This window comes from Talpa europaea, assembly GCF_964194135.1.
Source record: "Talpa europaea genome assembly, chromosome: 4".
Taxonomy (NCBI): Eukaryota; Metazoa; Chordata; class Mammalia; order Eulipotyphla; family Talpidae; genus Talpa; species Talpa europaea.
Window position 1 is genome coordinate 14,217,055 of NC_140070.1, and position 133,652 is coordinate 14,350,706.

Sequence of the window (133,652 nt, forward strand, 5' to 3'; positions counted from 1 at the left end):
CACTTATTTGTAACTCGAATAGCACTAGGTCTGATGATTCATTTCCCACTGAGATACAAATTTTAATACAATTTTATAATGAATGAATTTTTCAATTGTTACCACACTTTAATTACTTTATCTACCAGAGACAGAGTGGGGAACAGAACAGGCACACTGACTGAAATACACTGCTGAGGGGAGCAGCGGGTGAGACAAGAGAGGTCTGCCTTGCCATGTGGGTTTCTCCCTGGCCAGCCAGGGATCGAACTCATGCTGCAGAAGCTGTGGATTGCTTCATAGTGCAGTGCTTAACCCCTTGCACCACCAAGGAGGCCTTATTTTTAAAATTTCTTGAAGAATGCAATCAGGGGCCTCCCTGGCAGCACGAAGGGTTAAGCACTGCACTGTGAAGCAATCTGCAGCCTCTGCAGCATGAGTTCAATCCCCCACTAGCCAAAGAGCAACCCACATGGCGCAGCAGACCTCTCCTGTCTCACACACTGCTCCCCTCAGTAATGTATTTTGGTCAGTCTGCCTGTTCTATTCCCCACTCTATCTCTGGTGAATCCTCTCACCACCTGCACCTCTGGCGTGCACCCCAGCTCTTGTATGCATAAATAAATCTTTAAAAAAAAAACAATGCAAATCAGAAGTTGCCTTATAGATAGCTATAGTGAACTTGATCTCCATATCCAAACTGTTTCCATGAATGCAGATGTTAATCTAACCTTGAGTTAACTTTATGGGAAAGCCATCACCTCACAGCAGGGCCACTCAAAGCATGGTCTTCAAATACCGTCATCAAAATCACCCAGGATGTTCATACACATGCTGACTCCTGGCCGCTGCCCCAAATATATGAAATCAGTGTTTCTGAGCATAGAGCCTGAGATGCTACATGTTCAGAAAGCACCTCCAGGTGATGTGTGTACATGGTAATGTTGAGACCCACAGGTAAACAGGTTGGAATCCATTCATGTTCCTTCTCACTTCACCCTAACTAAAATAATTATTTCAGTTATCCTTAAAGTTATAGTTGTCTTGGTTTTTCATTTATTTGCTCAACAAATATTCATTGCATAATGAACAAGGCACTGGGCTGAGTTCTGGAGAAACATAAAACAAAATGTTCCCTTATAACCATGGGGATCATTCTATCAGGAAGATGGGCAACAAAGAGTTGCATAAGTAACTGCTCAATTACAACCATGACAGGTGCTACAAAGGTGAAGTAAGAGACATTAATACCATGGGGAGCTGTTTGGGCGCTCAAAGAGATCTGAAGGCCTGGTAGGCAGAGTGAACTAAAAAGAGCCTTCCAGGTGGAGAAACCTAAGCCAAGGCTCTGCAGAAAGGAGCACTGAGGGGAAGAGCTAGAGCAGTAGGGGTGCAGTTGCTAGGTAGTTACGGCAGGAGCAGTCCAGCCTTCTGAAGCCTGTTGATTTTATCCTGAGATTTGGGGGATTTTATCCTGGTTGGATATTATCCTGAGAACAGTAAGAATCTATTAGAGACTTGTAAATACACCTGGTTTGTCAGTCATTTCTGCAGCTGTGCAAATGGAGGAACAAGAACAGGAGCAGTCAGATCCAGTAAAGGTTCAGGTAGGTTTTTGCTCAGTGACAAATGGAGCAGAAACAGGAACAACACAGTAGAAATAAAGCTTACAAGCAAAGGTGTTCAAATTATGTTTGATGAAGCTGTGTCCTTAAACAGCTTAAGGACCTTAAAAACTCAATGTTCTAATTTTATTAATTTTAAAACAGCCCTAACAACATATAATTTCCTTGACAATCGTTGATGGTTATTCATGAGAATAAAACTAAAAACCCCATCAGATATCCAAATTACTCATTCTAGTCCATGCCACTGGACTTTATGTGGTTTATGGCTGCAGGGCTTTGCCTCCTGAAGAGCAGGTAGATTTGGTTGGGGCCTTTCTCTGGCTGGGAGCACCAGCCCTATTAACATGCAAACTCTAATCAGTTTGCGGAGCACAGCACTCCAGCTCTGGAACTGATTATTCTGCAAAGTTAAATATAGGTTTAAGTTAAAAAGGTAATGTGTTATTTTAAAAGAGACATAAACCAACCACTATTTTAGTCAAAAACACACAGTGAGTTAAAGTAACTCAAAGAAGCTTCAAAGGAAATAAAGTGAAATCATTTTGCAGTTTCTAATCTATGCTAAGGTCAGTCCCTCTTTTTATCCTGGCCTATAATAAACAATAAAGTCCTTTTCTTTCCTTCCCATCCTCAGCACATTGATAATGTGGTTTGAAACTTTGATTTGGATGACATGCTGCAGTAGTTATACTTTGAAAACATGGTTAGCTATTATTGAGTTTCCCTATTGATAGAAAAGTATAGCAACCAGACTTTAAAAAAACATGTATTTGAGCCCATTAACTCTCAAAATCTGTGAGATCCAATCTGATCTGAGGTTTATTTTTAGTTTGATTATAATAAAAAGGTTGATAAAGCACATTTCTGTGGTTGGAAAGGTTGGAGGAGAATATATAAAAAGAAAATCTTAAAATATAAACTAGTTCAAGAGCAGTAACTATACAAACAATATATTATTTACAAGTGTCATCTATCTAATAAAACACGACTAGTGTGATCTCTAATAAAGTTCCCGAATATTTGGGAAAATACAGCAAGTTTTTTCTTATAGCCATAGCTAGAAAATCAACCGGTCTGGTTAATTAAACATGTATCAATTAAATATGTAATTTATTATACAGCAATTAAATTCAATACTTGCATCTCTACTACAAAGAAGTGACCCATTTTCAAAAAATTGAAGAAATATTTACAGAAAACTATCTAAGCATAATGGCAGCTTCATAATGTTGTTTATGCTTTAAATTAATATACAATAAAATGGCTGATGTTCAATGCTAGGAGCTGTAACAGAGGCATAGTTTCTTGTAACCATCATCACACAGAGGGTACAGACAGACTGCAACAGCCCAAAGAATTCCGTCATGTGGCTCTTTTGTAAGCAGACCCTCTCCTCCCCACCCCTGGTGACCACTGATCTGTGCCTTCACACGCTTCCCTTTTACTAGTGTTATACATTGGGTAAATATATATGACATTTGGATCTGGCTCCTTTGCACAATTCCTTCCAGATTTCATCCACCTTGGTGTGTTTATTTTCTACACTTGATCTTAGCCAAAAGGCCGAGAAGCTATAGGTGTGTTTATTTTCTTCTGCTGATTCCTTAAGTAGCCTTTGACTGCCCTCAGGCCACTGAAGCAACCGTGCTACTACAGAGTGTTAAACATGTAGCAAATGTGGAGATAGGAGCAGTTAGGTCTGTCACACTAGTCTTTATGTAAATATCAGCTAACTCAGTTGCCATTTACTTCTAATAAAAGCACCACAAAGGAAAACAAGGTAGTTGTTTGACTGCCTCCCACTTCTCTGCTCGCAATTTTCAGGGCTGCCCTACTGCCTATCAATTTCAGTCAAAACTCCTCCTTAAACAAAGTTCTCCCAGGGCATTTTTCAGTTTTATCTCCACCAACTCCCTCCAATGACCTACTTCCCAGTCAGCTGGGCTGTTCATTTGTCCCTGACGGGCTTAACTCTGTGATACTGCACCTACTCAATCTTCAAGGACAGTTCAAATACAGTAGTCTCTCCCAATTCCTCCCTTTCTCTCCTCAAAGGGGCCTCCACAGTGGATTCACTCTCCAGTGCACAATGTATCTGGGCACTTCTCCCATGGCCTTTAGGCAAAGGACATTGTGTACCTGGCTAATGCCCCCCTCCTCCTTTTATCTGAGGATGACTGGTGTTTTGTCTTCTATTAATTAGGCGCTCCATGTGCTGAACACTCCTAGGAGCCACAGGTGCCACCGTGAGACAAAAGTGTTCCTCGCTGTAGTGGCTCAGGAAAGTTGGTTCATCTGAGGATCAGAAAAACAGGCTCCATTTTTGCTTCTAAAGCATCACTTTAGAACTGTTGCCTTAGCACCGTGAGTCATCACCCTCTCCTAGTGCCACGTGTTTCCCCCCCGCCCTTCCCAAACTGGTCTATTAAACACTGCTGGGCACAAACCACATCTTAGGCTTCTTTTTTATGTTGTATAGTGTCCATTAAAACCTTCCCTGTACCAACCTCCTCTACCATGCCCATCACCCACACTGACACACTTCATAGAAGGGAAAAACTAATTAGATAAAGTAAAACCCACCCAGCTCTTAAAACATTTGTGCATTTGAAGTCCAAAACCAATCATTTCTCCACTTCCAAAAGTCACACTCAGTCCTGCAAGGGCCTGTACCCTTCCCTCAACCCATCCTCTCTCACAGGTTTAAATTCTCAGTGATTATCACCTTCACATTTGTGGAGGATGATGAGAGTCTTCACACAGAGTCATCAACAGCCAGAGAGACAAGATAACAGGACTCATTCCGTTCCCACCACTAAAGGGATGGATGTCCCTGTGGAAGTCTCCACACCATCCTGGGCTTTGGTTCTTTTGCTATAAATTGATAAGTATCAGTTGAGTTAGAACTATGCCTCATTCTAGTTTCAGTGACTCCTGGTTCTAAACTTGGAGCACTCTTACATGTCTCAGGAGCAAACTTTCATATTTGGTCTTGTTCTTCATCCCCATTGAGTCTCCTCCCCAGACAAAGTTAAGCCTGAGTTAAGGGTGAGGGTCTGAGCTTTTTTCTCCCTTCTCTAATCTTTACTTGGAATAGGAAAATGGCAGCTTTCAATTCTAACCGTGCCACAGAGCAATATTTAGCGTATATTAGCATGGGAAGAAAACATATTTAGAGTATATTAGCATGGGAAGAAAAGTTTTACTTGTTTTTGCCTGTTTGTAATGATTTCCAAGTTAGAAAACTGATAATGGAATGAAAGCCTCATCAATATTGCAGGCATATAGCTCTCCATAGTTGCAGATTTCAGTGCTCACAGACCTTCAACATCTCTGCTGTTAATAGGGAATAAAAATTATTAGACCTTGAATATACATTGAACAGTCCCTCTGACATATCTTGGGCTCTACATGAATAACTATTCTCCTTGTACTCCAGGCTCGTCCTAGAGGTGGATGTGTCTTTTGGGAAGAGTCATTAGTTCCTGAAGTTTCCTCTGGGGAGCTGTTCAGCACGTTGCCATGCTCATGCTCCAGCGAGGGAGCTCCACATCACTTTCCTACTATCCCCTGTGGGTGAGAGCACCCCACATTCGAGAGATTGGTGGTGGCACAAGTGTGTGCGCCAGTTAAAGGCCAATGAGGTCAAGAGACCCTTTCCCTCCACACCACACAATCTGTCTACCCACTCAAGGAGAAGGTCCCACTTTGTGATATACCACTTAGAGCCTTGAACTTGGTCAAAGCACTTACTCTCCATGGACAAAGAATCTTTGGATAAGTTTATCTCAACCAAAAGTGCACATAATCACTGTGCTGAGAAGAAAGCTATCTCTTTCTCTCTCTGAGTACCTTTCAAAGATCCACCCGCAGTAGTTATAAGACAAGGGGTGATGTATTCAGTTCTCAGCAATCCTTTAAAATAGATGAAAGAAAGAGGTCAAATAACATAGAACCCTTCAAAAAATAAAGTTTAACTACTCTGGTAAAGGCAAGTGTACTGCCTGCCAAGTGCAGTCAATATACTCTCTTATTTCATTCTCATAATAACCTCCACAATATTGCGAGGAGTTAATATTATCATCAATTTTAGAAATGAGGAAGTAATAATGATAATAATGGTAACAATAATAATAATAATGGCTGATATTTGTTGAGTTCTCAATTACTGTTTTAATGCATTAATTTATTTAATCTTGACAACAGAACTCAAAGATGGGGGCTTCTCTTATCACCCCCATGAAGTCCCACTCGTCAGAGATGGAGAGAGAAGCTGGGCTATCAACTTAGCAAACAGGCAGTAAATATCAAGTTTCAGATAACAGTGAATAATTTTCAATAAAATGTCTCCCATGTAATATTAAGGAGTTTCTTAAGCACAAATTATTATTCTTTCTCTATTCAAAGTACAAAATTTAACTGAACAGCCTGGATCTAAGTTGGCAGCCCCACGCTGGAAGAATGCCTGAGATCGGAACCTAAGTCTGTTTATTTCCAGAGAAACTTCTTGGATCTGTTGCCATATTTGAACACATGTTTCTAAGGTCAAAATCATGTCCCAGTCCCCGTCCTGAGGCTGGACTTTGGACAACCACTCAAATGAAAAGGGCACGCAAGCTTGACTCTGCATGAATTAACAGAAAACACATGAATCCTAAGGCAGTCTGATTTTCAACTCTGAAAAACTCATTCAAGTTCTGTATCTGGTGCATAAGAAAGACTTGAGTAAAGAGCTGATGAGACATTAAAAGAAATTAAAGAATGAGAATGGATCATTTGTTTTTATATTCAGGAATGCCATTGTCTCAAAAATACTCTCAGAGAAAGCAGTCATGTTTCCCGATTATGTAAAGAGAAAAGTCAGGAACAGGGTTGATCATGGGGCAAGGAGCAAACACATCGTTAGCAAGATTGTCTCTCCTATTTCCCCGTATGCGCCACTGCCCCACCGGAGCCAGGAACGTGATGCTTAGATTTCTGATCCTAGGGCATGTGTGAATACTCAAAACATGCTCAGACTCTGGATGACTACAGTAAAATGCCGGATCTTTTAAAAGTCATCTGCTCAGAACATTTTTGGTGACTTGACCTTTAATATTAAATGGTGTGTGTTCTTCATGATTCAGGTAAGTTTGTGTTCGTACAGGGCTTGAAATCACATGGATGAGTCATCAGAAGACCAGAACCTTACCACATTGCACTATTTTCTGACCATCATCCCAGATACAGCTGTTCTTCATTCAACTCTAAAACTTTCCTCTTTCCTCTTGGAACAAAACATTTCAGGAGAAGAAAAACTTGGCTGAATCCTGGTGTTCAAAATCAAGGTAACCATGTACAGTCTGGCCTATTGTTGGGAAAGAAGCAATTTACCCCAAGGCCCGATGAGCCACAGATTTAGGCAGGATGATTCAAATTCAGGCTTCCGCACTTAATAGCATTATGATCTTATACAATATGCTAAACACTTATCACTAAACCTCAATTTCCATATCTCCAAAATGAAACCAGTAGCAATGGTAACCTCACAGGGTTGTGAGATATTTATGATCAATTCCCTGTGCCAGGCCCACATAAACACCCAAGGAATGTTAGTAGTGTTACTAGGGGTCAACTAGGTCATTTGACTGGAGTGTACCCCATGTGCTCCCTCACACTTCTATTACATCAGCTCCCTCCAACAGTTCAAATGCATTCTCAGTTCAACGAGGAGGTTGTTAGTATATCCGTGGACCTGAATTCATGGTATGTAAGTATGTCTGTAAATAGACATCAGTATTCTTAGTGAGTTCTCAAGCCACAATTTGCACATTTCTTTTAGAAAACTGATAATTTGCATGCATATTTGAATATTTTAAATCTTATAGACTAATAATTGAAAGAAAAAAGTAATTTTTAAAAGAAAAATTTCTTTCCTTCCTGGGGAAGGAGATTAATTTTGAGAGGAATTTTCATCTCTTTGTCACATAATGGAATACTTATACTTTTTTCCCACTAGTTAAATGAGACTTAAAATTAGATTTTAAGGCAAAAACAATTCTCTGCCTTTAATAACATTATTTAAAATGCAAATTACATTGCAGATGAAAAAAAGAATTGCAATTTTTCTAGCTTAAAAATAAATGGAATTCCAGAGTCAATATCATATAAATAGGTGTCCATCTGGCCAACCTTATGATTGCCAAATTTCTTCCTTTAATTGTTTCGTTATGTTTAACAGCAACTTAAACAGCTCCCTCTTGTGGCCAAAAAAGCCATTGGCAATGCACAATTTGGTCAACTCACCTGTCCTTTCATGTACTGCACATTTACTTAATAAAATATATGGTCTCTTAGTTACAGTGGCAGGGAAGACAACAGAAACATGGAACTGGAATGAATGTCATTTGGCCTCTGGGTTTCATAGGGATGCATTCAGATTTACAGTTTCAAACTAGAATTCTGGCATAGATCTTATGCGGCTTCTAATTCTGGGCCTGTACTTCTCTAAAGTAAAAGATTAAGCCTTGGCCAGAACAGCTCATTAACTGAATGGTTGCTGCAAGGTGCTCAGAATCATAATACCCAATTTACCTGTTGTAGGCTAAAAAGCTTCAAATCAAAAACGTAAATGAAGAGTCCCCTTAATACATTTTAGGGTAAACTTTCTCATAGTACCTGAAACTCCACTGGAGCCAGTTACTCATTCCAGGAGTACCTGGGCGCTGCCATGATGTCCAGGCACTGTGCTAGACACAGCAGTTACAACAGCAAACAAGAGAGACATGGTCCCAGAGTGGCCACAGCACAGAGAGAAGCCATTTTAGCAATCACACACACTATAACATGTTGGGTGTTGCTCACTGCAAATGAAACAGAGATTTCATGTGGATGGCTGAATCAAGGAAGCCAGCCTTTCTGGAAATGACTGAGTGGGAATTTGCCAGCTTAGGAGAGGGTGGGGAAAATAATGAAATAGGAAAAATAACATCTACTAAAGTTAAAAACAGGGTAGTTTTTCTCTTTTGAGGATCTGGAAGCACACAATGGAGCTGGAGAGGGTTGCAGGTGATGGTTGGGACAGTGTTTGTGCAGGGCCCTACAGCCCTCGGGTGAGCTTTGGGTATGATCCTAAATGCACTGGGCAGCGGTGAAATGTTTCAAGTATGTGAATAACATGCTTTTTTTAAAGGCCATGCTGGCTGCACATGTAGAAAGGATTGCAGGGAAGCAGGAAAGTAAGTAAAGACATACACGATGACTCATTGCATTATTCAAAACAGAAGTACTACTGACTGGAACCAGAGGGGTGTCTAAGGAGATGGCCGGAAGGAGCAAGATTTTAGATATATTTAAAGACATAGGATTTGATGATGAAATAGAAGGACCAAGGAAAAAGAAGGCCTAAAGATGAGCCCAACACAACAGAAAATGAATAATCCACACCTATAAACATATTGATGAACTTCATAAATGATGCTTAACTGAAAATTCAGACCAAAAATAAAATAAAATAAAACACAGGCAATTAGGGCCACAACCTCCCCTTCCTGAAGTGACTGGGAGCCAGGCCACAGCCTGTTTTATAACATCTTACAACTCCGGTCATCTCCTTCCAAAGTCACTTCAAAGCAAACCAACATGGAAAAATCAAAGCCCAACATTTGACTGGTAAGAGTAAGTCAACCAAAGAAGACTTTTATGCTTAACTCTTGGGTGTTCAGAGAAATGTTCACTCTCTGAGAGGACACAAATGAGACATACCTGTTTAAGCATCCTATTCAATGTGACATCATCCAAACATTCTGGTCAACAGATTCGGGGAGGTGAAAAACAGATAATTCATGTCTTTTTCTGTAAAGATGGAAATGCTCAGTGTGAATAAATGATAAAAGACATTCTATGCCACATAAATCCATGAGAAATACAAATTCTTTGCATTTCCTGTGTAGCTTATGCCCCTTGTATCGCAAATTTTTCAGCTGCTGGTATGAAATCAAAATAGATTTTCTGGCCCCAAAACAGAAAGCTTCTAGTCAGGAAAACAAAAGACAGCCTTTTAAATTGTCTGAGAGCTAGAATTAGTTTGAATAAGGAGCCAGAGTCTTTCAGCTAAGGAAAACGAATTTGCATGTGGGAGATCATCTGAGGACATTATTTGAGAACTTCCCATAAATGTATCTGACAAAAATGAGGCAGAAGAAAGCAAAATTTCCATTTGAAACAGGAAACAAAATACGATGACGGGAACAAGGAGTCAAGGTTATACAGCGGTGACTTAATTTGGTAATCCATTTCAAGGATAGATGGAAGGAAAGTGTTTAAGCAAAATTGCTTTATTTGTTCTGACAGTTCCCACATTGAATCAGACATCTTTATCACTTCAATCCCATAGAGGGAGAAAATGATCTTTATTTGGTCAGGGGAAAAAAATGTTCTTCCGTCTGCTTTACAAAGGGTATTAAGTAGACCATGTTCAGATTTGGGCACAGTTGCCTCATACTTCATTCTGGACTTAAGGAAAAATAAGAAAAGAAAGACAATAAATCCTCAAAGAGAAGACAGAAAGATTTGACAAGTCAGAGTAAGAGATTGACCTATTACTCTATTGACTGTTTTACTTAGATCATTTAACATCACAAGCCAAATCTGTTGTGCACTGGTTGGGTGGTTGTTGTTTTTTTTTGAAGATTTATTTATTTATGCTTACAAGACCTGGGTTATAGGCCAGAGGACTCACCAGAGACAGAGTGGGGTAGAGAACAGGAGGATTAACTGAAATACACTGCTGAGGGGAGTAGCAGGTGAGTCAGGAGAGGTCTGCTTGCCATGTGGGTTGCTCCCTGGCCAGCGGGGATCGAACTCATGCTGCAGAGGTTGTGGATAACTTCACAGTGTGGTGCTTAACCCCTTATGCCACCAGGGAGGCCCGCACTGGCAAGTTTTTTTTTTTTTTTAAGATTTATTTATTCATGCATACAAGAACCAGGGAACAGGCCAGATGCACAGGAGGGTGAGAGAATTCACAGAGACAGAGTGGGGAACAGAACAGGCAGACTGACTGAAGTACACTGCTGAGGGTAGCGGCTCACAAGTCAGGGGAGGTCTGCTGTGCCATGTAGGATTCTTGCCCGCCGGCCGGGATTGAACCTGCGCTGCAGAGGCTGCAGAAAGCTTCTCAGCATTGGGCTCAACCGCCTGCGCCACCAAGGGAGGACCCTGGCTGGTTTTAAAAGCAGAACCCCCAAAGGCAGATTTGAGGCAGCAGACACGAATGAGCCACCCTTCACCCCTCACCCCACTCCCCCAACTGCTAGGAATTCTGGCAATTCACAGCTCTTAGTTGAGTCCCTCTCTGGGAGTCATTCTCAGCAAAAAAGAACCAACTTGTTGAAGGTCATGTCCAGCTCATGCTCCTTCTGGGGGGCAGCTACATCCAGTGACTGGTCAATGGGGATGTGAAAGTCCAGTCCCTCACCCTGATATCTGGAAAATTTCAAAAAGGGATCACTATCAACCATCCCCATGAGGTCATCTCAGGCCTTTGTTAAAACTTCATTTCAGGGGCCTCCCCGGTGGCGCAGCAGTTGAGCGCTGGGTTGCGAAGCTGCCCGCGGCCTCTGAGGCGCTGGTTCGATCCCCGGCTGCTCCCCGGCCACAGGAGGAGGGTCCCGCATGGCGCACAGACCTCTCCTGCCGCCCGCTGCTCCCCTCAGCAGTGTGCTTCGGTCCTTCTGCCTGTTCTGTTCTCCGCTCTGGCTCTGGTGAATTCTCTCACCCTCCGCCCGCAGCCAAACAAAACCACTTCCTTTGCACAATCCTCCTTCCTGTCCTGTCTGCAGGTATGAAGCCTGCGAGTACTCCCTGGTCAGCTTCCTGTCTGCTGGCCTCCACCCTGCAGCCCACTTCCCGGGGACCACGGTGTGTGAACTGGAATTATCAAGCTGGTGTTTTATATGCTTCTTTGTTTCCCTAAATACAGGAATGCAGAATGGGATGGTCTTAGGACGGACTCTGAATTATCTTTCATCTTTTTCTTTGGGACATCTGAAGGGGAAGGATTCGGAGAGGTTCTCACTTAGGAAAATATTCAGAATCAGCTTCATGCGATTCCAAGTCAAGGAAGGCCGTAACCCACTAGAACTGGTATCCTTAGGAGAAGGGATCAGAAGGACACAAAAAAACAGGCAGAAGGAAGACGCTGAGGCACAGTGAGAAGGTCACCACCTGCCAGTCAAGGACGGAAGCCTCGGAAGAAACCCCTAACTTCTAGAGGTCCGAGATCAAGCTGTAGGTAGGTTGTGAGGAAATAAATGTCTTAAGTCACTCACTCGGTGGTATCTGTTAAGGCAGCCCTAGATCCCTTGCCCAGGACCGGTAAGAGAAAGAAGGAAAAAGCAGGAAGAGGACTGAGTGGAAGGAGAAGAGCAGGATAGCTTCTGTGTGTGGGAACAGCACTGCCTGCTCATTCAATTTGGCCTTGTGCTCAGCATTTGGAAAGAGAAAGGCACAATCCTCATAGAGAACTTTGTTAACAATAATATCTGTGTCAGAGCAATAAAAGAGAGTATTTGTGAGCAAAAATCCAATTCTAATTGCATTCTCAAAATGTAGTGTATGTAAAAATAGACGAGAGAAGTTATGCAAGTAAATGTCTAATATTTGCGTGATTAGCAAAACTTTTTTCCCAAAAAATGGGGACAAAATGAGCTACACTTATTATATAAGTTATACGGATCCATCCGTAAAAACTTTCCACGTCAGCATTCTGTTCTACCACATGTTCATTTTGATGCATTAGTCTGATGTTACTCAGAACTATCAGATTGCCACTGAATTCTGTGGATTTCTACCACCACTGCTGATTTCACAGTGGATCTGAGACTAGTATGTAATGGCAGGAGGACACGAAGCAGGATCTCCATGACCCGAGTAGATGGGGTAAAGGAGGAATCCTGGAGTCCTTGGTGGCTTTTGCAGGCTTTTATTTGGATTTACCAGGTACACGGCAGGCAGGGGTACAAGTCTTCACTCTTTCTGGGCTTTCCAGTGTTTTCTGTGGCCTCTGCTTCTCTCTTTGCTCTGTTCTTCCATTCTCTCTGGTTTCTGCTCTTCCTCTGGCATCCCCGTGATGCCGCCCTTAGAAGCCCAAGTCTCTCAGCCCAGGTGTATCTACTTACATAGGCCCAGACCCTACTCCAGGTGCCCACCATCAGGCATGCATTCAGGACCACAGGGATTCGTCATCTATCCTAGTGGCGGGAGGGCAGAAACTCCTGATGCTTTTTTACCTTACCCTACAAATAACCTAAAAGATTTCTTTCTTACAATCAACCATGTAAAAATCCTCACCCCTTGTTTTGGTATTACTGCCATGGAGGCAATGTCTTTCCAACTGATTAAAAAGCCCATACCAGGCACATTCCAATGCAATATGTGGAGAAGTGAGGGCTGTAAATGGAACAAATCCCTTTGTAAAAACAGCATTTCAGCAAGAAGAACGTGAATGCTACATGAACTGAAAGGAGAGATTTGTTCTGTTGCTCTATTGTTTTTGTTTTTTTAAAGAAGCAATGAAATATTTATCAAAACTGTATTATGGTCTGGTCTCTGCAGCATACCACAGAAATACCAAAGAAGTGTCAAAGGACCCTTGATCCCAAGGAAAGATTGTGTGTCTATCTGGAAAGACAACACTGGCATACATGAAGCATTGTTTATTTTTTTTTATAAATAATAAATTTTATTTTTATATTCCCCATACAATTGCAGCCCCCCCCCATTCTGACCCCAATCCCTCCCCTCCCGCCCCCGCCCCCCTAAAAGTGTCTCTGGTTCATAGTTTTTTGTTGATTTTGATTTTCACTTTCTTATAGTTAATCATTTTCCTGGTCCCTTATTTAAGTTTTCTAGATTCCTGCTATAAGTGAGACCATCCGGTATTTTTCTTTTTCTTTTTGGATTATTTCGCTGAGCATGATCCCTTCCAGCACCATCCATGTTGCTGCAAATTGCATGTGTTTATCTTTTTTGAATGCTGAGTAATATTCCATGGTATATATGTACCACATCTTCTTGATCCAGTCATCTATTTTTGGGCATTTGGGTTGTTTCCAAAGCTTAGCTATTGTAAACTGTGCTGCTATAAACATAGGGGTGCAGGTGTTCTTTGGAATGGATGTTTCTGTGTCCTTTGGGTAAATACCTAGGAATGGAATTGCTGGATCATATGGAAGCTCTATGTTTAGTAGGTCCAGAAATCTCCACACAGCTCTCCACAGTGGTTGGACCAGTTTGCACTCCCACCAACAGTGCAGAAGAGTTCCTTTTTCTCCACACCCTCGCCAACATTTGTTGTTGCTAGTTTTTTTAATATGTGCCATTCTCACTGGTGTAAGATGGTATCTCATGGTAGTTTTGATTTGCATTTCCCTGATGACAAGTGATGTTGAACATTTTTTCATATGCCTGTTGGCCATTTGCATTTCCTCTTCAGAGAAGTTTCTTTTTAGCTCTTCTGCCCATTTTTTGACTGGATTATTTTCTTTGTTGTTGTTGAGTCTCATCAGCTCTTTGCAGATTTTTGTGATCAGTCCTTTATCATTAGTGTTGGGTGCAAAAATGTTCTCCCAGTTGGTGGGGTTTCTCTTTGTTTTTGTTATTGTCTCTTTTGCTGTGCAGAAGCTCTTTAATTTGATGTAGTCCCAGCTGTTTATCTTTGCCTTCACTATCACTGCTTTGGATGATGTGTCTGTAAAGATGTCTTTGATGTGCAAATCACGTAGTGTTTCGCCTATATTTCCTTCTATATATTTTATGGTTTCAGGTCTTATGTCAAGTTCTTTAATACATTTTGAGTTGATTTTTGTGTATGGTGTGAGGTAGTGGTCAAGCTTCATTCTTTTGCATGTAACGACCCAGTTTTCCCAGCACCATTTATTGAACAAACTTTCTTTGCTCCAATGCATAGTCTTTGCTCCTTTGTCAAAGATTAGTTGACCATAAATCTGTGGGTTTATTTCTGGATTTTCTATTCGATTCCATTGGTCTGTATGTCTGTTCTTGTTCCAATACCATGCAGTTTTGAGGATTATGGCTTTGTAGTATAGTTTGAAGTCTGGGAGTGTGATGCCTCCATTTCCTTCTTTTTTTTCAGGAGAGCTTTGACTATTCGGGGTTTTTGGTGATTCCATATGAATTTCATCAATAATTGTTCTATTTCTTTGAAGAATGACATTGAAATTTTGATTGGAATAGCATTGAATCGGTATATTGCTTTTGGTAGGATGGCCATTTTAATAATGTTTATTCTTCCAATCCATGAGCAGGGGATGTCTTTCCATTTCTTTGTGTCTTCTTCTATTTCTTTTAACAGTGTTTTATAATTTTCTTTGTATAGGTCCTTTACCTCTTTTGTTAGATTTATTCCCAAATATTTGATTTTTTTTGTTTCGATAATAAAAGGGATTTTTTTTTTATTTCTTCTTCAGATTTATTGTTTGTGTATAGGAAGGCTACTGACTTTTGCGTGTTGATTTTGTATCCTGCCACTTTACTGAATTGATTGATAAGTTGAATTAGTTTTTCTGTGGAGTTTTTGGGGTTCTCTATGTATATTATCATATCATCTGCAAATAGTGATAGTTTGACTTCTTCTTTTCCTATTTGGATTCCTTGGATGTCTTTCTCTTGTCTTATTGCCCTGGCTAGGACTTCCAGTATTATATTGAAAAGCAGTGGTGAGAGTGGACATCCTTGTCTTGTTCCAGATCTTAATGGAATTGCTTTCAGCTTTTCACCATTGAGGATGATACTGGCTGTTGGCTTGTCATAGATGGCCTTTATGATGTTGAGGTATGTTCCTTGTATCCCAAGAATTTCAAGGGCTTTTATCATGAATGGGTATTGCACTTTGTCGAAAGCTTTCTCAGCATCTATTGATATTATCATATGGTTTTTATATTTCTTTTTGTTGATGTGTTGGATAACGTTGATTGATTTTCTGATGTTAAACCATCCTTGTGTCCCTGGAATGAATCCTACTTGGTCGTGGTGAATTATCTTATGGATACATTGTTGGATTCTGATGGCTAAAATTTTATTGAGGATTTTTGCATCAGTGTTCATTAGGGAGATTGGCCTGTAGTTTTCCTTTTTTGTGTTGTCCTTATTCGGTTTTGGTATTAGTGTAATGTTGGCTTCATAGAACGTGTTTGGTATTGTCCCTTCCTTCTCAATTTTTTGGAAGAGTTTGTGAAGGATAGGCACTAATTCGTCTCTGAATCTTTGGTAGAATTCATTTGTAAATCCATCAGGTCCTGGGCTTTTGTTTTTGGGAAGGTTTTTGATTACCATTTCAATTTCGCTGCTTGTAATTGGTCTGTTTAGGTGTTCTATTTCTTCTTTATCTAGCTTTGGGTGATTGTAGAGTTGTAGGAATTTGTCCATCTCCTCTAGATTGTTGAACTTGTTTCCATATAACTGTTCATAGTAGTTACTGATTATTCTTTTGATTTCTGCTGTGTCCATTGTGATTTCTCCTCTTTCATTTATGATCCTGTTTATTTGTGCTTTCTCCCTTTTTTCCTTTGTGAGCCTGGCTAGGGGTTTGTCTATTTTATTGATTTTTTCAAAGAACCAGCTCTTGGTTTCATTGATCTTTTGGATTGTTTTTTTAGTTTCAATTTCATTTATTTCTGCTTTGGTTTTTATTATTTCTTTTCTTCTACTGGTTTTGGGGTTTTTTTGTTGTTCTTTTTCTAGATCTCTGAGCTTCGAGATTAGGTTGTTTCTTTGAGTTCTTTCTTCTTTTTTGATGTGAGCTTCTATTGCTATATATTTTCCTCTTATTACTGCTTTTGCTGCATCCCATACATTTAGGATATTAGTGTCCTCCTTGTCATTCAATTCAAAGAATTTTTTAATTTCTTCTTTGATCTCCTCATTAGTCCAGTGGTCTTCCAGTAGTTTGGTTTTTAATCTCCATGAGGTAGAATAGTTCCTTGCCTTCTTTTTATGGTTTATTTCTAGTTTGATGCCTTCATGGTCAGAAAAAATGGTTGGTATGATTTCAATCTTGGTGTATCTGTTGATGTTTGTCTTGTGCCCCAGTATGTGATCGATCCTGGAGAATGATCCATGTGCGCTTGAGAAAAATGTGTACTCCGTTTTTTTTTGGGTTTAGTGTTCTATAGATGTCTGTTAAGCCCAAATGCTCTAGGTCCTTATTGAGAGCTTTAGTTTCTTTACTTATTTTTTGTCTTGTTGATCTATCCATTGTTGATAGTGGTGTGTTGAAGTCTCCCACTACATATGTGTTTTCTCTGATGTCTGTTTTCAGAGAGGACAACAGTTGTCTGATATATTTTGGTGCTCCTTCGTTTGGTGAGTATATGTTAATGAGTGTTATTTCTTCTTGAAGTATTGTCCCCTTGATCATAATGTAGTGACCACTGGGGTCTCTTTTTATTTTTTTGAGTTTGAAGTCTGTTTTATCTGATCTAAGTATAGCTGTTCCTGCTTTCTTTTTTGGTCCATTTGCTTGTAGAATTGTTTTCCATCCTTTAACTTTAAGCCTATTTTTATCTTTTGTAGCTAAATGTGTTTCCTGGAGACAGCAAAAGGTTGGGTTTTGTTTCTTAATCCAGGCTGCAACTCTGTGTCTTTTTATTGAAGAGTTTAGTCCATTTACATTTAGAGTTAATATTGATATGTTAGCATCTGTATTTGCCATTGTGATTTTCTTTCCTTTGATTTTATTCATTTATTCTTTTAATAACTTTTTTTTTTGGCCTTCTTTCATTGTTATTCGTCCCTCTGAGGTTCTGGCTTTAGGACTCCTTGTAGTATTTTTTGGAGTGGGGGTTTAGTTGTAATGAAATTCCGGAGTTTCTGTTTGTCTGGGAAGGTCCATATTCTTTCTTCAAAGAGGAAGGAGAGCTTTGCGGGATAGAGTATTCTTGGTTGGCATCTGTTTTCTTGGAGTCTGTTGACTATGTCCCTCCACTCTCTCCTTGCCCGTAGTGTTTCTTCGGAGAAGTCTGATGTCAGCCTGATTGGCTTTCCTTTGAATGTTATCTGTTTCTTCCCTCTTGCCAGCTTCATTATTTTTTCCTTGTCCTGGATTCTTGGGAGCTTTACTATTATGTGTCTTGCTGTATTTTTCCTTTCGTCGTGGAAGTTTGGTGTTCTTCTTGCTTCTTGTATATCAATTTTCAGCTCCTTCTTCACATTTGGGAAGTTCTCTTCAATTATCTCTTTGAATATTTTCTCTGTTTCTATATCTCTCTCCTCTCCTTCTGGTATTCCTATAATTCTTATATTTCCTTTCCTCATGGAGTCAGATAGTTCCCGAAATCTTTCTTCGTTCTTTTTCCTTCATACTTCTCTTTCCTTTTCTGTTTTGGTTCTTTTTATTTCTGTGTCTTCAAGAGTACTTATTCGTTGTTCCATTTCATCTATTCTGCTTTCATTGCTTTTCCCAGAATTCTTTAGTTCTTCCATTAATTCTTTGATCTCCTGCATTTCTTTTACTTCCCTCTTTAGGGACTCAATTTCATTCTTCTGACCATTGTTTTCCCTCTCTAGGGACTCGATTGCATTCTTCTGATCGTTGATTATTTTTCCCTTATCATTGTTTTCCTTTATGACTTCTGTCAGTTTTTTAATCACGGCAATTTTAAATTCTCTTTCTGGAAGGCTCAGAAGTTCTTCCAAGTTACTGTCGTTGCAATCTGGGGGCTGGTTTTCTTTTTGTGGTGTGCTTTTTCCCTGGGGAGTTGCTAGGTTGCGTGTGGTTCTTCTACTCCCTACTGTCTGTTTTCTAATTTGCCGTATGCGTTGGGACAGTGTGTTGTTGGGACTGGCCGGCATCTTGGGCGAGCTTCTCTGCTCCCCTCTGGTTCCTCCTGGAGCCATATGTCAGTTTCAAGCAGTCTTTACTGGAGAAAGGTCCCTGTTCTAAAATGCCGATGTGAGGACACACTCCCCTGTGCGCCTGGTCTGCCCCGGCGGTGGGTTCCTGCTCCCCCTCTGGGCTTGGACTGCAGGCCAGAGGGGGTCTGGCGTGGGCGGACTTCCCCCGCTCACCTCTGGCTCCTGAGGAAGCCTTCTTTACTGAAGAAATGTAGTCTTTACTGAAGAAATGTCCCTGTTCTAAAATGGTGATGTGGGACACACTCCCTGCACATCCGGTCTCAGGCACACTCTTCTGCGCGCCTGGTCTGCCCCGGCTGTGGGTGCTCGCACCCCCTGTGGGCTCAGACTACTGGTCGGAAGGGGCCCGGCGTGGGCTAACTCCCCAGCCACTGGCTCCTCCAGGAGCCTCTGCTGGCTTCAAGTCGCTAGGTGGCGCCAGTTATCTCTCCTAGAGCCCTTGGGGAGCTGATTTTCCACCCCGTGGGACTGGGAACAGAGCGGGAATGGTAGGGTACACCTCAACGGCTTTGGGGTGCTGTGTCTGCCTTGTGCCCCACCATCGTGGGGAACCCACGCCCCTAATTTCGTGCCCCGGGTCTCAGTTCCAAAGCTCTCAGTTCCAGGACGCGGGCTGTAGCCCAGTTCAGTGGCGCGGGAATGGCGCCTTTTGAATCCCGCTCCCGTGCCTGGGCGCCTGGTTCCTGCTCACTCAGTGAGGGCCTCCGCACATCTCCCCACAAGCCTAGGTCGCAGGCGCGGGGACCTGCGCTTGCTTTTCAACCGCACTGCTTTTCCGCGCGATCCCGATTCCGGTCTGCGCCGCTTTTCCGCGCAATCCCGATCCCGATCCCGATCCGTGTCTGCTTTTCCAGCGCGCCGCTTTTCTGAGCAAGCTTACCAGGCGGCCCGGGGCTGTGTGCTGGTGCTGGTCACCTCCCCAGGGGCGGGGCTCTCTTTAATGGTGCCTGGAGCGCACCTCTGCGGCGGATCCTGCAGGATTCTCCACAGCTCCCGTTCACGGGGTGTGGTGGCTGAAATAGTTCCTTTCCACTCACAGTCCCGCTTGCTGCGTAGTTTGTTCTTGTTGGTCCTTTTAGTTTGTTGTTTTCCTCCTCTCTGCCAGTCGGAGAGTGCCGCCTCTGTGGGCGGGGGAGGGGAGCAGGGTTTTGCGCTTTCCTCCCTTCTGGTCCTCTTTTATGGCCACTTTCTTCTTCGGGCACTTTGCTGGAGTCACCCGTTTATCTTCCGTGTCCCAGTTCTCACTGGGACCTGCCGCTTTTCCTCCCTATTAACTTTTTTTAATGGGAGATCTTACTCGCAGCGTCTCCTCGCAGCCATGTTGCTCCGCCCATGAAGCATTGTTTAAAGAGCAATTAAGTGCTAAACTCTAAGATGTCACTCCCTGGGTCTAACCAGACCAAGGGATGCAAGGCAAGATCCATCCGCAAACACCAGAGCCAGCTCATTCATTCAACAAGGAGCACAAATGACAGCATACCAGGTCTCTTCAAGGTTACCCCGCAAGAAGAGGCCACAAGCATGGTCCACCTTCGCTACAGAGATCTGTGTCAGCATTTCCAATGACCTTATTTCATTAATGAATTAAACTGACAACTGAGGACAAAAGCAATACAGTTGGGACAGCACCCATATGGGCACACAGAACCGCACACCCAGTAACTGCAATAAGTAAACAGTTCCCATAGAAGAGACCAATACTATGTTAAAAAATCATATATTCAAGGAACAACCACATTGGCCTAAGAAGGAGGTAAAGGTAACAAGGAAAGAAGCAGAAGTAAGAGTCTCCAAAAGACTCTTGTTCCCAGTCAATTGATTTCATGAGAGCTCCTTTATGGGTGTAAATGGGTTCTCCCAAGACCTTGCCAATATTTGCATACTGACAGGGCATATCAAGTTACAGCTCAAATCCCTCCCCTCACAGTACAGGGCTTTGGTCCCCTGAAAAATCCTGTCTGGTATTTCTGAAAGCACAGGGGATAGTTTCCATGTACCAAACAGGTCTCTCAAATTCTTCCATTTCACTGCTCTCACCAGCACTGGTGGCCTGTCCAACAGCCTCTGTGCTGGTCCCTCCATGAAATATTCTCAAAAGTTGTTTCCAAAAGAAAAACTCTAGAAGCTTCTAAGGCACTGTGTCATCACTGCACTGAAGTCATGCCATGATCTTCGTAAGAGACAGAATTATTCTTCTCTGTCTGGGTCACACCTATCCCACTGGGAATAAATGCAGGGCTGCCCATGTACCTGGTCTCACAGAGTCCCAACCTGCAGTCCATCTTCTTGCCCCACTTGGAAAAGAGTCCACCCATGAAGGCTGGAGAAACACATAGTAATACCAAGAACCGGCACTTTACAAAGTACAGCATATGTACATGCCCAGCTCGAAGGAGTTTGCACAAATTAAGTCAAAACAGCCCTGACATGTGTGTTACTACTAATATCCCCATTTTACAAATTCAGTATGATAGCATCCTGTCCAGTCACTGAGTACTAGAGACCCAGGACATGACCCCAGATTCTCCGGCTGTAGAATCTGTTCTTTGAAATGCTACTGTTTGACAAACCTCATGTTTGGCATGGACAAATGTCAAGTCCTTGCATTCTTATCTTTCTCCAGCACTGCAAAAACCATGCTAGTCTAGCCAAATACCTAATGAGAAGAAAGTTCTTGGGGTACAGGCTCAAGCTAGGACCCCTGCTACACTAGCACTTTTCAAAGTTTACTTTTGCCACTACAACTTAAAACAACCCCAAATGCCATGCACTTGGCCATGAACACTCACTAATAATTTTTATGTCATATTTCTTAGCTGTTTGCTTAGTATTTGGTAAATTATCACAAAGGAACAGAAAAGTCTGGAATAAGGGCCACAACCCAGAAGTTACAAACTCTGACAGGGCTCAAAAGTGAGGAATCATGAGAGTGGTGGGGACTGGGGAAGTCACAATGAGGCAGAGATGACAAGGAAGTTAGAGATGAAAAAACCAGCATCCTTAGCTTGGTATCTTCCTCTGGCAACTGAACCAGTGCTTGTTAACAACGAGCCAAAGCTGGTTGTTATTATCCAAATCTCTAGGTATTAAAAGAAAATGAGTATACCTAGTTCCTATCTTTGCCAACCCTCAAAATGAATCTTTTCCTCCACAATCCAATCCCAATAAACACTTCAGTGAGTGTTCACAATTTCACATGTGAGAATATGTGAACCCTGGTCTGAAATGGATCTCGGGGGCAGCTACTATAAATGGCAAAATCTCAAGGGTTTACCAAACTTGTAAACAAGCTGGTTATAACAGTGATTCTTCTGTGACCAACACTGCATGAGAGCTCCTCTTGAAAGCATCCCACAGAATAAAAGTGCTTCTGTTTGCACAGAATACCATGGCAACTGACAATCATATCCCAATAGAAACATTAAAAAGAAAAAAGCAATCTAATCGAGACTTGGAAGACTCAGAACTTTCCAAGAGGCCAGTGAAGTGAAGTGCTTACTTCTGGCTTCTGCTGTGGGGCCAAAGGAGCGAAAGTGGGGCAGCAAGTCAGGGTAGTAGCTCACAGGAGGTGAGAGGGGGCTATCACTGGCTAGGGAGAAGACAGCAGTATGAGAAGAGGGGCAATGCAAGCAGTCAGGGTAGCTGGATGGGGTCCGAGTGATGGCAATGCAGCAGCATTTCTTCCTCTTTTGGAGTGAAGAGGGCATCCTTCCATAACCTCCCCTTCCGCCTAATGGCCTGCAGTCCTCCCTGACAACACTTCTAGTTGCTGTTCAATAACTCAATATTGACACTGCGTCAGACTCGCAAAATCCTTGCCTTTAGCAGTGGGACTCCTGGGGTAAAGTCAGAAAACCACCTTAGTTTTCACTTGATCATTGATATCCATTCAACAAGAGATTCCTCTTGCATTTAGATCAAAACTCTTAGTCACTCTCAGATAACAAAAAAAGTCTTCCACGATGTCAAGACATGAAAATGTAGTCTTGATTCATTGATGAATATGTCCGGTCTGGTGTCAGATGTTAAAAATTTCAAACTTCATGAAAATTCAGAGTGGTCTCTTTCAGCTAAGGATTGACAAAGGAAAGGTTTTTGCTTTTCTCTTCTGGTCTTCTACTGTCACACCCAGGCACCCTCTCACTGAGGTGCCTCTGGATCCCCAAGAATTGAATTCTCCAAAATTTCTCTTCACTCTACCAGACATTTTCATGCCTTCCATATGAATAATGGATTAAGAGTTGTAAAACTGGCTTTTGAACACTTAAGTCATTGATTCACTAAGTCAATTCATTAAAATATCCATTTGATCTTTTGATTTAATAAGTTTATGGGATATCTGCTGTATATAGGACACTATGCTAGAAAAAGCAAAAGACACACTCCCTACCATCCAGAAATTTTCCCTCTGATTCAGATGCGAGTACATGAAGACAAATGACTAGAATACTGTACATACTATGGCCGTAGGGCTCTGAAAACAGTAATTGTATAAGAAACTAGCAAAAGAAACTATGCTTTTTCACACGGATTATTGGAGAAGACCTTACTAAGAAGTGGGGTTCGAATTTGAAATATGAAACCGTGTAATAAAACTAATATAGTTTGACAGGATGCTTCTTTTGCATATCATTACTTGATTCCTACAATAATCTTGCAAAATAGGGGCCTCCCTGGTGGCGCAATGGGCTAAGACACAACCTATGAAGCTGTTCACAGCCTCTGCAGCATGAGTTTGATCCCCAGCCGGCCAGGGAGCAACCCACATGGCGCAGCAGACCTCTCCTGACTTGCCCGCTGCTCCCCTCAGCAGTGTATTTCAGTCAGTCTGCCTGTTCTACTCCCCACTCTGTCTCTGGTGAATCCTCTCACCCCCTGCATCTCTGGCCTGTGGCACAGCTTTTGTATGCATAAACAAATTTATTTTAAAAATTATAAAAAAAAAATACCTTGAAAGGAGGAGCATCTCTGGTAGCTACTTCTCCCATTTGTGTTCACCTCCCTCCCTCATGCTAACCACACGTTTTTCTTGAGTTCAAGCCTGTGCTTATTTTACCTCTTTAATATAACAGCAGAATTTGATTCGACAATTCCTACAAAAAGAGACTATTTCAACCATCCTGTATTCAGGTACCTGAGAAACTCACCCTTGCTGCTCTGCTTCCATAACCCAGATAAATAAAAATGCCAGTCAAAAGTCCCCAGTAGGGCGGGCAGCTTGGTGTGTATAGTGGTGGGAGCATGTCGGAGGAGACATGTGACAAAAGGAAGAATAGTCAATAGAATCACTCGAAGGAACAAAATAGAGACACTGCCTAGAGGTTAGATGTATCAAAAGTGAGAAAATCCAATTTATCACCTCAGAGAAAGACAACCATTTATGATTATGTATGGCTTCTCAGCAAGTGTGATAACAAACTGCCATTTAGACACAAAGATGCCTTCTTATTTTAAAAAAAATGCGTATTACCTATTGCTGTTTGGTGATTTATAGAGTGATGTCCTTATAAAATGACAAGGGTTAGTGATTTATCTTCAAAACTCAAAGTGCTGGTCCTTCATCTCTCCTCCAGGACCATTTCTCCCTTAACACTGACCTCACATACATCACTGAGAATGTGTTTATTAGATTCCTTAGCTACTAGTGTTTCTTTCCAAATTAACAAGAAAAACAAAATACTAAGTATAACCACTGAGAGCTGCAGGAGAATGAGATAAAACTTCAAAACACTAGTGTCCAGATTGTCGCTAGATCTGACCCTGTCGTAATTCCTATAGGGACTGGTATGACTCTTCCTAGGAGTAAGGTACAGGAGGAAATTCAAATAGCATCAGGGAGAGTATATTTTCTATTTTCCATATAGTTTTCATTATTTCTCAGTGTGGTCTCACATTTGGGATTCTTTTTTTAGGCATCTCTCTTTCTAATCCTCCCTCCTTCCCTCTTTGATATAGTAACTTTTAAAACCTTGCTTTAGTGCCAAAAAATAGAGCAGCAAATGTGCCTGAAATGCCTCTCAAGGAGATTCATATGAGGTGCTGCTAAGTCCTGTGGAAAAGACTGCATTTCTTTTTGTTTCACCTAGAAGTTCTCCTACTTTTCTTCTTGTGTTCTTTATCATCCTGCAGATGCATGTTCAGAAGAACAGATATAGATGGTGGGGTGGAGACATGCAGCATCTGGCTTTTCACACTGGATAATAAAAGTCTTTGGTGTTGACAGAAAAATAATGGATAATGCATAACTAGAACTGCCTATATTGTGCATTAGATACCTACATATTGTATATCCCAAATACATATTGTTGCTGTGAATTTTAAAATGCTTAAGATAAACATAAAATCAATAAATCAGAGCTTATCGTTTCAAGTCTCATTTTTATGCCGTTTCCCACAGAGATATACTTTAGGTTTCCACAAAATTATCTGGAATTTTTAAGTAAACATTCTAAATGTACCTGAGTTATGTGCCCTGCCTTCTAATTTCACCTTCTAAATAGGTGTAACCCACTGAACTGTGTACCCGGAAAAGTACAATGGCAGATTTTTTTCCCCAGAAACTGCAATGGAGCCCTCCTGTGGCTAATTTAATCCAACAAATATTCCCTGATCTAAACACAAAAGCATATAAAGAAGCAGTTTTGCTGTAGCTGTAGTCATGACAATATGCCTTGAGTTTAAGAGCCCTAGGAATAAACCCAAGGAAAATACATATTTCCTTAGAAAGAGAAAATAAAGCCTAAAGAAAGAAGGAATAGGGTTTACCTCTTTAATTTGCAAACAACTTCAAAGCCGTTTTCATCAACTTTGTGGTGGTAGTTTACCAAAGGGAAAGGCCTAGAATTTAGGAGTCATGTCAGCAGTGAGAAAACAACTATTCCTTAAAAAAAGAAAAGAAAACCAGCCATTTCCATGGCTCAAATTTCCCAAATGCTCTATGAAAAAAAAATTTTTTTCCATTTATCTAGAAATAATTTGCTATAGATTGAATGATTATGCACAGTTCTGAATTCCTATGTTTTCATAATGCCCAATATGATGGTATGAGAAAAGGGGGTCTTTGAGAGGTGATAAAGTCTTGAGGGCAGAGCCTTCATGAATGGAGTTAGTGCCCTTAAAATGAAACCCCAATGGGATTCTGAAACACAGAGCAGACAGTGAACTAGGAAGGGGCTTCTCACTAGACCAAATCTACCTTGGTCTTGGATATTCCAGACTGCAGAACTGTGAGAAATAAAATTCTATTGTTCACCTGCTACCTGTTCTGTGGTACTCTGTTATAGCCATCCTAATAGGTTAAGTCAGAAACTGGAATCGAGAGTGGGTGCTGCTGTATCAAATACATAAAAAACGTGAAAACAGCTTTGCAACCGGCTAAAGGATAGAGATCGCAAGAATTTTGAGATGCATGCTAGAAAAAGTCCACACTGCCATAAACAGAACACTGAGGGCGATTCTGGTGAGAGCCCAGGCAAAAAGCAAAGCTGCAGAGAAAGCCTGGTCTTGTGAGAGAATATGTAAGCAATCCTGCACAAGGTTTTGATAGACATATGAATAAAGGCCATTCTGATGCGGTGACAGATAGAAATAAGAAACGTGTATTACTGGCCAATGGAAGAAAGGCCATCCTTGTTCTACAGTGGCAAAGAACTTGACTAAATTATGTTCATGTTCTATCTAGTGCTTTGTGCAACGTAGAATTTTCAAGTGATGGAACTAGGTATTTGGCGAAGGAACCATCTAATCAAAATGTTGAAAGATCCGGCCTGATTCCTGTGAAGACATAGAGTGAAACAGGAGAAACAGTGCTTTTAACGGGAACAGCACATCGAGAGGGAGCGAAATGTAAACACGTGGAAATTCTCAGACTATTCATACTGAATAAAAACAAGAAAATGTCTTTTTGGAAGAGAAAGATGTGGTTAAATTTGATAGGAGGTTAATGTGGATCCACCAACTCCACAGCTGCTAGAATCTTGTCATCAAGAAAGGGGAGATGAGGGGCTCCCCTGGTGGCACAAGGGATTACGATGCAGCACGAGTTCGATCCCCCAACCGGCCAGGGAGCTACCCACATGGCGCAGCAGACCTCTCCTGACTTGCCAGCTGCTCCTCTCAACAGTGTATTTCAGTCAGTCTGCCTGTTCTGTTCCCCACTCTGTCTCTGGTGAATCCTCTCACCCCACACACCTCTTGCCTGTACCCCAGTTCTTTTATGCATAAATAAAACGAAAGAAGAAAAGGAAAGAAAGAAAAGAAAGAGAAAGGGGGAGATGAATCCATGGTCTAGCTAGATGGGAAAACGCCCAGCCTTCCCTCCTGTTCGTCTGTCTGTCTGTCTGTCTGTCTCTCTCTCTCTCTCCAGCAGATTATGAAGGTTTCCCCCCAACTGCAATTCTCCAGGTGTGCTGCAAAGCAGCTCAGTCCTGACACGCGCCACCTGGACACAGCACGGTTTTCCACAGGTGACGGGCTCCGTCTCAAACGGCTGCCAATCGCAAGGCCAGGCTGTCCGGGGCGGGGCGTCTGACTGGCTATAACGCTGAGGTGCTCCAGAGCCGTCCCCGGGTTAGGGTTCTTTGCCACAACCGCTCACAGAACTCCGGGAAACACTCGCCTCCACCAGCTTGTCAAAGTCCACATGAAGAGACACGTCGAGCCACGTCTGGGAGGCCCCACGGGCTGGAGCTTCTCCCCCGCAGTGGGGCTCAGCACCCTCTGGCAGTGTGGAAGTGTTCCCCGACCCGGAAAGTCTTGGAACCCCTTACCTTGGGGGTTGCATGGGGAGCGCCTCCCACATTCACCGCGACGGACGCGAACGCAAAATGGCGGCGGAGGCCGCGAAACCAAGAGCCTCGCACATGCGCTCCCGGGAGCGAGGGCCTTGGCCCTGAGACCCATTTTCCGAAATCGGCTGGTTTTCCGAAGATGGAGACTTAGCTCGCGCCCAGCGAACATTCTCCAAGAATCTCTCCCCCACCTCAAGCCCCTGAACTTGCTGCTTGGATTCAGGTTGGACAGCCCTCTCTTCATTACAGCCACCCCCACACCTCAATGGACTCACCTGTATTTTGGATTCTGTTAGAAAGGATGGATGCAAATGTGGTAGATACTGAACATCAATTTTTTCCCTATTTTTTTTAAAGATTTATTTATTTATGCATACAAGAACAGGCCGAGGTGTGGGGGTGAGAGGATTCACCAGAGACAGAGTGGGGAATAGAACAGGCAGACTGACTGAAATACACTGCTGAGGGGAGCAGCAGGAGAGACAGAGGAGGTCTGCCGGTGCCGTGTGGGTTGCCCGCTGGCCAGCTGGGGATCGAACTTGTGCTGCAGAGGCTGCAGATAGCTTCATAGTTTGCATCTTAACCCCTTGTACCACGAGGGAGGCCCTTTTCCTTAATTTTTAAATGACGCATTATTAATGTTCTTTGTGACATATCTATGGCTTCTTCAGATGAAAAAAAAAAAAAAGGAGCACTTATGCCATCTACATCTGGATAGCTTGTATGTGGATATCTACTATATAGGAGAGGACAATGCTAGCCACTGGAACAAATCTATGGCATTTCGATGGGTTAAAATAATACAAGTTTATGCCTTGCCCATAAACCTGTCAAATCAATTCAAGCTGTTACTGTCAGGTGGCTTTCCTCCGTGTGGTGTATAGTGGGCTGTTATTCCCCTGGGGTTGTGGAGCCCTCTTTATCCAGCCAGCAGGGGAAGAGAAAGTAGACAATCTCACATGAATCTGTGCCTCCTGCTTCGGAAGTGGGCACAACTCCCGGTGAAGAGCCATCTCTTTTGTTCAATTTCAGAAGACATGCAAAACAATTGGCAAAGATTATTTGTAATAAAAATTCTCTAAGCAGTTAAAAATATACTGCTTCTGGGCCTCCCTGGTGATGTGCAGGTTAAAGTCTCAGCTCTATCAAGCTATCACCAGCCACTATGGCCTGAGTTCCATCGCTGGCCAGGTCCCCTGGTGCAGCAGACCTCTCCTGTCTAGCCTGCTGCTCCCCTCAACAGTGTATTTCAGCAGATCCACCTGTTCTGCTCCCCACTCTGTCTCTGGTGAATCCTCTCAACCCCCACCCCCACCCCTGCGCCTCTGGCCTACACCCCAGTTCTTGTATGCATAAATAAAAATAAATCTTGGAAAAAAATAAATAAAAATATACTATCTCTAATTGGTGAAACATTTTTTTGTTCCAATTTCTAACTGCCTTATTTAGAAAACAATATGGCAATACAGGCTACCAAACTAAGTTTTTCCTGTCTTTGGATCCAGAGATTCTTCTCAGGATCCATACAAAAATGACATTCCAAACTAATTTAAAATATTTTTTTAAGTATAAAGATGTTGACCAGGCAACTCTCCTGTCCGCCTGTGACTATGCTGATGCCTCTTTCTCCTTTTTGTAATAAACCTATCCTTCTTAAAATATTTTTTTAAAGATGTTGACCATAGAGTTATTTACAACAATGAAAAATTAGGAAAATTTTCTAGGAGAAATAATTAGGAGAATAGTTTATTACATTATTCAATGTGTCCAATGGCATTTTTATTATGGTAAGCCACTGAAAAGTTTATGAAGCAATTTAACTATGTTTGTTAAAAAGCTTTTTATGAAGCAAGTTATAAAACTTTATGTGCAGCATTATCTCTATTGTGTAAAAACATGTAAGGAATGTAGAAAAATACTAACATGCTAAATATTAGTTGAAGTTGCTTCTAGGTGGTGTGATATGGTAATTCATCTTCCATTTCTTGTTTGTTTTGTTTTGGTACATAATGTGACTCTTTTCCATACTATTCAATTTTTCTAAAATTATTGTGTAGTATAACTTTTTATTCATAAATCAAAAAATTAACTTGAAGCGTGAGGAGAATAACTTTAGACAAGATACTACTCAGCAAAATTCAGTAGAAGCCCTCTGGTAGTGTTACAGGGCAGGGAGAGGGGCAGCCCAGACCCTGCAAACCTGCCTGCTCTAAATAGATTCTGCCATCCGCCGCATCAACACAAAACATATGAGACTTTAATGGGAAGGAACTTTAATACAATTAGTAAACAATACAGGAAAGGCAAAGAATATAATTTCTAAATCAAGCACCCAAAGTTACCCCTCCCCTCGTGGGTAAAAGTCCACCCAAGTAGGATTGGCCCGGAGCAAGGCCCCAAAGCCTGCCACAAGTCTCAAGCATCTTCCAGTGGGGACCCACAGAAAAGGATCAGAAACAACCAGACAATTCTGGGAGGAAAAGAGCAAAATCAAAATCAAGACAAAAACTGCCATTGTCACCTCCCCATGAGTCTCACCCACATCTGTGTCAACCAGTCCATGACCAAAAGGCAAGGGCAGTCTCTTCATGTGTCTCTCTGCTCCGTGTGCCTCCGCCAGGTCTCCATCCTGCTTCCTTCCTTCCTCTGTCTCCTCTGTAGCTTCTTCTCTCTCTGCTCAGCTCCATCCTCCTTTGGGTGGGGCAGGAAACCTGGAACAGCCCCCTTTCCTGGGGACCACCCTGTTATAGTAACTGCTCCTCGTGATCCTATCTCACATATTATTGGCTGCTTTCCCCATTCTTGATCTTGGTTGTTGCTTTTTTTAAAAAAAAGATTTATTTATACAAGAACCGGGGTACAGGCCAGAATGTGCATGAGGGTGAGAGGATTCACCAGAGACAGAGTGGGGAGCAGAACAGGCAGATCTACTGAAATACACTGCTGAGGGTAGAAGCAGGCAAGACAGGGGAGGTAGGCGGCGCCATGTGGGAATCTCCCTGGCCAGCCAGGAATTGAGCCCGTGCTGCAGAGGCTGCAGACAGCTTCACAGCACTGCACGCAACCGCCTGCACCACCAAGGAGGCCCTTGGCTGTTGCTTTTGATGGTCCCTATAACAATAACCTCATAAACTCCTTTTATCAGCTGAGCTTGCTCCACTCAACCTTTTGTCTTATGTTATTTCCTGGTAATAACAGTACTTGCTCACAATTTTAAGTCTCTTCAACTGTGTGATAGTAAAAGAATAATGTAAGTGATTCTTTTACAAAGGCGACTGCTGTAGAGCAATGTGTCTGAAAGATTAGAATGTGATACTTGCAGAATCCTCCCACCTCCAGTAGGTAAACAATGAGAATGCTGACTGCACTGGACTTACAAGACTCCTCAGCAGGCTCTGAGCTCCTGCATCATAGCAACTGCATCATCTTGGCCTCTCCAGTGCCTAACATAATTCTGATACATTACTGGCACTTAATAAATGTTTCACTTGAATAAGTGATTGAATGGATGGAGGATGAGTAACTATTTAATGACAGTAACTGCTATTCACTAATGGTGATTAGTCAATCCATTAATATTTCTCAAGCACCCATTATGTGGCAGTCTGTGCTTGAAGCTAGATTCCAAGAAATTGTGATAGGAAAAAAAAGTAAATTGGTGAATATGCTGGACTTTTCATATAATGTAAATGTGAAGATTTGGGAAAGGTTGAAGTCTTTTTAAGATGCATTTTGAGCATTCAGCTAGTGCTAACTAAAGGCTACATGTATAGGTCCCAAGGCTACTGGTCTAGACTAAGCATAATTGGGTAGACAGAGCATAGCTGGTCACTATGTAGCTGGGTAGTTTGTCAGGGTCAAATGGTCACAGATAGGATCAGTTGTAGTGTCAAAGATTAAATTCACAGTTCATCTGCTGCCCAACTATATAGCCACCACCTAGGCTCAGCTGTCTGAAACATCTTCTAACTTTTTAATAGGAAATTTAAATAAAAATTGACCCTTCCCACCACTCCACTGCCTCTAGGTTTAACACAACCACTTGGATTTCCCTAATTAGGTCTCTCAAAATCAATAGTCCCTTAAAGGAGTCCTTTTTATAGGGTTGGCTAGGGAATCCGAATGCCCTAGGGGCTCTGGGCCTTCTCAAAACTGATTTGTCCTTCCAGGTGGGCAATGGCCTTAGTCACAGGAGGTCTTCACTGCCTGATTGCAGGGATGAAAGGCTTACACCATTCTGTCTTTTATGATGGCTGCCTAAGGCTATAATTCCTTACACATGTGACCCTTTATGTGCTTCTCATGCCCTAAATACTATTTCAGTGCTAAGAGTCTGGTTACACCCCAAGGCCTGAACCCTAAGTGGCATCTTAATTTTTAATTTGCAGCAACTATAATAACCATGCAAAAAGAAATGTTTATCAGGAAGCTGGAAATGATATCTGTGGTCTTAAAAACCTGCAAAAATTGTAAAAAAAAATTACTCCTTTTAAAAATTTCTGCTTGTGATTTCACTCATATGTGGAATAAATAGATACAAAGCAGAGGAATAGACAAAATAAACCACAACAAACCCTAGAGATCTGACTGCAGAACTGAGGGGAAGGGGGAAACCCTCCAGTATGGTGGCAGGTTATTTGTGCTTTGGTGGTGGGTGTGATGATGGTAACATACACTTGGAGAGTTGTGAACCCATAATCTTAAAACATACAGATCATAAATAGCCTTTATCTCAATTAAAAATTAGGTAATTTAAAAAATTTCTTTTGACCAGGAGTTTAAAGCTAAATGAATACTAGAAACATTTGCTTTTTAAAAGAATACATAGAAATTCTAATGTCCATACAATGGATTATTATTCAGACATAAAAGGAATAAATCACTGATATATGCTACAACCTGGTAAGCCTTGAAAACATAGTAAGAGAAAAAAGCTAGCCACACAAATACACATATTTATGGTTCCACATACATGAAATGCTCCAAGTAAGCAAATCTATAGAAATGGAATGTAAAGGCTGGGGCAGCAGAGAGTGGAAAGTAATTACTAACAAGTACAGGTACTTTGGGAGAATGATAAAGCATTAAATGTCAATGTTGACTTAAATTGAAATTTCATTCATATTATATAAAAAATAGCTACAAAATTATATGGACTATTCTTCAGAGCAAAATTTTAGTTGTGAACTTTAAAGTATTCATAGTAAGTGGATTTAACAAATTTCAATTACCAATCTGGTACAATTCAACTGAAAAATAGCAGTAATAATTTGTCCAGTTAACGCAGCATATTGAAAATACCCACTTTCTTTCATTCTTTATGACGCCTCACTGAAAACAAAAGAAAGAAGAGAAAGAGAGAGAAGGGAAAATAGACCAACAAAAAATAAAGAGAATGGAGATGAAACAACCCATAGAAATTTAGAAGCTGACAGATGTGTGTTAAGTTTTATCCCCCATAAGACACATTGAATGTGACCTTCTCTAGAAACAGGATGTGTCCAAATGTGGTCCAAATGAAATAAGGTCATACTGGATTAGGGTGGGCCTTACTGTAATGACAGTTATCCTTACGAGGGAAATCAGGACACAGGCACACAGGAGGTATATATATCAAGTGTATGCAAACAGAGATTTGGAGAAATACATGGAAAAGCCAAGTGGTCAATTCTTACAGCAGCCCTAGGAAACTCATATGTTGGTAAACAGGTTGACTAGCATAGCTAGAACACCCCAGAGAAAATTGCAACCTCTGTATTTTCAGAAGTGAGGTCTGAAAACAACCCGATTGTTCCACTGGGAAGAAAGAGAAGATCTAAAAGTTCATGAAATGAAACAAAATTGAAATAAAAGCAGATTGTGTGTTAACGACTCTCCTATAAAGGCACAGGGCTTATCATGACATAGGAATTTTCAACAACCATAGTAGGAGCTAAAATACTGTAAATACTGTACAGCAAGCCCTCTAAAATAGTGAGTGAAAAGTATTTTCCAACTAGGATTCTATGATCAGCCAAAATAAAAAGTTTCAAGACTAAAATGTTCCTTAAAAAACCATTGGACAAGTCCTCAAAAGGAGAGTGTAAAATCAAGAAAAAGGAGGCAATTGAAGAAATAGAGACTCCATCTTGGGAATGAAGCATAGCCTATTCCCAAATGGGCAGTGAGGGAGAACCAGGACATCAGTTGAATGCAGTGCCTCTCAACTTTGAGCTGCAGAAGGGATGCAGATTCTGATTCAGTAAGTCTGGGTAGGGTCTGAGAGTCGGCATTTTTAGCAAGTTCTTACGGTGTTAATGTGCTACTACATTTTACAGATTATCAACAGAATCCAATAAAACATCAAATGTTAATGTGAGAATAATTTTGACCAATGTTAACAATTAAGAGGATACTCCTCTCCATGACCACAACCAAGGGGTGCAAGCCAACGAGCCAAGGTCCAGGGGGACTGGCCCAGTGAACAACATCTAAAAAGCTGTGTCATGGCAAATCAGTAACTTCAAAGAAAAACAGACTCTAAGTCTCATGACATTGCTAAACCTTCCAATTCCTAGAAGACAAGGCTCTAAATAGGGTATATTTAAACAACACTCCTTATTGTCCCCAATGCCTAGATAACATCAAATGGGTGTGTTAACCAGACACTTCCCGAGCTTTTTCTGTAAAAATCCTTTAAAATGTAAAATGTTCTCCTTAAAAACTGTACAAAATCCTTATTATGATATTCCAAATTTAAACAATTTGCCCCGCACTATCTGGAGACTGTTCCTGGGCTCGAGACCTCAGTCTTAATTCTTTAATAAATTCACTTCTTACTTACCTCCATCTACTTAAGCCCACAAGACCAAACAGTCAAATTATATAACAAGACTAGACAAAGAAGGAGCGAGAAAAAAATTGATTTACTTCTGGGAGATAATTAAGGATGGACTGGAGTCAAGCAATAAGAAAAGACAGAAAGAAAAAGAGTAATCATTCAAATAAATATAAATGAAGGAAAAACAAGGCAGGGGCTGGGCTGAGAGAGGCACCATACATCCAGTTTTGCCAGGACAACACCTGAGGAGGAAGGCCCGACCTTCCTCACGTGCCTGGAGCTGCACAGGTTGCAGACAACGTGGGAGCGAGGACTAGGCACCTGCCCCGCCCCGCCCCAGGGGCGGAGCCTCTATGCCCCGCCCCAACTGGCGTCAGGGGGCGGGGCGTGGGCGTGGTCTTCCCCTTAAACGCGCGCTGCCCGACCTCCCGGGCTTTCCGATTGGTGGCTCCTCGACCCGGAAGCAGTCGGCGGCGCCCGGAAGCGGCGGCGGGACGCGGGAGTCCTCGCGGGCTGCGGCTGCAGGATGGTCGGCGGCGGCGGGAAGCGCAGGCCCGGCGGGGAGGGGCAGCAGGTACAGCAGCAGAGGCTGTGCGGGCTCCACGGAGTGTTTAGGTGATAGCCCGGGCTCGAAAATCCAGCCTTCTGCGCTCGTTCTGTTGCCTCGGCGCGCCTGCGGTGTGCCCGGGTCGGCGGGCTGCTCGGGGGACCCCGGCCAGGGCCGCTGCTTCCCGCCCGGAGGGGGTTTGTTCCCGGGGAGCGGCCCTTTGCATCATGCCCTGCCCGCCTCCGGGCGTGGCTCACCAGCCAGAATGATTGGAGGGCGGGCACGGAACGCGGCCGCCCCTGCCCAGCCTAGAGCCCCAGCCTGGGGAGGCGGAGTCTACAGGAATAAACATTTTTTTAAAAAGGTTTATTTATTTATGCATGCAAGAGCTGGGGTACAGGCCAGAGGTGGGGGTGAGAGGATTCACCAGACAGAGTGGGGAACAGAACAGGCAGACTGACTGAAATACCCTGCTGAGGGGAGCAGTGGGGGAGTCAGGAGAGGTCGGCTGCGCCATGTGGGTTGCTCCCTGGCCTGCCGGGGGATCGAACTCGTGTTGCAGAGGTTGCGGACTGCTTCATTTTTTTAAAAAGGTTTATTTATTTATGCATGCAAGAGCTGGGGTACAGGCCAGAGGTGGGGGTGAGAGGATTCACCAGACAGAGTGGGGAACAGAACAGGCAGACTGACTGAAATACCCTGCTGAGGGGAGCAGTGGGGGAGTCAGGAGAGGTCGGCTGCGCCATGTGGGTTGCTCCCTGGCCTGCCGGGGGATCGAACTCGTGTTGCAGAGGTTGCGGACTGCTTCATAGTTCAGTGTTTAACCCCTTGCGCCACCAGGGAGGCCCCGGAATAAACATTTTAATGTAATTTCTGGTTGGCATTATGTGGCTGATGTGTAGTAAGTGCCGTGGAAACACTGGTAGAGGGCTTAATAAGACTCAGGCAGATGTTAAGGAAGTATTTTAGGGGAACGCAACAGTTTGCAATGGTTCTTGAAGGCTGAAACGTGAGTAAGGGATCCAGAGCCATAGGAAGCACATATTGCAGGGGAGAGTTCGACCTGCCTGGAGCTTGGGAAATGGGAAAGTAAGAGGAGCTTGATCATAAAGACACCAGAATGGAGTGCAAAAAGTAAATGCATTTTTAATGCTTTTATATGGTTTTCAGAAGATCTGAAACTCGTAACCTAGCATTGTGATTAATGAAGTTGTAGACAAATTACTCTGGCTGCATTTTAAAGGATGGAGTGACACGGTGTTGGAGGTTTTAGTTAACTTACAAGGTCCTGGTTCTGAGCATTTTTTCTACTGGGAATGCTTTCAAGGAACACAGGGAGAGAGGATATGTACAGCCTCTAAGGGAGACAGCTGCTCTAAATTCTAGTTTTTGGGGGTGCTGAACAGGTGTGAAGTAAGGCAGGATTAAAAAACTTACCCTTAGGTAGAGCAGTGAACTACAATAACAAAAAGGAAGATAAGCCTGTAGTGACTAAAGCTAACAATTAGGGCGTCTGTGTGTATGATGTGCTAGGACTTTCTGTTTATTTTTAGAAATAACTTAATCTTCATAACATCCTTATAGGTACTACATACCAGTTTTTGCAAATAAGAAAACAGGTTCAGAGGGTTAAGTAATTTGCCCCAGGTGTCAGTGCTGGAATCGGTCAGTAGCCAAGCCAGGCAGCCTAATAATTATGCAAAACTGCCTTTCAGCAAGAAGACTTTTCTTGCAAACATCTTGAGTTTGAGCTGCTTTCAACAACTAACCCAAGATGGTTATAAAAACAGAAGAGAGGACTGATAGGTTAGGATCCGATAGGTTTCTACTGGTACATATTTGTAGTTGGAGAAGCAGCATGAAGTGGTTGAATCTGTGCTCAGGACCCAGTCCCCTTGAGTTTAAATCCCTTTCCTTCTGCTTTCTAGTTAAGGACCTACAAGAAGTTAACTTAAGTTTTCTCACCTGTAAAATGTGGATAATAGTATCTAGTTCATAAGGTCGTTGTGAGAATTAAATTATTTTAATGATAGGAAGTGCTTAATACAGTGACTTTGCAGATAGTAAGTGCTCAGTATTACTATATTGCCTACCATTACTCTTTACTGTTTTTAACATACATTTTTGGACCCATATTTCAATAGACTTGTTGAATTTATTTTTAGGACCTCAGATACATTATAATCCTTGGCATATAGTCTTTGGCATAATAAACTGTTACCATTAGTCAGTGCATGATCCTCTTTGACCTTATTTGTTTAATACTATATAACAAGAACTATTACCCAGCCCCAGCACTGAGGCACTGGTAACACAGTTTTACATCAACCTATGTGTTCCTCCCTGGCCTTTCTAACTTCCTCTTGTCACCCACATTCACTGTAGGTACCATACTGAATTTTGTTTCCCTGGCTTTTTTGTGGCCCTTATCACCTGTGAGTGTATGGGTAAACTGTATTTACTTGTTTTTGAACTTCATAAAAAGGCTATCTTGCTACATATAATCTTCAAGAACTTTTTTTCTCTTCATTATTTTCTTAAGACAAATGCATATTGTGTATAAGTATCTTTCCTTTTTCAGAAGTATAATCATTGTTTGAAAGTCCAGTAATTACCCATTCTCCTGTCAGTAGGCATTTCATTTGTTCTAGCTTGTGCTTATAGACTAGACACTGCTATCAAGAACACTCTGTATCATCTGATTTCTAAATACATTTTGTAGACTTTGATGCATAGTCACATCAATAACTTAAACCTATTGGAAAATAAGAATATGAGTATGAGAAATATCTGGCTCAGTCTTGTGCTTTTGACATTTTGGGTCAAGTAAGTCTTTATTGAGGAGTTGTCCTGTGCATGGTGGGATATTTAACAGAATCCCTGGCTTCCACCTCACTAAAGTCCAGTAGTACACACCCCCAACCCTGTTTGTGACAACCAAAAGGGTATTCTAACATGACTAAATGTTAAATAATTGGATTGTTGAGTCAGAGTTTAGTGCTATTTTGCTAGCTTTGTTAGGGACTGTTGATGCTTAACTTTGTAAACTCTTTTTATCCGGAATATCAAAAGGTAGGTATTTTTAAGTTGAAGTCTGAGTAATTGTGAGTAGCCCAAGCACAGTTCTGGTTGGGCTTTGCTGGAGAAACTAACCAGCAAACTGGTAATCCCACTATATCCAGTTATTTCTGACAGCTTGCTTCTGGTGTGATCACTGAACTGACTTAAACAAAAGGCATGATGACATCTTGTTCACCAGAAGAGGGCAAAGCTTGCCTTTTCATTATCCCTCTTTTTCAACTCTTTACCTTCTATTTTGAATTTTTTTTTTTTGTCTCCTGTGTTTCTGTTATCTTAGAGAAATATATTTGAAGACTTGCATTGTGGGTCCCTCTTGGCCACTATATATTGAAAGCTGTTCTTTCTTTGTCCAAAAGAATCCCCAGGTTTTATTTAGAAATACCACTGACAGAGTGTTAAAGAAAACATTGTTTAGTGGTGAGTGAACGGAAATGACCGATATTATGCAGGGAAACTTAATTGGAATTACTTTTGGAGAACCAAAGTTTTATTTATCAATTTTCAGGTTGAAAAGGCAGTTGATGTGAAGAAGAGTAAATCCTGTGAAGCTGATATCTCCAGGGACCTTCGAAAAGAGGTAGAAAATCATTATAAGCTTACCCTGCCTGAAGATTTTTACCACTTCTGGAAGTTCTGTGAAGAACTTGACCCTGAAAAGCCAGCTGGTAAGTTGCTACAGAATCATTGTGCAGAAAGACAGTAGGAAACTGAACTCAGAATCCAAATAGTTAATGGAAAAGGAAATTTTCCAAAGATGTTTCATATACAAGAAACATAAATCAATGCTGTGATGTATTGGGAAAGATAAACAATATCACATGTTTTAATGGAGGTTTGAAGGAAAGTAAGTACTTTCATATGTTACAGGAGTTTCAGTATGTCTCAGCAGTTCTACTTCTCAGAACTGGCCTTATGGATTATAGATGAACCAAGAGTTAATGTTTAGCTATATTTTTAGGAACAAAAAATGGGGAATGATACACATGTCCATCATAATACATTTATTCAGTGGATATTCATGATTTTAAAAGAATGAGGCAAATTTTTAGTCACTGATAAAGAATCATACCAGAAAGATTTTAAGTGGAAAGAAAAGAGTATGCTACCATTAATATTTTTTTAAAAAAGTTAAGGAAACACATCTTTGTGTACTTTCTGTGTGCTTAGACTAGCTCAGAAAAAAGACACAAGAAACAGAATGGTAACTTCCCACCCTTTTGTAATGTTTAGATGTTGGAACTCATAAGTGAGGGGTAAGGAGCGGGACTCACCTTCACTTGATGGAAAGGTATTTGGGGAGGTATCTTGTGATTTTTGGCAAGATATCAAAACACCCATATAGCAACATCTTTCCAACTACTCATGACTGAACAAACATGGATTAACCATGACGTTCATTGAAGCATCGTTTAGGATAGTGAAAAAAAAAATTGGAAACAGTAAATGTCCTCAGTAGTAGACTAGATACACGTATATAATGGAGTGTCATGCTATTAAAATGTTAAAAAAAAAATACTAGCATGGAAAATTATCCAGGAAACTTGAGTACAGGATGGAGGACCAAGAAAGATTGCAATACCGTATGATCTCCCTTTAAAATAGCTATATATTTATATATAATGTCTATAGAGGGGGAAAATGTATTTTTAATATATACCAGACTAGTGACCTTGTTATTTCTGGCTAATGTCTCCATACTTTTAGCTCACTTTGTTACTACTTTCAAGAATTTTCTTTCTCTCCATCCCTAACTCCTTTCACATCCAGGGCCAGCCTGGGGTATTTACATTCCTGTTAGAGAAGGTACAGGACTCATCTGATGTTTTATAAGTGTACGTTTGACTCTGGTTTTATTTAATACTCCCTCTGTGATGCGCATATAGAAAAGGAAGATTGAATCATCAACAATTCAGGTTGGTAATATAGATTGCCAAGGAAGCAAGGGAATGGAGAATAATAATTAGGTACCTGAGGAAAAGAGAAGGGATGGAAGTGTTTTCATTAAATACATTTTTAATTAAATGTTACCTTCCTTAATGCACACTCATTTGCTGTCTTGTCTCTCTCTTAATCAGGGTATGTTACAAGTACTTGACGCTCATGATATCCTAGTGATAAGACAGTGCCTGAAGGAATACAACACTCTTGCTTTCACCCAAATAACCAGGAATGTTTAGCCTATTTCAGGGGTAAAATTAAGAGGAATTCGTAAACGTGTCAGTGCCATATTATCACTGCTCTGATTTCCTTTCATGAATGTTCACAGCTAACATCTTCACATGTAACTGATGATTCTTTTATGTTAGAAACTCTTTGAGACAATTACTGAGAAATGTTTACTAGCGAACGGCATTATTTTCTCTTTGCTGCGAGAAAGTTATTTTCTAAAACTTACTTTACTTATAGATTCACTTTCTGAAAGCCTTGGACTTCAATTAGTGGGTCCTTATGATATCCTGGCTGGAAAACATAAAATGAAGAAAAAACCAGCAAGCCTGAATTTTAACCTTCACTGGCGATTTTACTATGATCCTCCTGAATTCCAGACCATTATTATTGGGAACAAAAAGCCCCAGTTCCACATGGGGTATTTCAGGTAAGGGATCTTTTCTCTACAACAGCTACCGCTCTTGTAACAGTGTAAATAGACATTCAGTGGCTTCCCAAGCTGAAGGGCTTATTTTCCTCGTAGTGGCAGGTGTACGGTGGGCCTTCTGTTGCCAATCTAACCTACTCCAGGACAGGTGAACTTTTTAAGGGTAACATCACTGCTTTTTCCTTGGTGGTTAAGCTTTTTTTCCCTTTTGGATTCACAAGAGCTTTTTTAGCCCAAGAAAAATAATTTAAAAGCTGCTGCTGCTGTGACTTGAATGAGCCACATGCTTCCAAGGACTAGAGAGATTGTTAAGCACTCCAGAGTCACAGACAAGTCCTGCCACTTATTATCTGGATGACCTGTAGCAGTCACTAGTGATTGACTTCCTGTGTCTGTATTTTCTCTTATAAAAATGAGGGTCATAATTATGCAGAGCAGGCCTGATAGGAATATTATAAAGATTAAATGAACACAAGCTGGATGCTTAGAATGCTAAGAAATAACAGTAGGTTAAAGGAAACAGTATGTTGTCCACTTGCAGCAGTGGAGATGCTGTTGTGTAAAGTAAACTCTCAGGTAAAGGAGGAAGGAGGGAAGAATTGTTAGCAGCAGCTTGCACACGCAGGGCTGAGAAGCAGACTACATGACTGCTTCTGGCTTTGCTGTTAATTGCTAGGACCTTGTCTGAGTCATCTCTATTTTTTTCCTATTGTAAAATAAAAGAATGTTATATATGTGAATTGGATTCTTTCAGCTCTGCTTTATAATTCTGTCTGGGGTTTTTTGTGTGTTTCTCCCACCTTTTGTTTTTTTAAGTAGACTATAAAACTAGGGTAGAGATTATCCTGTGTAATTTTCCCTACTTCTTTGAAGAGGCTTTATCCACCCACCCACCCCCAGCTTTGTGTTTAGGTATAAAAGTAACTACGCCTTAAAGAATCTTAATTTTAGGTTCTGTTATATAAATCCAGATTTGTCATAGATAGTCCCAAGGATCTTAGGGCCTAAATTCATCCTAATTTTTTTTTTTTTTTTTATAGAGGCATGCTTTATTTATTTGTTTGTTTGTTTGTTTGTTTGGTTATACATGCACCGGGTACAGTCAGAAGCGCGGGAGGGTGAGAGAATTCACCAGAGCCAGAGCAGGGAGCAGAACAGGCAGAAGGACCGAAGTACACTGCTGAGGGGAGCAGCGGGTGGCAGGAGAGGTCTGCGCGCCATGTGGGACCCTCCTCCGGTGGCCGGGAACAGCCGGGGATTGAACCGGCGCTGCAGAGACTGCAGGCAGCTTCGCAACCCAGTGCTCAACTGCTGCGCCACCGGGGAGGCCCTCATCCTAATTTTTTAAAAATGCAGATATAAATTGTTTTCTATAGACTCAAAAATTATGGGCAGCTAAATATTTAATACCTTTTGCTTAAACAGGGATTCTCCTGATGAGCTTCCTGTATTTGTTGGTACAAATGAAGCAAGTAAAAATTGTGTAATTCTTCAAAATGGAGATAATGTGTTTGCTGCAGTCAAGTAAGAAAATTTTTATTTTACTCCCTCTCCTATTTATAATTGTTTACAATTTTCATGCACTAAAGGGAATTGCAGTAACTCCAAATGGTAGAATTCTAGAGATCATGTCTATGACTTTTGCAGGTAGTATTATCCACACTTTTATTTTTCACAATAGATGTATCTCCTATGTAACTTACTGTTTTGTCTCATGAAATTGTTATTTATCTTAATCTCAGTTGTCCTATGGCAAAATCAAAAGATGTTTTAGACATCTTATTTTAAATACCATCATTAAGAGTTCATTTTAAGAACCCATTGTATGTAGTTCAAACAGAAAGACTTAATACTCTAAAGCAGAGTCCTTGGAAGGGCTAATGGAGAGCTGAGCCTCCAAGAATTACCGGGGTGTGACAGAAGTAGCTCACCAATGGATTTTCAGTCTCTGCCACCATCAGGAAGCTGGAAATCAAGAACTGTGACAACGAGTAGCCCCTGGCTCACATTGTCTCTGATAGAACCTGTGCCAGTGAACTGGATGCCCTGCCCTCTGCCTCTCAACCCCCCGGAAGTCAAGGACCAGCCACTGGGATTCTGCTGCAGCTGCTGTGCTACATCAGGTGTTTCTGTCTGTGCTCACTGGGGGAAACGGCAGAAGCACAACCTCCACCTGGTAGCTCTTCTGCCTTTCCCTTTTCAAAGAATTGCATCTGCTTGGGAGACACTTGGTCCTGTGTGGAGTCCGAGCTGAAGGTAGTGTGGGAGATGCAGGTGCTCTCAGATGGAAGGGGCTTGGTGTGGGACTGAGTGAGCCAGTCCACGCTCTATTAGCACAGGCATGATGAGAAGCCCTAAGTCAGCAGCTGTGCAGTTTATATTGTAATAAAGTGAAGAAAATAGTTTAATATTAAAGTATATAGATGTTTTTATGTGAGCTATTTTAATTCCTTTTAAAAAGACTGTTATTCCCTGTGTCTTAAAGTACAGGATTGCAGTCAACAGAATTTAAGTCTGCCTAGTGTACCCACTGGACTGATGCGTACACACCAGTAATTCTAAAGAGTGACGACATTGTGGATGTCGAAAAAGGGCTCTTTCTCTTCTGATGCCTCTGAGTTTTATATAAAATGTTGCTGGGTATTTATGATTGACATAGTTCTTCTAAGCCCTTTAGATGCATCATTCAACTTAAATTGTGGCATTTTTATCTGAAACCGTAGTTTACTTGCTTAGTGCCTCTCACACCAGATGTCAGTCCCAGGCAGTGGCTTTCTTGTGAATAGTACCTGCCCATAGTGCTCCATAAATTTATTCATTCTACAGATATTTGGGCATGCAAAACCATCCGTTTGTTTTATTCATCTAATTAAAAATCTTCTTTTAAAAGAAAGAGGTGGTCATTTGAAAATAGGGGAAAACAGCCACTAAGTACCTTACATAAGTGGTGGGAATCCTCAGAGGGGATATTTTATCCAGGCCTAGAACTTACTGGAAAGAATGGGCAGGAAGGGTTTATAGGTGAGGGAACAGTGTGTGCGGTATGAAAACGACTAGCACCAACTACTTGAAGGCCCACACACTCAAGATGTTAAGGAAGATGAATATTAACATACATGGGCCTGACATCAACGCTTGGCCCTTTAAATGTGAACATATTGTCTTGATACAATTGGCTGTGATTGAAGGTAACATATGTACACGAGTGCTGTAATCGGAGGACCATGATTTTAGTGGTTTCAGCTTCTGTGGCACCTCAGTCTGCTCTTACTAGCTTTATAAACTTGGGCAAGTTGATTATCATCCTGTAGGCCTCAGTACCCTGATGTGTAGAAGGGCGGAAAGGATAGCACCACTACAACTACTCTAAGCCCCTTACAGTCCCCAGCCTATGACAAACTCTCAAGTGATAGCAGTGAATAGAAGTGAATTTCCTCCTGGGAATCTGGTAATGGCTCTGGAGGAAGAGGATCATCTTGTGTTTTGGACTGAGTGCTGGTTTGGCTCTTTATTTTACTCTTGACCTTCTGCTCTGCTAGTAAAAATCTTAACGTTCTCATAATAAAACATAATACTGCTTCTGCAACTGGCATTACTGTATTATACCATTCACATGACCTTTAAAAAGCACTTTGGATTGTACTTTTGTATAAGCTTATAAAGTAATTTTGCTTTTGTTTTGTATTTTCTAAATTTACCAAACTTAAATCTGCTGATCTTAAGTCTTGTAACAATTCCCTGGTTCTTTACAAATAAAAGCATGTTTGTGTCAACATGCAGGTTTTTTGTATTGTGCCAGAGCAGTGTGCCTTATCTTGATATCAAGTGATGCAACCTGGCTGAATCTCAGCTTTTTAAATATCCCTTATGTATTTATTTTAGACGTTAGCGGTAATGCAAACTCAAATCATGTTTGCTGTTTCTGTGACTGACAGCTTTTTATTAATACTGCTTTTCCCTTGCCTGAGGAAGTCTCCTAGGGATTCTGAGAGAACTGTTGGTAATTTCTCTGCAGTCTCAGTCTTGCATGGAATTTGATGTTTTTAATTTAGCTCCCTTAACTTTCAAAGTTCCATGTACTCACAGTGGCCAGCAACATAATGAGGGCTTTTACTTCTTTTTCAGGTTATTTTTGATGAAAAAACTTAAAGAAGTAACAGATAAAAAGAAAACTAATCTCTTGAAAAATATAGATGAAAAACTTACTGAAGCAGCGAGAGAACTGGGGTACTCACTGGAACAGAGAACCATGAAGATGAAGCAGAGAGATAAGAAAGTATGATTTCATCTGCTAGTCTCTTCCTATTTTTAATAGGGTTTTTCTTCTGTTGCTTCCTTCCCACCTGCACCTTATCCTTCTCTTTTCTAGCTGTCTCCTATTGAGAACTGGATGCCCCCCAATTCAGACTCCCTGGGGGCTGCCATATATCTACCAGCAGGAGTGGGGCAGCACCCAGGTGCAGTTCAGCGGCCTCTAGTGGAGTGTGAGCTAAGTCACTTGATGCCACACTCCTACTGTGGTTGCATAACTAATGAAAGTGTTCCCCATTCCTTTCATCTGATTTTATCAGTAACTGATTTCATAGAATTGAGTGGAAGCTACTTTGCAGGCTGTGTTTCTTTCCCTTTGTTAATAGCTAAGGTCTGTTGATTTAGTGCAAGGTGTTTTGGAGAGGCAGTTTTTCTAAAGTATGCCTTAGAGAGCTTTAGCCATAAGCTGCTTTTGAGAGACAGTTTGTATTATTTCTCCAGAAACTGTGTATATAAGCAGCCCTCTTCCCTTAATCCATCAACATTTTCTTTGTGTCTCTCCTAATGTGTGCAGCAAGCATGGAGTATTTGGTAAAGTGGGACATACTTCTGTATTGGATCCTTGTGGTTTTCACGTACACATTAACAAGAAAGCTAAAGACTGAAACAAGGGTTATGGATGAAATAGCTGTTGCAAACTCTTTAGTCAAAGCCTTGTTTTATTTTTCTACTATCAACTATAATTTCAGAGTAGATTGGCTTAATTCTTCCCCATAACTAGAAATGATGTGGGGTTTTTAATTTTGTAGGAATGTTTGTCCTGGTCCCGTGCCCAAACTAGACAAACTAAGAAAAATTACATTACCAATTCTCTAGATGTTGACATGTAAAAATACTGGATCCCTCAACAGTCACTAATCTATTAATTTTATGCCTATACTACAGATATTTTTCATCAGTTGTTTTGTTTTAATTTTGCACTTGGGTTTTTGTGTCAAATCTACATGGTTTTATTATTAGATTAAATCCTGAAATTCAACTACAGTTATTTTGGTAGAAAGAGTAAAGCATAGGGGCATCCCTGGTGGTGCAAGGGGTTAAGACACAACCTATGAAGCTGTCCACAGCCACTGCACCATGAGTTCAATCCCCGGCCAGGGAGCAACCCACATGGCGTAGCAGACCTCTCCTGACTCACCCGCTGCTCCCCTCAGCAGTGTATTTCACAGTCTGCCCCCACAACACACACCTCTGGCCTGTACCCCAGTTCTTGTATGCATAAATAAATCTTAAAAAAGAAGAAAGCATAACTATGACTTCCCAAATGGTGAGCAGTTGAGAAATTGTCCTGAATATTCTGTCCTTTCTGGTAGCTTAGTAAAGATAATGAAACAAGACAGTGGGGACTCTAGAGTGAAATGTTTCAGAGGCCGATGAGATATTTGGGGACTGTGTCCTTTTCTTTCAGGAATTTCCATTGCAGCACGAAAAGAAATGGGTGTTAAGACTTAAGAATAATTCCACTAGTGTAAATTTAAAAAAGAACAGACTGGACGTGTCTGATGGTCGTTGTGGTTGAGCCTGTCTTTGAAGAGTGGGGCTTTGAAGTTCAGCACTTGAAAGCTCATGGGTTAAGTCACTTGCCTCCATAAAGGCCACCACAAAACTAGAAACTGCCCTATTTTGGGGGAAGTTACACACACAATTCTGAATTTTCCAAGTGAAAATACGGAGCTTGAATTTTAGCAAGACGGTTGAGATGAATTCCATCCTACCACATCTTCCTGCTATCTTCCTTCCAGGCTCAGCTCCTGTCTTCTACCTAGAAGATACTTGGAAGCTGATCCTCCTATTAATAGGAGTTCTTTCCTAAATCAGGCTGCAGATTTCTAAATGATTGATAGGATTAGTAAAAGTCAATGATTTCATTGTCTTCCTTATTTTGACTACTACTTTTAGCTAATTTAAAGGAAAGAAATGTTAAACTTTTGACTTGGAGTCCAAATTACTGAAATGTTATTACATTTTCACAAAATCGTTTGTGTATATACTTTGACGGGGAGATTTTTGTTTTTATCTTTTTACCGTGATTAAATTTTATCTTTTTTCTTTTATTTAGGTCGTGGCAAAGACCTTTCATGGTGCAGGTTTGGTTGTCCCAGTAGATAAAAATGATGTTGGGTACAGAGAGCTCCCTGAAACAGATGGTAAGGTGTAGCTTAATGTAAACATGTGCATATGTGAATGTATGTTAATATATGTGAAGCAAGGCTTCCCTTCTATTGAGAAGTAGGTTTATACATCAGCCTTGAAATGATAAGCACTGATTTTTTTTTTTTTTCTGAAGACACAGTAAGGTCACAAAGCTTATATAAAAGGTTTAAACCTGATAAACCAGTCACTACTTTTATTTTCAGGGCCATAAGTGATAAACATCATCATTTGTCTAATGTGATATACCTAAGGTGGGCAAGAGAATACGTCTGGTGACCTCACATAAAGCATGCATTCTGTGTGGCAGTCACAGATGAATCTCTTGGGTGATATCACAGAGCAGGTTACAAGCCCTCGTATATCTTCACCACCCTTGCTAATCATACCTTCTATTTTTGGTATCAGAATTGCATAGAACTTAAGATCACGTATCATTCTTAGGTGTGATGGTTAGTGTTTTAACCAACCCTCTATTCCCCCAGTAGAGCAGCCACTTTGCCCAGAAAAGATAATGAAACAAGATAGTGAAGACAGCTGGTTTGAGTAATATTCATTCTTTCCCTTACTGGCGTGTCTGTCCTCAAGGAAGTAGTTTAAAAGGTCTTTGCTGTGATTTACTACCTTCCTTCTCATATACATCCTGACAGCTGATGCCCATTGGCACCCTGAAAGTAGTGAAGTGTTGAAATGCTATAATGTTTTCAAACAGTGGTGTTTTAAATTTAGGTAAATGTTAGAAATCTTCTGTATATTCCTACCTCAAATTACACTTTTGCCGTGGCCATACTTTTCCCCCACTTCGATAAAGGGGTTAATGTTGCAATGATTTCTTGCCTCCTGACATTCCTATATTTTTCATTTATTTTTATGTAATCCAGCTCCAAATACAGTGCAATGACTAGCCCAGGGATGGACCACAGAGGTCTTTGTTGTCACATTGTTTTTTCTTTCCAACCATTTAAAAACACTGCGTGAGAGGAGTTAAAAGCAGGGAGTGGGTCTATTTTGACCATAGTTCACAGATCCCTGAAAATATTTGAATGCTTATATAAAAATCACATCTACTCACTATGTCAGTCATATTTTGCTAATATAGGAAATTTTTGGTAAGCCATCTTTATGTTTAGATTTTAAGGAGGAAAATGTATAATTGAGATTATTATAAATTATAGTGCCAACCAACGTGGCATTAGTTATGAGTATAAAAGTTATCTGAGGAAAACTGGCATACAGTCTTTTTATCCTTGAAGATGGTTGTAAGTAATTGCTTTCTTTCAGCTGACCTCAAGAGAATCTGCAAGACTATTGCTGAGGCACCAAGTGATGAGGAGAGACTGAAAGCTTTTGCTCCCATTCAGGAAATGATGACTTTTGTGCAGTTTGCTAACGATGAATGTGATTATGGCATGGGGCTGGAGTTGGGAATGGACCTCTTCTGTTATGGCTCACACGTGAGTAAAAAACCCCACCTCCCAGACATCAAACCTCCCTCACCCCCTTGCAGCCCTTCCCCCCTCTCCCCTCCCCCCACAGGTTTGTCTGCATATTTATGCCCCCAAGTTCTAGCATGGATAGGATTTACATTCAGCTTGTGTTTCAAAATGAACTTCTTGGAGTGATTTTTTTATCAGTTGTCCTTGTATTCTGGCAAAGGTGAAAAGCCAAGATTATTTATCAGGTTTATATGAAAATGAATTTACTTAATAGACATAAAGGATGTGCCTTGTAGTTGGCATGTGGGTGGAAAGGAACATATACCTTTTCTAGGGCTCCGTTTGTCTGTTGTGGCTGGAGGTCTTTGTTCTTGTGCTTAAATTTCTGGATGAAGAATAAATACTATTTTCAAAATGGGAATTTGCATTTCCGACAAGTTGCCAGGTCTGGCTGGTGCCACTGGTCCAAGGAGTATATTCTGTGAACTCTGCTCTAAACTGTATCACTGCCTTTCTCTGTCTACCTCATATACGGTTACCAGCAAAAATAATCAAGATGTGTAATAGCCAGATGAGTCACTGACCAACCACAATAGCACTTGGCCTGCCAGAAGGGACCCAGTTGTAAATAGAGCCATAAAATGTGAACTAGCTTAATAGGAAATGTGATGTTTGTGAGAACCAAGTAATATATAAGAATAAATGAAAAGACTCAGCACAGTACTTACCACCGAGTAAGTGCTACTCAATATTTATCAGCAATGAAAGCCCTGCCAGTTTTTCTGCTCATGTATATGTAATGGCAATAGTCTTGAAATCATTTGATATACCCAAGGTAGCAACTTGATGGATGGAGGGGTTACATGGTGGGTGGGGGGAAGAGAAGTAATTTGAAAATGAAAATAAAGGGGAATTTCATCACATTCAGCATACTTACTCTTAAAATTTCAAAATCTTTAACTGGTGTGGATACACTGAAAAGTAGGAAGAAGCATTTGAGTGTATAATTTGGGGCAAAAGTTGATAAACCTTATCTAAAGAAATAGGGAAGCTTAAGTTTTAATCTCTTCTGAATTTTCTTCAAGATATGTCATTTGTCTTTTAGAGCTACAAGACCGCCTCTTAGAATGCCAGGTGCCTCTCTCAAAATTAACTGTTTCTAAATCAATTGAGATAGTCATTAAAGTGATTTGAAGACACGTTTTGCTAAGCAAATGCTTTTTCAATATACTTGACTAAGGTACCTTATATTCTGTGCTTAATGTTGTGTTTTTATTTTTCAGTACTTTCATAAAGTTGCTGGCCAGCTTTTACCTCTTGCATATAATCTGTTGAAAAGGAATCTCTTTGCAGAAATTATTCAAGATCATCTGGCAAATAGAAGTAAAGAGAACATAGACCAACTTGCAGCCTGAGTGAGAACTGGCTTTCTTTGATATACAATATCTTAAAGCATTAGTGTTGAACTTGTGATTTTTGTTTTGTTTTTAAAGAATACAAAAAATAAATTGGAAACATTTACTAAAAACTTCCATAAGGCTCTTCTGGCCTAGTTTTCTTTTTTTCCAAATGCAGTAAAATGACAGTCAAAACATCCAAATGATGTGATCCTAATCACATTCTGGAAGACAACCAAAGTCATCCTCTTAATTTGCTATAGGCAGTCACTGCCTAACACCTGTGATAGCTCCCAGGAGTCCTAGTTCAATAAGGCAACAAAGAATTCTTCTGAAACTTCAATTGATAAAAACTGTAACTTTAAGGATTGGCTTTCTGGGTGGGAGGACAGAGGGAATTAAACTTAGACATGATAGTGCCTAGCACTCTCCCCAGAGGCTGACCCCAGATCTACTGAACTGCATTTTGACAATGTCTTTAGATGACTCATGTACTCCTACAGGCAGCTCACTTGATCCAGCTGTCTCAAATGTATGGTACATTTGTGAGATTTTTTTCAGTGCTTTCCTATGATCAGTAGTAAGGATTCCAATAGGACTTCTTATCAAGGAACAAATTAAAGGGAACGAAAAAAGGACTGGCTTTTCATCCACTCCTTACATAAACATAACATGAATGTGTATCTTTAAAATGCTGGGCATATCAGAACCAAGACAATTTGGATACCAATGCTGCCAAGAATATGGCAGTTATAATTTGATACTATCAGGAGATAACAAACGTGGATTTCTAGCCCCAAACCCAACCAGTTGTGTCAAACAGTAATTTGTTTCAGGAAGTACTGATCTTCCAACAACTGAACACTTTCCACTAAAGACCAAACTTTTTACAGGATGCCAAGCCTTCCTTTCTTTCCTGTTTCCTTCATGAAAAGCAGTCAGTTGAAACCTAGTTTATAAGTACATCTAACTAGGTCCTGGCCACTCTGGCTAAAGGCAGTTCCAGTCTACTTCTGTTCTCTGAGAACACCGTTTAAGTCCCTGAGACTCTTTCATGAATGTGGCATTTTGACCCAATCAGGGACATAACAGAAATCCATTACCCAATTCATATTGAGCTAAGCTCACTTTCAGGGCCTTAATGCCTGTCTGTAGAACCTCTGAAACACAGAATGCTATACCCAACAAAATAAGATATTGCTATAAACTGTATGTCTGCAGTGATAGATACCTTAGCACTAGCTCAAACCTTACAGCTTAACATCATTCTGTCTAAATACTCCTGTCATAATTCTTAATTTCAGTACCTGCAGAGCTTTCCAAGACCCTGAACTTCGCAGTTTACTCAATGACATAGACTAGAGGGTGACAAACTAGGGCCAAATCTGGCCCGCCCCTTGTTTTTGTAAAACACACCTGTTTGTTTATGTATTATATGTGGCTACAAAGGCAAAGGTGAGTAATTGGAAAGATTGGCCCACAAAACCTAAAATACTTACTGTCTGGCACTTAATCAGAAACAATTTGTTGCCCCTTGATCTGAACAGTGCCACATTTCAGCCACAAACTCCAAAGTTATACCCGAGAAACTGTCAGCACCAAGAATGAAATCCCCCCCAATCTCAAGTATCCTGTTACCCAACATCACTCATCTTTTCACTTCTCTCCCCCTAATACCCTAGCTTTTAACAACTTTTCGATTCCATCATGCCCTATGAATCGCTACTCTGACAACCACCTTTTTTTCACGCTTCTAAACACTTTGTCTTGCTTCCCTCGTCACCTAGCCCATACATCCCACCCCCTACACCCCCGGTATTACTACACAGCCTCCATTCCATTGCCCACCCGTTACCTGTACTTATGTTAGAACCTAAGCCTGATACAAAGCTGCCTACTCCTGCTACTGCTCCCAGGGGGGGGCTGGAGAAAAAAATACAACTATGACAGCTGGTTTCATTTAAACCTCAAGTTGGCTGTGCTGTTTTCCATCAGTTCTACTTCCACATCTTTCCTCAGACAAGCCACTGCCCCTCCACTCCCTACCCCATTTGTTCACCAAGGAACTACAAAAATAGGGCCTCCCCTGGTGGCGCAGGCAGTGAGCGCGGCATTGTGAAGCTGCCCGCAGCCTCTGCAGCACGGGTTCGATCCTGGCCAGCCCGTGAGGGTCCCACATGGCGCAGCGGACCTTTCCTGCCTCGCCCGCTGCTCCCCTCAGCAGTGTATTTCATCAGTCTGCCTGTTCTGCTCCCCACTCTGTCTCTGGTGAATTCTCTCACCCTCCCGCACATCTGGCCAGTACCCCAGTTCTTGTATAAATAAATCGATCTTAAAAAAAAAAACTAGAAAAATAACTTCCACAAAATCCCACCACGCTACCGCCCAGTACTGCCTTTTCTCCTGGGCATGTTGCTTAATGGCCCAGTATGTGCCCAAGAGCCCCCCTCCCCTGGGACCTTGCCCCTCGCATCATCAGTTTCTCCCGTTGGACATTTCCCATCAACAACAACAAAATGCTCTCCTAGGTCTTACAACACCCCTTTTCTAAAAGCTCCTAGGTAGAAACTGCAATAGCTGCCTTCGTCTCCTTCCCATTTCCAGGCTTTTGCCTGATCCCTCTTTGGACAGTTATCACGTGGCCAATTTTCAGTCCTCACTTTGCTTATCTAGCAGCAAACTTGACAATTGAGCCTTCTTGAAATTATTCATTTTACTTAGGGGTTGACGCTCCATGTCAATACTCCCTCTTTTGCTGAACTTCATCTCCCCAAATAACAGCTTATATATGCTTCATTCTTTTCTGTCAGTTCGTCCCCAGGTGCCTCATCCTGTCCCAGAATACCTTCCATATTTACAACTCTCAGGCTGGACCTTTCTCCTGTACTCGTCTCATATATACAACTGCCAGCTTGGCTTCCCCTCTTAGAAGTCTAACAGGCATTTAACGTATTTAAAATCAAAGTTCCTGTATTCACACTCCTATTCATCCTAAAGTCTTTCCCAATTGACTGGCTGTTCTCTTATTCTGTAGTGATTCTGGCCAAAACCCTTGAATCCATTAACAAATCCTATCTATCTACCTTCAAAATGTCTATAATCCAACCACTTTAAACACTTGCCCCAGCTTCAGTCAATGTCAAGGGTCTATCGTATCTTGACTGGATCATCCCAGCAGCCTTCTGCTTCTACCCTGCTGTAGTCGTGGTGGGAGCAGAGAGCGTGTTAAGTCAGATCATGTCACTTGGCTCCACTGGCTTCCCCTTTTATTCAGAAGCAAAGCCAAACCCACACCACCAACCTCTTCGCTCATACTTTTTCCCCCTCCCGCCACAATGACCCACTTGTTGTTCCTGGAACCAGTTGGGCATATTTTACCTCAGGATGCCAGCATATAGTGTTTTCTCTTTTTGGAAAATTTTTTTCACAAATAACCTTATCATGCCCTCATTTCCTTTACAAGTTTGCTCAAATGTCACCTCATCTGGAGGCTTTCTCTGATTAACCTCCATAAAAAACAGCATCCTCTCCATTAAGTTATTTATTTTTCTCCATTGGCCTGGGAATTTTTGCCTGATTTATGTGGCAAGGGAATCACCCAAAACCTTTTTTCCTGAACTAATTAGTTTTTGATATTTATCATCATCTGACATTAACTATACATCTGTCTTTTTCCCTACTGGAATGTAAGCTTCAAGGACATAAGGAATAGTGTCTGACACACAGTACATATTCAATGACTATTTCATTCAAATGAAACCAATGATAAAAGATCTACCCTGGCCATTCTAGTAAAGTGTTTTTCTCTTTACCAAGAATTTGATATCAGAAGACCACATGTTACTGCCTCCTTTTAGGCAATTTAAAGTAGCAAATTTCCAAGGTAGTTTTTAAAAAATACATAATTTTTTTAAGATTATTTATGCATACAAAAGTTGGGGTACAAACCAGAGATGCAGGGGGGTGAGAGGATTTACCAGTGACAGAGTGGGGAACAGAACAGGCAGACTGACTGAAATACACTGCTGAGGGGAGCAGCGGGCGAGTCAGGAGAGGTCTGCTGCGCCATATGAGTAGCTCCCTGGCTGGCCAGGGATCAAACTCATGCTGCAGAGGCTGCAGATTGCTTCATAGCGCAGTGCTAAACCCCTTGCACCACCAGGGAGGCCCAAAAATATGTAATTTTTAAATACAAGTTTTCTCTTCATGCAAATATAATTTTTCTCTTTAAAGAAATTATGTTTTTGAACATACACTGAAATGAAATCTTCCTGCAAATCTGCAAACTTCCTGCAAAACCGTATATTGCAAATTTTATATCTACCCTGCTGTTCAGGGCCTCTCCGGTGGTGCAGCGGGTTGAGCACAGTGCTGTGAAGATGTCCGCAGCCTCTGTAGCACGGGTTCGATTCCTGGCCAGCCAGGGAGATACCCACATGGTGGAGCAGACCTCTCCTGTCTTGCCCACTTCTCCCCTCAGCAGTGCTTTAGGTCCATCTGCCTGTTCTGCCCCCACTCTCTCTCTGGTGAATCCTCTCGCCCCCTGCACCTCTGGCCTGTACCCCAGCTCTTGTATAAATAAATAAATCTTTTTAAAAAAAATCTACTCTGCTGTTCAATCCAGCATCTATCCTTTGCTCACAAAGGACAGATATGGCTTTTTAACATGAGAGAACCATTACATATATCACCCCCTTCAAGGTTGCACGCGAGGCATATTGGCCCACACTGCATAGAGCAGCAGTAAAAATGGAGTACTATTACAGATATAATTAAAGGCCAAACCACACATTGTCATATAGATTTTAATAGATTTTCTGATTAACTCATCACAGTAATCATCTTTACTGTAATGATATGCAGCTTTACTACACTGGTATAAATAAAAACAGATAAATACAGCTCTAGGCAACATCACAGATTAACAAACTAAGCATTCTTCATGAACCAAAATTGAAAACAATAATGAATAAGAAGAGATGCTGACACCCTTGCCCATTCTCATCAAACTTTCTCAAAAAGGGTACTTCAATAAGGTGCTCCACTTATACTGCTCAATTAATTTGCCAATCAGGCATGTATATTTCATGGTCTCTACCATTTCATTCAGTTGAAAAGCAGACACACCTCAACATATCAAAAAGAAAAGTATTACCAGAGTATTACCAAAGAAAACTACTGAACACATTAGAAAGACGGCACTTTTCCTGTATTTCGGCAGTAAAACAAATCAAGGAAAGAAATATACAAGAAAATTAATATCCACCTTGAATATCCACCCTGTATTGTCAGTATCTGTAGCAGGATGGGCAATGAACAGAGGACCTGAAATCAAAAGGAAACGTGGAAAATAAAATCTATGTGAAGTTGAAAATATGACACTATCTGCAAAGAAACCAATTTCTTCTTTGAAGGCTTGTAACTCAGGACAAGCAATTAAGTTATTCAACTGCCAATGCCGAGAAGCTCATGCTCTAGCATTGCCTTTCATGCTGCAAATACACTCAGGACATGTCAGAAGTAAGCTATGCAAAGCTAGCACTTAGAAATAATTTCATTCTAAATGGCCCAATGAACTTTGAATGAGTCATTAAGAAAATTTGAAGTCTGCCAAAGGGAGGAAGTAACTAGGAAAAAATACTAATCTTAAGCAGAACAACTAAGAATATCCAACAAAACTCCTAAACTTTTAATCAACTTTCAATTGTCATTCTAATATGGCTTCATGATCTTACAGATCTTCACGATCTTACAGATCTTATGTGATCTTAAAGATTTTACAGATATATTATCATTAAGAATTAAGAAGTCACTTCCAAAATGTAAAAATGGTTCATTGCCTGTAATGTTTCAGAATATGTCTGTCTGCAAAAACTCATGTTCCTACCAAAAATGCAGAATCACAGAATATTAGGCCAGTCCTTCAAGAAAATTGCCTTTGCCAACTGTGAATTAAGACCATGATTAATTATGACAGACATTCCCAAAATCAAAACTTCCAAACATACCTCAGTTATTTCAATTCATCCTGCAAAATGTACACCATGGATATTCAAAACATCATTGAACAGTTATGGATGTGACTACCCAAAGATTAAAGGTTATGTTTAGATTAAAATTATAATTGCTACCTTTGCAATTGCTTGATTTTTTTTTTTAAGTGTTTTTTAAAAACACTAGCTTTTGGTTTTAATCTGCAAAGTAACAGTATTTTTAACTTTCCAGTAAATGAGTCAAAATGGACAGGTCAGAAGACATAATCCAAGGGATGGCAGTGAAAGATTTGAAAAATGCCTATGTACACATTGGATCATAGAGAAATAACCACGACCTCCATTTAAACCCTTGTTCCCATTGTAAACTTTGTTCATATCTCCATATTTGTAAGTTTGAATTAGTCTATAAAAAATCACATTAAAAAGGTAAAATTATTTGTGCGATATTAACTGATCTGTATTTTATAAATTTTAATCCATAAAAATATAAATAAGAATGGTAAATTTTTAAGAAAAGAAATATACATTTAGTGCAAGTTATGAATTACATTTCTTCTTCAGTGTCAGCAGTGAAGTATCTTGAAGAAAGAAAAAAATGACTGATCTAACGTCAAGAAAAAAAATTCCAGTGTTTAAACATGCAATTAATACCAGATACAGCTAAACAGAATACTTCCTTCTCTTTCCTGTCAAAGCAGCATTTTTGTTTCCTTATGCTGAACAGCACTTATATATCAGTAGTTTTAGAAATACAGAATTTGCATAAGACAAGGTCACATTATCCGTAAAGTCTGAGAGGGAAAAAAAACAACAAAAAGAAAACTGTTTATCCTTACAAGTCAAGTTTCATTGTTGATTCTGAAACACATAGCACACACGCTGAGAGATTTCGCTGACGCTGCGTTCAGGATTTTACCTGTTTGCTCAGCCTTTGTTGCGTTGCATGTGACTGCTCCAAGCATTTGGTGATGGAACAAACTACATGGTTAATGGCACAAGAAACACTCCCTTCTTGTGATGGAACCTCAGTAAAATCACAGTACATCTCAATATGAGAAAGGACTGCTTCAAAAGGGTACACCAATTTAAAGAGGCTTTGTTACAGCTCAAGAGAGAAAGAGAGAGAGAAATAAAAGCTCTTCTGGAATGTAGAAAGGTAATGCTTAACTCTACAATTTATGAATTAAACAGAACAGTTTTGATTAAAAAAAAGGGCAAGACCTTGCAGTCTTAAAGATGGCTCAATTCAAAGTAATCCCTCCAGAAATGGGGACTGATAGTGCCTCTATGCGAAGTTGGAATAACAGGCCAGGTGCTCCCAGGCAGGCGGGTGGGTGGGCGCTGCTGTCCCCTCTTGCGGCTCAAGCCTGCACTATCACGGCACATCCTCAGCTGAATGCATCCAGTGCAGAACAGGAGTTGATTTGCTGCTCTCAGTTAGATGGGGAAAATCCCTCACTCATTTCCTTTTCTCTCTCCTTTCCCTCCCAAACAACTCCACTCCACCAGCATTATTTGCAAACCATGATGCAAAAGCCCGGCTTTTGTAATTCCTTTTTTTTTAAGGAGAAAAAAAAGTAGACGACTCACTCCCTCAGGTTAAAGAGTTGTGCTATTCAACAAATGAACTTCCTCTTCTGTTTCCTCTCTCTCCTCATCTATGAGATTCAGTTGAACATTATTGAAGCGGGGTCTTGGTTTGCCGTCTGGGCCATATGACGGAGGATATCTTTTTTTGTTATAATGCCAAGGAGGCGTCTGAAAGGGATAAACAGAAGATTGCTATTAAAAAGGAAAAGAAAAAGAGGCTAGATCTATCACTAAATTCTTTTTGTTGACAGGAGTAGAGCAAAGCAAGTAGTCTCATTTTTAGTTTCAAAAATATTTTATTGGTAAAGATAATTAAATTATCCAGCAACCATCCTTTGATATAAAAAGTACTATGGTCACTAATGGTACAATATCCTTTCTGTTGAGATTCTGAGGGCATGCCTCATTGAAGTAGAGCTATATTGATTAATGTATGCCAACAAAAAGGTAACCAAAAAATGAATGTATGAATAAGAAATGATACCAATTCCATCTGAGCAGTTCATTCCCATCACATCAAAAAAGCAGTAAGATGTCTGATGACTAAATTCCCTGAATAGTTCCCTTTTTTAAACCAAAATAAGCTTTAAAAAAATAATTTAAGAATTGCCCAGTTGTATGTAGAATCTTCAGCAAGGCACATACAATTGAGGTAAGATGCATATTAAAATGCTCAACACAAAACTTCAATCCTAAACTTCAGAACCCAAAGGATAAATCTGTAAGACAACCCAAGTTTCTACTACACACATCGTTTTCTTTTTTGATTTTGGCCAAAAAAGTTAAGATACGGTGCTTTCATGAAAGTCTTAGTGGTTAATGCTGACATTGAAAGATAAGTGAAAAATCAAAAAAGCAGTCCTAAAAGATTATTATAGGTAAGCAGGAAGCAGAATGAATGAGTAGTTACTTATTATTCTGTTAGTAGTTTGTTTTTTTTAAAAAAGGATGCATGAAACACTTGTGAAATATTAGCAAATAACAGGATTACAGACTTAGTTGTGTACTTAAGCAAACTGGGACAGGTTTTATCTAGTGTGGCAATTGCAGGGCAAATTAACTTCAGGTATTAATTGCTAAAGTCAGACAATTTTAGGTTATACGGTAAGATAATTCAAAATTTAACTTTATTCATGAAACCACTGGGACATAAAGCCAGTTAAAAAGAAATGCATTTGACACTAAAAGCTGTTTATAGCATTCTAGAAACATCATGTGAAAGGGCTACACATACAATCTAGGTACAATTCACTAATGAAATGGCAGGACACATATTCTTGACTTTGAAGGTACACAGGGTATAGCAGAAAAAGAACAAATGCTATATGATCACAAGTATATATATATACACATTACGTTATAGTTAGTGTGCCCATAAAAAAATCCATCCAACTGTCAGCAATTCTAACATTGCTAAGCTTGATTAAAATCATCTTTGAGTTTAGATTTACCACAAGACTACCACAAAATTAGGAAACATAAGAAATAGAAAGGGCTTGGGGTGGGAGCAGGCATTTATAACCAGTAAAGCTGGTATCTCCTGAGACTAGTGTATCCACCAAGATAGACACTGTTGTGTGAATGCCAACATTTATTCATTCAACTACCAAAATGTTTACAGGTCTTATATTGCAACTAATGATTTTTTTTGAGAGATGTTAAATTTTACTTACTTTCTATGAATAGAATTTATACATATATAAATTTATCTTAGAGACATTTTATGATACAAATGTAATTGGCAGCATGTAGGATTTTTTTTGTTGTTCAGCAGATATCTGGGCAAGAGAGAACTGAACAGTTCACAAGTTTCATGCTTCCTGACTTCTAAGGTGTCTAATGAGGAGATCTGATATATCTAATCACCAAGGGTTCGACGTGCTGCTTTAGTTGCTCGAGATGTTCTAATATGTTCTTCTTTGTGATGATCCCCAAGACAATCCTGAAACAGATCATGTTATGCTAATAACTGTGTGAGAAATTAAATTAAAAGAGGTTCCAATCATAATGATAAAGAATGAGAGAAAAAAATAAAAACATGAACATAAGAATGCTTTTAATGATCTTTAAAACAACAAAAACAGAAATGATTTAAAACCCCACATCCATTTGCATAATAAATTCTACCAACTTTAAAAAGTGACATACTATTTTAAAACATTGGTGGGTTGTTTTCCTTTTCAAATTAAAAATGAAAACTGCAAAAGTTCACAATGAAGATGAATACAAAATACAAAAGGAACTTAGTACATAGCTATAGACCTTTGGAAATTTAGTTTCATTTCCAGTGTTCTTTTCTTAAAGAGAAATATTTTTCTAATTTCTAAAATCTCACAATGCAGCACCTATGATTTGGATACATCTCAGTGATAGAAAAGTGGAAGATGGCATACCCTTTATTATCTATCAGGAGACTTAAGAAATCCCTTAGATTTTATCATTCTTTGGAATTAAAATTAAAGGTAACATGCACAAAATAATGCTGACCAATAGAAACACCCCCTAACTTTCAGGAAGTGATGCATTTCAACTTTTAAAATAGGATAATAAGGTATATTTATATAGGGGACCAAAGTTACTTTTACGTTATGCTTTATCTCTAAATAATGATTACTTCTCAGTGAAATCATCATTATCACTTCAAACAAAATGATGGACATAAATTCTCATGACACTGAAGATAACTGGACGGCTTGAAATTATTAAAATAACATTCTAGTTACTGGTTTTTATAATGAAAGTCAATAAACTCAACTGCAATCTGTGGCAATAGGAAAAATAGACAGTGAGTGTAAAAAACCATAAAAAGTTTTAAATAAACTAGAAAAAGAAATCAATCCAGAATGCTTGTCAGGGTAACTGGCATTTCCCTGGTGATTTGGTTAAAGCCAACATAACTATTAAACTTCACTTGAACATTCTGGCTGCTCGAAGAATGCCACTGTCACCAGGGGACTTCACTTACTCAAAGTAATCTGGTTATACAGATGTGGCAGAAACATAAGTGATGCCTATGGGTGGGTGGAGAAGCAGAAACAGCCTCTCTGCTAATATTTTCTTATTTTAAAAACACGGAATCCTTAAGAATAAAGATGAAAAGTTCTCAGAGTATGGAAGTAAGTTACCCCTCAAAAATAGCTCAGAAATTGTACTACATAAAGTAGTCATTTAATAGATGTTCTTATCTGACAAAAACATTTAAGGTTTGTGAAAAATCATCAATATTCTTGAATTTATGCTTGGTGTCAGGATATGTGAAAACCTTGGCAACTAAATACATAAAATAACTGCATTTTATTTCTTACTCATATTTTTCTAGCTAACTATATATGATGATTAATCCTGGTTAACATCTCTACTAGTAAAGCTACAGGAGGACAATGAGAAAAGTTGAAAATTTATTAAGGATCAAGTAGCAAATTTAGAGATTTACAAAGTAATCTCTACATTTACAATGCAATAGCAACAAAAAGGAGGAAACATAGGTACTTGCACTCATTAGTTAATGAAGAGTGATTTGAGAAAAATGAAGGTAACGTTCAGCTTGGCTTTTACTAATTTCAAGAAATGCAAGGAAAATCACTGCAAAATGTGACCCACATCTAGAATAATGTATTGTTTCCATTTGAACTAAAGTAATGATGCAAGAGTTAAAATGCAGAACCCAGCATTTTCCCCAAGAATGTCCTAAGAAACATCGGTCCCTTTTCTCCATCAGAGTTTTTCTGCCCCTTTTCCTCCATCAGAAAAAGGAATATATGTTCAAATAAGTTTGGAAAGTTATGCTTCCTATTACCCCTCTGAGATTCAGATAACATCAACACTTTCTAAGTTCTGAGAAGTTCCACAGCAAAGAAACCTCAATTGTACTCAATTCAATATTTTGCAAACTTACATGGTCACAAAACTTTTTTTGAACAATGCCAATTAACATCCTGTTAGTTTCGCCAAGACTAAAAGATTTGGAAATTCTCCTGGCTAACAAAAATGTAGGAAAGCTATAACTAATTGACATCTTTAAAATTTACAGCAACACCCCTCATCTCGCTATTCTTTTCTCCAAGCATCTATGGTTACTGGATTTGTTGTGCGTCTTCCCCCAATGAGTTCTATTCCACCTCTAAAGGGTTCAGTATAAACTAAATATGTTAATATTTATCTAGTACTTTATACTTTCCACTAAGAACCTGAAGATAGGACTTCATTTAAATTTAAGTTAGAATAAGGCACTTTATTTCCTTACATACTTCAATGAAAATACAGTATCAAGAGCCACCACCCCATATGATTTCTTTTCTTTATAAAAATATCAATCTATTTTCCTTGGAGGAGAGAAACAAGAAAAATATAATCAAGGCAATTAAACAGATTACTTAAGAAAAAAGTCACTCCCTCCCCAAGCTGTCTTTATAAACAGGCAGCATCAGGTAAGACTTCAGCTACTCACCCTTCCCTCACTTTTACATTTTCTTTTAAATATTTCCCTTTCTAATATCTATGGTCCCAAAAACCTGAGAGCTAATCAACAAAGTGAAATATGGCGATTAATCCACAAAGCTTCGTAATCAGTTATTCATGACTAGAGAATGACATTTATTGGTACACAAAAGGTCAAACCTTGCCAGACACAGAAAACAACTCAAAGCAAGTAAAAGTTGGTAACAACTCAGGCTAGTTTCCAATTCACCTATTTATAACATAAGGGCCCCAGAACCAGTAAAGCTTTAGGAAAAGTCACTCCACTTAAAGCACTTACTAAGTTTTCAAATAGTTAAGTCTGGTATTATTTACCTAATTAAAAAAATTAAACAGAAGTTATTTTACTATATACACCTCTTAGCCAATCACTGATATTTCTCAATTTCAAAATTTCCCTGCCCTCAAGAGCTTTATCCTTTAATGATTTATTTCATAACATCTAGTTATTTTAATAGGCTAGCACAGTGAAAACTCTAAACAAGGATCCAATGCTCTAGGCTTTATATTTCTATTCCTAGCCCAAAACAGCCTAATATATTGTCCAAGAAAATAGTATTGGTTTAAGAAATCACAAAGAAATAAACTATATCCTATCAGTCAGCAACAGTGTAAGACAGAAGCAAGACATCAAAGTTTTCAAATTGCAAAGACAGTGGATTCTATGACTTGCTACATGTGACTGGGTAAATTATTACACTTGTTTCAGCTGCAATAGTCCATTTGCAGAGATACTTCCCAGAAGTGTTGGCAAAGTTAAAGGAGAAACATGAAGAGGAATTGCTATAAACAAATTTCCTTCCTTTTGCTTCTTCTTCCTTTCTCTACAGGGTCATGTGTTCTGTCACCCATATGTTTTGCACAGACTTAAAAAAAAAAACAAAAACAGAACACCTGTTGTGATTCTCTAAGAGTCTAGTATTTCAACCTGCTTCACACTGTGCAGGGCTACCATGCAATTCATGCATAATCCAAAATCCCCGCTTCTCGTCTCTAGCCTTTGTTATCTACCTTCAGATAAAATGACATTCTTAATCATTTCAACTGGAAGCAGCAATATAAGGAAACAAAGAGCACTAAAGAGAGTGGATTGGGCAACAGACCCCTGGTACAGGAAGAGAGGGGAGCAGTGGAAATAGAATCCAACCAAGGATGCTAGGCGTACTATGCACTGTCTCCACATTCCCTTTGACATTGCCAAACAATACTTTTCTATATTCCTATTCTGGAGAAACACACAGCTTATATAAAAAAAACAGAAAAATTAATTTATACATTTTAAACACATGGGTGTTTGTCATGAGAAGTTTATAGAAGAGTTTTGTGGGTAAAGAAAAAGAGGAAACAAGGCATTTGGCAAAGGAGGTTTTTAGCTATTTCACAAATTTCACTTAACTATATATTATTTCCTTTATTACATGATAAACCAAATAATGGTTGAAACAGTAAGTAAAAAGCAAAAATATATAAAGTTATTATTGAATTATTATATTCTACAAGTGAAATACCAAAAAACCAAAACAAGTTTGTGCAGTAAGCATGAGTACTATCCCGCCAAGAAAGAAAATGCTGAGCATACACATGAGGGAGGTTCTAGCACCTCCCTGCCAATGCTGAAGTGCTCTTGACAAATGTCAATTCATGTTGTGGCAAAGAGCTGACTGTTGACATTTTTCTTTTACTTTGTTAAGTGTGAATCTGAGTGACAGACCCCGAATTTACAATCATACTAAAAGAGACTTCCCACTGGAGTGCTGACTTACACTCTCCCCTAACATTGCATATGGATTTCACTAAAAAGGATCATCAATTCTGATATAAGTGAACTGATTTCTTTAACCAAACTTACCCGTTGTGAGTTACAAGGCACTGCCTCAGACCCAGTTTACGGAAAATATCCACCACAATCTCCATTGGGGTATGATCTGTCACTGTAAAAGGGCTCATGTCAAGAATGCTTCGAAGTTTCAATGGCCGAGGACTTTCTGCCGGAAGAGACGGGGTATGTTGTGCAAAACATACACGAGAACTGCCCACGATACCTTCCTGCTTTTTTCTGGCACTTTCTGAAAAGAGATAAAGAAGAATTTGCTTAAAAGACAGATTTTGTTTTAAGGGAACCTGCTTACTCAGAGATTTGAAAAAATACTTATGGTTTTTCATCCCTTCATATTTTCCCTCATTTTAACCAAAAAGGAGTAGTTGAAAAGTCCCATAGCAATTTCTTCTATTTGATAGAATTATAATCTACCAGTAACAAATCACTTTCATCTAAATAAAATATTTTTTATATAATTAAATCATGGTACAATTTTCTTTATTGAGGTGGAAGTTGTTTCCTAAGTCAGGGGAACAAGAAAGCATATGTGGAATAAGGAATTTTAAAACCTGTACAAATTGTTGAGCGCACAGTTTATTATAGGAATCCTTCACTGCATGGAGCCTGCTTGCCACTGAATAGAGCTAAATGTCACTTATTCTAACCTGGAAGTGGGACTAAAGAAAGTTCATCCTAGCTTTGACTAGGTTGTGAACTCTGCTTCTGCGCTACATCTTTCTCTTCTCTAATGTTACAGTTTAATTTTCTACAGAGTCATGAGCATTACAGTTCAAACTGTAATAATGCACATAATGGACACAGACTGATTTTTTATGTTTTAATTATAAACAATCCTTTAATTTCTCCTTCTCTCCAGTTGTGCTGTGTTTCAAGTGCTTCTGTCCTCTTGCCTATCTTCACACCCACTTTGTTACGACAAGAAGTGGCAAAGACACATAAAACTTCATGAAGAAGAAGAAGAGCAACCACAAGAAGGAGAAGGAAACCATGAAATGGAAAGAATATAAAAATAAAAGTCATTCAGCTTAGTTTCTATTTTGAGTTGAGTGTATTCGAAACTGTATACACAAATACAGTTATTTCTTATACTGAACATCTACTTTGCAACAAAAATTCAAGTCAAAATAATAAATACCAGTGTTAAATTAAGCAGATATTACTGCTCATAAACAGATATTGCAATGCTTTTTACTCCTGACCACTAAAGCCTTATTTAACTGTGCTGTAACACATTCAAGTAACCACATCCTAGTGGTTAGTTCTTACTTAACCACCTTAAAAGCATGATAAACACATGAAAAAGAAGAAAGTCCATTAACATATGACATAAGTGACTTGAAAAATGCTTGTAAATTGCTTCAAGTCCATAGAAGCATCTAACTAATGACTTATGTTGGACAATGGAATGGAGAAGTGTACATACTGATAGCATACATGACATTCTGAGTTAAAACTAATAGCAATCAATCTTAAATAGCCCATAAAATAAAAACCATTATGTCATCAAGGGAAATATACTGAGATTATCTAAATAAATATTTAATATGACAAAACAATGACCAAAAAATTTTCAATTGTTTTTAAAAAGTTGCTTTACTGGAATGGCGGTCCTAGGCACAAGGCTAATGAACATCCAGCCTCCCTGGCTTCATTCTGTCATTTGAAGAATAACACTTAATATACATGAATACAGTAACTATTTTAACAAGCATGATTTATGCAACACTTACTAAGTGCCAGGACATCTGCTAGGTTTGGTTTTCTGGTCTTTTAAAATTGTTTTGATGCCATTCATTCAAAAAGGTTTTTGAAGCAGAAAACGTCACAGTTTTCATTTTCTAATATGACTCAGACATTTTGCGTGTCTATGCAGGAGACATTTCCAGGAGAAAGGGAATGGCTCTCATCTAACACAAAATTTCCAAAGTAAATATGAATTTTACCTCTCTTTATACAAATTTATGTCTTATTTTTCCCCTATATTTTTTATTTTGGTATGATTTTTGCATTGTTATTATTTTTAAAGAAAAATCTTGTTAATATACTCTCAAGGGCTTAATGTCTCAAAATTCATTTAAAAAGGTATTCCACATAATGGAATATTACTCAATCATATGGAAGACAAAATGTTGTCTTTTACAGCAAAATGAAAGAAATATGAGGGAATTATGTGCAGTAAAGCAGATGAGAAAAACAAAGACAAATACTGGCCATTTACATAGCAGATGCAAAATACTTAGAAGAATTAGCACACACTATAAGTGAAATGAGGCTTTCCAAGACAACATCAAACAGGAACTTTCAGTTTTGTTTGGGATAAATTAACCTGGGTCTGATGAGCCAGAGGAGTTCAACTGAGGGCCCTAGACACAAGCTTCAAAATGTGGCTGTGCCCACAGGAACTAAGAAAGAAAAGGCAGTAAGGCTATCTATCATCTTTCATTTTGATTCCATGAAATCTGGTAGTAACACATTCCAAAAACATTCCTCCGGGATCTAAAACTTATTCACCTGTAGTAATTTTAGAAAGCAAATATGTATCTAAATTCATAAAATGGTTATCAACTACCTGAGCAGGCATGAAGTTTTACTACAAATAAGTTAACAAAAGATTGGTTCATTTACATGCTGGCCATATAATTAAGTAAACTCTATTGTAAGATCTAGGATTGATAATATTCCTTTGAGAGGGGAAACCATCAGCAATTTAGTTCTCTTAGGTATACAAGCTAAAGTTTTATTATGAACAAAAGATCTTAAGGGAGCAGGAGAAAAGCACAGTGAGGGAAACTTGTCACTGCACCACATATCTTTCTGATTGTGTTCAATATGTTGATGATATTCAGGTTTTCATACCTTAAGAGTCCCTTGTGCAACTTATAGCTCTTATTAAATAAACAGAAATGGAAAAGTATACTTTTATACTTTAAGGTACAAAATAGGAAAGATGATTACACTCACTATTAAATATGGTTGGTTCACTTTAAATAAATCTATAAAACATTCTGCCCCACCTAAAATGCGGAGGAAATGTCTCTAAAGTAAGACTACACTGTAACATAGTAAACCATTGATGGGACAGAATTCACTGCTAGAGGGAGTGTATAGTACACCTCTACATAGTGCTATCTGAAAATACAAATGCTTTCTCTTCAGAAGTTCACTTCTGTAATTTATATTATCAAATATAGGAGGCCACAACTTTAATAACATCAAAAGACTAGAACTAAATGTCCAAGGATGGAGAAGTAATTTCAAGACTCATGATGTAGGGAGGGCTGAAAATGGGGGGGAGGGGGTGATAAAGGAGGGAAGCACAAGAAACCATGGGTATGCTTTTGTAGTGCCAGAGCTCATCTGACCACACATGAGGGGAGAAATTCTATGCTGCCAAAAAAAATTAAGAAGGATGTAAAAAATTGGTACTTCATTAAAATTTTTTTTAATTATTTAAAAAAAATCATGACATATCCCATGGCACATCTGCTAAATGGAATACTGTGTAACTGCAAGAACACAGAATGAAGGAAATTACACACTGACATGGGAAGACATTCAAGAAAACATTGTTTAGTGAAAAAAACAACATAACTGGACAACATAATGCTTAAAAAGATGAAAAGTAATCTACAGATATACTTACATAACTATAAAATAATATCTACAAACTACATAAGAAACCAAGGACTTGGCTGCCTAAATAGAACTGAACTTGTGACTATGAGGTAGATATGTTTCTTACTGTAGTCTTACAATCTTGACTTTCAACTGTATAAATCTACACTTAAATTAAAAAACAATTTTTAAAAGGTAACAAAAATGAAGTTTATAAATAACATTGTAGAAAACTTTTTTAAAAGCTTGAGTTTTCCCATCCTAGGATACAGTATCTAGTATATTTTTTGTCCTTAAATAAAGTATTTTATAAAAATATAAATTATATATTGTATTTAGTATAGACACAGGCAATACTAGTGCACAGGGTCCATATTTTCCATTTAAAAACAAGCTTTACAAATATGTTAATAAATATTCCAAGTGTGTCCAAAGAGTGATCATATGGGGTCTCCCTGGTGGCGCAGGTGGTTGAGGGCCGCACTGTGAGGCTGTTCGCAGCCTCTGCAGCGCGGATTCGATCCTGTCTGGCCAGCGAGAATCCCACATGGCAAAGCAGACCTCTGCTGTCTTGCCCACTACTCCCCTCAGCAGTGTGTTTCAGTCAATCTGCCTATTCTGTTCCCTGCTCTGTCTCTGGTGAATCTTCTCACCCTCCCGCGCATCTGGCCTATACCCCAGCACTTGTATTAAAAAAAAAAAAAACTTAAAAAAAAAAAAAGTGATCATATAACTAACATTCCTTATGACATATTTCACATATCTGAAATACCCCAATTCCCTTAACCTAAAATTATTGTTACCCAAATATTCTATTTCTTAAGACAGTAACAAAAATTTTTTAAATAAATCTACAGAATCAGTGAGACTATAATTCTCTACCACTTTCTCCTTTATCTCTTAAAAATTGGCCTATTTCCTTTAAAATTCTATGCAAATTCCAAAAATTTTTACTGATCAGCTACTATGAAAACCAAAAGACAGTGAATCTAAACAATGGAATTCCTCTGACTGTAGGTTTAGCAAACGGTAATAGCTTATTAGTTTGGGCACAGCCAAGTCTAACTACACATTTTTCCTGCTTGGACAAGTATTATTCTATTCTCTAAAGCAAAACCTGGAATGATGAGACAGCTAATCTAAAATTGGACCCTCACCCTAAATGGAACAGGTCATTCTCTCGAGACTTTTTTTCTTTTCTTTTGCTTTAATAGCTCTTTTAAGTGGAAATTTTCCAGTTTGAGAAATATTCCCCATCCTCATTTATACAGCCTAACCTCCCCTATCAAATGGCAGAAGAATTGAAATATTTCTCAATTCTTTTGCAGTGACCACAGAGATGAGCTGGAAGGGAGACCAGGGGGTCACAGGAATGACATTCGAGGCAGGTCAAAAGCTGGACATTTTCAATTCAGGATACTCTACTAAAAACTGAAGCACAACAAAGCAATGACTCAATGAAAATATCACCATCATCTCTGAGGGCTGGGAGGAAAGGATTCAGATTATATATAAAAACTTAGAGCCTTCTTGGGCCTCATGAACAGTCTAAGACTATAACATAGGGAGAAAATGGATTTCAGAGGAACACCTGGTTGCTTTTTCCTCAGAAAAAGTTTATCTCCAAGAAATAATATAGTATGGTTAATGCCTTTGAACTACATTTTCATGAATATTGGCATAAAATAAGGCTTACTTTTCAACCTGGCATTGACCAAAAATAAAATCTCACTGTTGATTTTTTCACTTTAGACAGTACAAGTTAATATTATAAATTTAAATCCAAAGAATCTGGCAAGAAAAAGACTAAGGAAGATGAAATTTTCAAAACTTGCATACAAATCTACTATTTTATTAAATAAAAGATGTGTTTAGCTGAATGCCCTGGCACTGGCTTAGTCCTTGTTTTGTTTGTTTGTTTGTTTTAAGATTTATTTATCTATTTATATAAGCACTGGGTACAGTCAGAAGCGCAGGAGGTTGAAAGAATTCACCAGAGCCACAGCGGAGAGCAGAACAGCCAGACTGACGAAGTACACTGCTGAGGGGAGCATCGGGCGGCAGAAGTCTGCGTGCCATGTGGGAACCTCGCCGGCCGCCGGGGATCAAACTTGCGCTGCAGAGGCTGCGGTCAGCTTCGCAGCCCAGCGCTCAACCGCTGAGCCACCAGGGGAGGCCCTTGCTTAGTCCTTCTATTACATGCTATTATAAATAATATCAAGTTAATAATGCTTTTATGAGTGGGATAAGAAAGAATCTGGGGCCTCCCCGGTGGCGCAGCGGTAGAGCGCTGGGTTGCGAAGCTGCCCGCGGCCTCTGCGGCGCCAGTTCAATCCCCGGCTGCTCCCCGGCCACTGGAGGAGGGTCCCACATGGCGCGCAGACCTCTCCTGCCGCCCGCTGCTCCCCTCAGCAGTGTACTTCGGTCCTTCTGCCTTTTCTGCTCCCCGCTCTGGCTCTGGTGAATTCTCTCACCCTCCCGCACTTCTGACTGTACCCAGTGCATGTATAAACAAAACAAACAAACAAGCAAGCAAATAAATAAAGAAAAACATGCCTCTATTAAAAATAAATAAATAAATGAATGAATAAATAAATAAATAAATAAATAAAAGAATCTGACTCCAATCTCTGGTAACAATGCCAAATCAGAAAATAAAACTATATTCAGAAGAAAACAAACCAAAGAAGCATTAATTTCCTTTACTAAAGAAGACTCCAAAGAACATTAAAATACATATCATGCTCCCATAAATCCAACCAATTAAGTTTTATTCCTTTCCTTCTAGAAATCTGTATTTATTATCTAGCTACCTAGGTAATATTTATCAATAGATTTAGATGTATATATGTGTTTATTTTTTTAGAAAGGGTACCTATTGCAATTGTCAGGTCTCTTCTGAGGGCAAATCCCACTAATCTCTGAGATTCCTTTGACATTATGACAGGGAAGCCATTGTAGCTGGTTTCATTAATCATGTTTTCTATATCATCAACTGTCATATTGTCCTGTGTGAGGACAGCTAAGGGAGGATCGTTCCTTCGAGGTCTCATGACATCAGCAGCCAGGGTTGTATGAGTGAATTCTTCTTTTGCATCCAAGAAAGGGTATCCATTTAAGCGGATGTGCGCTTCATAAATGCCTTCTCTACCAAAGGCATCTCCAACCCATTTACTGGTCATTACTGCAGCCATAAGGGGGACAATATATTCCAAGCCTCCAGTAAGCTCAAAAACAATAACCACCAGTGATACGGTCATTCTTGTCACACCACCTGAAAAAAAGTAAACACCACAGGTCAGGAAGGACTGGATCTTCATTAATAAATGTTGATATAATTTATGTACAAAGTAATCATACAAAAAAATGTAAACAGAACATAGTGAAAAGCATTATCATCAAAAACTACTACTCTTAGCACAAGTATCACTATTTTAATGAGGTCTAGAAAAAAAATACCAATCTGCTTTGCTTAAAACACAGAAGAAAATTTAATATATATTTTAAAACCCCTTTACCTCATACAAAAATATCATGATTAATTAAAGCAAGTTTTCCATTTTGATTTATTACAATAGCAGAGACATAATTTCACCCTTATAAAAGCTTTTTATTAATTCTTCAGAGCTATCTTGTTTACTATCAATTTACAAATTAAACTCGCGGGTAAAATATTATTTTAATTCACTTCTCTCCTTTAAATCTTTTCAAAAGGAGTAAAATACTTTGATACCTTACAACTTACATTAACCGTGTAAGGAATATACCCTCCCTTAGAACACTCATCTATTCACTTACTCAAGTCACCATCTCTATGCCCTGATGCCTTCCTATCCACATATGTCCACCTCAGCTGTAGCTTTTGTCCCATGTCTCCAACTATGCACACCCTATCTTGTCTTGTTTTCAAACTGTAAATAGGCTGGATGGCCCAGTGTCACAGAAAACAACACACACTTAAAAGCAAACTTCTTTTCTCCCCCAATGAGCTCCCAGTCCAACAGCCCTAACTACAACACTGGACATCATTCTTCTTGATAGACAGTCACCTTGGTTCATCACTTTATTCCAGGATCTAGACTCACCTAGTATATTTAATTTGTTCTGCAAAGTATGTCTGTGATTCCCTTTCTTAACATTCTCACTGTTACCAACCTAATCTAGGTCCTTAAGACTTTGTTCCTTAAATTAACACTATTTTATCTTACCTCCTTGACTCCAGGCCCCATTACCTTCAATCCACTTTATAAGTCATGTTCCCAGGTTAATCTTTCCTAAGTACTACTTTCACCATGTTGATCCTTTGCTCAAAAACCTACCAGGGCTTGCCAGTTCATACTGTGTTAAGCTTAACTCTTCCTTTTTGTTTTTTAACCTAAAAATAGAAGGGAGAAAGAACCTACTATATATTACATATCTACTCTATGCCAGGCATGTTCTAGTCAGTTAACAAAGGCTTTTTCTTTGTTTTTTAAGCTAAGCACTTATTTTACTAGCACTGTGCATTTTATCTCATATAATCCTCAAAACAACTATAGTAGATAAGTACTTAGTATTTCCACTTTATAGAAAAGATATTGAAAAATCAAAACATCAAGTCATCAAGCTAGAATGGCAAAGTCATAACTCTCCACAGATTCAACCAATTCCAAACACAAATTCATTCTGATACAAATCATTCCTTTCCTTAACCTGCCTCCTCCTCAGCAACTCAACTTTGTTTCCCAAAAGTATCCAAAATGCACACTTAACTTCAATAGCTTCTTCAAAGCCTCATGAATACTAAACTTATTCCTACCCTAACTCTTTTGTCTTTGTATTATTATAATCTTCAACAAAGTAGTCTTCATTAATTTCTACCAGTCTTTTAAAATAAAGTTCATGTTCTAGCCTTCCTGAATTACTTCAGTTCTTTCTTCCTTTAGATTTTATAAACTTAATCAGTATTGTATATAATCATTATATATTGCTCACTATTATTTTTGCAGTGTTGGTTTTGTCTCCCCAACTTGATCATAGTTGAGGCTGAGTCCATGTTTTATACCTCCTTCTGTATTACTCACTGTTCCTAGCACAGTGTTAAATAGGAAGTGATACTTAAGAAATACCTGCTACATTGAGGAAAATGATTCTGTCCTTCACTTTCATTTGATATTATACTTTTGTTGATCAGTTATTACTTTTAATCATTTTGTCAAAATACAAATAATTATTAAGCCAAATAATTATTAACCAAATAATTATTAACCAAAGTTTAGCTGACATTTAAATACAAAAAGAACTAATTTTATGTGAGACAATAAATGGAATCTTAAGTATCCAATGCACGTATTTTGTTATTCTGAAGTAGTTACTTTTTCTCATTCCATTATAAATGCCCTATAGATGGAGAAGGGCTTGTGATCTTGTACTGGGACTAGCTAATCACCGCAGCAGAGACCAAAGTAAAGCTATTCTTAAGCTTCTCTAGAATGCTGCTCTTAGGAATCACTCTACGGTAAACCAAGATCACAATGAAAAAACTAAAAATCTCCACAGACAGGATTCAAACTTTAAGCCTATGTCATACTAACATGTTTTCTAAAGCTTTTCTAACATGCTTTTCTAAGGCATTAAATAATACTAAAAAGATACTACTATTAAATTTCTGCATTAAATGTTCAGAGACAGGTAAAATGAAAGCAAGTACTATAATATCATAAATATATTATAAATAGCACTACTGCTTCATTTCCATTAAAACATGACCGACCCTTCTCCTCACCCCCTTGTGAGCAGGCGGGTTCTCACTTGCTCTTCCTCAGATTCACAAACATACATAAACAGACAGACATGGTTACATTACCTAGGCATGCAGCAGCACCAACCATAGCATAAAGGCCTGGTGTAATGCAATCAGCCCCAACCTCACACCACTCCTTAAAGATAAACCAGTCGTGGTGATAATATGCAAGCTGTTCCACGGCAATCCCCACAATCCTTCCGGCGATCGCTCCTATGGCCATGCTGGGGATGAACAAGCCTGAAGGAACCTATAAGAAAAGAATTCTTAAGGAGGTGGAGAATCTCCATTACCTGTTTGAAATTTACATACTATGAATTTCTTCCTAATACTTTTGCATTTATATGGCAAAATTCGAGAACAAATAAAACTACAGCAACATCTTGTTATTAACCATTCCAAGAATTCAGTTACAAAATAACAAAACACATTCTCTAGACCAAAGAGAAAACTCAAGGATTATTAATTCTTTATTTTAGGGGTTCCTTAATGCCAGTCCCTAACAAAATTTTCATTAGTCCATGATGAAATAGGGAAAAAAGGACAATATAAAATATTCTTTAAACAAAACAATGTATACAACACCATTATACTCGTCAGTCCCTTAAAATAAGAAAGCAAAATATATTTTTCCTAAAACTAAATTCAGTACTATCACTGAAACCAAGATTATATACTTTCTACATATTTGTTGTTTATCAAATGACAAATATGAGATTCCATTCCTTTTAAGTGGTACAATGCAAAATGCAAAAGTCCAGTATACTTTTAGTGACATGAGTTGACCAAAATAAGAAAATTATTAATTAAATGTAAAGAGGATAATAGTAATAATAAACAAAGTAAGCAAGATCACTTACAAAATGCTGAAAACTAATAGCTCTAAACTGCTTTGAATTTAAAACAAGCAGAAAGCAAAATGACAGCATGTTGTAGAGTGGGACGGGAATCAGTAAAAGGATATTAAAATAGAAGAAATCAAAATATGTTTTACATTCTCCTGCCAGTGAGGATCCTTCAGCCAGAGATGAGGGTATCATGGGAATTAAAGGCCTGCCAACTGCCTCCAGCTTCCTGTAGCTCAACTGAGGGTAAAAAAGTTGGGAATTTACAGAAAACCAACTTACTGTAGAAACAGGAGCTTTAACAATTCCTTAAACTCGATTTGGTAAGGAAAAAAAAAAACAGTAAAACTCCAAGACTTTAACTACTGATATCTAGTGGACTGAACATGGAACAGAGAACATATTTCAAAAACTACCAACACTTCAATTTCAATTTCATTGAAACAAAACTATCAGTCCAATTTACATCTGTAAAATCACACAATCATTCACGAATATAAATTACTATTCAACATTACATGAACTAGAGTGATAATTTAAAGATCAAAGATTTGCTGATATCACTTCATAATATAAATCACTAACAGTCATATAAAAAAATATTTGCTGGAAGATCATTAAGTAATGTTATTCTTGCCTTTATAAATTCAAGAGAAGTAATGTCCTAGGGCATAAGACATAGCTGCCTTTAATCCTTGATGGAAAAAGGTATGGTGCTCATAGACCTAGTAAAATCCTTGATGTAAAATTGCAGTATTCATAGGCCTAGTAATTTAACTCTGAATCTGCAGTGTCCTTTTAAACTAAAACTTACAGTGAGAATAGGCAGAATAATGGCTCCCCAAAGATATTCATATCCTAATTCCTAGAACCTGTGAATATATTATGTTACACAGCAAGGAGGAGTTATGGTGATGGACAGAATTAAGGTTGTTAATAAGCTGACCTTAATATAGAAGATTAGCCTGATCTAGATGGACTCAAAGTAATCACAACCGTTTTATAAACATAAAAGGAATTTAAAAGAATTAGTAAAAATGATGAGATTAAAGAAAGACTGGACCAGTCATTCATTACTGACTTTAAAAACGGAAGAATGGGGACTCGCTGGGGGCCAACTTGTTAAGCTCAGTGCTGTCACTTCCAAGGCCGGAGTTCAATACCTGCCCAAGGACCTAACCCACTTATAGTGCAGCAGACCTCTCCTGTTTTGCCTGCTGCCTATCTTAGCAGTGTATTTCAGTGGATCTGCCTGCCTGTTCTACTCCCCACTCAGTCTCTGGTGAATTCTCTCATTCCCCACAACTCTGGCCTACACCATAGCTCTTCTGCACAAAAATAAATAAAATTAAAAAAAAAAAAAGAACAATGCAGCCATAAGCAAAGGAATGCAGGCAGACTCTAGAAGGCTGGAAAAGGCAAAAAACAGACTCTCCCCTCAAACCTTCCATAAATCCCTGTTGACACCTTTATTTAACCCAATGAGATTCATTTTAAACTTCTGATTCCAGAAGTGTAATATTATACATGTATTTTAATATATAAATATAAACATAAAATATATATCAGAATATATAATATTAAAATATGCTAATATATTTGTGGTTTTTAAACCTTAACACTAGGCTGGTGGTAATTTATTACAGCAATAATAGGAAACTAATACAAGTGGTTTTAAAACATCATTCCCAGCAACAGGTAGAGTGTATGTCCCTCCCCCTGTACCTGAGCGGGTTTTATGACTGCCGAGACAACAGAATGTAACAGAAATCATACTGCATGACTTCTCTAGCTGGTTAGAAAAGTTCTTATGGGACACTTGCTTTTGGAAGCCTGAGTCACCTCTTAAGAAACAACTACTCTTGGTCCACCATGCTGAGAAAAACTGCACATAATAAAAGATTTTAGGAACTCAGGTGTTCCACCTCCAGTTGTTTGCATCTTCTCAGCCCAGGTGCCAGACAAAAATGTATCTCTATGATGTCCAACCATGGGCATGTCTAAAGACAACTGTATGAGAGACCACAAGCAAAGTAGTCTCAACTGAGTCTTCCCAAATTGCTGACTTAATATCCAAAGCAAAATAAGCTGGCTAAATTTGGGGGTAATTTGTTATATAGTAATATCATGTTCAACAATATATTGTCAGGAATTCTTTTTGTCATTACTTAAAACTAAACACAAAATATAGTAACGTTTTTGTCCTATGTTTGAGACAAACAAGTTTAGATAAAAATTTCATTTCTTATTCCACATACAAGTTTTGAAAATGCCAAGATGACTTCAGTATCTTGGTACTTAGTACTTACCTTGATACCAAAAGTGAATACTGTCATTATGATTTTAAATATGAGTGCTAAGCATAACTGCCATATAGCTGAATATACTCCAAGACCTGCTGGACGATCGGGAATATCATCAACAATTTTACTGGCGTTCATGTCATTTCTGTAGTCACAAAGAGAAGAGGATTCCAGGGGACCACAGTCTGTAAAAAGCTCTTTAATCAGTTCACTGGTGTTGAGCCTCGTATATGGATTAGGGAAGGCTATCACAGCAGTAATGGCTGCAACAATAATGACTTCAAGAACAGGATACTTTCCAAATTTGGTGGATTTGCGTCGACGACACCAGGCAATATTTGCCCTAATGAAAAAGGCTCCCCAAAGCCCTCCAAATACCCCGAGGAGAATAAAAGGAAACAGTTCAAAAAGGTACCATGGTGTATGATACTCCACATAAAAAAGAACCAGACGGCTATTACCAAATGGATTGATGGATCTCAAAACAAATGCAGCCACTAAAGCAGCAAAAAATGACCTCCATAAAGTTTTAAGAGGAAAATAATAGCTAACCTAAAAAAAAAGAAAAAAAGGAAAAATTAACGTTATAATTTACAAGTTGTTGCTGATATAATTTGAGTAGTAAATTTCATAGCTCTATTTTCTGCTGCAACTAAAATTTACATGCATAGCTTTTATTGTGACAAAAAAATGTTTTAACCACTTTGGTTATAATGTCATTACAAATTCACAGTAATAGCTGACTGTAAGTGCTTTGTAATTATTTTAAATGCCTAGCATTATTTTATTTTCAAAATGAATTCCACCTCCAATTCATTCACAGTAGTTAAGAATAAATATGCCATCACCAACTTCTGTTAATTCATAAAGTATTTAATTTGCCTGTTTTATGTTAAGAAAAAAGAACACAAACAAGTGGAAGAAAAAAAATTAAATATTCCTAGTCACATTTTTGTGTAAATGTATAAAAAAAGGAAAAAAATTTTTGATTTTTTTTTTAAAAGATTTTTATTTATTTATTTATACAAGAACTGGGGCACAGGCCTGATGTGCAGGAGGATGAGAGGATTCACCAGAGACAGAGCAGGGAACAGAACAGGCAGACTGATGAAATACACTGCTGAGGGGAGCAGCGGGCATTGACAGGAGAGGTTTGCTCACCATGTGGGACCCTCGCCGGCCGGCCAGGATGGAACCTGTGCTGCACTGGCTGCGGACAGCTTCACAGAGCTGCGCTCAACCGCCTGCACCACCAGGAGAGGCCCAATTTTTTTTTTTTTAAGATTTCTTTATTTATACAAGAACTGGGGTACAGGCCAGAAACATGGGAAAGTGCAAGAATTAACCAGAGACAGAGCAGGGAGCAGAACAGGCAGAGCACCAAAAGCACTGCTGAGGGGTGCAGCGGGTGAGAAAGGAGAGGTCTGCTGCACCATGTGGGTATCTCCCTGGCCAGCCGGGAATTGAACCAGCACTACAGAGGCTGCAGACAGCCTCACAGCACTGCGCTCGACCTGCTGCACCACAGGGGAGGCTCAGAAAGGAAAAAATGTTTAACCACCAAAAAGAAACAAAAACAAAATAACCCCACTGAAGTGACTAAAATTATTTCCTTAAAAAACTGCAACAGAAATAATCACACAAGAAAAATTATTCAAAAATGGGATCAGTTAAAAGTTTTGTTTTTTTTTTTTTAAATACAGGCTGCAATTTAACCAGCTAGAATAGATTGTTACACTTTCTATTTAGTCAAATTCATATCTGCTTACTTTTAAATGTGAACAAAGTTATATTTTAAATAATCACTAATATCTGTACACTATAGACTTAAAAAAGTTTTCCCTCCAGGTGTAGACACAAGGGACATCTATAATTTCTTACGTTTATGTCACTTTTTTTATTAAGAGTAAAAAGTATGAAAATAAAACTGAAAACTTAAAACACACTCTACATCGATTTTACTAGATATAAAACTAAGAAGTATGCCAAAATATATTTGTAATGGTAATTATACAGAATTTTAACTGCTGTGTTTTCTTTAACGTACCTCCTCCAGGCTAAAAAGAACTCCTCCAATTGGTGCACCAAAGGCTACAGAAACCCCTGCAGCCGAGGCAGCTGATAGCACCTAAAAAAAGGATATAGCATATTTATATTTTCTTAAAAACTCAAATATACCAAATAAAAATTCTTCAGGTTACTCAGATTTTCCAAACATCTCTTCCAAAGTTAATTCACATGTTTTCTTCCTCTCCAAGTAAAGGCATTATTTATTTTTCCTAAAAAGATTTTTTCTCTTCTGCATTAATTTGAAAGTTCATTTATATATTCAATATTCAGTCAAAAAATATTATAGCAGATAAACTAATGTGAATAGGATGTAAAGAGGAGGATGCGATGACTATAGACGACATTCAAGATGTATGTTTGGGAAGACAAGTACAAAGAGCAGTAACTGTAGTTTGGGGAGAGGACTGTCCATTTATTTTTATAGGGTATCATTTCTTCAAGTTTTAGAGTTCACTATTTCATTATTAATAATTAACTCTATTCAAAATCCTAGTAAAATATCCAGGAACATAAAGGCTATGGAATTTTTCTGTATTTGCACTACCCCGAGTCCTCTACAAATATGCTCATTTTTACTGGCATTCAGGTTGCTTTTGCAGTCACAGAGAAAAGAGGATCTAATGGAGCACGGTCTGCAAAAAATCTTTAATTCTTAGTTTTGCTACTGTCAATTGAAATCATCTCCTTCTAAAAGCACAAACAATGGCTGCCTGTACTAGATAGCCTCACTAACCAGAAACTCTACAATACATTTAAAGAAACATCCACAAATACTCCTCTGGTCCTTGGCTCCAGTTTCCTGGTCTGTCACTTGCCCAATTCCCACCGGTGAGAAGTCAACTACACATATAAATTCACTGGACATTTACTTACAATTGTTTTTCTAAAGATCTTTATTCCACTAATCTATCCAGTAAATACCTGAGGCTACAAAAGCATTTCTCAAATTTTCACACTACTGACAGAGAAATGAGAAATAATAACCAAAATAAAATTGAAAATATTGGAGCATGAACTCCATAGTGGTTACTAGGATAAATTCTAGCTCTACCACTTACTAATTGTAAGTAACTTAACCTCTTTGTGCTTCAGTTTTCTCTTTTCTAAAATGGGGATAGGAAAATATTGCTTAACTAATGAGAATTAAGAGTTGATACAATATTTACAACAATGCCTAAGACTCAGTAAACACTTTTCAAATATTTGGCAAAGTGAAAATAAATACTTGTTTCAATTAAGTTGTACCTGACTTTAGAATGTGGACTCTGCTTATTTAGGGTAGAAGGGAGAAGAAATGAAACTTACTATTTTGCTTTTGTTTCTCCCTCCCCCACCCACCATTAAAAGGCTAACAGACAACATATTTAACTGAATTCTATGATCCAACATTAATGTAATAAAATCTTACAATCAAATTAATATCGAGGTGCCTCCAGCTCACACACATTTTAATCTGATTCATCTTAGAATAATTTAATTTAAAAAGTCAAGGAAATGGACATAGGAAGGAAGTCAACTTATGAAGACTTAATGCCTTCAAGTCCCAAGTAAATTCTAGCCACTTACATACTATGGTTATAGAACAATGTCATAAACATTAACCATTACAGAATGTATATTAACACTTAGGTGAATTTAATTTCCATAAAAGTTTCTAATAAATAAAAAGCATACTACAAAAAATGCCCAGCCATAACAGCAAATAAAGGAATTGAACTGGGAAGACAAATTGGTAGAGTTCCATCTTAGCCACTACCTTGTTACGCTATAGTATAGTTTCAGGTTTTGTTTTGTTTAAGTTTAAAACCACATATATACACAATCATAGTAGCAGTGGTATAGTCAGAGAAAAATAAATTTTAATCCACACACTACTTAGCTGACAAAGGAGTACTTTAAGCTCTAGTTTCCTACCTATAAATGAGGATAATTGTGCCAATTTAATAGAATTATTGTGGAATTAAAATTTTTTAGGCCAAGTACAATGCTTGCCATAATACCAGATACACAGTAAGTAATCAGAAATGTTAGCTCTTTTTTGTTATGCAAGATAGTATTGGAGTCACAATTATTCAGAGATGGAAGGATGATGTTCTGAAGTGTTCTACGTTTAGACTATCTATAGCAACGCAAGGACAATATTTTAGTGCTAATATTAAAATAAACTAAGATTATTTCAATTGGAGAATAATTTGATAAAAGATTCCACTATTACAAGAAAAAAAAAGGAAGAAAGATTCTGTGCAGGGCCAGAGATCATTGAGTTCTTAATATTTAGAGATACAAAAATATCATTACCTAATAGCTAAAAGACCTAGAAAACAGGTAGGGACCAGGCCCCCAAATATAGGTCGCAAAAGCCCACTTTTCTTTTAGAAAACATCCAGTACAATCTAGAAACATCTGAGAAATTCTGTAATGTAAAATGTTTAAAGGTCTCCTAAAAGAGCTCAGGCTGGCCTGAAAAAATGGTAAGGGAAATTGTCCTAAACAGCTGAATAAAGAGGAATTCTTGTATCCCCTTTAATGTGAATTTCTGATTAAACCTCAGGAAGTCCTATTTAAAGGCCCTCAGAACTACCCCACGGTGTCAGATAGCTCTCTGCAGATCACACCACTCCCAATGCTACTTGGAAGTTCCTCCAGAGGAAGAACAGCTATTCTGATATCTCACCCCTGGAGAAATACTGATGGGGAGAATTAAGAGTAAAAGCAGTATTATATCTCCAGAGAAGGGAAGGTGTATGGCAAAGCAAAAGCAAAAAGAAAGACCCTTGTGAAATTCAACTAAAACCCAATGACTACCACACAGTCTACCTAAAACACCTCTAATACAAGAATAAATGAGCAGCACTGAAGATAAAGTGTAGAACGATGCCAGAGAATATTCAAAGGGAAAAGGAGCACCAACAAATCTAACATCAGATTTTTAATGTGAATACGGAAGCTATTCCAAAAAAGATACTTACCTCCCTTTTTTTAGCTTCATTTGTGCTATACTTTGGAAAGAGGTAGGAAAAAATATTTCCACAGCAACAAGCAACATGTACCAGGGGACCTTCTTTTCCTAAACTCAAACCCGATGCCACAGCCAATACCAATGTGATGGTTTTAATCATTAAAGTCCATTTTCCCAAGTAACCTCTGATGATGAATCCACTCAAAATAGTTTTAATCTACAAAAGAAAGATTAAAGCAGCTTCATTTCCTTTAATAAAAAAGAAAACTTAACTAACTTAAGATACTCTCGTTTTACACACAAAACCACCTTGCAAAATGTTGGCAGGCTATGCAAAATTCACAATTTTTCAAACGTTTTGACTATCATATATAATAAATCTATACTACTATAAGTAAATCTATAACAAAACAATATCCTTCTGAAAGGAGAGAAGGCAAAATTACCTTATGAACAAAGCTAAACTATCAGGCCATATTGAGGGGAATGCACACGTTAATATTATTATTATTATATAACAGGAAAAGGAAAATTTGAATATTTCTACAGCAGAAAACTGATTAATTCAATTTTAAAAATTACTACAATTTAAAAAGTAATGCACCAGAAAAAGCTGGTAACTTAAGATAGAAAAGTAAAAAGGTGACAAGAAAAGAAATGTGTCATATCATGTTCAAGGTTAAGTATATGTGCCTTCAAATTATTGTTAAAAAAATAAAACACAAAGGTTTATACTACAGATCCACTGTAATCAAAGTAAAAAACGGTTATAAATATTGTCTTTCAAATTCAAGAATCAACTTATCTCATTAAAAAATGGTTACAAAGAGAGAATAAATGTGTTCAAGTCAGGTTTATTACAGCAAAAATCAACTAATCCATCAGAGAACCTTAAGTCATAGATATTTTTCCAGGTCCCTCATGTTAAATTCTGTGTTCTGATGTTTGTTTAGTGATGTGTTAATTAATGGTGAGGAATAAAAGAAATCAACCTCCACGGTAATTGAAGAATTGACCAGAGGGAAAAATTTTTTCAATAATGTCTACATTTAATTTCCATGTTTACAAACTTCTTTTTCACATTAAGAACAAACCATTCTCCCAAAGAAAAAACAAAACCTAGTTTTTTCTGTGAAGGCAAAAACATATGTATCACAATAAGTATTAAATGTTTAATGACAAAGATTTTACATGTCTTACCTCTGGAATTCCAGATCCACAGGCATATGGAGCAAATACTTTTACCAGAGAAACAGCAAGAAAGGCAAAACTCAAGGCCCAAAATATGTACATTATGTAGTTCATGATGTAAGAACCAGGGCCCTAAAAAGCAAATAGTTAAATAGTATGAATGTAATTTATAGTGCATCTCTAATGTAAGTGCTTTACCACATAAGAAATGTGGGTAAAACTTTATAAAAGGTTCCTGGGTATACTTCTACAATAAAAACCTTATGTGAACAAAATATTTAACAGATTTCAAAACTCAATCACATTCATACCAATAAGACTTAATCTTTTAATTTAATTCTTTTCCCGGCTTTTGCCATTGCTAAGAATCACAGTTATACTTTAATCTCTGCCAACCTGCAGACCACTTTTGGAAACAGTGGCTCTGGCACTCAGATTTCATTCTGCTGCAGTTCTCCTGAAAACCAGGTGAGAAACAGCAAACTGCTTATCTTACCAGCAAATACATTCTTTTTAGCTTCAAAGTCAGCTATAAAAAGAATTTTAGCTTTAAGAGTCAGCTATGATGATTTAACACTATATATATATATATATATACACACACATATATATATATGCACTCTATTAGTCTAACTTCCAAAGTATGAATAAAAAAAAAGTCATTCAAAAAAAAGTCATTCAAAAATAGTGCAAAACCACAAAGAAAAAATTTATGGTTTTCTTCAAAATAGACCAGTTACAGCTTACTTATTTTTTATTAATTCATACTTTCATAATCCATACTTCTCAAATAATGTGACATAATTAACAGTTTCAATAACTTGACTTCATCTTAACTTTCTGTGTTTATACAAAACCTACTATATTTCTTTTCTACAATAAGAAATACATTTTACATCATAACCTAGTAGACATGTATGTGACTATGGACTCAACTAACACAAGGCTTTTTACTTATATTTTACTTGTTGTAATGGATTCTTCTTTCTCCTTCTACCCTATCACATTTCCTTCTTTTCTTTCCCCTAATATGGGTAACAATCACTTAATTTGTGATTGACTCCATAATTAAATGAACTAGAGACTCATTTCACAATATAAATTATTAACTTATCTTGAGGCAAAGCAAGACTTACCTCAGCTTGACCTATGATTAATTCTGCCCATGTTTTCCACTGTGGACATTTATCCCTCTCTTCAAATGTTGTTTCATTAGATCCCCAACAACACTGTTCATGGTTATACCACAATGCACTAAGGCAAATGCCCTCTTTTAGGTCAGTCATCCAATCAGCAGCAATATCTATTAATCCAGCCAATGCCCCTGTAAACAACATTTTGGAGATGGTTGTTAAAAAAAAAAAAAAAAGCCCATTTTGGGGGAAATTGAAAATTATCAAGTTAAGTATCAAGGGAAGCAGAGGAGTTCCTATAAATAAAGGGTCACAGAGCAAATGGCATATGAATTTAAGATCTTCTAATCTTAGTTATAAATAAGTTTAGCTACTTACAGTCCTTAGAAAGTAACTAGTCTTAAAAATAAAACATTCTTTCCTGAAATTAAAACCAGTTACATCATTCAAATTAATTGTAATTTTTTAAAAAGGTATTTAAAGATACTAAAACCTCTTTAAAGATAGTTACTTGGTCAGAGGTTCACAAATCTGGTTACTGAAGTCAAAGTTTTACTAGGATTTTTAATATGAAAGGTAATTAACAGACTTACAAATGACCTCAATCTCATTAAAATTTAATGTCCATGGGAAACAAAGTCATAGCATTAATGAATTACTGTGAAAGATTTTCAGTTTTTCCTAAATAACAGAGAATCAAATTTATCAAAATGATTTTACTGATAAAATACAAAAAAAAATACAAATGTATGGTCAAAACCTATGTCTTTTTCATCACATAAAAAAGATCAATGAGTGATATACAGAGCAGCTACAAAATTCTCATGAATGTTACTTATTTTCCATACACATTTTAACTTTTCCTTATGTTCTTCGGACATAATCTTCCATGGTGAAAGCTGAGTGACATTAAAACAATTCTTAATTGTTTTCAGATGTTCATTTCTTGAGATGTCATAGGATAGGTACTTGGTGGGCATTGTATAGCATGATAGTTAAAAGTAAAAGTTCCTGTGTTAAATACCTGAATTTAAATCTTTGCTTGGTCACCTACTACCTTCATGACCTTAGTCAAGTTACATAACCTCTCATGCTTCAGTCCCCTCATCTGTAAAATAGTGTCAATAATAGCAATTATACCACAGATTGTCATGAGATTAACATACATGTAAAAAATTCTGCAACACTGACAGATAAGAATGACTTCATAAATATTAGCTATTCATTAGGATGTTAAAATAAGAAGATACTTTATCAATCATCTTGTTCAAACCATATATTTTACAGATAAGGAAACTGAGTTCAGAAAGATTTACCAAACTGCGCACTTAAAAAGTTACAGGAAAAACTAGACTCTGAAGTTTCCTGATTCCTAGTTTTACATTTAACAGTATTTTCTAAAGGTAAGAAACAAATGCTTTTAAAAATCCAATGGTATCGGGAAAAAAAAAAAAAAAACTGTGGAAAGAAGAGGAAAGTTATTTACTGCTTATTAAAGCAAAACAAGATTGCATTAAATTTTTCTTTACCTGATGCCAATCCTGTTAGTGTTACTACTAGCCATCCTGACCACGCATCATACAAACTTTTTGTCATTTCCCATGCTGATTCTTTCTTTTTGCTGTTGATCTGAAATTAGAAAAGTTTATGCTTCATTTTTCAAACTACAAGAGGAAGTCATAATTCTAGAATCTGATAATTTTTCTCAGCTGCTTCACAAAGGACAGTACTTTCTAAAGTAAATAATGGGACAGATGAATGTGGGACAAAATCATTATATAGCAGAGAGCTGCTATATTTGTAAACCAGATGATAAGCATTAACCTAGAGATCTGTATTTTTAATAAGAACCTCAGAATTTGAGAGCAAGGGGTCCGTAAACCACAGTTTTAATTAAATCAACTTAGCCAAAATAAAACATTATAGCTTAGAATGTCTGTCATTTGCTGATCATTCTCTGGCCCTAGCAGCTGACTGAATTAAATATTCTTATAAATGTAAGATCAATGAATAATAGCACCATAGCTATAAAGGTAGTAACCATGTGAATACAGGAGGCTCCAAAAATTTGTAGGCCTATAAGTTTGCAGGTACGGAGAGTTCCAAACCTATTGGTAGGATCCAGAGGTTCTCTTTTATTACTGTTTAAGACAAAAAAGTCCTCTACTGAATATAGCAGAGACGGTGAGGAGATTAACAGGATGGTAACAAATCTGCTTCTCAGATTTTACTCTACTAGAACACAAGAAGGCAAGGCTTGCCTTTTAGTAAAAGGCACATGTAAACCTATTCCTAACCAGTCCAAACCCCTTCTGACCTATTAGAATTGCTGCTTTAAAAAGTTGTGTTCTTAAGGGGGTTGTAATTGTATGGGGAATATAAAAATAAAATTTAAATTAAAAAAAAAAGAAAAGAAAAAAAAACTATAAGTCTAAAAACATAAAGCAAAACACACATTTTATATAATAAATGTTTCTATAAATGCCTTCTCACAGTTAATGGCATATTCAAGATAAATAAAATCCTGAATCTGTCTAAAAAAAAATATATATATATAGTATAAAAAAAATAAAAAATAAAAAGTTGTGTTCTCAGCCAAAAACTTGGCTGCTCAACTGCTTCAGCCAAAGCCAAAATTCATTGATTTTATATATTTTAAGCCACAAAGTCCCATTAAAGAGACTGAGTAAGTTCTAAGTTGAATGAAATAATTTTACTCTTTCTATTACCACAAACAATCAATCCTAGATGTATGATTTTCACACATCTTTTCAAGAAGCATATTGCTGGTGATGGTGCTGGTAATAATATGTATATTGTGAAGCAAATCAAACGATTATATATGTGATATTGAGATTTGGGGCATGGCTGAAAGGAGGTACAGAATTTAGAACTAGATGCTAAATAAAAGCCTTATCATTTTGAATATAAATTAGAAGATTCCTATCAATTTAATAGGCTAGAAACAACCCAGAAGCAGTAAGTGCTTCTAGAGCCTAGACAACCAATATACCATTTTCCTTCTCAAAAACCAAGCTCCTTGAAGAAATGGCTTACTCCAGGTTTGGTGTAGAAAATGAGTAAGATAAACTAAGGTCATTTTGTTTTTACAGAATACACAAAGTCAACTATGTCTAAGGCTATAGACACCCATCTAAATAAACTCCCACTAGTCAAAAATGGAATAACATGGGCATCAATAAGGATATTTGTGGGGAATAAGACACATCAAGTATAGTTAAATGCAAGCCTGTCATCTTAAGTAAAATAAACATGTATTTGTTTCCAATGATAGAATTTGAGCTTTTAAGTGAAATTGGAATTCTGAAAAGCTTGTATCCATTGCTCTAAGGATGACAGATTCCCAATACTTAAAAGACTTTTTTAGAAAGAGATCAGTGTTGATATTAACAAATGGGATTTTTATTTTTATTACTTTTTTTAAAGATATTAATTATTTATGCATACTAGAACCGGGGTACAGGCCAGATGTGTGAGAGGGTGAGAGGATTCACCACAGACAGAGTGGGGAACAGAACAGGCAGACTGACTGAAATACACTGCTGAGGGGAGCAGCAAACAAGACAGGAGAGGTCTGCCGCGCCGTGTGGGTATCACGCTGGCTGGCCAGGATTGAACCTGTGCTGCAGAGGCTGTGGACAGCTTCACAGCACTGCACTCAACAGCCTGGGCCACAGGGGAGGCACCAACAAATGGGATTTTAAAATAACTATGTAATAACATTGTATAATGGAAAGTTAAAACAATTGAAAGACTTGCATAAAGCAGTAAATCAATATTTTGCAAATGATCATTGCATGATATAAAAACATACAAAGTTCAAGATAAAAATATACCTGAAGGGTGTGACCCTATATCTCTAAATCCTATACAATGTTGTAAATCAACGTTAACTCAATAAAAAAAAAAAAGGTTAAAACAATGGATTTTAATGTAACAGAAGACAAAAAGTTCAATGATACAGTTTCATTTGCACACAACAACTAACATTTAAGAAAATTTCACTTGTCATTTTAGTGCATTATCAAATATACACAATATTCTAAAATGGTTATTTAAATATTCCTAGATTTTCCAACTGCCTATCTGTGTGCAGTTAGATTTTCTTCATATACTTCAATCAAAACAATAAATTACTGACAGAATGCAGAAGCAGATACAGAAAATCAGGAGTCCTATCAAATCAGACAATAGACATATAATGTAACAAGGTTACTTCCTTATAAAACATTTTTATTTTACAAAATGCACCTATTTTTATAAAAATGTTATGTTAACATGTAATGAGTTTGAGTGTAATTTTTCAAGTGAATTAATAATCTTTTAAATTTCTCAATTTTAATTCTCTGTTATGATAAATATCAATTAATGTAACCACATAAACTAAAGTTCATTAGGCATCTTCAAAAATTATTTAGGGTTTAGAGGGGATTTGAGACAAAAGTGTTTGAGAATCACTATGCAGAATAATGATTTCATGTACTGTGTCTTATGCCATAGCTGCTAGGCTGTTCAAAGCCTAAAATCATGCCTTCTAATTTTGAAGGTAGCGTGATCATTCCACCAAGTCCTGTATGGTGCTTTCCCTAGACTTCCTATTTTGTCTTAGCATATTTCTTTCATTTTCAGTTACTTCAAATCCTTTTTGGAATGATATGGGGCGTAAATAAACTAAAAACAAAACACATAAAGAAAAAACATATGTATAAAAAATAGAAATTTACTTAAATATTATTTAATATATAACATATTTTGGCAACCTGAGATCACTAGCAGAAATATATCATTAAATAAATCATTAAAATATAATTAAGTTATATAATTATGTACTATTCAAAAATATTACCAAAATACTTACCCGTCTGTGCCTTTCTCTGTCTTTACATTTCTCTCGTACCCAATCAATAGTATGGAAGTCATCATATGTACCAACACCTGGAATTGGTTCATCCAAAAGATCCAGTAAGTGAGTAGAACTGTTAATGCTGCCTCCATTTGTCATTGTATAATGAGTTCCTATAAAGCAAAAAAGGAACAATGATTTTATTTTATGACAGACAATGGTGAATTATGTAACCTTCTTGGAAGTTCATTAATAATTCATAAGGAAATAGTATCACTTGAAACAATGGCAATAACATACAGGAAAGTATTATGAAAAATTATCTAAAACTTGGAAATAAGGCAAAAAGATTATGGCATGTCCTTTTCAAAGTCATCTGTCAAGTAGAAAAGAGAGTCCTTGGAACTGTAGTGTTTGTTTTTGTCACCTAAGAAAATTCTCTCTTTCACTGACTCCATACATTTCAGCTTTACACATTCTCTTCTAAAGGATGGCTCTAATCACGCTGATCTCCTCTCCAAAGTTAAATCTTTAACATGTGTTCCCTGTATACTTCATATGAAAGTAACAGAATTAAAGGAATTGAGAGATAATTCACAAAAAGAATATATATATATATATATATGGCTCTAAAATTTGAAAAGAAGTTAAATCTAACACAAAAAAAAGAAATTTACATAAAAGAAATTCAAATCAACCCTACAATATTACTTTCCTTTATCACATCGGTAAAGACCGAAAGGTTTAAAAGGTTCACTAATACACTGAGCTGCCAATGTTACAGGGAAAGAAGTTCTGCCACAAAAGTATTATTTTAAGTAAAAACTGGTATAACCCCTTTGGGAAGGCAAAAGCTGCCAACTTTAAAAACACAGATACTTGCCAACCCAGCAAGTTCCTTTATCTCCCTGCAGTTTGTGAGCCTATAAATTATGCACAGAGTGGACAGAACATGCTATAGAAAAAAAGCAAAAAGAAATTAATGTCAAAGTGCTTACAACCCAAAAAAAGAGTGATTACCAAAAGAGCCACAAAGTAAATAATTTACTCTTTGGCTTTGCAGTCATAGCACTACTCAACTCTGTCACACTAACACAAAAAAAGTAACAGACAAATATAAAATGAATGGGTATGCCAGTGTACCAATAACACTCAATTTATGAAACAAGTGTAAGACAGGATTTGGTTCAACCCCAGATCTAAAGTCTCAACAGCCCAAAGACAATTAAATATATTTATTATTTTCTTTATTATAAACACATTTTTCTAGGTAATAGTAAACAGTAAGAAAAATGTCCTTGGCTCCAAGGTGCATGATGAGGATACCTAATCCAAATTATATCTTAAGACCAAGTTCTAATGTGATACTATAAAAACAATTTTAGGGCCTCCCCGGTGGCACAGTGGTTGAGCGCTGGGTTGCAAAGCTGCCCATTCGATCCCCGGCTACTCCCCGGGGGAGGGTCCCACATGGCGCGCAGACCTCTCCTGCCGCCCCGCTGCTCCCCTCAGCAGTATACTTTAGTCCTTCTGCCTGCTCTGCTCCCCGCTCTGGCTCTGGTGAATTCTCTCACCCTCCAGCGCTTCTGACTGTACCCAGTGCTTGTATGTATAAATAAATAAATAAATCTTTAAAAAAATTTTTTAGTTGCCTTACCTATATTTAATTAGTTATAAGGAAATCCTGAGACTGTAGGTTGTAATAATCTAAGAAAATTTCCTAAAGGATCTGAATTTTAAATTGCAATTTGAAATAATTATGCTATGGTTTCAAAATGTGAAGTACAGCTAGCCATTTGACAGTACATATTTATACATAATTCTTTAAAAAAAGAAAAAGATCAAGTGAACACTAAATACTGAAAGATAATTTACACTACTCAGAAAAGCAATCTGGAGTAAAGAAAACAAGCTGGCCAGGAAACATTTGTGGTAATATAGGTAAAAATTATCAGATTTGAGTCTTTCTTTTAAATAAGATTTATAAACCATTTTGAAATATTTGAAAAAAGTTATGAAAATATGTTTCTATTTGTAGGAATTGATTCTACAGTTACACAAAGACTAAGATTTCATTGAAACATTACTTGTAACACCAAAAAAGTCAAACCAACAGAAAAGTTTTATCTACTGGTAATTAAGTAAATTATGTACATCTATGAAATGGCATATATTGCAGCAACTAACAATAACAAGGTAAATCAACATATACTGATAGAGAAATGTATTAGTTTTAAAAGATCAAATGCAGATCTGCATAATATGAAAATTATTCTGTAAATTTCATTTTGGTTTAAGAAAAATGCTCACAAGAACAAAAATTAATGGTCAAATGTATTCTTATACAGAGAAAATAGTGTGAACAAATAAATATGAAACTATGTTTAATTATCTCTAGAAAGATAATTATTATCTAGAATAAGCAGAGAATGAATTTTCATTTTCTACTACACTTACAGACTGATATATATGCAAACAGGAAAATTACTCTTCTAGACAGAAGATGTGAACAGAACTATCAAAATAAAGTTCTACCTAACAATTATATAAGTGAAAAAAGCAACAAACTGCTACCAAAAGGCCCAATTCTATTTCTAGAGAGCTAAGCAAACTTGCACAAGTCATCTTTAAATATTAAATAACTATTTGATATAACCTATAACTTACAAAGACATATAAGCAAAGAAGCATGTGAAATTTTTTAAGCCCTAAACACTTAGAAAAATTCATACATAATTTCAAACAGAATATTTTAACGTAAGTGATTACAAATTACACTTTCAAATTATGTAGCAGTAATGTAGGTTTTATGCCAAAAATAATTTAGAAATATGTCACTTTAATGGTAATATAATTATCTAATATAGTGTATACAAATATTTGAACAAATATTGTAAAAATAAAACGAGAAATTTGCACCTCTTATTCAATGACTTTTAAGGAAACTACTCTTGAAGTCTGACAGTATGACAGTTTGAATTAACTCATTCGGGTCTCCCCTGGTCGCGCAGCGGTTGAGCGCTGGGCTGCAAGGCTGCCCACGGTCTCTGTAGCGCCGGTTCGATCCCCTGCCACCGGCGAGGGTCCCACATGGCGTGCAGACCTCTCCTGCCGCCCGCTGCTCCCCTCAGCAGTGTACTTCGGTCCTTCTGCCTGTTCTGTTCCCCACTCTGGCTCTGATGAATTCTCTCACCCTCCCACGCTTCTGACTGTACCCAGTGCTTGTATAAATAAATAAATATATCTTTAAAATAAATAAATAAAAATAATAAATTAACTAATTCCCTTTCGGTTTTACAGATTAAGAAACTATCATTATCAAAGTCACGCCACAAAACTATCAGGTGGCAAAGCTAGAATTTGGACTTCATCAATTCCTATACATAATGTTTTGATCAGAGCAAGAGATTATCTCAAATCAATTGGAGGTGTTGGGGGAATGCACTAAGAGCCACCATACTAACCACTAACAAAGGAATAACCACTAACAAAGAAGGGACTAATATTTTCAACTGTAATAAAAACTGAGCATTGTACTAATAAAGTATAACTGCTTCTACTAGATAGAACATGGTTCTCTTATCTCTATATATAATACATTTGAATGTTTGCCTCAGAAAGGTGTAATGCTTCTAAAAGGAAAGTAGTATATTGATTTCAGTTGTTTTCCCATTAGTATTCCTGGAATAAATAATTTATCATTCTTGGCCAAGGGCTTAAAGGTCCAATCCCTGCAATGACACATGTTCATTTACATAAAACATATGCTCTCAATCTTATACTCAAAGTCTTAAATACACTAAGCTCTTTCTTCCTCCTCCTCCAGACTTTTGGAAGGTCAGTCTGTACCCTCATATCTATTTATTTCTACCTGACATAGCAGCTGTGTTTGAAAAAAGTATAGTATAGAGGGAAATACAGATGGGTATTTTTGGTTTTGAGGGAGTGCCCACTAACAAAGGTTCACTGTGGCCCCTTTAGAAATAAAAGAAGTTTGGGTCCTTTTGTGACTCATTCTTTCAAAATGGCTTAGATTATAGCTAAAATAATTTTTTTCTGAGATAGGGATGATTGGAATAATTCTATGACTCTGATAAATACAATTAAATGGAATCTCCAGGGAGATATTTTTAACCTGACTTAAACATGAGACAGGTTTTAAGAAATAGGTTTCCTTTTATCCTATTTCTTACTCATTGTAAGGGGTTATTACATATACAGACAATTGAAAAATATCTTCTTGAATGTGAACTCAATTTGTTTTCAATTTAAAACAGTCATGAACTGGCTAAAATGATTCAGATTTTTACTTTAATATGAGATTTCACATATTTTATAGTTTATTCTGCTAAATATGAAAATCTGGGTAGTAAAAAGAAGGGGAACAAAGAAAAGACATTCTACCCCATTCTATACAGGGTAGAGAATGTTAGTTTCTAACAAGAAAACAGAAACGCCAACATATCCCACATTAGAAGTAATTTTAAAGGTACTGTTACCTAACAATTACTTTTAAATATTCCTAAGTTATCTTTTGTGTACAGTTCACTGCAGCCTAGATTTGAATAAAGTTTAACTTACATGTGTTAAAATGAGATGAACAAATAAATTATATGTGTTAATAAAATTTTTATAATAGCTTGAGCTATCCAACTTCAACTCTCAACTTCATCTTATTGAAGCAGCTTGTTGGTAGTACCACAAGTAAAAAGTAAAGTTCTCTCATATATAAACTAAATCTCTCATTCCCGAAACAATCTTTCAAGGTTGATGAAATAAAGGTAAGGTAAGGCTGCCCTTCAAAGATGCCTGTCTTTGTCCTCAGTAAAGTTCCTTACAGTTGGATTTTATTAACACAAAGTAATATGATTTACCCTGGACTTTCCATTTCTCAAAAGGCATGCAGCTCTCATTCACATTATCTGAAAAAGACGGTGGTATTACAGATGTACCAGAATACCTTCTGGAAATAATAATTGTGGTTTCTTAACCCAGATGTATTTCCTTGTCCTTTCCACACAAGATCCTCATACCAATTCAGTGAGATAGGAGACAGGAAAGAGAAAAACACACAGCAGAACACAGAGAACAAGATTCAGTAGTGGCTTCTGACTTTCAAATTCAGGCTTTTGAAATTCACAAAAAAGACAAAATCTGAAAAACAAATACTTTTGAGTTGTGATAGATTTGGGAGTTTCAAAAAGCAGTAAATCATGAACTGAAAAAAGATGCAGAACCTGTTCCACACAGCTGCAGAAGGTATGCTGACGGAAGTTTAGGGATTTGAGCAAACAAGAGTGTTACAATTGGCTTCAGGCTTTAACATTTTCTGCAAGCAAAAAAATCATACTAGCCACTTACAAGCTTTTCATAAGTTACTTGCATACTTTCTAAAAACCATCTCATATCATTAAACATACATGCACATCATTAAATGTAGGTCACTATAGTTCATTGTTGTGACACACCATAATTTTGAAAACCCTTTAGGTTATCTTGCATTTACAACACACGCAATGAACATATGTATACCTAGTTATCCTCTCTTCCAATGGGTATTTAAAATTTCAACTTTTTTCTTCTTTTTTTCCCCAACTTCATGTGCAGAGATATTCAATATTAATAATCAGGTATTTGTCCAAACTTAAAATAACCACATTATTGACTAAGTTTTCTTAGATTAGGGTCAGTATTTATATACGAGACCTTTATTGTTTCTGTACCCTCTGGTAAAAGTAACCAATTATTTTTAGGAAACTTCTATCGATCATTGCATGCATTCTTGTGGAGGATGTCACTGAAAGGTATCCTCCCCTTCCCAAATAAGAAACAGGCACAGGATTCAAGTTAGACTAATCAGATTCTAACTCCTAGAAATATAAATCTTGAGCAAGTTATAAAAAAACCATAGGAGTCTATTAATTTTATTGGCTGAATCCTCAAAAGGATATGCTACTTGCATCCCCAAATCGTGCATTCTAAGTAAGTATGATTTGAACATAGTAGCTCCAAACAACAGAACACAATCAAAGATTTTTCTGGACATCTTACTACCAGATGGCAGTGCTGCCCTTCTACTACCCAATGGCCTAACGGCAACAAAAAACGCCTAGTAAAAAAGATCAATTTCTCTTCAGAGTAGCCTAGTAGAGAAATTCCATGACTTGAATGCACTTCGAGCTCAGAAAGTCCTAGAGTCAAATTTCAACTCTGCCACTTATTAGCTATTTGATCCAGCACAAGTCACTTTTAACCTTTTAGAGATGATACTTATGTATTCTTATCCACTTCTAGAGTATGGTGTGTGGATTAAAGATAAAGTGAAATATCTACTATGATATCTGACAACAGGAAGTTAATGAATACAAGCTAATGTTTCTGCTAAAATATTTTGGTGTTAAGATTTCATCAGATGCATTTTATTACTTACAGAATATTAATCTTAACCAAAGATTGAGACTATGACAAAGGGGGAAAGAGGAGTCTTGTAAATTTGAGCAATGAATTCTTCTGCAACTGTATACTGAGCAAAAGCCCTATAAATTCTTTAATAGACAACAAAGCATTGTAATACCTGGTATAGACACAGAAACAAATGTCTATACTAAAATGAATGGTCAATAACCAACCTTTCCATAAAAAGGACATTTTCAGATTCAAATATCACTAACAACATTTCATATTTAAATATCACCAATACTAAACTACCCAGCATCTAGGAAAAATTACCAATCCAATCAATAAGCTATAACTGGCTTACAGTCTTCTTGAAAAAAGAATGTTAAGTTTTTTTGGCCTTGCATAATTTTTCCCATACATAGAACTTTATAAAACTGATGTATAGCTATGGAAACACAAATTCATTATTTACCACTATCTGTAATCTAAACAAAAAGTTTTTTAATTATCTGAGGAAAATTTATTTTTAAATTATTATTTTTCCAATGGGGAAAAGCAGACTTTCATAAATGATGCTGGGAAAACTAGTTATTCACATGCAAATGAATTAAGCTGGACCTTCACACCACATATGAAAATTAACTCAAAATGGATCACAGAGGTAAATATAAGAGCTAAAACTGTAACTCTTAAAAGAAAACACAGTAATAAATCCTGAAACCTTAGGTGAGGCAACAGTTTTACAGTGGTTTTAAAATCATTTTACAGGGCATCCCCTGGTGGCTCAGCAGTTGAGCGCTGGACTATGAAGCTGCCCCCAGCCTCTGCAGCACCAGTTTGTAATCCCCAGCTGCAGGTGAGGGTCCCACATGGTGCAGCAGACCTCTCCTGCTGTGCCCGCTGCTCTCCTCAGCAGCGTATTTCGTCAGTCTGCCTGTTCTGTTCCCGGCTCTGGCTCTGGTGAATTTTCTCACCCTCCCACGCTTCTGACTGTATACCCAGTGCTTGCATAAATAAATAAATAAATCTTTAAAATCATTTTACAAAGATAAAATACCAAGCCCAAGTGACAAAAGAAAAAAAACTAGACACATCAGATTTTTCAAAATCTATCCCACATAAAAGTCAGACATTGTTACCTATCTGATGTCTAATAGCAACAAAACTGACATTTATTGGCACTTAATGTGTGCCCAGAGCATTAATTTAGTATTTTACATATATTAGCTCATTTATTGCTCTCAACAACCTCATGAAATAGATATCCATTTTATAAATAGAAAAATAAGGCAGAGAGAGCCAAGAAACTTTTCCAAGGACATACAACTGGTAAGCAGTAGGACAGGTATTCAAACTCAAAAGTTTGACTCCAAAGGCATTTCTTACCAGGCAACACTGAGTAAAAATATAACTTCATTGGGCCTCTCCTGGTGGCACAGCGGTTGAGCGCTGGGCTGCGAGGCTGCCTACAGCCTCTGCAGCGCCGGTTGGTTACCCGGCCACCAGCAAGAGTCCCACAAAAATAAATAAATAAATAAAAATAACTTCATGATTTATTTGCTTGTATATTATAACATATATGTACATTTTTCTCTCAGAGTAGGTTAAGAACTGCTAGGTACCTTCTCCTAAAATACTGATGCACATGCACTGCACTTTCAAATAATTGATAAAATCCTACTCTTTACCATCATCACTCTTTGCCTTTGGTTCCAAACCACTTGCCCTGTATTACTTAAAATGGTGCAATGAAAAAATGCAATAATAATGTTACAGAGCAACCCCGATATGGCCTGACTGTGGGTCCTCACCCATGTTCTTAAAAGGTGCTTATAATGAGACTCAATTTCAGGCACACACAAAGAGGTTAATAAAGGGTTTATTTACAAAAAGGGGAAATGAAGAAATCAATAACTCAGGGAGAAAGAGAGAGATAAATCAGTGAATGGGTCCTACCAGTTCCGCTGAGCTAGAACCCTAATAGCATGCTGAAAGCAGCAAAAAACCAAGGACCCCCAAGGCCCACATGTCAGGTTACATACCAAACCTGGCTGCTTAACTCTACCCTCAGTTCCCAGCAATCTTCCTTTTGGTGGTGATGACATTATGGGATTTGCAGTCCTTGGTATCTTGGATTTCTTTGGTTTGGGTGGGGATGGGATCCATAAAACCCATTTGTGGAGTCTGTTCAGGACATCCTTTCCCCCAACAATATAAGTCATGGGAGCTGCTTTGCTACCAGTACTCATATCCCTATGCTTTAGCAAAGGTCTATGACAATACCATATCCCATTCTCATCCTCAGATTGTTCCAGACCATCTTAGGCCACAAAAGTCTAACTTTACCCTGGGCAGAGTTAACTGCACTTCAGGGATCACTTAGAAATGAGTTTTTACATTTTTTCATTATGACCCATAGCAAGAATTATTTTTAACTGATGACATATACAGATATATGTCTAAGTAAAATCAAAGTTTAGTGTATGACATATACTCTGATAATTACTGTTCTATTTTCTTTTTTTTAAATACTGGTCACAACTCAATTAAATTTCATGACCAACATGTTGAAAACTATAATTTTATAAACACTGAACTACAGAAATATACAGTGAAATTACCTGCTTTCACATAATTTCAGTCATCATTAGCAGCAGCCTGTTTGCTTCTCAAAGGGAATATCCAAAATAGTTCTAAAATAAAATATTAGGTAAATGTTTATTTAACAAGAGTGTTATTTATTACCTCACAGAAGATGTGAGAATAGTGATCCTTGTCATTAAGCTCATTAAGCAGGTTACTATCCTATCACATACACCAAAAGCATTAACAAAATTCAGAAAGTCCAAAATTTCAAACATTTCCTAACTACCCTATTTCTTCTGTATGTTAACAGCAACAAGAATAGTCCCCAATGTATTTTTCCCTCCCTCTGTGACCTTACTGATAAGAAATAGTCATCCTGGTCAGGGAGGAAAAATAAATGTTGAAATGTTGTAAGCTGATAGAGGAAGTTCCAGAATGTTAGCAGAAAGATAAAAAGGGTAATGATAAATATGGTGCCTAATACTTAGTAGGTAGTCAATTAAATGTTTGCTGGATAAATGAGTGATAAATAAAGTACAAGCTCTTTTAATTTGTTCCACCATCCATATTCACATTGAATTGTCATTTTTTTTTTCAAAGAATTGGAAGTTAAAGACAAATCCCCAAACAAATACAACCAATCATAGCTGAGTCCACTACCCAGTTCACTGTTTTCTTCTCTGTTTTGTTGGCAACCCAAAATAAAAAGCCACATTCCTTAGGTAGAGATGATAAAATGGATATTATTACAATTGCATTATTGGAAATGAGTGTCATGTTCACTTAGTATCTCTGTATGAGATGATTTGTATATTAAATGAATGAAAAGCTTTATAAAAAGCAATTTTTTAAAAAATTGCTTTTAAATATGGGAGGAATAAAGTGACAGAAACTAATAAAAAAATTTTTGACTTAATGAGGATTGTAAAGACTACCAAAAAGTGCAAATGAAACATATTTATTAGGATATAACAAAAATTTAAAATATAATTTAAGCCATCAGTCTCCTGTGATTCAGTAGACACAGAGCAGAGACCTGACAACTAGGAAAACAGTCAAAATTACAAATCTAATCTATGTGGCAAAAGATCTGCTCATATGTTGGAATCTTGATACACAAAGTATGTCTAAGAAAGATCACATCGTGGCATAAAATTAATCATAGCAAAGTATCAGAGAGCCTTTAAAAATAGAGCTGGAGGGCCTCCCCAGTGGCGCAGCGATTGAGCACTGGGTTGCGAAGCTGCCGGCAGCCTCCGCAGCGCCGGTTCGATCCCTGGCTGCTCCCCGGCCACCAGGCGAGGGTCCCACATGGCACGCAGATCTCTCCTGCCACCCACTGCTCCCCTCAGCAGTGTACTTCGGTCCTTCTGCCTGCTCTGCTCCCTGCTCTGGCTCTGGTGAATTCTCTCACCCTCCTGCACTTCTGACTGTACCCAGTGCTTGTATAAATAAATAAATAAATAAATAAATAAATAAATAAATAAATAAATAAATAAATATTTTTTTAAAAAATTAACTTCTTAAAAAAAAAAATAGAGCTGGAGATAGTAATATGAACCAGAACTTATTGAAGATTTTAAATTCAGAGACAGGAAAAAATAAATTTAAAAATCAGCTTTGTCTTACTATTGTTTTAGAATACAAATAGTTTCTGACATCAAATAAGCTGTATTCTTTTAATTTATAGGCACTTAGATGAATTAATTTTTAATAAGAGATTTAATTTTCTAGTTGGCTAAAAGATTACAAAAGTGCAATAAGGACCTGGATCCTAAAATCATTTTACAAAGAGACTAGAGTATTTCCCTATGGCAATAAAAACATCATTAACACCTGGGTTTCCAAAGAAGGTGCAAAAAACACAACTACTTATACTTTTAGAAGGGAGTAGAAATCAACAAATTCACCTATTACAATAGTAACAAAAAGCTTTTAATTAAACGTATCTCTGAGCTAATGAATGACAAGAAATGACTCTGGTAGAAACTTCTAAACTATAAACTTTTATTTCAATACGAAGGACATACTTTTTGGGGTTTTAAGACCGTTATTTAGTCTGGCATTCAAGTTCCCCTGGGATCTGGCACTCCTCTACCTTCTAGCTTTCAGTACTATCCCCTTTACGGACCACAGGAACAACAAAGCTAATCAGGGAACAATGTACTTGCAGTTACTCTCGCATTTAGTATTCTCTCCACCAGGAATGCCCTATCAAATTCCCTGTGTCCCTGAAGACTTGGCCTACTTTGACAACACCTGTCAAAAGGAGACTGATTATTTTCCTCCCCTAAAGTCTGACAGAAATGCTGTCTTTATCATTCACTAGAAATTATTTTTTTAATTAATTTCTTTGGGACTTTATTTTTAAACTTAGAAAGCTTTCTTAAGCTCCTACCAGACTCAAAATGCCAAGTCATTACATATATGTAATACACATGCATGTGTGTATATGTATGTACATACACACACACACAAGCAGTCTATCCCCATGATTAGAGTATTAGTCAAAACATCCGGATTAAATTTTGATTTTTCTTTAACATTTCTTTACCTTAGTTTTGTCAACTGGGAAATGAGGATTAAAACAGTACCTACTTTACAAATCTGTGATGAGGACTGAAATTATCTGTTACACATGAATGAACTGATATATACAGTATTTACAACAGTATCTGACAAACAGTAAATTCTACACTAAAGTATTAGCTATTATTAATACTACTATTGCCACCAACATCATTCTTCACAGCAGTGAGCAGTGTTTCTTTATCCAAGAGTCCAACAGATGCTTTGAAACAATATTCTTATTTAAAGGTCCTTCATGGAATAAATGGAGGCTTACAGCCCCAAAGATCAAATCCAACATAAGGGTCTGGTAGAAAAAAAATGATTCAACCACTAAACTAGTTAAATGTCACAAATAAATTAAGGAAGTCAAATTGTATAAAACTAACAATCCAGATAAACCAAGGTTTCTTTTTTTCCTGATAAAAATGGTAACAGACATTTTATGCAAGAACTTGATATTTCTGTACAGGAAATGTACCCCCAAAAGAAGACAATTTCTAAAATATTCTCTTAATTTCTAATCAATCAAAAATATATTAACAAACTTTACTTTGAAACTACTAATTTCCAATCTCTATTACTAACTGAAGTAGGAAGCTTCATCATTTGCCATCTTACCTTGAAAAGCAGTATTAAGTTAAACTTATCCCATTAAGGTAAATCCCTGGCTTTAACACTCCAGGGATTTAGCAAGTAGATTATAATATTTACTTTATTGATATTCTTTACAATATTATATTTTTATTATCTGCCTCTTCACTGTTTATCAGCCTTCAGAGATAGTTTGTCATTGTAATTTGTTCTCACAAGAAAATTGAGTCCGATTTCTTGATTTTCTTGATTTATGGTTTGTTTACACAATTCTAGTTTCTTTGTGTTGACCCATGGCTACAATGGGTCACAATTATGGAGAACAAAATTTTACTTTAAATACTATAGTATAAAGTAATAATCAGCTGATCTGTACTATAATAACAATGTCGCTTTCAAATAGCACTGTTTACATTAAGTCTCATTAAGGAATAAGGAACCTACATTGAGTTGCCACGAGTTGGACTAATTTAAGCCTTAAGCAAGATTCCTAAATGACTCTTTATGAAAATACAATAGAAATGAAAAACCTGTATTTTGGTAATAGCCATATCAGTAACCATCCTTCCTCTCACAACAGCTTTCACTAACTACTTATTTGTATATCTGATACAGAAATGGAGTCTACAAGTAAATTCTATCAGACTGTCAAGCTTAATACTGACAATTTAAATTTTCCAATACCAGGCGTTCTGGTTTATTATCATCAACAAACTGATGTTGTAATAGGTCAGAGAAAACACAGTCTGTCTTGTTTTACAGCTTAATTACTGATTAGCAAATAAATGTGACAAGTGAATAGTCACCATTCATTCACGTTGCTTCCTGTTCAAAGAAATTCTTACAAAAAACAGGATGGGAATATAGGAAAATGGAGAACTATGGTCACATTAAGAATTAGAAAATAAAAAAAAACTTCAGGTAATAAGATTATAAGGAATTTTTATTGTTTTCTTTTAGGTATTTACTCAAATATTCTAAAATTACATGTATATGGATTTATATATATTGAAATCTTAGGAGGGCAACTCTATAAAAAAGCATAATATGTAATATGATCTTATAGTTTTTCTGAAAATCTGAAATGCAAACTTTTACTAACGATAGCATAATAGAGGATAATATTTCAACTGGTCAGACTCCAAAACACTATAGCAGACACAACTGAATCAATAAATATTTGTAGAACACTTTGACATTTTTTTAATTCCAATGGAACTTAATACTAAAAAAAGTTATCAAAATAGAAAATAAATTTATAAAAAGTGGTTAAAAATGCTCAGGAAAAATCATAACTTCCTTGTTTACTTCATAATTAGAAGTTTATGTTAAACTGAAAGTGAGTTTACAATATCAGGCAATAATTCAAATTAATGTCACTCATAAATGAAGAGATTTTTATTAAGGTTCAATTTTTTTCCCAGAATAACAGTTGCCAACCAATCTATTTTTAGAATAACTGTTAGAGGGTTGCTCTGTAACATAACCAGTTTTAGAAAAATTAAAAAAGAGCAGTTTAATTAACACCGGAATCAGTTTTAAGGAGATCAAGGTAGTGTCTGCAGAAAGAATAACATGAATGCTGGGTATTTTTCTGTTGTTCTTTTTTTTTTAATAACCTATTGACCATTTTTTCTCTGATGTGTAGAAATTACCCTAAATGTTTTTATCATATCAATTTTGACAAGATACCTGCGAAAGACAATGCCGTTAATGTTAACTAGCTGAAATGCACATTAAATGAAAATATTAATATGTAAATTTGTTTATCTTTATTACCATTTTAAAGTATTCTAGAATATAGGTAAATTTACTATATGGTATAAAAGCTACACGGTAATTGGCAGCAGCTGAAATCGGATGGAACACAGACACACTTAATTTCTCTGTGTAAATTAAAGGACATGTTTGCCAAAGGAAGAAAAAATTACTTTGTAGGTGCTAAACAACATGACTTAAGCCGGATGTAAAAGCAGATTAATTCATTTTCGCAGTGAAGTAAAAAGAGGATTTTCCCACAGAAGATGGAGTCGGAGACAGAGTCCGATGTGATCTAAAGCAGTATCTAAAGCAGTACTAATCTGCACAGAGAAAACAATCAGGGACTACAGAAGCATTCCAAAGGTTACATTTGCGGCTTACGAACAACACAGGGCAACCAAACAACACACTGCAGTATTGAAAGGACAACCAATAACCTGTTTAAACTAGAGAACCACCCAGCCACATGCAAAACATACCAACAGAGGATTCATAGCAATGGCATTACCTCTTTTATGTAATTCCCTCAAGGGAATATTGTCTCCTCCCCCGTCATAAGGCAAATAGGGATCAGAAGCAGCATCCATGATTAGAATTTTAAAAAAGAAGAAAAAGAAAAAGAAAAGCTTGCTAGCTTAAAAAGACAGTGGCATTTTTTCTACCCCTGCTGCAGCAGGCAGGGGAGATGCCATATTTGATGAGGGTTAGAACTGCATGTAGTTTCACTCGCTGAAGCAACTGGGTTCTTCCACAGTGGATGATGTCATCAAAGGGAAATTATCGCAGCTTGGTTGCTAGTGGCTACAATCTAGCAAGGTTTAGAGGCGGAACAGCCTTCTTAATCAGGTCCTGCTACGTATGATGATGACTAAGCGCCAAGCATAACAGACAAAACTGGTTTGAGAATTTTAAGCTCCAAGTATTACAGACAAAACCGGTTTGAGAATTTTAAAGCGCTCACAATACAGCTTCTATAGATAATGTAGGCAGCAACTATATGGAAACAATAGGAACACTTCTTTTCTATTTTAAGATAAATATAAAAGGAACAAAGTGTGTTTAATGCAAAGATATGAAAAATAAATTCTAGATGTGGACAATGCCCTTTTTCATTTTTAATGCAGAAAAATGGGAGCAATGCTATAATACGGTTGTGACTATATAATATTAATGTGCTCATTTTAAACAGTAATGTGAGTTATGACAATAAAGAACTCAAACAAATCAGACTCAATAGATTTTTCTTAAAAGTCTATTCTTTATCTAAAATATACTGCAGACTTCTACTGTGAATTTTAAAAATGTAAACTGCAATTTTAGTTTTGACTGAACAGCTGAATAGTGTTTTACCTCACTAATCCCCTTAGGCGGGCTCTTGTTTCCCTCCTTCAAGGAACTAGCTAGTGAGACACTCAAGCTTTTGAGGGGAAAGGAAGCTCATCAACATACTAAGTAACTTAACTGTTTAATGTATATGAAACTAGACAAAGATTTACTTACTAGGTAGATAACTTTCCTCTCTTATCTTTCTACTTTTTCTACTTCACAAAGATTTTGTGCTTTTATAAGGGGAGAGAGGAGGCTTTTAGTAAAACATGTCCTGAAGTTCTCTCTCTTTATTAGTAATTTTTTATTAAATGCAAAAATAAAACAACTTTTTGCTTGAAACTGTCATTCAAAAAAATGATGCCTTTTTAGAATCAAAGTTCAAAATTTTACAGTTACCTCTGAGGTGAGTCCTATAGATTAAGAGACTCCTGAAATAGCCATGTTGCTTCAGTGCCACGAAATAAAAAGATGGTATTCCTTAGACAGCACTACACAACATTTAGGATACATATAACTTAATTTAAATATGTAATTGTTCTATGAAACAAATGGGTAAATGTGAAATACACAAGAACAAGATACTTGATTTTAAGTACTTACTCATTTAAGATTTAATAGTGGCCTTTGAAATATTATCAACTTTCAGGAATATATGATGAAATATACACATAAACATTGCATATGCTACATGCATATATAAATATATAAATAAATACATATATTTGAAACACATATATGTGTTATATATAATAAAAAAGAGAGCAGGACAGTAGTTAAAATGATAAAAGTTTTTATTCAGGATAATTGCAAAAGAGGAAAGAGACCTCAACACAGAACCGGGCTCAACTCCCGATAACACAAGGAAAAGTGCAAATTTACAATCAAGGAGCAAAAGGGTGGGGTAGGAGTGTCAATGGATAGAAAATTATGAAAAGGAATCGTGGGGTGAGGGGGAATTGTGGCTGAACAGAGCTAACAAGATTCTTTCAGGTCACAGGCCTAGGAGATCAGAGCAGATACCACCTGCAGAATCGCAGAGAATGAGAGTAATAGGGCCTGGGGGAGAAAGAAATCTAGCTAAATCAACTTAAAAGAATTCTTGCCAAAATTGGGTGATGCAAAAATTGGACACAAAAGTCACGGCCTAACTGGAAAGAGGATTAACAGGAACCTGATTTACTTTTAATCAAGGAGAGTCTTTTTCTTTCTGTCTGTCTGTCTGTCTAAAAGGATGTATTTCAGATTTATATCAAAATAATCGGGGGAAATAGGGCATACCTGGTGATGCAAGGGGTTAAGCACAGCACTGTGGAGCAATCTGCACCCTCTGCAGCACGAGATAGATCCCCCGGCCAGCCACGGAGCATCCTACATGGAGCAGCAGACCTCTCCTGCCTCGCCCGCTGCTCCCCTCAGCAGTGTACTTCAGTCAGTCTGCCTGTTCTGTTCCCCACTCTGTCTCTGGTGAATCCTCTAACAACAACCCTCCCCCCCCGCCCCCCCCCTCCACACACACACAGACACACATACCCGGCATCTCTGGCCTGTGCCACAGCACTTGTATGCATAAATAAATAAATCTTTAAAAAAAATAATTGAGAAAAAGGAAAACTACAGGCCAATCTCCCTAATGAACACTGATGCAAAAATCCTCAATAAAATTTTAGCTATCAGAATCCAACAATGTATCCATAAGATAATTCACCACGACCAAGTTGGATTCATTCCAGGGGCACAAGGATGGTTTAACATCCGAAAATCAATCAACGTTATCCAACACATCAACAAAAAGAAATATAAAAACCATATGATAATATCAATAGATGCTGAGAAAGCTTTCGACAAAGTGCAACACCCATTCATGATAAAAGCCCTTGAAGTTCTTGGGATACAAGGAACATACCTCAACATCATAAAGGCCATCTATGACAAGCCAACAGCCAGTATCATTCTCAATGGTGAAAAGCTGAAAGCAATTCCATTAAGATCTGGAACAAGACAAGGATGTCCACTCTCACCATTGCTTTTCAATATAATACTGGAAGTCCTAGCCAGGGCAATAAGACAAGAGAAAGACATCCAAGGAATCCAAATAGGAAAAGAAGAAGTCAAACTATCACTATTTGCAGACGATATGATATTATACATAGAGAACCCCAAAAACTCCACAGAAAAGCTAATTCAACTCATCAATCAGTTCAGTAAAGTGGCAGGATACAAAATCAACACGCAAAAGTCAGTAGCCTTCCTATACACAAACAATAAATCTGAAGAAGAAGAAATCAAAAAGACTATCCCTTTTGTTATTGAAACAAAAAAAATCAAATATTTGGGAATAAATCTAACAAAAGAGGTAAAGGACCTATACAAAGAAAACTATAAAACACTGTTAAAAGAAATAGAAGAAGACACAAAGAAATGGAGAGACATCCCCTGCTCATGGATTGGAAGAATAAACATTATTAAAATGGCCATCCTTCCAAAAGCAATATACAGATTCAATGCTATTCCAATCAAAATTTCAATGTCATTCTTCAAAGAAATAGAACAATTATTGATGAAATTCATATGGAATCACAAAAAACCCCGAATAGCCAAAGCTCTCCTGAAAAAAAAAGAAGGGAATGGAGGCATCACACTCCCAGACTTCAAACTATACTACAAAGCCATAATCATCAAAACTGCATGGTATTGGAACAAGAACAGACATACAGACCAATGGAATCGAATAGAAAATCCAGAAATAAACCCACAGATTTATGGTCAACTAATCTTTGACAAAGGAGCAAAGAATATGCATTGGAGCAAAGAAAGTTTGTTCAATAAATGGTGCTGGGAAAACTGGGTCGCTACATGCAAAAGAATGAAGCTTGACCACCACCTCACACCATACACAAAAATCAACTCAAAATGGATTAAAGAACTAGACATAAGACCTGAAACCATAAAATATATAGAAGGAAATATAGGCGAAACACTACGTGATTTGCACATCAAAGACATCTTTACAGACACATCACCCAAAGCAGTGATAGTGAAGGCAAAGATAAACAGCTGGGACTACATCAAATTAAAGAGCTTTTGCACAGCAAAAGAGACAATAACAAAAACAAAGAGAAACCCCACCAACTGGGAGAATATTTTTGCACCCAACAATAATGATAAAGGACTGATCACAAAAATCTGCAAAGAGCTGATGAGACTCAACAACAACAAAGAAAATAATCCAGTCCAAAAATGGGCAGAAGAGCTAAAAAGAAACTTCTCTGAAGAGGAAATGCAAATGGCCAACAGGCATATGAAAAAATGTTCAACATCACTTGTCATCAGGGAAATGCAAATCAAAACTACCATGAGATACCATCTTACACCAGTGAGAATGGCACATATTAAAAAAACTAGCAACAACAAATGTTGGCGAGGGTGTGGAGAAAAAGGAACTCTTCTGCACTGTTGGTGGGAGTGCAAACTGGTCCAACCACTGTGGAAAGCTGTGTGGAGATTTCTGGACCTACTAAACATAGAGCTTCCATATGACCCAGCAATTCCACTCCTAGGTATTTACCCAAAGGACACAGAAACATCAATTCCAAAGAACACCTGCACCCCTATGTTTATAGCAGCACTGTTTACAATAGCTAAGCTTTGGAAACAACCCAAATGCCCAAAAATAGACGACTGGATCAAGAAGATGTAGTACATATATACCATGGAATATTACTCAGCATTCAAAAAAGATAAACACATGCAATTTGCTGCAACATGGATGGCGCTGGAAGGGATCATGCTCAGCGAAATAAGCCAAAAAGAAAAAGAAAAATACCGGATGGTCTCACTCATAGCAGGAATCTAGAAAACTTAAATAATGGACCAGGAAAATGAATAACTATAAGAAAATGAAAATCAAAATCAACAAAAAACTATGAACCAGAGACACTTTTAGGGGGGCGGGGGCGGGAGGGGAGGGATTGGGGTCAGAATGGGGGGCTGCAATTGTATGGGGAATATAACAATAAAATTTATAAAAATAAAAAAAAAATAAAAAATAAAATAAAAAAAAAAATAAAAAAAAAAATAATTGAGGGGGGGCCTCCCCGGTGGTGCAGCGGATTGAGTGCAGCGCTGTGAAGCTGTCCGCAGCCTCTGCAGTGCCAGGCCAATCCAGGCCGGCCAGCAAGAATCCCACATGGTGCAGCAGACCTCTCTTGACTCTCCTGCTGCTCCCCTCAGCAGTGTATTTCAGTCAATCTGCCTGTTCTGTTCCCTACTCTGTCTCTGGTGAATCCTCTCACCCTCCCGTGCCTCTGGCCTGTGCCTCAGCTCTTGTATAAAAATAAATAAATCTTTAAAAAAAAAAATCGAGGGAAATAGTAGCAATGAAACAAAGTTGGCCATAAAGCAATAATTTAAGCCAAGTGATGAGTACAAAAATGTACATAATACTATGCCCTAAACTTCTGTAAATTGTTAAATGGTCTATAATGAAGAGATCTTTTTTAAAGAATGGTTTATAATCAAATCAGTATAACATGAACATTAATTTAAAAAATCAAATCCTTTATTCCTCAATCAAATACAAGATTAATCCATTAAATATTTCTGTTTTCCATTTACATTGGGATATACCTATGGCACTAAACTCCCAAAACAAAAAGAGAGACAGAAAGAACAAGGCTTTCATGAACAATTCAAACTACTTAGCCACAAACTCAATGCAGCACAAAAGAAGAGGAAATTCTCAAAAATGAGAAGCCAGGATACTGAAAAAACACTGATTTTGTTACATTCATACTCCACAACCTAAGTTTTAGTTTTCAACATAGCTGACTGGTTACTCAATCTATCACATGACTACAAATATGAAGTTTCTCTCATAAACATCATATATCAACCACTTTTTCAAAATCAGGACCAAAAATGGCTAATATTTTTAACGCCTTACCAGTCCCCTTTCAAGGTATTTATTTGTCAAATATGCTCATATATGAATAACAAGCTGGTACAATGACTGAGAAAAAGACATTAAGAGTTCCAAATTTTAGGGCCTCCCTGGTGGTACAAGGGGTTAAGCACAGTACTAGGAAGCTATCCGCAGCGTCTGCGGCACCAGTTCGATCCCCGGCAGTTCCCGTATGCACAAATAAATAAATGTTTTTTTAAAAAGTTTAAAAAAGAGTTCTAAATTCTAGAAATATTAAAATGCAAATATACCCAAATTTACATTAAGTACAGATTCACTAAATGCCATGCTTTCAGCTTCAGCTAAATTGCAATTAACACTTAAGGAATTATCGTTTGTTGGGTTTTGATGAAGCATCAAAGAAAAATATTCAAAACGATCTGCAAAGGCTACTAAAGTATTGCCTCCCTTTCTCACTATCTATATTCATATATGGCTAAATCTCAGATTGAATGGAGAAGCTGATATTAGAAACTAGATGTTTTCTAGTAAGACTGACATTAGAGGAATTTGCAAAAATGTGAAATGTATCTGAAATTATTTTTGTTTTGAAAAAATCTATATTTCATTAAAATGTTATTGATCTTACAATGCAATGAGTTTGTTATTTTTAAATAAATTATTTTTAAATAATAAAGGTTTGTGATTTTAGATTTTAATCATAAATACTGATAGAAATAACCTACATTGGGCCTCCCCGGTGGCGCAGGTTGAGCGCTGGTTTGAGAAGCTACCCGCGGCCTCTGCAGCACTGGTTCGATCCCTGGCCACCAAGCGAGGGTCCCACATGGCGCGCAGACCTCTCCTGCCGCCTGCTGCTCCCCTCAGCAGTGCACTTCGGTCCTTCTGCCTGCTCTGCTCCCCGCTCTGGCTCTGGTGAATTCTCTCACCCTCCCGTGCTTCTGACTGTACCCAGTGCTTGTATAAATAAATAAAATAAATCTTTAAAAAAAAGTAATTAAAAAAAAACAACAAAAAAGAAATAACCTACATTAAAGAAAAAAAGCTTGCTAGAGTTCTCAATAATTTTTTAATAATAGAAAGGGATCCTGAGAATAAAAGTTCTGAAAACTCCTGCCTTAAAAGATACACTAACAAGAAATATTACTCAAAGTCAGGTATTTTGTAGATACTTCCGAGAGTGCTTTGTTTTGTTTTACTTTTTTTTGAATGTCTGTGGTTGCTACTCCCTTTAAAATTTACCATTGCATAAATTATCATGGTTTTGTCATAAGAGAAATAAGGTTTGGACATTCTGCTAATCATTAATCTATGTTTTCTAACAGGTAGGAAATATTTTTAACAAAAGATTCCTGACCTTGCCCAAGCTATAGTCTCCTATAATCTCCACTTTTCACTAAGAGGCCTCTGGTGGTTCTAGTCAGTTAGATTTTATTGGACTCTTCAGTTCTTAAAGAAAATTAATTAATGTAAATACATAGGCCTCTCATAATCCCAAGTTATGATTCCAAGTCATTGCTACCTAATATATATCAAAGCTCAGCAAAAAAAAATAATAATAATAATATATATTGATGACTTCCTGAAACTATCTGTACAGTCCATCCATACAATGACACTCTAAAATACACCTATGGATCCTGCCAGACCTTTACAAATAATCAATGCTTATGCCATAATGGTGCCATTACAAAGATACATCTTGTGATTCAATTAGGCAAGAATGATGGATATTATAATAAAAGCTCTGTGAAAACCACTGCTATTTATTTTTTTTATTTTTTTTTAACTTTTATCTCTGTGTAGAAGAACTGGGGTGCAGGCCATAGGTGCAGAGGTTGCGAGGATTCACCAGAGACAGAGTGGGAAGCAGAAGAGGCAGATTTTCTGAAATACCCTGCTAAGGGAAGCAGTGGGTAAGACAGGAGAAGTTTACTGCACCATATGTGGATTAGCTCCCTGGCCAGGGATCAAAATGGTGATAGTGCTGAGATTTAACCCCTAAGCCACCAGAGAAGCCCTAATTATATTCTTGATAATCAGTTTAGTACACTAGATAGTAATCACTTTATAATGTCACTCACAACTTAAGATCAGTAACAGGGAGTATGCTGAGAAACTGGTTGGGTTTTCTTTTATGAACACGGTAAATCATTTAAACAAATAAGTTGCTTCATTTCACCTGCTGCTACAAAGTTTAGAACCAAATGTGTGGTCTCCCCTCATAAAGTGTATTGGTAAAATTTTTATTGGCCTCATTTATCTCTACATTTGCTGTCACTTCCTATTGTATTCCCTTTACCCATCTCAAATACGTATTGGATTTTGTATGTCTACATAAGCTGCTTTCATAGTCCTCCTTTTGAGTAAAACAGAGCATTGATATATTCCTCACTGTAAATAAAACTGCACTTGTTTATTTATTTACTTATTTACTTATTTATATTGTTGTTCATTCTCCTTTCAGGTGTAATCCCCATAAAATTACCACCACCAACACACCCATGAACTGTCACCATAGTCTCTTGTGCTCTTCCCTCCTTTGCCCTCCCCTTTTGATCCTTCTCCCTCCCCTTCCCCAGCTGAATGCCTCCTATTTACAGTCTGTCTTTTTATTTTCCTAATCCATGTTTGGTTACCCTATGTTCCTCCTATAAGTGAAACCATCTGATATTTTTCTCTTTCCTTCTGGCTCATTTCACCGAGCATAATCTCTTCCAGCTCCATCCATGTTGCTACAAATGTCATGGGTTTCTTTTTAATTGCTGAATAGTATTCCATTGTGTGTGTACATGTGTACACAGATATATACATGTGTACACAGATAGATATAGATATAGATATCTCACATCTTCTTAATCCAGTCATCTGTTTTGGGGCATTTAAGTTGTTTCCTTATCTTAGCTATTATAAATAGTGCTGCAATAAACAGGAGTGTAGGTTTCCTTTCGAGTAAATGTTTTTGTGAGCTTTCGGTAGATTACTAGAAATAGAATTGCTGGGTTGTATGGTAGCTCCATTTTTTAGTAGCTTGAGCGTCCTTCACACAGCTTTCCATAGTGGTGGGACCATTTAAAACTGCATTTTTTTTTTTTAAAGATTTATTTATTTATATAAGCACTGGGTACAGTCAGAAGCGCGGGAGGATGAGAGAATTCACCAGAGCCAGAACGGGGAGCAGATCAGGCAGAAGGACCAAAGTACACTGCTGAGGGGAGCAGCGGGTGGCAGGAGAGGTCTGAGCACCATGTGGGACCCTCGCCCGGTGGCCGGGGAGCAGCCGGGGATCGAACCGGCTCTGCAGAGGCTGCGGGCAGCTTCGCAACCCAGCGCTCAACTGCTGCGCCACCAGGGAGGCCCTAAAACTGCATTTTTAAAACACCTAACAAGATCTACAAACCTGGTTAATTTGAATCCACTCCTAAGAGAGAGTTTGGTTACATGATGCTGATACCCTGCTTCTGTGTCCACAGGCCACAGGTCTAAGAAAGGGCTAAAACCCTGGACTGTGAAGTTCAGCTTCGCCCTGAGAGGAGTTCTGGTAGGTAGCCAGCAGCCTCTAGCATGGTCACTCCCTAATCATTTCACAAAATGTTCTAGTTGAGACAGTTTTTCTGAACATCCCACCCAGAAATAATTTGAAACAAATAAAATCAAAAGTATTCTGAATAAACCTAAAACTCTCAATATAGTCAAATGGAAATGACAGAATTCAATACTTTGAAGGCAATAGTGCAGAAGGTGAGGTAAGTTTTAGTACCTAGGGAAAGGTCACAAGACCCTGAATAAAAAAATCTAACCCTGTGTCACCAAATGCCCCAAGATTTCAGGGGGGTGGGGGGGACACTTTACATTTGCATTTTAGTATTTCCAAAGTTGTGTTTTGTTGGTTTTTTTTTTTTTTTAGGTTTATCTATAGATAGGGAAATAAGCTTCTAGGAATAAGCCCTCTCAACTCAATCATTTCTCTCACATTCACATTCTCTCAGTTTGAAATGAACCACATTATTCCCATTTCAGACATGAGAAAAAACATAAGAACTTAAATTTTAAACTCATTAGCATGATTATTACAAATTAATTGCTGACATTTAATTTTCTAAACAGTTGGTTGACTATAGGTAGTTCATCAGCTAATCTCATTAAATTCTACTCCAAATGAAGTACTCCTATCTAAGGGTAATACTAAAACTGTACTAATGAACATTTATGTCTTTCATTTTCTATGAAGCAAGAGCCATATGGTTCCCTTTAATGAATATGAATCTGACAACAAAATTCAGGCCCTTTCTTTCTTCTTCTTGTAATGAAAAATTGTACATTTTCCTCAAAAAATTTATTTACTTACTAAAATGACTCACTCAAATTAAATATATATATAATGTAATACATGTATCAAGTGTAACTTCTCAACCATTCACACCAGCTGAAATTTTTAATTGATACTACTAGTCAATCATTCTTATGAGATATAATATCCTATTTTTTAATCACTATATACTAAATTATTAAGAATTTATTCCAATCTGACAACACTGATTCCATTTTTGAGATTAGTAAACCCATCTCTTTACACTATTTTCAGAACAAGAGCAAGAAACAACTAATTCTATTATATACTAGAGTCAGTGAAGTCCAAAGTAGCTGTCTCTACATCTCTAATTCAGATGTTTTATTTGAGTTTTAGAGTTATATCCTTTTTTTTTAAATATTACTGTGAATGTTTCTGACATTTCACTTGAATGCCAAAGTAAAAGCAAACTGCTTAAATTTGAGGGGACAGAATCTAATATATCTAAAGGGAAAGGGACATAGAAGAAAATAGAAACAAATCATACACTTAAATCAGTCCTCCCACAAAAGCCAGTTATTGTTCTAAGGATTCTATATACATGATTTATATGTTAAGGTCTCTACATAATTCTCAGAGCAATCATTTAAACAGTTCTACCACTGTTTAAACAGGACAAAACCAAGGTGGTATAAAGAGGCTAAGTGAGTTGCAGAAGTCACAAAGCTAGTACTCATAGCAAGGACGTAAATTCAGGTCTACAATTTGAAAGTCAAGGAATATAAGACTTTCATTCAATCCATATGCCAAAAACACTATAGGTATTTCCAGTAATTAATAATAATCTTTTTTGGTACACTAAAAAGATACTGAGTCATAAAAAGTATTTAATACCCAAATGCTTGTCCTCCTGTCCACTTCCATGTATCCTAGATACTATGACACAAAAAATGAGCTTTTCCTGACATCTGTCCTGGCACATCTGAAACCCCAACTTCTTCTAGGGCATTCTCTTCCTACTAACTGTACACAGGACCATATCAGTTATGCTGAAAAACAGGATATCACTTTCTTTACAAGACATTCACTATCTCACTAAATAATGCTTAGTCCTCCTGCTAGAACTTCATGCGTTATTTTCCCCTAGGATACTCTCCACAATCTAAAGGAGTTTCAAAATAATACCGTTTGTTCCTAGATATAACCTTTAGAATATATACCAACCAATTTAACACTTAGAGTTATTGGTAACTGCTGTTCCACATCTTTTACCTTCAACTAGACTAACTTTGAGGGCATAATCTGTACCAATGGTTGCTTACACTATAGTCGATTCCAACTTCTTCCTTAGTAATAAGATCTTGTTTGGTTGGCAATATACCTAATTTCAAATTAGGAAATGAGTCATGATTGTTTTAATTAATCAATAATCCCACTCCTCTTCATTAGTGATCAGTCTAGATATATGACTCAAGTCTGGTCAGTAATGTAGGAAGAAGTCTGATGATATTGTAAGAAAATTATACATCCAAGTAAGAAAAAGAACAACAAAAGAAAATTCTTTTTCTTTGTGTCCTTGCCCCTATGTTCTTACTTGGCACTCTCTCCTATTGAAGACCATGAATGAAGATATTACCTATACCTGCTAAAATGCGGAAAGATGGAAAAAGCTAGGTACTCTTTTTCCTTTTTACCTCACTTAGCAGACCAAAGAGCTACTTAAACAGAGAAAAAGGGTATATTGTTAAATGTCACATAACTTTTCAAATTAGGAATACATGTGTTCATCTGACTTATAACTATGTAATCAAAATTAGGGGGTAAAATCCAACAGTGATTAAGAGAGCAAATCACTAATAAGAGCCAAACATTGCATTTTTTTTTTTAAATCAGAGAACATTCAAAGCAGCCAGAGAGAAAACAAGGCATTAGGAACCTGAAGCTCAAAAATTCTGAAAATAAGAGAAGCAAAAAGAGGTGAACTTAAGAATCTCAACCACTATTTGGCCTTGAGTCATTTACTGATTCGTAAGTACAGACTGAGAAGCCCAGCAAAAAGTGAAGGTTGAGTTTCTAGCAGTCCGATGAGGTCAATGAAAAAATATTTCACATTCAGAAACATTAAGGCAATAAAGACTATTCTATGTCAATACTCCAGAGAAAAGGGACAAAAAGGTTCATTCCAATACGTGTTTCCACTAAACATTTGATTCCTAAAGTTCATGAGCAAAGACTGAGAAATAAGGCAAAACACAGCAATTAGGAGACTATGATAGGGCAGAACTGTCAATAGTCTTAAAATGCCAGGAAGCTAAAACTGAATGTCAGTGCCCATCAGAGAGAAAATGTCTTGATAAACACACCAAACTTATTACTAAAGTCCTCAAGAGCATGCCCTAATAACAAAATAAGCCAAAAATAGGCTAACTCTCAGAAGTCTGAAACCATGTGGCAAACTTTCTCAGTCTTTAAGGTAATCAATGTAATTTGCTTCTAAGACTTCCTGTTTGCAGATAAAATTAATTAAGTAAACTTTGGTGACGATATCATCCAAAGCATAGATACTTTTTTGCTTAAAATATCCACGATCCAATCAAAAATTACAAAGCCAACAAAAGTCAAAAGATGGAAAATCAAGAGAAAATCAAGCAATGAGAACAGACACATAGGTGATCCAAATATTAAAATATTCAGAATTGGATTTTAAATGTGTTCCCAAAAGTCAGACAGAGAATCCCTGAATAAAAAAAAAAAAATCTATCTAAATAATTAATCAAGTGGAAATTATAAGTCTGAAAAAAAACCTAAAAACTTGATCTAAAATGAGATATCACTAGACAACTGTTGTAAAAGGTAACATCCAAAACACACACAAGAACAAATGCTGACATACATGTGGAGCAACAGAAACTCCCATTTATACACATGTAAAATAGTACAGATACTTCAGAAGACAGCCTGGCAATTTCTGACAAAACTAAACATATCCTTAAAGACAATCCAGTTACTGCATTCCTTGAAATTAAATAAACTATCCAGATGAAAAGAAAAAAAGAATAGAAAATAATGATGAGAGCATAAGCAACATGAGGGTCTTGGTGAAAAAAACTAACACATGTAACTGGAGTCCTAAAAGGAGAGTGAAAATGGCAAAAACAACATTACAAGGATACATACACTAGACAAAGTCATCCAGAGATGAAAAATAAAGTCAAATCTTAATTCAGGAAACTCTAATAACCTCAGTCAGGATAAATACAAAGAAAACCATATTTAGACATAGCCTCTTTAAATTTCTGAAAACCGAAGACCAAGAAAAAAAGTCTTCAAATAGCCCAATTGGGATGGGGGGCAATTAAGACTGATAGCTAACTTTTCAACAGAAGTAACAGAAGGCAAACACCAGAAAATCACATTTAAAATGTTCAAATAAGATAATTGTAAATCTGGAATGTGGCTACACAAAATAACCTTCAAATAAAGGTAAAACAAAGACTTTTATTTTAAAAAGAAAGTGAACCAGGTGACAGGAGGGGCAGCCCTGCGGACTATGGTAGAGGACTACAGGTGCTTTGGTGGTAGAAGAATTATAGTGACCACACGAGGGGAGAAATCCTGTCAAAACAGTAACGAGGATGTAAAAACAATGGTACTTCATTAAAAAAATTTTAATTGAAAAAAAAGGGTCGGCCAAATCTCAAGGTAGGGTGTGAAAAGGGAAAAAAGAAAAAAAAAAATGAATGAACTTAACTACTGGCAGCTGATAGAAGAAATGTTAATGAGAGTTCTTTAATACAAAGATAACTCAGACATGAAGATGCAGTAAAGAATGAAAAGTAATGAAGAAAGTATAAAGAAGCAGCTAAATCTAAACAGACATTGACTGCACAAACAATAATAATGTCTTATGAAGTTTAAAATACATGGAAAATTTACAGAGAGCAAAAAATGCATGAAAAGCAGGGGGGATATAAAAGGTATTCTAAGAACCTTAAATGTTACATGCAGTAGTTAAGAGTTCTACAAGTCATGCACCACATCACAATGTTTCAGTCAACAATGCAGTGCATACACAAAGGTGGTCCCTATATAGAACTCAGGTGATAGGCAATACCATCTCGGTGTATGTAAGCACACTCTATGATGTCATACAACAACGAAATCACCTAACAACATTATTTCTCGGAATGTATGCCCAATACATGAATGTAATCTATAGAATAAGCAGAGTTAACAACTTCTAGAGTAACCCAACAAATGTAAGAGAATTATAACAAGTTATAGGCAAGAACAGAAAAAAAAAAAAAATGAGGCAAATTGAAAGGTGCCAGCTTTGAAACATTAAATATAAATGGACTACTAATTATAACAGACTCAAGTAAAAAAATCAAAATTCTTATCTATGTTGCATTTTTGATGTAAGGATAGACAAATATTTCAATGTAACAGAAAGGAAATTTAGAAATAGACCTACTGAAATACATTCACTTAATAGATGACAATGATGTCACTGCAGTACACCGGGGAGTAGAAGGATTTTTCAGAATAAATGATACTGGCTCAATTAGTTATCCATATGGGGAAAAAAAGGAATCTAAACCCTTAATTCATATCACATATAAAAGATGCAGGCAAATTATAAATCTAAATGTGAAAAACACACAAAATAAAACCTATTGAAGAAAATGGGAGTATATCTTTATGACCTTGGGGCATGGGAAGATTTCTTAAAGCAGAACACAAAAAAAAATAATCGAAGAGATTAAATGGATTTCATTAGAACTAATGACCTTGTCATCAAAAGATGGCATTAAGAGAGTGAGAAGGGGCCCTCCCTGGTGGCGCAAGGGGTTAAGCACCACCCTATGAAGCAATCCACAGCCTCTGCAGCACGAGTTTGACCACTGGCCGGCCAGGGAGCAACCCACATGGCACAGCAGACTTCTCCTGATTTGCTCACTGCTCCCCTCAGCAGTGTATTTCACTTAGTCTGCCTGTTCTGTTCCCCACTCTGTCTCTGGTGAGTCCTCTTAGCCCCCACTTCTCTGGCCCGTACCCCAGCTCTTGTATGCATAAATAAATCTTAAAATAAAAAAAAAGAGAGAGTGAGAAGGCACACCACAGAGTGAGTGAAGACATTTATAATACGTATGACTGACAAAAGACATAATCAGAATGCAATATGGACAAAATAGGCTCTTCAAAAGCAGCGATCTAAAAAGCCCATAAACATACAAACAGGCATTTAAACACATAAGCTGTCAAGCAATATAAGTTAAAACCAAAACGTAAAGACTACTGCACCCATAATAGAGTAGTCACAATTTTTTAAACTGGTAATATAAAAAAATTGGTGAAGATGTGGAACAACTAAACCACTCTCATGCTGCTGGTAGGAATATACAGACTACAACCACTTCAGAAGTGTCTCTGACTGTACCTGGTAGCTTATAATTAATAACTTCCACCCCAAGATACACAGCTCACAACATTCTGTTTATAATATGCACTAAAAGAGAGGTGCATATTCACAGCAGCATTAACAGCCAAAACCTGAATGTAAATAAATAAAACTAACCATCCATCAACAATATATGGACAGAATGGCAGCACATTCATACAATGGGATACTACATGACAGCAAAAATAAATTCATCATTGCTATGTTCAACAACATACATAAATCTCAAAACAAGTAAATGACACCCTGCCAGACACAAAGAGTATATATAATTCTACTTTATATGAAGGTTACACACCTGCGAAACTAATCTATGGTGGCAGACATCAAAATATTAGTTACTTTTAAAACTGGAAGGGGAACAAGGGTGATTTCTAGGTAAGTTGGTAATATTTTATTTTTTGATTAAAAATAGTTACATGAAAGGTGACTTTTCATATGCCCTCTGGTTTCAAAATTATTCACAGTCATGAAGATTAAGTTGGAGGTTACCAAGAACTTGTTTTACAGTGTTTTCAAGTCTAATGAAGAACTCCGACATTCAGAAATAAAAAAGAAATGAATATTTTAAATATTTTATTTTCTGGAAAAAAAGAAAAGTAGCTAAATGAGTATGTTCACTCTATGGAAATTCATCAGTTTCCACACTTATAATGTGATGACTATTGGGAATAGTTAATTTTATGGGTCAACTTGTCTAGGCTAAGTGATGCACAGATAGCTGGTAGCCTAGCTAGGTAGAATGAATAAAAGAAGATGACCTCACCAATAAAAGTAGGATCATCCAAAAAGCTGAGGATTTTAACAGAACAAAGGAGAGAGAAAGAGTGAATTTGCTATCTGCTTGCAGTGGGACATTTAGCTTTTGGCCCTGGTCATCAGTAGTCCTGCCTCTGGGACTCTAGAGCCAGTGACTTATACCTCTGGCTCCTTTAGATCTCCGGTGATTGGGTGTGGACTATACCACCATCTTTCCTGGACTTTCCATTTGCAGGTCTCTTTTGTGGGAGGTCTCAACCCCCACAATCACGTGATAGCTCTTTCTATATATCTATATTCTATCAGTTCTGTTACTCTGAGAACCCTAAATACAACTTTAAATCTCTATATGACTTTAAATTTTACTCAAATGCAAGATTTTCTTTTGCTACAAGGTTTACTTTTGGCACAGAAAATGTTTTAGAACTAGACAGAAGTGACAGGTGCACACCAATATGAATGCACTAAATGCCACTGAGTTGTATACTTTAAAATGGTTAAAGTTTCATGAATTGCACCTCACTTTTTTTGAAAGTTACCCCAAAATTGAACATCAATAAAACAATGTATATATTTATTAGCGGACACTCATGACTACAAATATTAAGAGTTGTAATAGCAAACTTACCAACTGCTGTGTCACCATCTAATAAATTGTCATCTTCAGAAGTCTGAAAATCCATAATAACACCTGCTCCATCTAAAAGTTCCTCATCACTACTTGCACTTGTTATACTGTTGTAGCTGTTTCTATAGTAGCCTCTATGGAACAGCTGCTCAGACTCCATTTAGCTGTCTGATTATCTGAAAAAGGGGGAAAAAATGGTTTTAACATTTTCCCAACATATAAATCATCTAGTTTAACATGAGATGATTTACAATTCTATTCTCACTATGCAGCTGTAAAAAACAAAGAATGAAGAACTTCTTCAGACAGTGGTATAAAACAATCTCCGATACGAATAGTCAAATTAAAAAACTAAGCACAGAGCAGCATTTATAGCATACTACAGTATATGGGGTGGGGGTGAGGGCTCCAAAAGAAAAAAAGGGAGAATAAATAGTGTATAATTGCTGTGGAGGAATTTACAAGAAAGCTATCCATAGGGAAGCAAACAAGATGGCTGAAGTATCAGGTCTAACGAGAACCTGACCCTTTTGAATATTTCACCAGGTGCAAGTATTAATTTTAAAAAATCAATACTATAATTTAAAATGTTTCAAACTACTAATTACATTCTTGTTTTCATCATTTTAAAATTAAAATTGTCTGAGCCCATAATCAAATATCAGCCATGGAGAATATGATAAGTAACAATTTTCTGGTTTGTTAATGCTATGAATTGCTTTGAAATGTTTTGAACTGCATGTTTTCCTTGTCCTGTCTATACTCCTAAATTGTTTGATTTTTAAAATAAACCTACCTACTTGCTCAACATCAAAATGAGAGTTGACTATAAATGTGGTGACATTAGTAATAGTTGTTAAATGTTAACAAGTGGAACTTGAAAGATACAGTAATAAAAGTAGACAAACCAGTGAAACTTGAAATATAAGACTTATTAGGCTTGTCACAGTAAGTAAATAAAGGACGAATGGAACTATGCATATTCCAATTTCAGTATTGAATTTTAAGACTGAAAACTTAAGTGTTTTAAGACAATCTACTATTCTCAGTAAATATTCCTTCTGAACATGGAAAAATAACTTCAAAGAGCTGTAATTGTTAAAAACTGTTAAACCTGGGCCTCCCCTGGTGGCGCAGCGGTTGAGCGCTGGGCTGCGAAGCTGCCCGCAGCCTCTGTAGCGCCGGTTCAATCCCTGGCCCCTGGCGAGAGTCCCACATGGTGCGACAAAAATCTCCTGCTGTGCCCGCTGCTCCCCTCAGCAGTATATTTCATCAGTTTGCCTGCTCTGCTCCCCACTCTGGCTCTGGTGAAATCTCTCTGGTGAATTCCCTCCCGTGCTTCTGACTGTACCCAGTGCTTGTATTAATAAATAAATTAATTAATTAATTAATTAATCTAAAAAAAAGATTTGATTAAAAAATAATAATTTTATATTGACCCCATGTTGAAATAATACTTTAGATAAACCAGGTTAAATAAAATGTTACTTAAATGAATCTCACCATTTTTTTTTAATATTTTATGTGGATACTAAAAAGTTTTATTTTTTTTTAAAGATTTATTTATTTATGCATACAAGAGCCGAGTTACAAGCCAGAGATATGGGGGGTGAGAGGATTCACCAGAGACAGAGTGGGGAACAGAACAGGCAGAAACACACTGCTGAGGGGAGCAGCAGGCAATACAGGAGAGGTCTGCCTAGCCATGTGGGTTGCTCCCTGGCCGGCCAGGGATCGAACTCGTGCTGCAGAGGCAGCGGATTGCTTCATAGTGCGGTGCTTAACCCCTTGCGCCACCAGGGAGGCCCCTAAAAAATTTTAAATTGTATGTGTGACTAGCATTTTATGGTAACATAAAGGGAATACAAAGAAGTAATCTAGATACAAGTGTTAAATGTTTTTAGGCTCTAAATTTAATTCCTAGGCTTACTCACAAACAAGCACTTAAACTACAACACAGCAGTTGAAAGTTTGCATATTTAAAAAAAAGCAAAACTACTATTTTTTATTTTGATGTGGTATCTACAGTCATGTGTCACTTGTCACTGTTCCTTCTTGTCCCAAAAAAATGTTAAATCGGGCCTCCCCGGTGGCGCAGTGGATTGAGCGATGCACTGTGAAGCTGTCTGCAGCCTCTAGAAGCACGGGTTCCATTCCCCGCTGGCCAAGGAGCAAACCATATGGCGTGGCAGACCTCTCCTGCCTTGTCCGCTGCTCCCCTCAGCAGTGCCTTAGGTCCATCTGCCTGTTCTGCTCCCCACACTGTCTCTGGTGAATTCTCTCACCCTCCCGCACCTCTGACCTCTACCCCAGTTCTTGTACAAATAAATAAAATCTTAAAAAAAAGAAACACCATTGATATAAAAAAAAAAAATGTTAAACCCATTTTAAAATAATTTGTTAGACACACTCTACATTGCAAATATGTTCTTGTAGTTATAAAGATTAGAGCTAATCGATGAAAATCTCCAAAGATAAAGGCTGGTTTACTGCAGTATATTTATAAATGACCTAAGTATTTATCAAGTGCCCCTCTAATCTGATCACCTGCACAGCAGTCAGCCTGGTCTTGCTTTTCTAAAAAAGCAAGTCTGATCAATAACCTCTCTCCACTCCATGAATTAAAATGTTAATCGTTTCTCACCATCCTTAGAAGACAAAAACTGTAAGTAAGACAGCAGATAAAGTCAGATGCAGCCTAGCTTCTGCCTAGTTCTCCAGTTTCATTTGGGACCGTTCTGGCAGGACTTTACACGCGGTGATGTTCCCATCTCAGTCCTACCAGGCTGTTTCCTGTTTCATGTCCCAGGGTCTTTGTTGCTCCCTGGGCCAGGAACACGCCCTCTCCTCTTCATCTTATTTACTCCCTCACTCACTCTTCAAATCTCACATTAAATGCCCCTTTATTTATTTAACAAACTCCTAGTTTACTACATATTAGGCACTATCCCAAACATATTACAAATTAACTCAATATTTTTTTTTATCTCTCTACAGCACTCCTGACAATTGTAATATAACTCTCTGATTACTTACTTAATGTCTCTCTTCCCCTCTAGAATATGTGTCATATGGTTTGGCACGGTGTCCACTTTTTCTGAACACTGCATATTCAAAAATTAGCACAGTTCCTGGCACATAGGTTTTCAATTATTTTCTAAGTAAAATTTTTATTTTGATGTGGTAACTACACAGTCATGTGTCACTTGTCAGCAAGGATAAATTCTGAGAAACAGATTATTAGGATGTTTCGTAGTGGTATTAACATCACAAAGTGCAGTAACACAAACCTAGATGACACAGACAACTACACACCAAGGCTAGATGGTATTGCCTATTGGGATCATCATTCTCAATGCAGTCTGTCACGGACTGAAATGTCATTAAGCAACACATGACTAGAATATTATGAATATTATTCAGCCATTAAAAAAAAAAAAGAATAAGGGCCTCCCTGGTGGCACAAGGGATTAAGCATCACACTATGAAGCAATCCACAACCTCTGCAGCATGAGTTTGATACCTGGCCAGCCAGGGAGCAACCCACATGGGGCAGCAGACCTCTCTTGACTCGCCCGCTGCTCCCCTCCGCAGTGTATTTCAGTCAATCTGCCTGTTCTGTACCCTGCTCTGTCTCTGGTAGATCCTCTCACTCCCACCCCATACCTCTGGCCTTTACCCCAGCTCTACATGCATACATAAATAAAATATTAAAAAAAAAAAAAGAACTCTTGCCAATTGCCACAACACGGATGGAAGTTGAGGACATCATGCTAAGAACAATAAATCAGACAAACAAAGATAAAAAACATATGGTCTCACTTAGAGATACAGAGCACAGATTGGTGGTTGGTGGTGGGGATAAAGTGGTTTAGGGTGGGAAAATCCGTGGGGGGCTGGAAGTAGGAAAACTGAGTGAAGGTAGTCAATAGGTACAAACTTCCAGTTGTAAAATAAGTCATGGAGTATAATGTACAATATGGTAACTATAGTTAATAATACTATATTGGGCCTCTCTGGTGGCGCAGACAGTTGAGTACAGCACTGTGAAGCTATCCGCAGTCTCTGCAGTGCCGGTTCGATCCCCACCAACCTCGGAGCAACCCACATGGTGAGCAGACCTCTCCTGTCTCACCCACTGCTCCCCTCAGCATTGAATTTCGTCAGTCTGCCTGTTCTTTTCCCTGCTCTGTCTCTGGTGAATCTGGCCTGCACCCTGGTTCTTGTATAAATTAATAAATCTTTAAAAAATAATAACACTATATTGCATATTTGTAAGTCCCAAAGAGAGTAAATCATAAAAGTTTTCATCATAAGAATAAAACTGCAACTATGTCTAAAGATTGTTAACTAGGTTTAGTGTATACATTACTCACAATGTATACAAATATCAAGCCACAATGTGATACTATCAGTAATATGTTCTTTGTTAATTATACCTCAATTTCATTTTAAAAAATTGAGATAATTGTGATTTCACACAGCTGTAATAAATAATAAAGATTCTGTGTTTCTACCAGTGGTAATATCTTGCAAAACTGTAATATAATACCACAATCAGTACACTGACAGTGATAGTCAAGATGTAAAACATTTGCATCACAAGATTCCTGATGTTGTCCCCAAATAGCCACATTCACTTTCCTCCAACCCTCCTTCCCTCATCCTCAACCCCTGGAAACCCATTATCTGTTTTCAATTTTTATAATGTCATTTTTCAAAGTTATATAAATGGAATCATATATTTCTTTTGGGGATTCTCTGAAGATTCATCCAGGTTGTTACATTTATCAGAAGTTCTTTCCTTTTCATTACCAAAAGTATTTCATGATATGGATATACCAATTTGTATAACCATTTACCCACTGAAGAATGTGCAGTTCTTTTCCTGTTTTGGCTATTATAAATAAAGCTGTCATGACTATACACATCTTTTTAACATGGAAAAAAGGTCAAAATTTTTCAATAACATATATACCTCCTATTTACATGAAAGAGACTCAGTATAAATGGAGTAACATCACTAGACAGATTTGTGCGTGAATGTAAGTCTTTATTTCTCTGCAATAAATGCCAAGAAGTGCAACAGCTAGGTCAGTACATGTTTAGGTTTTTAATAAACTGCCAAACTGTTTTTCATATTCCTACCAACATGTCTATATGATCCCAATTTCTCCACATAGTCACCAGCATTTGGTGGTATTACTGTTTTTTACTTTAGCCATCCTGATAGGTGAGCAGTGATAGCATTATTTTAATTTATATATTCTTAATGGTAATGATACTGGAACATCTTTTTCTGTATTTATTTTCTATGTGCATATCCTTTCCAGTGAAATGACTGCTCATTCTTTTGTCCATTTTCTAATTGGATTCTCTCTTTACTGTTGAGTTTTATATTTTAGACTATATTGTAAGTCTTAGTCCTGGCAACTTTTTTATAAGACATAGGTCGTTGAAGTTTTAGGGTTCTTTTGGTTAACATATGGATGTGCAATTGATCCAGCAACATTTTTTGAAAAGGTTATCCTGCTTCCTCTGAATTGTTTATGTGCCTTTATGAAAAATTAGTTGGGCATGTTTGTGCAGGTTTATTTCAGAGTTCTCTATTCCATGCTTCTCTGACTATAACAATACCACACAGTCTTGACTACTGATATATGTCTTGAAATTGAGTCAATTGCTTTATTCTTATTTTTCAAAATTGGTTTAGTTATTTCTAGTTCTTATGCCTTTCTGTATAAATATTAGAATATCCTTGTCTATATCCACAAAATCTTGATAGGTCAATTAATACTCATAGCATGAGTGAACAACAAGTATATAACAAAAGAGTACTACATCTCTACCTGAATATTATATGAGAATTCAAATTTAACAAGACCTAAACTGAATATATATTTGCCTAAAACTTGCTTGTCTCCCTACACTCTCTCTCAGTTTACTGGATGACCACATACCTAATAGTCAAAATTAGTTTTCTGAATCACTCAGTTAACACTATTCCACAAACAGCCTAGAATTTACAGTTCTATTCCCCATTCTTCAAGGAAGGGAGAGGGACTAACACAAGGTTAATAATCCATCATGCCTATGGAAAGAAGACTCCATAAAATCTCAACAGTACAAGGTTCAGAGGGCTTCCAGATTGGCAAACACATGTACTCCAGAGGGAGACACACCCCAACATGACAGGATAGAATTCTTTTGCGCAGGACCCTCCCCAATCTCACCCAATGTATCTCTTAATCTAAATGTTCGTCTGTATCCTTTACCATAACTTCTTATAATAAACCAGTAAACTTAAGTTAGCTGTTTCCCTAAGTTCTGTGAGTTGCTCTCACAAATTAAGTGACATTTAGGAGGGAAATCACAGTCTGATTTGCAGCCAGGCTGGACAGAAGTTGTGGATAACCTGAGAACCTTCTACTTACAAATGGCATCTCAAGTGGGATGGGAGCACTCTTGTGGTACTGAGAACACATAGGTTCTGACACTATCTACCTGGAGACAGCATTGAGTTGAACTGTAGGAAACCCAGCTGATGTTCTACATGAGAATTCCCTGATATCAGAGGAAAACCTCCACATTGTTGGTGACCAGACATGTCAGAAGCTAAGTGTTCTATGTGAAAGTAAAGGAGACACACATGGAAGAAACAGAATGAGTAGAGAAGAACTGGGTTTTCCCTTTCAAAGAAAAGAAAAACTGAATTGTCCCCTTTACAAAAAGACATACAAATTACAACAGTCTGGTATGGTCAGTGCCATAGGAGAGGCAATATAAGGTATTAGTAACAATAAAAAAGAATAAGCATACTGCCTGGGAAAGCGTGTGAACACTTAGCAAATGTGTAAGCAGAGGATTAGGATGTGTGAACTAGACTATGAGGTGAAAAGTCAATCAGATAAGGAAAAAGCACATACAAAAACACAAAAGCTAAATATCAAAACCCGCTTGGGTAACTTAAGAGTAGGGGACTAGAGAATAACTAGAGGGATGGATGAGGCCAGACCAAGAAGGGAAGGATTCACAAGTAATGCTACGGAACTTACATACTCATTTATACACATCTCATGTGGACATAATAAACTATTAAGAGATTTAAAAGAGAAACCACATGATCAGATATGAATGTCAGCAGGCCAACACTAGCAGCAGTGCTGAAGATAGATGAGACAAGCAAGAAACTGAGAGTCTAAAGACAAGGAGAGGAGTTTGGTGACCTTATTCAAGTAGACCTTTGAACAACTGTAAATATGAGATAGTCAGGGCATAATTGACATAGCTATAAGGAAATATCTAAGAGGACTTAGTAACTAATAAAATGTGGAAATGGGGCCTCCTTGGTGGCGCAGGGGTTAAAGTCTCAGCATTATCAAGCTATCGCCAGCCCCTGCGGCAGGAGTTCGATCCCTGGCCAGGGAGCAAACCAACATGGTGCAGCAGACCTGCCCACTGCTCCCCTCAGTGTATTTCAGTAGATCCACCTGTTCTGCTCCCCACTCTGTCCCTGGCGAATCCTCTTACCCCCTGCACCTCTGGCCCACATCCCAGCTCTTGTATATATAAATAAAATAAATATTTTAAAAATAAAATAAAAAGTGGAAATGTAGTAGAAATCTAAGACATCAGCTAAGTTTCTGACTGCACTATTGATACAAAACTATTGGAAAAAACAAAGCTCAGTATCCCAGAGTTTATAGGGCTCAAGAGTAGAGTGTTCTTTTCAATAGTAGGATCACACGTCCAGGTTTTAGCCCTATTCAAAGGCAGACTACAATGGAGGGAATGATTGCTTCAGTAATCTAGCAATGAAATGGAAAACACTAAGCAACACATCACCAGAAGGGGGGCAGAGGGTGCAGAAATAGGGAAGCCCTGGAAATGGGTAGCCAAAAGACCCATTGCCTGATGTAGCTCCCAACAAAATTTTCCTCTCTCAAAAAGAAGCCTGGTTAAGGCTGAGGACCATGGCTAACTCAAGGTGTGTAGGTCAGCTATCTGGATGGTATGATAAACAGAAAAGTGGGCACATTTCTTTTTAAGTCAAAGAAGAAATGAAAATTCTAAATTTTAGCAATTAGACAAAAGTTTCAAAAGCAACGATGGCAGGGAGATGAAGCTCTGACTCATCTAACATTCCTATGCAAGGCACATTTTCATATTTTAAGAACTGTATGTGCTAAGTATTGCTCAAAAATAAAAAATGTGACAATGAATTCCAACATAATCACTATTCATTTATAATGCTTATAGAATTACTACTAAGGTACTAGAAATTGTAAAAAACATAAACACAATTTTACTGATGACATCATGTTTTTACAGACACTATAGCTTCCACCAAACTTCAGCATAAATTAAATTATATACTGTCCTCAAAGAGGATATTGTAAAATTTTCCTATAAACTTACTATATAAAAGGTAGTGCCTGACAAATGTCACAGAATACACAAGAATTATAATAATTCAAAGAAAAGATCACATCCTGTGTAACTGATAAACCTTCTTTAAAAGAAACACACTTGAGTTGGACGTTTAAAAAGCTATAGAGAATTTTACAGGGCAGAGAAGGGAAAAATGATTATTTGAAACAAATGTACCAGCATAAATCAAGTTATGGAGTTCAGAAAGCAACAAAAACATTTGTTTCTTTTTTCTTTGTTTTTTTATTTATACAAGCACTGGGTATAGTCAGAAGCGCAATTGCGGGAGGGTGAGAGAATTCCCCAGAGCCAGAGGGGAGAGCAGAGCAGGCAGACTGATGAAGTACACTGCTGAGGGGAGCAGCGGGTGGAGGGAGAGGTCTGCGCACCATGTGGGACCTTCACCCGATCGATGGGGATCGAACCGGTGCTGCAGAGGCTGCGGGCAGCTTCTCAACCCAGTGCTCAACCACTGCGCCACCGGGGAGGCCCAGCAACAAAAACATCTGGATGTGAGTATGTGCACAGACGACGAAAAGGTTTCCTGGTCAAGTAAGTTTAGGTTATAAAACATACTCTCATCTACAACTGTAATGGATAACAGCATATGAAAGGTTCTAGACAAAACTAGTAGTAAACATTAACAACATAAGCAAAAGTTATGAACAGCTTCTCAAATTTATTCTACCAAGAGATGACTCCCATTCACTCACCACACAGAACATCAAGAAACTTAGGTCTGGCATCAAAGGTAGTAAGAAAGAAATTTACGCTGATTCAAATTGTCAATATACAAGATACCATAATAATGAAACTAATTTTCTCTAAAAGTAACATTATTTGATATTTTATCCTTAGTGTTCAATAAGTTAGCTACAGATCCAAATTGCAGTGCCTTATATATTTTTTCTTAAAAAAAAAAAAGTTTAAGTGGATAACCAGCTAAAAGAAGTAGCTCTCCAGAAAGAAGAAAATTTCCTAAACTCAGAAAAATTGTTAAAGCCATTTAAAAGTTAAATCCTGGATGATTAAGGAAACTCACACAAACACAAATACATTCACTGACAATTCAGAGTATAAAAGGGAAGGAAGGTAAACAATAACCCAACAAAACAATGCTGTGAAAGACTGACACATTGAATATTAAGTAATTTTCATGATTTAAAAAGCAGAACCTGTTCAACTACTTTCCATTCAATGCAAGAAATACATTCATTTAACTTGGTTCCCATCAGAATTGCAGATCATATTGCATATCATGCAACATCTTTGTATTTCAGCAATGCAAATGGACAGTTTCCCCACATGGACTCATCCTCCATTTCCTTCTTAACTGAAAGACACTTAAGACTCAAAATGAATCATAGCTACAATGGTTATGGACACAGATGAATGTGCATAAGGAAAGTTTCTTAGAATAGTACTGGATGAAGATTTTTTTAACACAATTTTCTAGCTCCTGCAATTTCACATTATTTTTATAATTGAAAAATAAATGAACCTACGGTGCTCTATCTCTCACCCTATACTTGGTCTAGCGTTTTGCCTAGTCTTACTTGCAATACAGCACAGCGATTGAGAGGAAGCGTTCTTACTGTCAAGCTCTGCTATCAGTTCTGTCATTTACTGAAACCTTGGGCAAGTTAAATAATTCCTTCATGCCTCAGTTTCCACATCCATACAACGGTATACTAAAAGTACTTGTTTTCATGGGATTGGTGTGAGAATTGAGGTAACCCTCAAAAACAACTGAGAAAAAATCCTGAGCCATAGAATTCACTCAACAATGATTAATACTTATTAAACCGTATTTTTCAATTTTGATCCATGCTGACAAGTTTGACTACAAAGTCAGCTTAAAGTTCCACAAAACAGTGATGTGGCCAAACCCCACAGGACACTGCTTTGATATCTGACCCACCACAGAGATCAAATCTGGCTTCCTGAGTGGTCTGAAAGTTATGACCAACATCTCACAACAGGAAATGGAAAGCTTATCGCCAACAGGATCTGGAAAATAGCCAATTTACTAACAAAACCACAACCTCAGCAAATCTCTTCCTCTGAAATGTAAATATCCAAAACCAAGTTAAATATGTACATCCTAATGAGCTCCGTATAAGTGAAAACACAACTTTCAAGTAAAGATAGATGTGGTAGATGTACATATTGACCTCCTAAAATAAGATGACCTGTCTTTCAGGCAAAGAAGGTCTCTGACAAGTGTGGGAGACAGGGAGTGGGAGGGAGATGCAATCTGTTATGGATTCTGCCAACTGTGGCTGCCCCAATTAACTAGAGATCATAAAAGCATACGCAACTTGGGAAAATATCTGTAGGTCACACACGGGATTTTTAAGTCATTCTATGCAACATGAGAATAATCTGTTGCACCCTTTCAGAGGAAAAAAAACGAAACATTCATTAGCATTTTAACGCTCATAGGTACTCCAGCTACACAATTACTATTTTCTAGTGACTCACAAAGATATGTAAATTAATTCTCAATAGATGAAAAAAATTTCTGAAAGATTAAGCAATCAATTACACAAACCCCAGTGATGTTGCAGGAACAGAATTGCTAGGCTCAGGAAAGTACAGTTTGCAGAACTAAACTTCCGAATTACCAAAAAACAAAAAAGGTATGTTCACTGTGAATTCAATTCTCATAAACAAGAATGTTTTTCCCAAAGAAAACAATTCTCAGTCTGTAATATGCATACTGTATATGTAAGTATCTTCTACGTGCTCCAGCTTTAAAATGCCACACATACAAAACACATCATATATAAAACTCATTTCTGAGCTTCTAAGATAGTTTCTGGTCCAAGTTGAAGAGAAACACACAAATCTCATATACAAGTGCCATCTATGTCCTGATAGACACATAACCCAAACGAAAGAGAGAAAACCTGATTATTATTAACTTTAAACCTGGGCAAACTGAGCAAAAGTTAAAACCCACACTCTGATTTCAAAATAAATTTTTGGAAATAATTGTCTATTTCAAAAAGCAGCTTTCCTAGAACCTACGTTCCTTCTCTACAACCCATGGTCCTTCGACGGTACCTGCAGAAATAGGTGAAATCTCAAAGCCTGTCCGAGGGAATACACCTGCCAAGGGTGGATTTAACATCATGTAGGTACCTCTGCTCTAGACAAACCAAGACGAAGAGTCCTGACATCACAGCTGACCCCAAATCCGTGAACATGACAGCAACTCACCTTGCAGCTCAGAGGCATAGCAAAATCGGTGGCTGTTTTTTGCGCTGCCTTTGGATTCTGCATCTGTTTCAAACCTAAATAGCTACCTGGGAGCTCCACCTGAAGCAAGCTGCACACCCAAGGAAAACTACCGCGACTGCCAAGATACCTGGTGTTTTCTACGGAAGAGACTATGGAAATCCTGCCAGGTGACTTTTGGGGTCCGCCTCCCAACCCCCGAGGGCCCTGGGGTCAACCTGCTTCTGGCCAAAATTAAAAACAAAAATCTCCAGCCTCACTTCCCGGTTGGGAGGCTGCACCTGAAGCCCTGCGCCCAGGCGGGGGGGAGGGAGAACGACTTTCCACCCGCCACACCCTCCGGCCCGTCACGCAGCCCGAGTCCGGGCCGCGGGGGAGTCGGGACTACGCGGAACCGGCTCCGGCTTCCGGACCAGACCAGCCCCGACCCACGGACCGGGGAAGAGAAGCAGCGGGAGCCGGGAGTCCGACAGGTACGTCCCCAGCGTCGGCGCGTGACGTCACCGCGTTGACGTGAACGGCCGTGCGGCGTCCGGCCGCCCCGATACCGCCTCCTCCGGCCACAGTCTGGGCCGCGGCGCCGCCTATTGGCCCAAGTGGGAGCAGTGGGCGGGGCGTCGTGAGGAGGCGCGCGGCCCGCGCTGGGTGCCCGCGCGGCGTGTCGGCCCGTCCCCGGCGCTGCGCTCACGTCGCACACGCTGTGCTGTTTGCCCCCGTGGTGACCCCGCGGCAGGCCAGGCGGCGGCCGCCACCTTGGGGAAGCTTCTCAGAAGGCCGCAGGCGCGCGCTGTCCCCAGCGTCGTCGCCCGCGCTCCCTCCCCGCCGGCGGGAGGGGGCCGCCTGGGACGGGGCGCCGTAGGGCGTCGAGCGCTAGTTGCTCAAACTTGAATCTAGTGAATCCGCAGAGGCCCCTAACCTACAAGTAAACGAAAGTGATTATTCCGCGCCTACCTGGTGGCGCAAGGGGTTAAGCACCTCGTTATGAAACTGCCCGCAGCCTCTGCGGCATGAGTTCGAGCCCGGGCCCCGGCCAGGAGCTACCCACGCGGCGCGGCAGACCTCTCCTGTCGCACCTGCTGTTCCCCTCTGCTGTGTATTTCAGTCAGTTCACCTGCCCTGCTCCCCGTTCTGTCTCTGGTGACGCCTTTTAACAACCCCCCCAACTCACCCCCCCACCACCACCACCCACACACACACACACACACACACACACACACACACACACACAAACATTCTGGCCTGACCTCAGCTGTGTGCATAAGCAAATAAATCTTTAAAAAAAAAAAACAAACTGATCATCTGAATTTTGCCACTATGCGTTTCCAAAAAATCATGCGTGGAAATTAAGTCTTTTGGAGAACATGTATAATCTGAGGGTTCTGCCCGGCCTGAATGGAGTTATTTCCTTTAGCAGGCGTTTAACAGGTGCCAGTCTCAGAATTCGATGAACGTGTTCCCCGCGCAGGTGAGCTCCTGTCGGTGCAGCGGTCAGTGGCAGCCCAAGAAAAGGAGCGGTTTCAGAAGGGTGTGGGAAGGAGTCTGTCCAGAAGAGTTGACTTCTGCGATTTGAAGGCTGAAAGAAGTTGCCCGGGTGGGAGCTGCAGGGGCGATGCGATCTCGCTGTACCCCTGAGACGTTTCCGGCAAGAGAGAAGGAAGGTAGTTAAAGCCATAGGTTGACGTGGTGTTATCAGAATATAATGTGCAAGATGTGGGATGGGAATAATCAGGGGAGCTGAGGATTCAGAACTCAGCAGTTAGGCATAAGAGTTTGTGTTTTATCCTAAATAATTGGGAGCTGTCAGAAAATATGTGCTTTTTCCCCAAGAAAAATTTATTATGAAAACGTTCAAAACATCCAGAAAAGAATTGAAAGAAGACTCATATAGTTTTTCATTAACTTAAGATATATGAGAAACACGCTAAAATTTTCTTTTCAAAGTCTAACTTTTTTTAAAGATTTATTTATTTATGCATACAAGAACTGGGGTACAAGCCAGAGGTGTGGGGGGGTGGGTGGGAGAATCCACCAGAGACAGAGTGGGGAACAGAACAGGCAGATCCACTGAAATACACTGCTGAGGGGAGCAGCGGGCAGGGCAGGAGAGGTCTGCTGCGCCATGTGGGTAACCTCCCTGGCCAGGGATCGAACTCATGCTGCAATGGCTATGGATTTGCTTCATAGGTTGCATCTTAACCCCTTGCACCACCAGGGAGGCCCCTCAACGTCTAAATTTAATTACAGTAGCTGAATATGATAGTGAAAGGTTTTAATCATTGGGCCTGACATGATCACTTCATTTAAAAATTAGCTATGTTTGCTTTATCTATATTTGGGTGTATCTTTTTTTCCCCTTGAAGCATGTGAAA

At 37.9% G+C, this 133,652-nt stretch overlaps 2 protein-coding genes across 6 annotated transcripts; one reads left to right on the forward strand and one right to left on the reverse strand.

Moving 5' to 3' along the window:
• Positions 1–34,656: 34,656 nt before the first annotated feature.
• HPF1 (histone PARylation factor 1) lies at positions 34,657–49,667 on the forward strand (the record flags this gene model as incomplete). Its single annotated transcript, XM_084232307.1, has 8 exons — positions 34,657–34,704; positions 38,264–38,423; positions 40,165–40,354; positions 41,780–41,878; positions 44,480–44,630; positions 46,725–46,812; positions 48,098–48,270; positions 49,536–49,667. The coding sequence occupies 8 exons, from the start codon at positions 34,657–34,659 to the stop codon at positions 49,665–49,667; spliced, it is 1,041 nt and encodes a 346-aa protein (XP_084088433.1).
• Positions 49,668–57,244: 7,577 nt separating this feature from the next.
• On the reverse strand, positions 57,245–119,877 carry CLCN3 (chloride voltage-gated channel 3; the record flags this gene model as incomplete). 5 transcript variants are annotated; one of them, XM_084232308.1, is made up of 13 exons in its annotated part: positions 57,245–57,403; positions 59,102–59,177; positions 63,561–63,777; positions 70,042–70,440; positions 73,012–73,198; positions 76,103–76,648; positions 78,144–78,224; positions 81,136–81,342; positions 82,326–82,448; positions 83,453–83,640; positions 84,979–85,078; positions 88,329–88,486; positions 119,611–119,877. In XM_084232308.1, 13 exons carry the CDS (start codon positions 119,768–119,770, stop codon positions 57,245–57,247), a joined length of 2,601 nt encoding a protein of 866 aa, XP_084088434.1. The 5 variants fall into 5 exon arrangements, with proteins under 5 accessions (XP_084088434.1, XP_084088435.1, XP_084088436.1 ...); XM_084232309.1 differs by lacking the exon at positions 119,611–119,877 and adding an exon at positions 102,730–102,808; XM_084232310.1 differs by lacking the exon at positions 59,102–59,177 and having other exon boundaries at positions 57,313–57,403.
• Between the last annotated feature and the right edge of the window lie 13,775 nt (positions 119,878–133,652).